Here is a 144,179-nt window from a genome sequence, read left to right as displayed (position 1 = left end):
GAGCACGATGCAAGAGATCCAAGAGACGACGTCATTGTGTCCGTGACGTAATCGTAGTAAATTGTAGTGTGAAACAAGAAGTCGTTGGTTACTGTTCCAGAAGCTGAAGTCGGCCAGACAAACTTATAATGGACTGCATTGCGTGTGGAGTACGCAGCAGGATTAGACAGGATCAGTGGGCCATGTGATGAAACTTTGGTTTCATTCCACGACGAACATTCTGGGTTGTACGGTGGGTGTGCGTCAAAGGTGTTGGCCGATTTTTGATAACTCCCAAAAAAGAAGTAAGTTGTGCTCCAGGAAGTAATCTGTGAAGTGCAAACTGTTGCAGGAATCTTCTGGAGATGCAGATCTGGAGCAAACACGGTAGCAGAGCAGTTGTGTATGGAGAAGGGTGTCTGCGTTTGACAATGTATGTCGTCATCAAAGGTATATAACCCAAGAGAATGCGAACGCTGACATAACAGAAATTTCTGTGTGTCCGGATGAAGATTCGTCTGAGCGGCGGATGTGAACAAAAAGAAACACGTAAGCAGCAGACAAACGAACATGTTGTGTTTTCAGTCAGAGAAACGTTTCGGTGGAATGATTTTGCGACCAGTCCGAGAAGTCTTTACAACTTCAGGCGGTTTTATAGAATCAGGATCAGTGACAGTAGGTGGTGTCGTTTGCTGTTTCGCTGAAGTAGCGGAAACTGACTGAGGAGCAGGATGTCGAGTCTGCAAAGAAAAATTTTGTTGATGCGAGGAGGATGATGGTGAGGGAGCATCAATATCAATTGTATAGCTAGGTTTGAGACGGTCGAGTGAGACGCGATCCGGTTTGCCATGACGGGATATTACAAAATATTTTTCGTATCTTTCCAATACTGGAAAAGGACCAACATACGGGCGTTCTAACGCACGTTTGACATGATCGCATCTAACATAAACGCGGTCACAATGTTTCAAATCCGGATGCACGTAGGACTGCATGAATTTTGTATGAGCGGTCGTTGGAGTAAACTGAAGGTCGTTGATGAAGTCTCGGTAGGCACCGAGGTAGCTGGATGTAGGAACTGCAGAGGCAAGCTTGGAATCAGAAAAGAAACCACCTGGGAGCCGTAAGGTGTGTCCAAAAGCTAATTCAGCCGGTGTACATTTCAAATCCTGAAGATAGCGATTACGCAGAGCCAAGACAATAAAACCCAATTTGTGAAACCAACGCTCAGGTTCGTCTGAACACTTGATGGCGCGCTTGATCTCTGCATTTGCACGTTCTGTAATTCCATTGGACATGGGGTGGTAAGCGGTTGTCAGTTTATGTTGAATACCAAGCAAGCGCATAATTTCTGCCCAAGCGGAACTTATGAAAGATGGTCCACGGTCACTTGTGAGGATGACTGGAACGCCGACCAAGGAACACCAATGGTTAACAAAGTAAGCAGCAACGGTTTCCGTGGTGGCATCAGGAAGTGGTATGGCTTGAACGAAACGCGTATATCGGTCTATACACGTAAGGATGTATTTGTAACCGCGTGAGGTTGGAAGTGGTCCAATCAAGTCAATTGCAACATCAGAAAATCGTCCGTAGGGAATTTTAAATGTCCCCGGTGCGGTTTTTGTGTGACGGAAAATTTTTCCTTCCTGGCAGTTTGGGCATTGTTGAACCCAGGTAGCGATTTGTTTACACATCCCTATCCATATAAATCTTTCCTTGATGAGCTTAATTGTGGCTTTTTTTCCAGGATGCGATAAATTATGTAAGTGCAGAAAGACTTGACGTTGGAAAGAGGAAGGAACCAGAACACGCTCTGTGTCAGTGGACACGTCACAAAGAATGGTAAATTTATTATTGGGCAGCTTGCAGTCTTGAAGTTTGAGTGATGTTGTTGCGGTGCGTAGTCTTTGAATAGCAGGATCATTGGTTTGAGCTTGTGCTATTTTCTCATACTCTAACGGAGGCGGAAGATCGGAGAGAGTATTAATGTTGGGTGCCGAAGGTTGAGACCTTGACAAGAGGTCCGCCACAACATTGGCAGAGCCTTTGATGTGCTCAATGGTTGTTGTGTATTCTGAAACAAACAACAATTGCCGGAACTGTCTTGGAGAGTAATATTCGGAGAGCTTACCGAGACTTGAAACCAAAGGGAGATGGTCTGTACGCAAAGTGAATTGTCGGCCTGTCAAGAAGTAGCAGAAATGACGTATTGACTTGTAAGCGGCCAACAGCTCTCGGTCAAAGCAACTGTATTTACGTTGACTTGCGTTTAGCTGTCTTGAAAAGAAGGCCAAAGGAACAAGTTGATTTCCTTGCAATTGCTGTAATGTCGCTCCAATACCGGTCAATGAAGCGTCAACTGTTAGATAAGTTGGAGCATGGAGTTTCGGAAACGCTAAAGTGCTAGCATTTGCAATAGCTTGTTTGCTGTTGGCGAAGGCGCGTTCGGCTTCGACATTCCATGTTAAAGGGGCCGCGCGTTTGCTGCGACTGTTCGGGACTAGCTTGTAAAGCGGTTGTAAGGTTGTGGAACAATGCTTCAGAAAACGAAAATAATAGCAATAAATTCCCAAGTAACGTTTCAGTTGTTTGCAGGTTTGTGGCTGTGGGTAATCAAGAATGGCCTGCACTTTTTCTTGAGTAGGTCGTATACCTTCAGAATTTATGTGATGGCCAAGGTAGTCAAGAGACTTGCGGTTGAATTCACTTTTGTCTAAATTCAGCGTTAAGCCAAATTCCTCAAGACGTTGAAAAAGCAGCTTAAGATGTTCAAGATGTTCTGACAGATTACTACTTCCAATGATGATATCATCGAGGTAAGCAAAGATTCCAAGGTGCTGAAGCGGCCGTACCACTTCTCCTATGAGTCTGGAAAACGTCCGTGGGGCGCCGGACAAACCGAACGGAAGTCTTGTATATTCAAATTGTCCAAGAGGGCAAACAAACGCCGTTTTATGGACGTCTTCTGGAGCCACTTTTATTTGATGAAATGCAGCTTGAAGATCGCACTTAGAGAAGACAGTTTTACCATACAAAACATCGGAAAAACTATGTAAGAACGGAAGGGGATAACAGCTGTCGATTGTTTGTTTATTGACTAATTTATAATCAACGACAAGACGATATTTATTGCCAGAAGAGCCTTTCGGAACGAGCAAAGCCGGACTTCCATAAGGAGAATCACTGTAGCGGATAATTTCTCGCTCCAGCAAGCTACCAATTTCTTTCTTCAAGATCTGCATTGTTTCTGGGCTATATCGACGTGAACGCGCACGTACAGGCGAACCTGTGGTATGGATGTGGTGAACAATGGAATGCTTCACCGGTTTAACAGCTGACATGGGTTTTTGCAAGTCCGGAAATTGATGTAAAAGGTCTGCAACAGGATCTATTTGGCTGAGAATGGATATGCGAACAGGATCACTTTCAACAGGCTCTAACGTATATTGCTGTCGGTTCGGTACATCTATCAGAAGTTTGGCTTTAAGGTCCAAGACAAAGTTGTATTCAGTGAGGAAATCCAGCCCCAATATACAAAAAGGTGTGTCCGCAAGCACAAATTCAAAGGGATAAGAAAAACGAGGGTGAAGAGAAACATTAAGTTGTGTAGTGCCATACGTAGTAATTGGCGTACTGTTAGCAGCGAAAAGCGGAGTTTGCGGTTTGCGGTTTGATACGTCAGCTAAACTAGCGGACAAAAGAGAAGTTGCTGCCGCGCTATCTACATAAAAGTGAATACTATTGGCGTGATCATATACAGTTAACAAGGGGCAGCCTCTTTTTATAGTTGATGCGATCGACGGGACTGACGGGGTTAATGTTGCGTCGATCGCCACATGTTTTTTGTTGGGCGGGATTGGTTTTCCCACATGCTACAAGTTGGGTGACAGCGGCGCGCATCCCTACCGAAGCGGGCGTGGTAATAACATAAGCCATTAGAAGCATCAGACGCGCAAGGGTAACTGCTACGTTGGTAGTCTGGTTTCTGAAATGTGTGGGATGAATGTGAAAAATTATATTTGCGTTTATTAGGAAAACCGTTGTTGCTGTATGATTTGTGAAACTGTCCATTGTTTGTGCGTGGTGATCGTTGTTGCCATGTTGAGTTAAATGAATTGCGTTGGTTTGGTGAATTGTGATTTGTGAAATTCGCATTTCTTTGTCCGGAACTCTTAGATTCATTGTTAGCGTTAGATTGTGTATAGCGCGGTGGTTTAGACAATTGAATTTGCTGTATTTGTGGTTGCATTGGGTAATCAATGTCATCCGTATCAGTGATAGCAAGAGAAAGGTTGTGCGAAGCAGTTTTTGGTTTTTTAAGCAGCAAGATTTCGTGGGCTTTGCTTGCAAGGTTCTGGAGATCGTGGTTTTCCACGCTGGCTAACGCAATTGCGACGTCTGGTGGTAACGCTTTAAGAAACTTTGCACGAATTAGTTTGACGACTGGCGGAGTAAGATTCTCTTGACCTACTGCGCTCATTAATTCGCGCATTAAATGTTTGGGGGACTGATCGTGCAGCGTCAGGTCCGCCAACAAAAAATCTAAATGGTCCTCTCGTTTATCAAAGTTTCTCAAGATTTCATTGATCAATATGTCGTAGCAGTTCTGTGTCGACGCAGAAGGTAATCGAAGCAGCGCGAGGTCTTTCGCAGGAATTGCCTCTACCGCTAACAAGTAACGATTAGTTTGAGAAGTGATTTGATAAAGAGAAAATTTATGTTCAAGGTGAGAAATCCACGCTTCGGGATTGAATTTCCAAAAGGTAGGAAGTTTAACGTGTGAAAACAAATCGTTTCGCAAAGTATTGTTCTGTGGTTGCGTATTTGTCCGTAATTGGTTATTAGCACCCAGACCAGACGGTCCAGCGGTGTCATTATCGGGAGAATTTGCAGATTCCTCCCCGTTTTCGTTCAACATAGTTGTATTATTGCTTGATTCGTTGGAACGGTCGGTTGATCGTGTGCTCATGTGGTATTCTGTCTTAGCTTTGCCAGTCACCGAAGTAACTTTTCGTTGTGTCGGCGTGGGTTGTGACATTTATCAAAACCGATAAAAAATGTTTTAGGCGGCGCACCGCAAAAATTGTTCACAATTGAACCAAAAAATATTTTACAACAAGAAAACTTTTATTTCAAACTGCAGCACAATGCAGCACAATAAGAATAGCCTAAGCTAAGTTAATAAGGTACAAGCCGATGAGCATGCATTACAAGCTATGGTTGCAACTAGTTGTATAAAAAAGTGAAAAATCCACTTACCAGTGAAGAACGGCTGTGAGGATTGGAACGCGTCGTTTTTGACACAAGAACGTTGGTGGTCACTAGAATGTCGGTGGTTATTAGAACGTCGGGGTCGAATTGAAAGTTTTGAGATAACTCTTATAGAAAATTTCAAAAGTTGCCTACCACTACTTCTAACTTTCAAGCATATTTTATAATCACTTTCAATTTTTTTAAATGCTCAACTGCTTTATCAATTGTGTTTGAATTACGTAGGGAAGGAGTTGTAGTACTGATAAACTGGAACTACAGTAAGATAGTCACTTCAATATTTATACAACCGTAAACGGAAATGCAGATTTATGCAATACAGTAAAAAACACCGAATATCTAAATAACAACAAGTCAAACAAGACATAAAAAAATTAACTACGACTAGTAAGAAATAGAGATGCCGCAAACAAACTTGTGCAATACTCATACCAAATTAGGTTAGGCCAACATTATTGTGAATAAAAACGGCTACTCTGGAAGCAAAACAACAAAATAGGTTTGATCAGAAACTTTCTAAGATTGCAGCTGCTACGTGACTTCCAGGCCTATATCATAACGGTACATACTCGTGAATGTTGAAAGAGTGAATGTGAATGTTGAAAGAGGAAATGTGTGAGTTCATTTTTTTTGTTTGTTTGCTTGCTTGCATAAAATTAATTCTTCAGCAAGATTTGGAGGCCCTATTCTACCATAGCCATAGAGCCACACCCGATCGGGGCGTACGGAAGGCCTCTCGCCAGCTCTGCCTAGGATCGATTGCCGTAAGTTATCATAAACGTAAAATATCACGTTAGGGTGTAAACCAGGAAATTTTTTTCGATTCAAAGTTTGGAACCGGAAGTTGTTGGTTTTATGACAAAATTACCACGTTAATTTTTAGACCAGTGTAATCACCATTTAGTCATAACCGTTAATGGTTAATCCTATTCTCTCATGACCTTGACTTTGACTTATAATATCTGTAAATCCAATTGTGGTATTTTCAAGTGTACATACAGTATCTACCACCAAAGTATTCTAATCTCACAGCCCTTTCAAAAATAGAAAACGATGCTTTTTAATAATCATAGGATGGTTTTGTGTATATAGAACCAATGAATATTTTTGACACAGCATTGGAAGACGCTTTTTCCATTGTTTTCCAAGTCGTGACGTTATAATTAAATTTCTGCTATTTACCCCGCTGTTACATAACGTCATACTTGCCATTCTCAGTTTACGTTCAAGTTCATTCTCAGTTCACAGCATAACTGTTAACCTATCGAAGAGTAGTTGATTGACAATCTGTTCTGTAAACATGCTATCTACCTTGCACTTATGAACATATTGTACTAAGATAACCTCATACTTGTCATCCTATTTTGTAAACATTTTATTTACATTGCATTATGAACTTGCCAATTCGAAATAACTCCTATGTGATTGACAACTTAATTGGTAAACATGTTTATCTGCACAATTGACCTCGTAATAACCGCATTGTCATTCTAAAAATAAACAATGTTGATTGACATTTATTTCCCTTCATTGAAAATTCTCTTGTTAGCATTATCACCTGACCTGTAAACCTTTGAGTCTAAAAGTCCAAATCATTTCCTGTTATTGATAAACGCATTGCGCCTCAAATTGGAATTCTATTTCTTTTATTCACTCCTTCAGTGTATATATGTACCGTTGCATGCTATCATTTCATTAGTAGTATTTAGAATTGATTTCTTCAGTATCCAGTTTAGAGTTTTAAAAGTTCGATGAATGAGCAAAGATACATCGTTATAACTCTGTGAACAATTTCCTTAAGTGATCATGAAATGGAGCGTGATGCGCTTTGATTGCTATTGGGTTCTTAAAATCCTTTTTATATGAACAGTAATATTGCTGTAATTTTTCGTGTTTGTTTGAAGTAATAATGAAGAGTATTAAAAGCGGAATTAATCATATTCTCAGTGTTTAAAATTATATAATCTATTGAACTGAGGTTTAGGAATTTCTAGACAGAATTCGCAACCTTTTAAGAGTTGTTCTTAAGAGTCATATTACAATATATTAAGTTAATTGTGGTATACATAAACAGTAAAGTCAAGCATCATTATTTTCAACAGGATATCATAATTCAGTAATTCGATTATCTGTCATATTTATATCACCATTACCAACACTTCATCAGCGTATTGTTAATTCACAGCATCCCTGTCATCTGTTGGATTTGGTAAATTCACAATTTTATGTTTTCCTTTTAAATCATGATTAAGCTTGAAAAATCGTTTGCCATTAAATCAACTTAACGTTCCTCCGTAAGTTCATCAGTTACTAGATGTTCAGTTATAGTATCAAGGTATTGTTTATTCACAGCATCTCTATCATGTGTTGGACTTCCTAGATTTACAATTTTATATTTTCCTTGTATTTTATATTCCCCCTGTACAATTTTATATTCTCCTAAATCAATATCAACAGTTAAGTTTGAAAAATCATTTACAGTTAAGCCGCTTAAGCGTTCATTCCGACGGGAGCAAAGCTGGTGTAAAACCTCATTTGATATTAAATTACCAGTTTTTGTTGTCAACATATTGTTTGTTAGCAGCATCGAAACATTCACTGAGGTTAGGAACATCTTTTAAAATTAATGAATCTCCTTGTTCAATTGATAAAGCATTGTCTTGTTGGAATATATTAAAAAAGTTGCGTTTGGTAAACGAATGAGAGAGCCTATACCATACATTGCAAATCCTTTAACTTGAAAAGGAATAGCTGATATGATTGATTTATTCTCATAGTTAACACTTGTAATTGTTAAATTTGAACCGTATGGGATGCTACGTATCTTTAAAGCGTATAAAATTACTCATTGCATTATCCAAAAATTCTTTGTTTGCACCATCAGTTTGAGCTTCAGGGTTAGTTACATTTTTAATACTATTACCATTCAAATCAAGGTTTTCTTGCATAATATCTCCAGATTTTAGATACTTTATTTTTATTCCCTATAACTTTAGATTTAGTAGTAGAAACATTTTTAGAATTTGTTACAAATTTTGAGATAATACTCATCTTTCATCTGTCTTTATAATAAATGAATATAATTAATTTTGATCAATAATTAAGCGATGATGACAAGCAAATTAAGCATCATTATCTTTTACCAGGGTTTCATTATATCATAACGGGTATAACAGGTTCAGGAAAGACTAATCTGTGAACAAATATGATTTTGGGGTGGCTCAATTTTGATAAATGTTCTATTTATAACTTACTATTAATCTAGAAATAAATAAATATAAATTTTGGAGAAAACGAATAGGTAAAAAGTATATATATTTATTAAACCCTGAAGATTTTATACCAGTAGAAGGACTTACTGACAAACAAAAGACACTAGTTTTTGATGATATAAAATTGGATAGCAAAACATGAATAAATTAAAAGAACATTTCTACCTCTCCAGGAATAGAAATTATCTTAAATTTATCTCAAACAATCATATTTTGATACTCCGAAATATATCAAAAGAAATACTAATTGTTTTATATTTTTGGAAATTTAGATAATAAAGATATCAGACATACAGTATAACTGATGAGTAGGGCGATTATTTTTTGACCTAAAAATTGAAAATTTTGACAAATTTTGACATTTGAAGATTTCAAGTAGTTAAATTACCCATTATTGTACAAAAAGTTAAAGTTTATTGTAGTAACGAAGGGCAAAAATATGAACACAGACCTAGCCTATTCTGAAAGGGAAATGAGCTAATTACAAATCACTGCCAAAAAAACTGCAACTAAAACACAACAAAAACTGTTCAATACATTTGTCTAAACTAGTGATTCCCAACCGCGGCTCTTAGAGCCGCATGCGGTACCAAGCCTTCTTGCGGCTCTCATTGACCCCTGAAAATCCCTCAAAAAATATAAAAAATCTGTTTATAATAATTAGGGCAATTATTTTTTGACTTTTCAGTTGGCGTTGGAGTCATGTTGGACATTAAATTGATTTGTGTTATTTTTCTTGTTAGTGTTGCTTTTCGTTGGTAGGCCTACATGCTTTCAAATTTTCGTTCTAATTACTTGAGTGTTTTCATGCGGCTCCATACGTACTCTCAACTGTCGCCTTTGCCTCAACGTTCTCGTGATCAAACGCCTTCTTCTGGACCTTCCGATGACACACCACCCACTTTCTTTTCTTGTGATGATTTCGCAGAAATCCACACAATTTAAGTTTTATTATTAGTATTACTTTCTTTGTTTTTATGTACCGTTAATTTCATGTGAGTGTACCATCTTGCTGTTTTCCTTTGTCTTTCGTCGACTTCTTCATTTGTGGCAAATTTATTTCTTCACTCTTGCTTGTATAATTGCATGCTTATTTCCTTTATGTTTGCTGCATAGCTTTGTCTTTGTGCTTATATCGTTTTTACTCCACCCTTTTTTGCTTACTCATTAATTGTTGACGTTTATGATTTTCGTTTATGTTTATGATCTCATTAGAAGATGCAGTTCGCTTGAACAACCTTCATCCCTTGTAGTTTTTGCGCAGATTTTATCGTCACTACCGTTGCTTCCAACACAACTTCAGCATGTCGATGTTTCTTGTATCTTCTCCTGACTTTCAACTTGACGATAATACTTCTGATACTCCGGCTGTTGCATCGCCCACAGTTACCTTTACTGATCTCACGCGACCCGATTCACCGCTTCCACAGTCGTCTTCCTAACTTCAACTACCGCTTATCAAACCAGGTCAACAAGGCTCTAGTTACTTCATGCCTCGGCGCATTGATCTGGCTGATTGGCAACGAACGGTGATTCGTCCAGTACAAAAACAATTTCAGCCTTTTGGAAAAAACATTCTGGTGCCAGTTCTTGCATTTCCTGCTCCACCAACCACTTCGGCCACAGGTCTTCTATCTGGGTTCCAGCAACCGGAGGAGACATTTCAACCGATTTCACAATTTCCTTTAGCTCAGTTGCAGCAGTTTTATGACTTACTCGAGTACCGATGAAAACCTGCAATACAAACAGTATTTGGAAAACATGTTGCTCTCGGAGTTACCGTTCAACATGTAGTTGTATTATCATCTGTAATTTTTCATTCATTTGTCCATAACTTCATTAAATACTGTTGTTTGTGCATGCTCACGTTTGTTATCACCAGTGTGTTACATACTGTTAACTTTTTCTTTCCGTAGCGGGGTATGAATGTAGCGGACTGGATTGTATTTTTTAATACCTTAACATCATTTCTTGCAAAAACGTTTTCTAGTTATTGGTAGTGTGTTAATGAATTTGTTTTTTGATAAACACTTCAACTGTTGTTTGATATTAAGAAACTTGCTCTGAATAACTTCGTGGAAACACTCCTTTTAGTATGTTCTCAGGTAGTATGCCAGCATCTGTGCTGATAAGAAGTCTTTATTGGAAATGCCCGCTTCTTAACTTTAACACTGATTAATTAATTATTTATCTATGTCTCAATGTGTCAACTTCAGCTATATGTATCTCACATTGTCAAATTATTGTTTTGTCTGTTGCATATGCAACGACTCACATGTTTTTCTTGTCAAACATTTTAACTCATCTTGCTTTCACATTTTTATAAGCTCGCACTTCTACCAGCGAGCAGATATTTAGTCCAGTGAATCATGGTAATAGAAAGCGTTATCTGCGTGAATCATTGAAATCAACAGACGAGCTTTCTGAGCTAGTCATGGTTATTGCAACACATGTATTAGACATTTTATAAGCAGTAGTTTTTTCCTTTGTTAACTCGCCTCGTTTGATCTTAATTATTTCTTTTGTTTCGTTTCTGCTTCGGATATTTCTTCGTTGTAGACTATGACTCCCACGGTTTGCACTGTGACAAACGAACATCTTTTGAGCTGTGAGGTTGTGTTGCCTTGCTTATCCTTATTCTATTATTTCAGATGAATGATTTTACGTTTAATAAAGCTAAGCATAACGGCATCATTTAGTACACTTATGTTCTTGGTTATTTGTAATACTGTATTGAGAAAGTGTACAGCACCTACAATAAAAACCTTTTCTTGTAAACTGTTTTTGTTGTAATATTAAATCCTTTCTGCTGACAAAAGTAACCGCATGCAACAATAGAGTCAGGTAACTAAAGTTAAGACAAGTAATCTTCAGTTTTATAGTTTTTTGTTTGCCGAATATTGAAGTTGCAGTTTTATTTGGCGTTATTTCTAACCACCAAACTGCCACAACTAAGAAACACATAATGCGAATATTTTAAATGACACTTTTCCCAGTTGGGAAACAACAGAAATTTCTCTATTAATACGTCAATTAACCCAACACTTACAAGCTTGCCTAAAACTGATTATTCACGGGTCCTTTCCCAGAAATGCTTCTAAATGGTTTCACTTGAGTTGTTAATTTACCTTCGTAACTCAATGCACGTGTAAACATACCTTTAAGATCCAAACGCAAAAATTCACAGCCTAAAACAGCAAAATTTCTGTTTTCGAACAGAAAAAAAAACACCAAATTGTTTGAAGCAACATTTTTAATAAAACTGGGAAATGTAAAGCATTGTAATTTTATATTTCATCTTTTCAAAGTCATGTTAATACTACACAAAACACAATTTTTCAATTTTAATAACAATTATGCAATTAGTCTCCTACGAGTACATCGTTATTGTTAACAGAATTTTCCACAGTTACACATTGCAGATCTTCAACCGGATCAAAATATGGAGATTTCAATAAATACTTTTTAAGTTCATTTGGGATTGGAAGATGAATGATGCGTTCTGGTGGAAACTGCAGTCGTATCACGAATCGTGTATAATACTTCAACGACTTCATGCATGAATAACGTGAAACTGGTCTGATAAGCCTGCAAAAACATAACTTCAAACAAAGTAGAAATTTCTTCATAATAAAAATCATGCTTTGTGTTGCATCGAATTCATTTTAGCACTTTGATATGGGAAAAGTGCAACTTTTAAAAAAATACATTATCATTGCCTGCAATCCCAAGAAAATTCTACAAATTTTACTTGCCCAATTGCATCTATAGATATCGATATCATTTTACTTTAGGTTAAATTTCAGGGTTTTTCATTTTCCAAACATGCAAAAGTAGTGGAGAGCCAAGAAGTTTTGCCAGGACAATCAAATACAGAAACCTAAATGTCAACAAAAATAATTTACATGACCAAACATATCATAAAAAATTGAATTATTCATGTGTATGATTGCCTAATAAAACCATATAGGTATCAGATATTGTGTCTCAGTCTAGAACTATGGGCACCGAAAATCTGACACAAAACCGTTCGTGATAATCAACCGTCCAGAAGTAAAAGTAGGCTCATAGATCATACCTAGACTGCACATTAAGAAGTGGCTCAACAAAATCTAGGTGCAGTTCACATACTAAGCTTTGAAAAAACTTTTTTACTGGCAAACATTTTGCATAAGCATAGAACAGCCTTAGAATTTGAATACAGTCAAACATTAAATAAACTTAATGATGTGCATGTAAAGTACAAAAACTTCAATTTTACACTTATAAGCTTGTGAAGGACGTTTCATAAACATATACCATTCTAAGCACCAGTGGCTTTGGCAAATGAGGGCGGCACCAGTCTCAATTTGGGTTACTTAATCAGCTTGTGAATACACTGGCCTGGAACCAATTAAATTATGGGAATTAAAGTTAACCTAGCCGTTACTAATTCACAGCCTCCTCACAAACTATATCATTTCTGAGATTCGTCACTAATTGCAATTGGTAACTAATTTTTGTTCATTTATTGTTACAAGTGATTTTTGTACCGATCCTTGATGCTTTTTTGGTGATTTTAAATCTGACGATTTGTGATATTTGTTTCTGTCTGCAAGCTATAATTTCCTTACAACTTGAAAAACGCGATATTTATAGTATTTGTTAATTATGTATATTGTTAACTAAACCTTGATATTTTCTACCTAGGTGGGCTAAAGCTGGTCTGTTTAAATTCTTACTGTTGACCATCCCCTGATGGGGCTTGGCTTCTCACAGTCATTCGCTTCTCCAAGTGCCTTTGTTAAGCGTGGCTGGGGTTGATTTTGGTGTCATCGCCAAATTCCTGGGTCTGTTCCAATTAGGTCCACCATTGACTCCAATTTGCATAGAACTTTTCCTGAAATCTATTTCGGCCCCAATCCGTAATTGCGAGCATACAACCTAGGTCGTAGCTTTGGATGTGTCAGGGTTCCGAAATTTGTAAAGGATCGACTCCAGGTGACAATAAACTTCAGTGTTGTCCGCCCATGCAAAATCTCAGCTGGTGTCTGGCAGTCTAAACATGGGCGCGGCGAAAAGCGATAACATGCAAGGACACTGCAGAATGCACCTTGTATTTTCATGTGGCCTCAATAGTTTTTTTCCATGCCTCATTTAAAGGTTTGTATGAATCTTTCAGCTTCTCCGTTTGAGGCTGGGTGAAAAACGGGTGACCTGAACCTTTTGTTTGCTTTGACCTGAACTGGGTTCCGTTGTCAGTGACTATCGTCTCCGGAAGACTTTCTATTTAAAAAATCTGCCTCAGCGCACGGATTGTTCCATTGGAAGTTGTGTTAACAACATCCTGCATTGGAATGTAAGAATAATTTCAGTGTGCATCAACACCAATCATCCACATATTACCCAAAAAAGGAAAAGCATAGTCTAAATCAACGGTCTCACACGGGGCCAGGGACACCATTTTGTGCGTCCCCCGACACACTTCCAATTTTTAAATATTTAATTATTATCTTTTTCATTGTCTCATTTATTTCAATAATCTTAGGCCAATAGCAAATCTTTCAATTTTTGCGTCAGTTTTAATAATTTCGGGAAACAATGTAGCGACGATAAACGCCGGTTTTTGCTTGTTCTGGTTTTAGCACTGCATTGAACGGGTCTATGCTCCTGCTCAAACACACCGTTTTCTTCACTCTTGCTTTTTCTGTTTCTTTACGAAGCCAACATGCGATTTTTTTTTGCTGTTTTCATTTTGATATGACACTTTTCATCTTAAACCTTCTGAGGAACGATTGTAAGACAGTTTCTACCTTTTTTATGTGTTTTTATTGTGAAATTTTGCTTTATAAAAAATGTCTTACAATAATATATAAATGTCGTTTCAAAAAAAGAAAAATTATAGGCGAAAGGAGAGTTTTTGAAGATAAGTATGTATTTTATCATTGTCTTATTTGTCAGAAAAAGATAGCTGCTATGGAATTTAAAATGGGCCGGCACTATGAAACAATGCACCGAGATAAATATGATGAGTACAAGGTCAAAGTTAGGACAGAAAATGAAGCAACTGAAATCAACGTTATGCAAACAAAGAAGTTTCTTTACCAATATTGCTCAGTCCAACGAAAATGCTGTAAGGGCAGGAGTGAAAAGTTAGCAAAGTCATCAAGAAGTTTTAAAGAAGGTTTGTACATAAAAGAATGTCTTTTGAAGGCAAGCGATATTTCATGTCCTAATCAAAAGAAAATGTTTGAAGGCAGAAGCTTGTCACCTAATACAGTTGCAAGCAGGATTGCAGAATTAGCTGGCAATGTAGTGAAACAAATACATGCAACGTCAAAGGACTTTGAAGTATTTTCAATTGCACGTGAAGAAAATACAGATGTGTCAGACACGGCACAATCCGCTATGTTTATGAGGGGGGTAGACTGCAGTTTAAATGAAATGGAAGAGTTTCTGGAACTAATACCATTGAAGGGATGTGATTTATTTAAAGCCCTGGAAAACTGCATTGGAAAACATGGCTTACCATGAGATAGACTTATATGTTTGGCCACTGACAGTGCACCAGCAATGTGTTCCAACAAGTTGGATTGGTGGAAAACTAACTAAACAACCTTGAATCCATTGGCTTCAACTTCGCTAGTGTGCATTGCATTTTACATCAAGAAGTTCTTTATAGTAAAGTCTGCAAATGAAGCGAGTCCACTTTATATGATCTCGGCGGCTGAATCACATGCAGTTCAAATCTTTTCTTGCAGATATGAACTCTGAATTTGGTGAACTTCTAAATCATACTGAAGTAAGATGGCTGAGTCCTGGAAAGGTTTTGAAACGTTTCTTTGCACTTAGAAATGAAATCGCTTCATTTATAAAAATGAAAAATAAAGCAGTTCCTTTGTTGGCTGATTCAACTTTTCAATGCTTTTCTAACAGGTATTACGGATCATTTGAATGAATTCAAAAAACAGATTATCACGCAAATGTATGATCATGTGAAATCTTTCAAAGTTAAACTAGGTTTACAGAAAAAGCAGTTCGATGAGGGCAATTTGTTCCATTTCTTAACACAAGTCTGCAGGAAAAGTTTAACCAGAACGCTTGAGACAATATGGATATTTGTTGTCAAACTTACTTCAACAGTTTGATGGGTGCTTTGCAGAATTTGAGGTACTACAGCCGCAACTTACTTTTTTTACTGCCGTTTGCTGTAAAAGTTGAGGATGTTGCAGAGGAATTACAAATAAATTGAGCAGAACTTCATTGCGATACTATTTTGAAATAAAACCATGCAGTTGTACGAATTCCAAAATTCTACTCATTTCTTTCACGTGAAACGTTTCCGAAGTAACTCCCTGTGAGATCAAAGCTCACTGATAAACATTTGTAAGTTACACTGAGATTGGTTTCTTTTGATGAATTCATACCTAATATTGAGGACATTGTTGCTGTGAAACGCTGCCAGCTAAGTAGTCAGAACAAAAAATGAAATGTAACGCCGATTACATTCATTTATTTTTGTTCAATGTGTTCTGTTACTTATTGCGGCCCTTAGGATGATTTGCAAGTTTTCATTTGGCTCTCAGAGCAATTTGAATTTGAGACCCTTCGTCTAAATCAGTGTTTCCCAAACTTTTTTCCGATAACGCCCCCCTGGACAATTTACTGACTATCAAACGCCCATTTAACAAAAAAGTAACAATAAATTTACTATCCATTCGAGAAGCAAGAAAAAAGCACATGCACGCTTGCAAAACCAGCTTGAAATTTTTACAATTATTCGACGTACGATGGGTCAATTTTGACAACTAAAACATTTCTGACACGGTAGGACATTCCTCTTTCGAACTGTGTAATTACTTTTCTTTAACTACATCGATAAGCAAATAAATTGAACGTTTACAAGCCTAGCTCCAGCCATCAGAACTAGATAACAGGGATTATTACATCATCCACTATCCAAGTCAAACGAAGCTTTTGTTACATCATAAACATGTTGTTAGATAACGCTCGTAAATCTCCTCCTCTCACTATCTCCAAAGGGTTTCTTCTATTGTCCAGAAGCATTGTGACGGCACTCAACGTACGCTCTAATTATACAGTGGTTCTCAACCTTCTGATCTTGGCGGACCCCTTTTGCTGCTGTCAAAGCAGTGGCGGACCCCTGAAGTTTAAGCAAACTAAGGGTTCTGAGACTGCACTTAAATGTTTCTTTGCTTAGTTTTACTTAATAGTCTTGGTGCACAACTGCGCTATTCATTCAAAATAACATCAAACTATGCGGATATTTTTACTTAAAATCACTGTATCCAGCTGTCTTCTCATATAATCCGCAATCTAGTGCATCGCAATAGGCCTTCCCTGCTGGTGATAAATCTCAATAAGCTTTTGTATTGTCCCATCACAATAGGCAATTAAGCAAATGTTCAAGCCTATTTCAAAAAGCAATGATAAACAGCAAAAATTTTTTAAAAACTCGTACTTTATGTTGCAAATTTCGAAGTTCTCACAAACCAACTGAAAACGTTTCGCGGACCACCGGTTGAGAACCACTGCTCTAATAAGTATGAGCTGGGAAATGCAATGACAACATTATTACCCGGTCCCACACGTGAGGATACTTCACTTTAATTTCGCGTTGCAGCCAAAATGATTGATTCGAGATACGGAACTTTGGTTTGAGTTCAAAATCATTTTTCAAGAATCCCTTGCTCGGAAATATCAATGAATAGGTCGATTATCCAGTCAGGAATCTCCAATTGTATTACATCCTGAAACCGAACTTCCATGTCTTCATGCAATTCCTGAATATACTTGCTGTATGTCTCAACATCAACATTAGAAATACCTTTGTCGCTGATAGCAAATTGTTGCAAGCTGGAAAACTGGAAGAATTGCGTCTAGCTAAATTTCGTCCATACAAGGCAAGCTTATTTTTGAATCAACACAGTGCTGATTTCACCTTGATTAGATTTACCTTGTTACCCTGAAGGAATATAGGTTCAATTCGTTAAACTTGGAAAATATATCTGACAAGTATGCGATATCATTTCATAGCAATAATTTCTTTGGCAAGGCCAGGGTGACAGCTTTCCAAGAATTCCACAACATTATCTATCAGTGTGTAAAATCGTGCAAGGCAGTTTTCTTTGGAGAGCCATCTTACTTCTCTGTGTAGAAGTAATTAAGCGCTCAAGGGCCTCGTCGTTCTCTTTACACAATTGCTTAAACAAGCGTGTGTTAAGTCCATGAGCTTTAAACTTATTTACTGTCTTAATGACAGTCTTCAATGAGAGGTTAAGACGACCACTGATATTCTTGGCCACCAAATGCTGCGGATGAATCACACAATGAATTGTAAGCACGTTTGGATTCGCTGCTTTTAGGAATGCCATGAAGCCACGGTAACGGCCCTCATAGATGGGGCGCCGTCAGTTGCACACACTATGATATTGGTAAGTGGAATTTGTTTTTTTTTTCGAGATATGTTTTAACTTCTTGAAATACTGTCTCACCCCGAGTATCTGATTCCAGTGCTAAAGCTATTGCCAACTCTTCATGTAAAACTCCAGCATTCACAAAACGAACATACCCAAGTAATAGAGACTCATTTCCTGGCAAAGTTGACTCATCCAGTTGTAAACTGAATTCTGTATTCCTGATGATGCTGCATAAGCTATCTTCCATATAGGTGGCCATCTCATCCACCCGTCTCTGAACAGTATTGTTACTCAGAGGAATAGATTTAATAACTGTAGAAGAGGCCTTGTGATGCAAAACGGTGTCTAAAACTTCCTTCACTGATGGCAAGATCAATTCTTCCCCGATCGTATGCGGCTTGCCTTTTCTTGCAAGCATCAAAGACAAATTGTAAGACGCACGTAATCCATCATTACTTGTATAGGAAAGGTTTGAAAACATCGTGCCAACAGTTTTCCGTTTTTTGAAATTGTCCCGGACCATTTGAAAAAATGTTGCACTCTTGGCTACTTTATCTGGGTGAATTTTCGTTAAATACTCGGAAAGTCTGGACGGCTTTATCTCTTCATTAGAAAACACTTGAGCACAGTAAACACATTGGCTGTGATTCTGGATTTGGGGCTGGAATTAATCCATACTGGAGATTACTTGAACTGTATTGCCTGCATTTTCGTTTGGTTGAACTCATTATTTAGCACTCTAATGACTGAATAAAATAACTATACCTAGGTACCGGCTCACTAACTAAAATCTAAGAATATTGCTGTTCACAATCACACTAGCTTCCTCGTGGCTTAAATACCCTTTGGCATATGCAACATGAGAAAAAACGCAAGATTATTATGACGCAATACTGTTGGAATTCGTCTATTAACATAACAATAAGAATAGTGAGACCATTAAATGTATTTTATTTTGGGATTAATCGAAAATTCTCAGACTATGAAACCGACCACAGCAAAGTAAAATAAGTAAATGGAAGCATAAATCTATTATACAAACAGCGCAAATGTTTACTTCGGCACTGTTCTTGTTACTGCCCACTTTATTATTAGCGCCCCCTTGAGAGGCGCCAACGCCCACAAGGGGGCGCTGGCGCCCACTTTGGGAACCACTGGTCTAAATGAATGCATTGCCAAGGTTGCATTGTTTTCGCCCAGGCCTGGTATATCTGGTCGGGTGCTTATGCCACTTCGCGGCAGGCCTTACATGATTTGGCAACAGCTTCAATATCCATGTTGACGCTCGTGATATCTGTGTCATTCGAGTGATTCTTCAGTGAGCTTCGTGAAGTAGCTTTCAAACAGGAGACTGCAAAGAGTGTAGTATCAGAGTACCCTTTTCCATCCAGATTGAGTCCCTAGGGTACCAATATAGAGCCAGCTCATCTGTCGGGGTTTTTTTCGGCCAACCAGTTTGCTCAACGTAAGCAGTAATCCTCTTCAACACTGGATCTCGCAAAGTTTGTGCTCAGATTTGTTGTAACGTTAGTGGTTATCCATCGAATGTCTCTTCTACAGCATGTAAAATTTCGGCATTGCTCGATTTGATCAAACCGACTGGTAAAATAGAAAGTCCATCTGCGTTAATGTGTTGTGATGTCAGCTTGAACTAGATTTTGTACTGGCACGCCATCAGTGTGATCGCCCACCGTTGTAATCACTGTGAACACAGAAAGCTTCTTTGTGGGTGAGAAAGTTGACACCAGTGGTTTGTGATCTGTGACAAAGATGAATTTTCTACCATATAAGTACTGATGAAACTTGCTTACCCCATAAATAATTAATTGACAGGTCTTCCTTTTTAATCTGCAAAAATCTTTTTTGCGTTTCAGTCAGTGTTTTGGAAGGGTGTGCAATTGGTCGTTCTACACCGTCGTGCTGTTTCATCAGCACTTCTCCAATTCCATATTGCGAGGCGCCTGTAGCCAGGATAAGAGGCTTGGTTTCAGTATAGTGACTTAGCTTAGTCACAACTATGACATCCTCTTTGAGCCGTCGAAAGTTCCATTACGAGAGTTCCATTTCATTGACTTTCTCTGACAAGAATTGTTCGGAACGCATTGGGTAGGACGTGACATCAACTTCAAGACTATCTGAAGTACCTTCTAGAGCTGAAGTATACTTGTACATTAAACCAAACACATGGCTCCAATCTAACCCAAATAGGTTAGTACCCCTTTCTTTGTTAACTACGACTAGCTTTTACTGTTGAGTGGTTTCTCCACCAAGCTTTACATCAACGACACACTAACCTTTAATATTTAGCTTTCTACCATCATAGGTTTGTAATGTAGTCTAGTTTCCATCGCATAACGATGTGGTGAACCAAGTTGACGATATTCATCCAGTCCTACCATGGAACATGTCGATCCTGTGTCCAACTGACACAAGATCCCCTTGCTGTTGATTGTTGCACGAATCCAAGCCTGCTTTCCAATGCGCAGGTATAGCTTGCAGGTAAATCGGCAACCTTTGGCAATTCCGTGGAGTATCACTGTCCAATCTGCATATGACTCTCCTGGTTGCATATGACAGTTATAAAATACAAATCTTGCGGCTTGAACGTGGACAGTATCCTTGAAGTGCAAAGATAGCTTTTCAGTTAGTTCTGCAAAGGAATTATCTGCAACGTGTTCATCAGCAAACAAATTTTCAAGAAGTGCGTAGGTTTTTGAACCAGCTCAGGCTAGCAAAAAAGCTTTCTTTTTGTCTTTGGACATGAAGTTGTAAATGTTCGTGTGATGCTCGAACCTCTGCAAGTAGTTGTGTCATTTTCATTTTGTTTTGTTGAAGGCATCAAACACTAAAACAGCTGTGTCTTTCTCTACAGGTTTTACCAGTTGCACACTGCTAAATGCAGATATGAAGCTTTCTTGCTGTTCTCTCATTTCGTTTAACATTGCTTACAGGTTTTTATCCATGGCTAATTTCTTTTTTAAACGAATCCCGCTGCCACCACTGTTGTATTCTTAGTGATACAGAAGACTATAAAACTTGGTTATCGCCAACATGAAAAACTTAAATCAATAGCGAATTCACAGAACTCGGACACCTTGACTATTTGTTTGCACAAAAACAAACAGAAAAACGCTAGTTGCTACTAGTGAGGCATACACATGTTAGTAGAAAACACAAGTGTTCGAGGGAGCAGACACAAATTACGAAAACACAGTACAGTTATATAACAAAAATCGTATTAGTTTTGAACTTTAAGAATCTGAAGAGTGGGGAAATAAACAAAATTTTTGTTGTTTATCTACGTTACCCACAGGGTTAATTTCATAGCAAACGCGTTGATATGGTCAAACATGGAATGTATTAGTTGCCTTTTTCTCCGCAGACATGAATTTAGTTTGTTTTAATAGATAGTTATATCTACCAAAAAAGCAAAATCCTGTATCCATTTCCCAAATTAAATGATGATCGGTCTTAAGGTTATGTACGCGACCCATTTCTTAGTTTCGGGGAATGTAAGTTCAAGCTAAATCATGCCTTAGGCGATTGAGTTTACTTTACATCATTTTGAAACCTACCGGAACCTTTCCGCGGGTCATGGGTTGGATGCCCCTGATCTAATGCTTCTTCATCCTGAGGAATGCCTCTTTAACCCTGTTTGAAGTTTCAGGTCATTTGTATCATTACAAAAATTACTGTCGGTGTCACTAATGAGGTTTCTGCATTGGTTGGCTTTATTTTGCAATATAAAGAAAGTTTAGTCACGTCTTGATGGCCTGACTCTGCTGACAGTATGTGGAGCACACTTCAAAAGCATGACCTTCCTTACCTTACTCGATGCCGCCATTATTCGTATTTATCATGTGGTTATGTTATTCCTGCACGCTTTAGGGCCTTGGGCTTAACTACTTTTACCTGCTCATTGTTTGCTGGAGGAGTTATATTGTTATGTTATAGTGGTTAAGATTTTAGTTTTTCTTTCCTAATAGACAATGACGAAAAATAAAAGATATGATTTTCATGAATCACCAATTTCAACTCAGAAATTGTTCTTCAGAAAGCAACGACTTTGCTTACTGTACATGTGCCTGTTACGGCTGTTTTCCCCCTTTTCTTTGTCCCCTTCTTATATTGCAAATCTTTTGGTTCCACTTCAGTGGGTGTGACGTGACCAAGGCTGGACTGGAACAGCTGTTCACTTTAGTTTCATTTTATACACTGTTGTGTTAGACAGCAGTGTTATGCTAGCCAGTTATGCTGTGCAAGCCTGTGTCAAAGTAATTCCAGCAGCAAATGTAAGTAGCGTAATACTTTTTTTTGTATCGTTGTTTGACCTATGTTACTTAACTCAGTTTACGACATTGTTAGTTTACCTTTAATGTTCTGCAGATTTTACAGTAATGGTGTACCATTCATTACAGCAATCATGCATGTATCGCAATATATTGGCTAACCTCATTTCAATAAACCAGCAAGTGATAGATGGTCAATTAGTTTCTAGTTAGGCTGACAAAGGCTATCCCATTAACAGTGCATTTAAACCCATAATTGTCTTTGTCGATGTCGCTAAAAGCAGCAATTGAGATTTGTGTCAATATCACTGTGTTATTATTACAATGGTTTTGAGGGTTCTTGGTGGTTTAGATTACAACGTCACGATCACATGACCTTCAATTAAACTAGCCAACAAATAACGTACAATCAATAAAAATCGTAGTGGTTTTAAACTTTTTTATGTACGGTGTGGGAGTTTTAGTAACCTTCGACGCCATAGTTTAATATTCCTGGCTAGACCAACCAGGGGTGAGTGTTGGTGAGGCTATTTTGAGTTACCTTTACAGTCTGCATTTATAGAAAATACAGGGCTAATGCACAACTGGGCAGAAAATGATGATGAAAATTCCTAATCATTAAATGTATAATTTCCGCCTAGCAATTCGAGTTTTGACGTTGTGGCTTACAAGTAAGCCCTAAAACATACTTACAATAGTCTATGTGCAAATTTTTGGAAAGTCCATATACATTTTTAAACTAACGGCTGTTTTACTTAATTTAGTAGGCAATGAATAAAATAAAAAATGTAACTTTTAGTCTTTGTTGGGGCTGTATACTAAATGCATAGCTTCATAGTTTATGCACATAAAAGCAATCAACGTTTTATGGCCTTACCACAAAGATATATATTTATATTCAAGAAAAAACAAAACATTCTTTAACTGCATTATCTACAGCTGTAGTGGTAAGTAAGTTGACTAAATAAAAACACTTATTCAGTGTAGTTATGGCAGCAAGTCTATCTATAGATTATCTTTTGCAAAATATTTTCAACTTTCATTACAGATTCTTTCTATAGATGTGTTACAAAATTCCAGACGCCGGTCAGTAAAAAAGGAAACCCTGGTAGAAAATTGGTAATACAAATAAAAACTCCAATACCAGATTCTTCTAGATTTCTTAACCAAAAACATACCGTATTTGAACAGGAGCTTGACCCATGTTTGTTGGACGGCAAAAATAGAGAAAATTTCCAGTTGCTGAATGTCTCATAGCACGTTCAAGAAATACGACGATATTAGGATGGCAGACATATTCAGCAACCTCGTGGTTCATGTTTCCATCAGGATCATACAACTGAAACTTTCCTGTAAAACATTCATGCCAAAAAATTATTACTTCTCATACTACAACAAAATTTTGCATAAGTTTACAAGAGATAGAAATAAAATATATACACAAAATCCTTGAACACTTTATAATGGAAATTCAAATAGAGGAAGACATATACTAGAAAGAAATAATTCTTGTCAGGCAATCTTCAATTCTGCAAGTTAGCAAAATCAATACTGGAAAACTCAACCCTCCTAATCAGATTGAATCACACAAAATAAACTCAAGGGTAACATTTCGTTGTAAGTAAAAATATATGTAGTTATAGATACTCGATCAGGTTGATAGCAGTTGTGTTTAAGCTTCAGGCTAAGTCTAAGGTGTTTGAACACCCCCATTGAGAGTTAACCATATATAGTGGTCAACATATCGAGCCAAGAAATACATTCGACTCATACGCCCAGCCTAAAATCTGGCCAAAATATTTTATGTCTCATTGACCAAAATTCTATTTGTGCGATAAACAGCATACATGTCATCTCCCGTTAAACAAAAATCGAAGCAACTTACATTCAAATAAACTGTTCAAGTCAAGCAGAAAGCCAATGATGGTGGATGTAATTGAATGCTTTTTGGCAGATATTCAACTTCTGCTTAACATTTTTTATGAAAAGGTTAAGTTAGAATGTTATAGTTTACCACTAACACTTGTACTTATCTTACAGATTTTTATGTTGTGTCAGAATGACCGCAGACCGCATTGATATAAAAAATACCCCGGTGAGAATGCGATTAAATTTTTACTGCACAAAGCATGTCAGTGGCTCGTGTTAGCTGTTAGACATTGCATTGGCATTTCACTTTGGAAAAACTTTTCAGGAAAGACGATACCCACAGTACATAGCGGTACTGGAAGGCTATACGCCCTTGTGACATTGGCATGTAGAAATCTATTAGATTTGGGCAACAACACTATGCTGCGTGAAGGTTTTGCAAGTTGCAACTGTGATAAATTACTGTGTCATTCAAAGCAAAGTGAAAGAGATATAATGTCCAAATTAGCATTGTTGTTTATTCAAATTATATGATTTAAGTCAGTGGTTCTTAAACTGGGGGGCGTGTAACATTCGTAAGGGGGGCGCGAGAGATGACAAGCTGTCTATTATATGAGCTATGTCTAAACATGCTTTCTTGACTTTCACTATAGTTCATTTTTACTAAAATTTTATAGTGTGCCACGATGGCAATTGTATTTTTGAAATTTGGATTCCGAAATACATCAATTGTTAAGTCATAATATTTGCTGTTTCTCCGCATTGAAGCGTATCGTTTTCGTTTACTCATTCATGCACTCCTAGCTCGACTAACTGCTCTCTTGTTTTCTCTTTTTGCGGTGACCTGTTTTTTCTCACAACGGGGGGCGGCGTAACAAGAAAAACTTTTACAAATGTATCACTTGAAGAAATACTTAATTTACATTAAATGCATTTTCTTTAGTTTTACAATTATAATGTAAAACGGGAAAGGACGAAAAGGACACACTACTGTCGCCTATATACTCACAATGTTTTACTTAAATTTGTAATAAATAGTTGTTTGCCTTATCTGCTTGGATTTACTTTTGCTTTATTGTCTAATTTTGCATTTTAGGCAATTTTATCTGTTGTATGTTTTAAAATTTAATTCTTATTCTTTATTATTGTAATCTGCCCTGATGAACCTCACCAACATGGGTTTGTGAAACGCTGGTCCAATAAAGAATTCTGTTACCAGTTGAGCATCTATTGTTGTTGACGAAGGATAACAGGTCTGGAGTAAAATCTTTATTCTATCGTAAGAATGCATTTAACTGCAAGAACAGATTGAACATTATCCTCCCCTACAGTAAAAGTCGTCATGGTAATAAATAACAAAGTAAGTGGAATCATGTTGAGAATGAATAATAAACCAAGCATCGTTTAAAAAAAAGCTCTGATCAGTGTAAAACATAAACTCAGTACGCTTAAATTCTAACAAGCCTCCCACTGACAATCAGGTGTCACAATTTGAGTAGCACTACTGTAGCATACATGACATAAAGATGTGTAATGATATAATATCACATTCTCCGTATGATATGTCTTTATTTTCTGTCATGGAAAAAATTTCCCTTTGATATGGGTTAAGGTATATTGGTATTAGATCTATTTTCGGTAAAGTGTATTTTTGTTATTTCTTTTTTACTGTCAAATACCGAACAGGGAAAAATGGAAATAATTCCAATTTTGACTTCGGTTTGATAACTAACTTAAATCAACGCAAAATAAAATACTTAACATATAATCAAATTGATCCTGATTACCATTTGTGTGTTCAACTCTAATATGGCGAATGGTGTTTTCTGCAGTTCGAACAGTGACCGTCAAAATGTGTAATGGATCCTGACTGTCCCGAACCAAAAACAAGCCTAAATGAAATAATATACAGTTTAAAATATTCACATGAGTGCTAAGAAAAAAATGTGTTAATGTTTCAAGTTGACTATGCAAATAATACTAAAAATTCACACCAGTAAAATGTAATGTGAAAATTGCACTTATCGGTTGGAGTTTTGGAAATCGTAACTCATATTAAGACTTCTTTTGTAGAAAATAGTCAAAAAGAGGTATAAAATCTCATGTACAAAAATAGGTAACAGTCTTAGATATACATTACTTATTTCTCAACCAATTAGCCATATTTTGGAAACGTTACTCATAATTTGGGACATTAAACCAGCAACAGACGTAAATCTAGATTTATAGTTTGCTGATTGAAACAAAGGAATGGATGAACTAAGTTAGTCATACCTACTTTGGTTTGCGTGAAAATCACTAAGCAAGGTTCACAGATTTTTGATGCCATTGTGATTAAAAATATTGAACAAACAAACAATGAAAATATTGATGTTGTCTGAACTGTGTTAACCAGATTTTTAAAGTCAAATCAAAAGCAGGATATAGTTTGGCACTCTGAAAGTTAACTTTATATTTTTCGACACGAGCTTTCGCAAGCATAAGCTTGTCTGAAGTACACATGTAGAAGCAAGCTCAAGCATATGCTTGCGAAAGATCATGGCGAAAAATATAAAGTAAACATTCAGAGTGCATAACTACATCCTGTTTTTTATTTTACCAATTAAAATATTGTATGGTTCATTTGTAGAACAGGGTAGTCAAAAGGAATGTACTGTAATGTAAAATTGTAAATGTTGGTGGTTGAAATTGCGACTGCATCAGTATGCAGATATGCATAGAGTAGAAGATAATAATTAACAGCTTAGCAACCAATTAAAAATATTTTCCGAACAATACAAAAAAAAATTTGAAATGCTCTTCTGTAGGGTTAAACATTAGGTACATGATGTTTAAAGGACCTGTTACGTGAAATATAGTTAATACGTAAATTCTAAACAAACTTAAGGACTTATATAACTTAAAAATTAAACAGCGACTAAATCTAAAAAAAGCTGACTTTTCTGGTTGAGCTCTAAAAAAAGCTGAGAATCTAAAAATCTAAAAAAAGCTGAGCGACCAACTTTAATGTTATGGAATTGGTAAAACTAGTTTCCACAACAACTTTATATTTTGCTAAATTGTGTAGGAGATGTGGCTAACATAAATATTGGAAGTAATACAACTTGTAACTAATATGTAAGGTTTCATTTGAGTTTGGTGGTTCCATAATCATTCACACAATCGTTTGTGAAACGTAATTGAAAAATAACACAAACCAAGCAACACAATTACAATAGAACACAAACCGAACGACACCTTAACACATCTGATAAACTTCAAAACAGCAAGAGCTATAACTAGCTGGCAAAGCAAACATTACAGCGGTGCTTTTTAACAAAATGACCTAAAACATTATGCTCTTACTCGTAGTTGACCATTTTGATTTTTAGAAACAAAAGTATTTTCACGAAGTTTATTACTAATTCCTCTTCGGTTTAATTTTTTAAGGCAATAGTTGTTCCAAAAGATATCAAACAACAAATGTTTAAGAAGATATTTAAAAACAGTAAAAAACCTGTGCAGAAAGCAGACTAAATCTAAAAAAGCTGACTTTTTTGGTTAGTTTTGTTTGAAGAAAACGTTTAACAAAACATAGCACCTCGTGGACAATGTTCCCAAATGGGAACATTTAGAAAAACGGTAATCTAAAACACAAAAACAAATTTTCATCAAAATTGATTTGTCTTTTGTACCTATTCACTTTCAGCATATCATGTTTATGACGTCATTAATCCACCAGCCCCACCAGCAAGCTGAATTTAATGCTCCCACAATAAATTCAGCTTGCTGGTGGGGCTGGTGGATTAATGACGTCATAAACATGATATGCTGAAAGTGAATAGGTCAAAATGAGGGGTTTTGGTGTTTTTAGCTCCTTGTAAAATAACCGGAACGTCACACCAAATCAAAATTTTGACTTTTTCCAATCCTTCATTGCTTTTAAGTTCCCATTTGGGAACATTGCCCATTTAAAGATCTATATGTGAAATTAGCCTTCAATTTAAATTTTGTTGCTTTAAAACAGTGGTCACCAAACTATGGCATGCACAAATCACAATTGAACTTGTTGTATGGTAGCCTATTGACCAAAGCGGGAATTCGACCCAAGATAGTAAGTTTTTATGATTATCTGGTCCTTTGTGAAAAAAGTTTGGTGACCCCTACTTTAAAAGCATAGTTAAAGATAGTAATAGGAAACAAAGAAGAGTTTGAGGAACATGTTGAAATAGTCCTGCTGCACTAAAATGGGAAAACAATAACGTTATTTCTTTGTGTCGACAACCCATGGGGGAAATCTCAGCTAAACCAGCTGGCCCTGGATTGAGTTACGAAATACTGCAGAAAGCACTGGCAAAGATCCAAGTCCAAGCAAAAAATTAAGCAGGAAAACGCTCACTTATCTTTGCAACGTGTTAATGAAAAAAATAATACATATAGCGTGGAAAAGCTCTTGATATTGAAAAACAAAGGTTCAACGCAAGGTTTTTTATCTAAAAGAAGCCAAATTAGAAGCTCTTATCTTAGAAAGTCTCTTATCTAACAAGGCATGACCTAATCTTCATCTTCATCAATATTAAAATAAATTGTACAACAGCGACAATTGGTACCATATATAGCTCCCCAAAGCAAGATTCTGAATCAAACTCTGATTTAAAAGCTATCTAAACCGCTCACTGAACATCATTAATTAATCATAAAAACCTTGCATTATAATGGGACATTTAAATTATGACTTCCTTAATGACTCCAATCCCAACATTAGATTGTTTGTAGATAAAATGTTCCACCACCAAGGACCTGTTACTTCCACCAGTAATTTTCAATAAATGTCTATTAAAAACAAATTACTGCATCTGCAACAGTCTTAGATCACATATAGACAAATGTTTTTAATTCAATAATAAAACTTGCAATAATAGTGGAAAGGATATTTGATCACTTCCCAGTAATGCGATGTTCTGATTTTGGTAAGCCTGAAAGCCGAGAAGAAAATAACAACAGCAGACACTTCAATGATAAAATCATAAATAGTATTCAAAGGCTACAACAAATTGACATAAATGAGTTACTCCTAATTTAAGATGTTAATAACATATATCCAGCATTCATACATAAATATAAGACATGCTTCAACACCAGCTTTCCAGTAAAATCAGTTACAAAAAAGAAAGGCATACACAGGCTTTCAAAAAATCTTCAGGACTTACTGAAAAAGAAACAATTGACTCATAGGAAAATGCTTCGTAAGCATACTACTACAAATGAAAAAGCATTTAAAATACTTTGTAACAACTACGCTTAAATGCAATTCGACAAGAAATGCAAACTCACTAAAAAACCCTTCTACAGTAATGTAAAAGCTACTTTGGACAATAATGAATAAGTTATTAGGGAAAAGAAACCTATAAAAGGAATGCCTAATTGAAGTCAATGGCAAGCTGGAGTCCAATAAAACACCTATTGCCAACCACTTTAATAATTACTTCTCCTCTGTTGCTGATGACGGAGAGCATTTGAAACAGATAACCATGATATTTTGCTTGCCAAATTATATCCCTGTGACATAATAGAAATCGCAAATAACTGGTTTAAAAGCTATCTTTTCAAGTAAAGTTTGCAGATGGTGGAATTAGGCCTGCACAAAATGACAACAGCCAAAATAGTAACGTGCTACTACAGATAACAAGCATGTATGCAAACATAGTATAATATATGGAGAAGTACTGAGCATATCTAACATGCAGATGCAGGCAATGAAGCAAAATGATCAACTAAACATTTGGAAAATCTTTGAGGTCAAACATCTATGTGCTTTGACACTAGAAGTGTTGATGGTGGGAAAGTAATATCATTGTTGTTTCTCTACAAAGCAGATGCAAGTATATTGCACGATTTTTTTTAAAGCATATTAATAAATTTAAGATAAATACAAAATTATAAACACTAATTTAACTCATAAATTATTATTATAGTACAACAAGTAATTGCAAACTAGTAGTTTGAAAGTTTAAAGCCTAAAAATTGTCTGTTCTACCCAACTTAAGAATATAATGTGCATGATAAAAATATTACTAAATAAAATGCTGCATACTTACCAACTTCATTTGGACACTGGTTTAACATTAACTCTGCATCTTGCCATGTCATATTGCCCCAGTACCAACCACACTGGTTAAGATTCCTTACACTATGCAACAATCCAGTAGCAGAGTCACGAAGACAAGAGCAAAAGTGCGCCTTACCAAAACATCTTTTTTGAGTCATTTTAAAAGATGAACCATCATAGACATCACATTGCGATTTACTTTGCCCCTGCACAGACATAGAATCATCACTGATGACATCATTTTGAAAGTTCATAGGGAAAGTTTTTGTTTCAGACCCTGCATAATAATAATGTTCAGTACATTGACTAGTGTTGTTTTCCACATTTAACTTAAAAGATGCAGCAATTGCTTCACTGAATTCATCATTGTGTCTGGAAATGCTGTGAACATCATGAAACAAATTTTCAAAATATTCTTCATTTAACTGTCTCCGCTGAACTGCTGCATCATGATTTAAGACTCGAGGAGGTATTGGTGGGGCAGTTACACCATTCAAACTTGGCCTTAAATGCTGAGGTTTATAAGGAATTTCTGGAGCAACGCATAGTTTATTAAACAGTGAAGTGGATGACATTGATGAGTAACGTGAAACCCTTTGCGGGCAATTACTTGGCTTTGCATGATTTTTGTTTGATGTTTTTACAAGTGGAATAGTCTTTTCTTCAACAAAAGATTCTTCAAGTGTTATATTTTTCCGATTGGAAAAGTCATTTACACTGAACGAAGTTTTTGGCACAAAATTCTCTCTTGCTTTATTACCTTTAAATGTACCACAACTTGAGCCAAATTCACCATAAATCTCTTCTTCAGTATCACTCTGTGAATCATTTTTCTGTTTTTCTGTTTTACTACCTTTACTTCTTACAGTAGTTCCACATTCTTTTGAGATATTTCCAAAATTTCTTGCTTGATGTCTTGACAAAACAACTTTACTGAATGTAGGTCTTGTGGTTTCAGCATCACTAATACTAGAAGTACACAATTTTTTCATAATTTTCATGAAATATAATCTAATAACAAATTACATAGACACAATTTCTGTAAGCATGAAGCAAAGATTACAAGAAATATTAGTTTATGGGACAACTCGCCTCAGTTACCACCTATAGCTTGGTTCTGGAAGAAAACCTATTGTTTTCCGTAGTACAGTCGAAATCGGTTAAAGGCATAAATCGCTTTATTGCATAGCATTGCATAATCCCAAATCATTCCCATTCACTTGTGAAGAAAATTCAACGGTTAATCGCATAAGGGTTAATCGTATAAATCGATTAATCGAATAGGAATTCTTAATTGATTTGTAGACTTGTATCACTTAACCGCATACTTCCTTTGATGAAGTGTTAAGTTGCTGAAGATTATCCTCACCAATAAACAAAAATCATCGCAAGATCTCCCATAACCCGCAGCGATTAAATACATGACAAGACACTGAAGACAGCAGTTGTGAATTAAAGACAGCTTCAATTAAATTCACCGCAAGGCTTCTCTCCAGTGATTATGAACCACAAAACTATGTTTCATTTAAGGATTGTTACGGATCGTCACATCACAATAGAAAAAACAAGACTAATTTTTATTTAACGATCGTTAAATCTCAAAGCGCAAACCACTGCAGAAACATAGAATACCTGTACTGTACTGTAGCCTACGTATATGATATAAAATGCCAGGACAGCAACTGTTTAACAACATATCGGAAAATATTAAACAAACTACAATTGAGAGTTATTTTAATAAAAATTCATTTCCTTTTTTGTTTCGTGATTTTTTTTGTGTCGAAATCGAAAAGAAGGAAGCTCACTTGTTGCTTCATAATGCATTGTGTCATTCCAAAAATCGGCGGAGGAGCAAGAATGCGTGCGCCGGTGTTTAAAAGAGAATAGCGGAGAAAATGTAGGTAAAAAACGCATACATCGGTTAATCGCATAAAAAAGCTTGGCAAATTGACTATGCGTTTAACCGATTTCGACTGTATCAAGTTCAGCTAAGTCATCTTTGCCTAACTTGCCACTGTTCTTGCTACTATGGCCCAAATACCTCACCTACGTAGTCAAACCTTTGAAGCACTTTGTCAGTGTGATATTACAGAATGACAACGAGACTAGCTATATAGTGAATAGAGACTAGCTATATAGTCTTTTCGGTAGCGCAGTTTTGCTTTATTCATCTCCTGTTAATCGTTTAATGATTTTGATAATGTTAAGGTAAAATGTTAAGCTCAAAACCTTAACCTCACAAGAAAATCATGAAATTATTGCAAGATACAAAAGTCGAAAATTGCAAACAAAACTAAGTTTGGAATAAAACACAACATTCCACGATCAATGCTGAATTCCAGAATAAAAGGGTTGGCAAAAATAATTTCTGCTTATGAAGATGGAAAGGACAGTCAATCCAAAAGAATGAAAGAGCACAATTTTGAAGATGTTGACGAGCCGTTGCTGAAGTGGCTTGGGGCTGCCAGAGGTGAGAAATTACCAAGTAGCAGGGAAGACTTGCAGCTAAAAGCTCAATGGTTTTCTGAAGTGTGTGGTTGTGGCCAACCAGAGAAATTGGATATCAATTGGATTGATCAACAGATAAAAATTGAGAAATGAAATTTTCTGTAAGAGACTGCATTAAGAAGTTGCATCTGTGGACAAGCAGTGAGTGGACAACTGGCAAAACACCAGGCTTCTTCTTTGTTTTGAAAAGAACAAAAGTTCCGAAAAAATTCGCTCATTAAAATATCTCCAATGCAGATGAAACTGACCTTTTCTTCAAATGTCTTCGCAACCAAAGACATGTGTTAAAATAAGGACAGTATGCTGGGGGTAAATTGTTCAAAGAAAGACTTACTGTGCTTGTTTCCTCAAGTATGATAGGAGAAAAACGTCTTCTGATTGTAAAACGGGCCAAACCAACCTGTTTCAAAGGAGTATAAAGCTTCTGACTGCCAACATTTTTTATTCTTCACTGAGGTAATTGAATAATATGATGCGAGTAAGAAACATAAAAATTGCTTTAATTTTGGACAATTGCACTGTTCATCCAAATCTTGACTCACAAAAAACTGATATTTCCTCCCCCAAACACTACATCTACAACAAAGCCTTTGGACGCTTGTGTGATCTGTTTTCTCAAAGCCCATTACAGCGAAAATCTCGTGAAAGAGCTGTTAGTTGCATTGGAAGAAAATACAATGCAAAAATTTAAGAGAGACATCCTGACAACCATGAAGTTTCTGAGTCAAGCATGGGGTGATGTATCGCCTGAAACCATCCAGAATTGTTTCATGAAAGTAAAATTCCAGCTGAATGATTATAAAACAGTTGACGAAATCAAAGAAAAAAATGATTTAGAAAGTGAAAACATTTGGGCAAGCTGCTCAGCTAGTTTCTTCTCCGGCAAACTTTTCTCAGTACACAGGCGTTGATGAAAATCTCATAACAGAGAAATTATGTCAGAAAAAAGCATTTTAAATGGCATCAACGAGAAAACAAGTGATAAAAGCACAGAATCAAATGAAGATGCTATTGAAGAACAACCTCCATCCACAAAGGAAACTTTTCATATGGTAAAAAAGCTGCAACATCTTATGCTATGTTAACTAGATAAAAAAGAATTATATATAGGCTGCAATGTCAAAAATCCATTCTTACGTAACTGGACAAATCTTTGGCAAGGGTGAAATAATCAAAGATTTCGAATTTTTTTAATGTTATAAAGTTTGCTTTAAATGAACTGAAATATATACTACACAGCTATGACCGACTGCAACGCTTTATTGTGCCAAAATCCAATTCATTTAATTAAGGTCGCACATTGAACAGCTTTTTTTTAACTCAAAGTATACCAGGTTAAAAAAAATCATCACTCATAGAGCTATTGTAAATTTTGCAACATTTAAGAAAATTGTTCTAGTGTTCTGTTCACAGCAACAACTCTGAAAAGTATGATAAACGAAAAGTTTACACAACTCATCTACGTATAATAATCGAAAGCTCTTAAGACCTGCAGAGGTGTGAGTTGGCCACATCTCTTTGGCCAAGGGTTGGACATGGCTGCATTACATCATTTTTTAAGTTCTTTATTTTCCATACGAAACTTCCACTAAAATAAAAAAAAATTTTAAAAAGTTTTTGTTGGCTTTCCTGTGCTTATTATTAATTAACCCCTCACCTTCCTATCAAAAGATAACTCGTTTTTATATCTGTCCAACACATGCTATCCCGAGTAAACTAACTTGAATGATGAAAATGTTTGCACATACTCAATGTGAATATAACATAATGAAATGTTCAACTCCTCAAACTTTATTTTAAATCAATTGTGTCATCTACAGTATATTTGAGAATCTATTATTGCTGTTGGGTAGCCAAGAGAACCAATAGCCTATCGAGTAGAGTTGTTTTCCGTCTTCAGAAAACAGTAATGCTGCTGGCTTCCAGTAATCCATCGGAAAAAATCTTCCTAGTGTCAAACTTCTTTTCTATCTAAAGAGAAGTTGTTGGACTATCCGAAAACAACTTTTAAGAATCTTCAAATAATCATCATATGTAACATAGGGCTAAATATGACAAGAACATTCCAAAATTAAAATTTACAAAGAATTTTGGCAACCCATAAAATTCTTATAAATCGTGATTATGAATTTTTTGAAAGTTCATTAACTTTTTACTTTATGTCTAAGCAAGCAAGGCCATAACATGAACAACTTTTGAGATAAGGCTTGTCAAACCTGAAGGAAAAACAAGGTATATAGTCTATATACCCCCTAAATGCCACTACATCATTTTCAAAGACTTATATCTTAAAAAGTACTCAAAGCAGAGCAAAAAAACTCCAAAATATACGCGGTTTACACATTCTCAACCAATTAATAATATATTATCAAAATCTGAGAGATTGACCCAAAAATTCGCAAAATATAGTTTGAAACGGCGTGAAATGACCCTATGTGTATACAGTGGTCCAGGGATGGGATTCAAATATTTTAATATTCGATTCTCTCACTAGCAGCGTGCCATATTTACCCAAGGTCGATATACATAGATCAAAGATTGACGTTTGGGTTGCCACAAATAAGAGTCTAGCAAGTGAAATTATTCATCATAATTATTTTCTTAAGTTTAAAAACATGTCTAAAAATGTTTAATGCATCATTATATTGTTAGCAGTGAGCAGAATGTACTGCTATGATTTATGGTTAGTGATTGTGCATGTATTATTCGTACAGTACACGCAGTACCTGTATACCACAAAATAAAGATCGAATCGAGTGTGAAGAAATAGCGTATGCTTTCTTCTGTGACAATAGCAATTGTACTGCCAAAAATCGATTTCTTTAAAGTGATGAATGGATCCATTTATACGAGGTTATATGCGAGTAGATACTGCATTGACATTGCACAATGCGATGTAAACACGCGTGCTTTTAAGTTGTAACGTTATTATAATTACTGTATTTTACGGACCATAAAGCGCACCCGATTATAAGGCGCACTGTCAATAAATTGCTTTGATTAGTTTTTTGTTCGCACATAAGGCGCACCGGGTTATAAGGCGCACGATCACGATATTTATATAATAATAGTATCGGTACTGGTTTTGAGTGTAGGCAATAAAGCACTATTTGATCCATACATTAGGCGCACCGGCTTACAAGGCGCACAATCAATTTATGAGGAAAAAAAGGATTTGAATTGCGCCTTATGGTTCGTAAAATACGGTATTCGGGCTATTAATAGCATATTATTAGCTGCGGGAATACATTGCTTGAAGTGAAACATAGGCCAATACATAAACTTGTTAACAACTAGTTCATGCAGATCATTAAAATTCCAAGAACTTGTGAGAGTGGGAAATTAGCGCATATAATGATAAGGAATTAAAGAGAAACACTAGGTAGGAACAGGGAAGTCGGCATTATTGAGGGGTTGAAAATCAGTGTGTTCTCTAACAGAAGCATTGGAAATTGGGTCTACCATGTGAAAGGGAATGATCTTTTTCGATATGCATTTAGGAGAAAATTTCTAAACATGATTTTGGTGATACTTTGGGATGCGAAGATTACAGTACTAATTTCAGTCTTTCTTTAAAGCATTGTTAAGTGAGCTGCAGATCACCGTTTGTCAGACTCAACATATATAAAAAAAGATAACCATACAAAGTTCGGTCTCTAGACAAATTGAAACCACCCTTAGATCCACCACTGATGCCACATTTGGCCCACATAATTAACTTATTCCATGAGCAAAGCAGAGTATTTACGAACGAGACTGCTGCAATGACAGGCCAAGCTGTAAGAATGTCGTCAATGGTGTGCGCCAAAGTACAGCAAAGTGGAGGCAAGATTATTAGAATGCATTGTATTATACACTACGAATCTTTGTGTGCCAAAAGAGTTAAGCTTGGTAGAATTATAAATTCTGCTGTGAAAACTGTAAACATAACTCGGGCGCGAGGGCTCTACCACCTACAGTTTCAACTTTTTTTGTTTAACACTGAAGTTGATTAACGCCCTGAAAAAGAGCATACGAGGCAGAGATCAGCATGTGTCTCAACTTAACACCCATAAAAGCATTCTGTGTCAAACTTTGCCGTTTTGAGACGCAACTATACAATTGTAACGTCTATCACTTTTTTACCTTGTCAGAAGTGATGAAGTGATTTTCCGGAATCTTGCAAAAATCTTTTGTCTAAAATAAGCAGCAACGTGTCAATAATCATGTCTCTCGAAACAGAATTTACTCAGCGTTTTCAGGATTTCTCAAACATTGATCAAGAAATAAAGTTTTTCTCAAGTCTCTTTCAAGAGAACGCAGTAAAAGTCGAAAAAAGCCTCAAAAATAGCCATCAGCTTCTTACTCTTTTTGACTTAACCGAAGTTTGGAAAAGACCAAATTTCCGTTGATCAGACATCACGCAATGAGAATGAGTTTTTTTCGGGTCTACGTACATATGTGAGCATATATTCACTAGGGTTGAACTATCCGAATATCAGTTAACTGATCCATTGAGGCAATTTTATATGCATAAGGTTAGGACTGAGACGTTTTTTAACGACAGCTGTTTGAAATCGACAGTATGCCTCTGAATTTAATAAATTAAAAAAAAACAAAAATACTAAATAAACATTGAGAATTTGTGAAATTTTTTGCACATAGGTGGTTTTCTTAACAATACTTTATCACACTTGAACGTTTTTAAACTCGACACAGCATGTTATATTAGAAATTAGGATAAAAAGGTTGCTTGTTCTTACCGTTTATTTTCCGGTTAACTGGTTAGCTCAGGGGTCGGCAACCTTTTGCACTTAAAAAGCCATTTTAACCGATATTCCACAAAATAAAAATCACTGGGAGCCGCAAAACTATGTTCACAATAAAACGAAAATATAATAACTAGTCTAACTGCTGCTAGTAGACTGCTAAAAACAACCTTTATGTTAATTGACTAATTATGACGTCACAACCAGAATGATTATGCTTTCATTTACTATAATGTGCTCAGTGAGATAAAGACGCGAGTGTTCTTCTGTATGTTTCTACTGTAGCAATAAAATTAATAAGAGCCGCATTAAAAGGATGAAAGAGCCGCAGGTTGCCGACCCCTGGGTTAGCTAAAACAGAAATATCTGGATGCTAAATATTATTGATATCTAAACTAAAATTCTTCAAAATCCCAAAAAAGAGAATTTCTGAGATTGTGTTTTATTCAACTAAGAGAAAGAGAAAAAAAACTCGTGTATACCATGTAAGCAGTCTAAAGCTAGCATTTGTTCCAGAGGATGCCAATGAAACAAAACCATACTGCTTGTTATGCTGTAAATCCCTTTGTAATGATTCGATCAGCTTAAAAATGTCCACTCAGAGCATGCACAGAAACCTCTTGAATATTTCCAACGTCTTAACAAAGATGGGCAGAAGAATAGGCAAATGTCACTTACATCCATGTTTAACGTGTAAACTAATTTAATTAAATGTGGGTTGCAAGCTAGCTACGAATTCAGTTTTCTTCTGGAAAAGAAATCTCGATTTCACACATATGGCGAAGAGTTGATTTGTGATATACCACCGAACAATGTTTGATAGTGGAAAAGCATAAGACCATCAACTTATCAATAAACAACGGCACTGTTCACCGCCGCATTGATGAAATTGCCATCGATGTCCAGCCACAATTGAATGATATTTTTCAGAATATAAAATTTCTGTTGGCTCATGATGAATCAACCTTTCGAGATAGTGAAGCTCTACTTCTGGGTTAAACCAGGTTCAAACACGATTCAAACTTCATCAAAGAAATGTTTTTTGCAAGTCCTTGAAATCGACAACTATAGTGCGTGTTTATGCTGTAGTCCAACAGTATTTCACTGGAAATAGTATTTCAACTACCAATCTCATTTCCACCGTTGCTAATGGTGATCCTGTAATTATGGGAGGACATAACAGAGTACTCCAGCTTCTAAAAAATGACATTTCACGAGTTATTAGTGTAGTCAACTAGATTAAATCTCGTTCTTCAAATGAAAGACTGTTTAAACGGTCGTGTGTGGACATGGAGGATGACCACATAAGGTTATGGCGAAGGCTAGTGCTGTTAAGTTGTTCGGTTACTGACTCCTGACTGAAAAGGCTGCTGCTCCAGTTGTATGTTAGCTTCGCTCATATATATTAAAAAACCACGACCTTCAGAGTTCAACGCTTTTATCGAGCTGCTGTCTTGCGCGGAAGCAGTGAAGAAAAGGAATGGGAAAACGTAGAAGCATCCAACGGCCGCTACAAGGTTACTTCTGTATGACATGATATTAGAATTTGTTGGTGACCGTGAAGAATTTCAATTTTTAAAATTAAGCAAATCCAAAGCATTGATTTCAAATCAAGCAGATAATATTGGAAAACTGAATGCTTTAAAATAAAAGCTACAGAACATTCCAAAATATTTGGTTTTATAAACAAACTCAAAGTATTGTAGCCTACTACCCAAATTTCAATACTAAACTTCACTGGCTTCACACGTCTTGGCAACTTGGTAATGGATTGTGATCTGGCTGATCAGCTACTACACTGAGTATACTAGCGCATACTTACACAAAATGATGACAGCATGAAACCAATCCATGCATCGAAAAACCAACTTATGTGGTTAAATCTGTAAGTCTGTGCTAAATATGCCAAATTAGCTTTGGTGGCAGAGAGACCACTTCTACCGTTTCCAACTACATGTTTAGTTGAATGTGCTATAGGCCTATTGCTGTTACAGTCTTAAATTTGGGCCAAGAAGAGAAATATTCAAAATTTGCAAGCATGGAGATCTTTCAGCAAAACTGACAAGCTTTCCTCTTGATTTTCTTTGCTAACTTCTCAACATGAGGCTCACAGTTTTCATTGATAATGAATAACAATTTGTTGGTAAATTATTTTGGTTATTTTGTAAAAATTTTCTGTTGCCATTAGGCCTAAGCTATTTAATTTTTTCCCTGAGATAAATTTTCAAAAAACACCTCAAACCATATCCAAGTAGAGTGAAATTTTTGCAAATTTTATCTTTTTTGTTAGTTTTTTTGGGAAGAAATTGACAGTTTTTGGGTTTGTAAGGTAAAAATAGGAAAAAAAACTTTCAGAACCTTTGATCTAGCCTAGGACAATCTGATTGATAGGCTATCTTCTATGCAAAACTTGGGTACGTTTCAGCATCATTTAACTATACAAACATGATTATTGACGCAATACAATTTAGGCTACCCTAGTGCACTAAGTTGGATTAACATTCCGTATAGGGTAACCCTAGAGGCAGTGGTGGGATTCAGTCGGTTCTTGGAATTTTAATAAACTCCACGAACCGGTTGTTAACAAACGTATGTACAGTATATACCTTTGTGCATATCGGCCCCGGGTCAATAGGCTATGTCGGAATTTGCATTTTAATGAACTCCGTGAACCGGTTGTTAATAATCGTATGTATAGGCCTGTGTGTATATCGGCCCCGGGTCAATATGGCTTGCTGCTAGTGAGAGAACCAGGTGTTAAAATATTTGAATCACACCACTGCATAGAGGCCTAGACACTGATCTCCATAAACACAGAACACTGAGAACAGTGAGTCTGGAGCCTTACACCACCACATAACAGTAACACAAACTTAGTGAATTACTATGTTATAATATTTTAGAGGGTAATGGGCAGTTGGGCACTAGAGAACAAAATTCTTACATGTAATCATAGATATCCTATAAAACACGTGTTTTATAGGATATCTATGCATGTAAAACGTATAGGTAGTACTTACCGCTATTTCTTAATGTTGACAAAGCAGGCTGATTTTTTAGAAAACGACTTTTTCCTGTTTTCCCTTCATCGCTGCTGTAGCAATAATTTAACTTAACGATACTTACGTCTAATCAAATTGCTGATGTTTTGTAAATAATAAAATCCGACATTTTTTGAATTATTTTGTACCTTTTTCTTTACTTATGAAATTGTAATTTTCTTGTATTTGAATTTTCTTTTGGTTCCGGGGCGCCTATCCATTAATTGATTCCCAAAATTGATTTTCAAAACCGGGAATTTTCCATGATTTCACGTCGCCCAGTAGCCCTCGTGTAAGCAATTTTGGTTGAATCGAGTTAACTGCAGTATTTATAGCGCATTCAGATAAAACAACTAGCTTTTGCGGGATTACTTGTAAAAATCTGCAGTTGAATGTGAATTGAAGGTGTAAATGTATATGTAGCTATATTTCTACCGGTAATTTATCCAAACTGCCTTGTATGAAATGCGCGCTCCATAAAGTACACTAATTGTCGCAATGTAATTGGCATGGTTTTAAACAATGCCTTTATAATACATGCCTGGACATATAATTGCTCTAGTCCAGTGCTTCCCAAAATTTTTTCCGATAACGCCCCCCTCGACAATTTACTGACTATCAAACGCCCAGTTAACAAAAAAGTAACAACAAATTTACTATCCATTCGAGAAGCAAGAAAAAAGCACATGCACGCTTGCAAAACCAGCACTAAAATTAGCCTGAAATTTTTACAATTACTCGACGTACGATGGGTCAATTTTGACAACTAAAACATTTCTGACACGGCAGGACATTCCTCTTTTGAACTGTGTAATCGCTTTTCTTTAACTACATCGATAAGCAAATAAATTGAACGTTTACAAGCCTAGCTCCAGCCATCAAAACTAGATAGCAGGGATTAAGCCTATTACAATATCCACTATTCAAGTCAAACAAAGCTTTTGTTACATCATAAACCTGTTGTTACATAACACTCGTAAATCTCCTCGTCTCACTATGTCCAGGCGGTACATTCTGTTGTCCAGAAGCATTGTGACGGCACTGAACGTACGCTCTAAGTCTAATAAGTATGAGCTGCGAAATGCAATGACAACATTTTTTCCCGGTCCCACACGTGAGGATACTTCACTTTAATTTCGCGTTGCAGCCAAAATGATTGATACGAGATACGGAACTTTGGTTTGCGTTCAAAATCATTTTGCAAGAATCCCTTGCTCGGAAATATCAATGAATAGGTCGATTATCCAGTTAGGAATCTCCAATTGTATAACATCCTGAAACCGAACTTCCATGTCTTCATGCAATTCCTGAATATACTTGCTGTATGTCTCAACATCAACATTAGAAATACCTTTGTCGCTGATAGCAAATTGTTGCAAGCTGGAAAACTGGAAGAATTGCGTCTAGCTAAATTTCGTCCATACAACGCAAGCTTATTTTTGAATCAACACAGTGCTGATTTTACCTTGATTAGATTTACCTTGTTACCCTGAAAGAATAGTTTCAATTCTTTAAATTTGGAAAATATATCTGACAAGTATGAGATATCATTTCATAGCAATAATTTTTTTGGCAAGGCCAGGGTGACAGCTTTCCAAGAATTCCACAACAGTATCTATCAGTGTGTACAATCGTGCAAGGCAGTTTTCTTTGGAGAGCCGTCTTACTTCCGTTTGTAGAAGTAAGCGCTCAAAGGCCTCGTCGTTCTCTTTACACAATTGCTTAAACAAGCGTGTGTTAAGTCCATGAGCTTTAAACTTATTTACTGTCTTAATGACAGTCTTCAATGAGAGGTTAAGACGACCACTGACATTCTTGGCCACCAAATGCTGCGGATGAATCACACAATGAATTGTAAGCACGTTTGGATTCGCTGCTTTTAGGAATGCCATTAAGCCACGGTAACGGCCCATCATAGATGGGGCGCCATCAGCTGCACAAACTATGATATTGGTAAGCGGAATTTGTTTTTTTTTCGAGATATGTTTTAACTTCTTGAAATACTGTCTCACCCCGAGTATCTGATTCCAGTGCTAAAGCTATTGCTAACTCTTCATGTAAAACTCCATCATTCACAAAACGAACATACCCAAGTAATAGAGACTCATTTCCTGGCAAAGTTGACTCATCCAGCTGTAAACTCAATTCTGTATTCCTGATGATGCTGCATAAGCTATCTTCTATATAGGTGGCCATCTCATCCACCCGTCTCTGAACAGTATTGTTACTCAGAGGAATAGATTTAATAACTGTAGAAGAGGCCTTGTGATGCAAAACGGTATGGGGAAAGGTGGTGTGTTGCCTTTTAGACTGGCCTAAAGCCAAGCCTGATAGACTTACTGTTAGACTCCGAGATAATTGTCTTTGACTCCGTTGCGTTTACTGTCTATACAATGTTTCTTCAAATCAACACCAACTTCATAAAGTCTAATTATTATATTGTCCGAATAGGTTGTATCGAATTAGAAATATTTATACCATCTTTCCACATTTAAACAAAGCTATACTCGAATGCATTAATAATGGTTCCAATTCCGAATAATTCAGCAATACTTCAATTTAGCAGAACATAAGCAATAGCCAAGATAAGTTTCCAAGATAGGTTTCTAAGAGAGAAGAGAGACAAGAGAGCGATTTAAACGAAACATTAGCTTTTATATTCGCCGTATTGACCAATCGGCGCGTGCCATATATTCTTTTTACATTGTCACGTACAAGCATGTTACATAATATTATTCTATTATTACCGAAACACTTGACCAAGTACCATCGGAATTACACAGTAAAAATACAATGCTACTTGAAACATTTCAGACTCCTTTGTTTGAATAACTGCTTAACCATGTAATACATCTGTTTAAACATTTAATTTAATCCCAGCTGGAGAAACACACACAAACCGCTTTTTAAAGTGCCAATTTACATAATTGTTATAATTTGTTATCACGGTCGCCACAACGGTGTCTAAAACTTCCTTCACTGATGGCAAGATCAATTCTTCGCCGATCGTGTGCGGCTTGCCATTTCTTGCAAGCATCAAAGACAAATTGTAAGACGCACATTATCCATCATTACTTGTATGGGAAAGGTTTGAAAACATCGTGCCAACAATTTTCCGTTTTTTGAAATTGTCCCGTCTGGGTGAATTTTCGTTAAATACTCGGAAAGTCTGGACGGCTTCATCAATTCATCAGAAAACACTTTAGAGCACAGCAAACACATTGACTGTGATTCGGAATTTGGGGCTGGAATTAATCCATACTGGAGATTACTTGAACTGTATTGCCTGCATTTTCGTTTGACTGAACTCATTATTTAGCACTCTAATGACTGAATAAAATGACTATACCTAGGTACCGGCTCACTAACTAAAATCTAAGAATATTGCTATTCACAATCACACTAGCTTCCTCGTGGGTCAAATAACCTTTCGCATATGCAACATGAGAAAAAACGCAAGATTATTATGACGCAATACTGTTGGAATTCGTCTATTAACATAACAATAAGAATAGTGAGACCAATAAATGTATTTTATTTTAGGATTAATCGAAAATTCTCAGACTATGAAACCGAACACAGGAAAGTGAAATAAGTAAATCGAAGCATAAATCTATTATATATAAACAGCGCAAGTGTTTACTTCGGCACTGTTCTTGTTACTGCCCACTTTATTATTAGCGCCCCCCAATCGCCCATTTAGTAGCCAGCGCCCACTTTGGGAACCACTGCTCTAGTCAATCCGATCTTTTTGCCGCCGTCACGGTTCATATTCGTTAGTATTCATCTTTTTTTGAATTAATTAATTTGTAACCAAAGGCAGACTATGTTTGTAATATTATAAAAGATGGACGTTGGATTTAATCATATCAGTAATAATTTAACAAATGAACTATTTTCTGTATTAAAAAATTATTGCCTACATTTCATATCATAAACAATTATGGTATTATAAAAAAATGTTTAAAAATTATAAAAAATTGGAATTATTTTTAAAAACATCAGATTTTTTTACTACAACTGGAGTAGCCTAGGCTAATTGCTGGATAGAGTGTTATAGAACCAAATAGAACTAAATCCAATTATTTTAAGTAGCATTAATGGTGCTGTTGTCTTATTCAAAGAATAACAACAAATAAGAATTTTAGTTAAAAAATTGAAGCTAGTAGACATGTTTTTCAATTGTGTCAGAAAATATTAAATAAATTTATTGATATTTTGAGATCATGAGAATTTCCTATTTTTTAGAAAGAAAAACTTGCTATGGCTGATTACCAAGTTGCTGATGTTTGTTCACCGATTTCTGATTGTTCTGAGAAAAATTATTTGAAGAAATTCAAATAAAACTTAAAAGCGTTTGTTCAATTTCATCCCAAATAGAATTATATTTTGAATTAATCATAAGATGTGGAAGTTGTTTATGGATTCCAATCTTTTCTAATCTTTTATTAATAAAAAAGTTGAATTTAGAAAATCTTCTATGTGAAACGCCTTCGGTACTATTTATTGTTTTTATCAACCGTAAATCTTCTTCAACATGACTTCAAACCTCCATAAATATTTCCATTTCATCTGGAGTAAGTATAAAGAGCAGTTTCTTTCTAACGTGTTTAATTACGAGCAATTTCAGCTCTATGAACTGTAACAAAATTTAAGATAATTTTGAGAGTAATTAATGGTTATACTCCTTTCATTTTTCTCAGGTTTAATCGTACTTTATCTCCTGCAGCATTATTCGTTTTATTTAATCGTTTTTATGGATACTTTTTATCAGTGATATCCACTTCATACGATTTTACATAACTGTTCAAGGCTTTTTGATTAAAGTTGCTTTAGGAAAGAGATTTAAATTCTTTTGAATGCTTTCAGAAACTGTTGTTTTAACTTTTTATGGTGTCTATCTCAACAACCAGTAAGAAAATTCATTAATAGCTTTGGCTTCTTTGATCGGTATTGGAGCAACATTAGAACAACAACAAGGGAATCAACTTGTCCCTTTGATCTTCTTTTCAATACAGCTGAATGCTAGTCAACTTGCTCTGAATAACTTCGTGTGAACACTCCTTTTAGTACGTTCCCAGGTTGTTTCCAGCACCTGTGCTGATAAGAAATCTTTATTGCAAATGCCCACTTCTTAACTTTATACTGATTGTATTTATCTACACGTCAGCTTCAACCATATGTAACTCCCATTGGCAACACATTAGTTAAGTTAAAAGCATTAAGTTAAAACAGATAAGCTCTGCATTAAACTAAGATCTGCAGACCTAATAAACATCGCATGTGCCCTCCTTAGGGCAGGCAGCTATAACTGCCGAACGGGAAGGTGTCACGCTGCTACAGCTGAATGTAAAAGGTCTCACAAAAGCCAAAATCAACATCTTGGAACACCTTGTGAGTACCCACAAAGTCACCGCCATCCTTCTGCAAGAAACTCATGTAATCGATATATCCCGCCTCAAGATTGCCGGATACACCTTGGCTGCCCATACCGAGAGTACAATCCACAGCACAGCAACATTTGTCAAGCAGACAGCCAAATGGAAGCACATGGCAAAATGTGATGCTAACTCCGAAACAGAATGGACGGGTGTAGAGATGGAAGGCGTTAATGTCATCAATGTCTACAAACCGACCCCTGCCAGGCTACTTAAAAATTCCATACCCACCTTTAGCAGCCCATGTGTTTATGCTGGCAGTTTCTGCTCAGGCAGATGGAACACCACCTCTAACCCTGACCTGGCTTTCACAAATCTCAACACTGGCCCTAGACCGAGACGTTTTATTCTGGATAAATTCCCAAGATCTCAACACAGACCATCACTAATAAAACCAACGAACCCAATAGAACCTTTGAAAACAAAACCAGTCAAAAGATGGAACTTCCGGAAAGCCAACTGGCAACAATACACTCGATTGGTCGAGTCTGGATCTAAAAAGCTACCAGACCCTAAATCGACCAACCTGAATGTAGCCTACTCTGCATTCTGCCAATTACTCACTGACGCTGCAAAGAAGTCCATACCACGTGGCCGTCGGCAACACTACATCCCTACATGGGATGTTGAATGCAATAACCACTATTCGTGAGTGCTGAGCAACCTAGTGATGGTGCTTCCAAGGCCACAGACCTGCTAAACTGCCTTGATAAAAAACGTAAGAAGCGCTGGGAGGATACTGTAAAGGACATTGATTTCACGCATTCCAGCAGAAAAGCGTGGAAGATCTTTAACCACCTCACTGGACGAAACTCCCAGTCAAAACCATGCCCGATTACAGCAAATTCCATAGCCGGACAGCTTTTAGCCAATGGCCGTTTTAGTAATGCAGACAAGAACCATGCACGCCAGGTAAAGCAGGAATGCAGTGCACCATGGAAGGCACCTGGACCAGACGGACATCTTTCCACGCCATTCACCATCCAGGAACTCTCCAGAGCTATTATGTAGATGAAGAGTGAGAAAGCCCAAGGATCGGATAACATCCCCCCAGAGTTCCTCAAGCAGTGTGGCCCCAAATGTCAAACATGGCTCAACAACTTTTTTTCATCCTGCTTCCGCCGCATGGCGATCCCGAAGATCTGGCGCAGAGCCAATGTTATCGCCTTGCTAAAACCTAACAAACCCGAAGACAATCCCAAGAGCTACTGTCCTATCTCTCTACTTTGTGTCCCCTACAAAGTCATGGAGAGGCTCCTGCTTGCCCGGCTTGACCCTGTCGTTGACCCACAGCTCCCACAACAACAGGCTGGATTTCGACGGGGACGATCAACTGTACAGCAGGTGCTGAAGCTCACCGACAACATCGAGGACTGCTTCGAGCGAAAACAGAAAGCGGGTGTGGTCCTGGTGGACCTCACGGCTGCCTATGAGACCGTGTGGCAGCAAGGCCTAACCCTCAAACTTCTTCGGATGATCCCTGACCGACACCTAGTGCGTTTCATTAGTAACATCTTGTCCAACCGCAGTTTCACTCTCAAGACCAGTGATGGACAAAGCAGCCGCTTGCGGCGGCTGAAAAATGGCATACCCCAGGGCTCTACCTTGTCGCCAATGCTTTTCAACATCTACATCAGCGACTTACCACAAACAACATCACACCAGTATGGCTACGCAGACGACCTGGCTCTTCTCTACGCCAACACAAACTGGAAGAACGTTGAGGGTGAGGCGAACCGTCAGTTAGCTATCCAACTGAACGGGACTGTACTGCCTAATATCCGGCAACCACGGTACCTTGGAGTGACACTGGACCGCCAGCTAACGTATAGACCACATATCACAGCCCTCCGAAGCAAGATATCGGCAAGAAACAACCTTCTAAGATGCCTGGTTGGGTCCTCATGGGGAGCATGCACCTCCACCCTTCGTACTGCAGCGCTTGCGATTGTCCACAGTTCTGCAGAGTACGCTGCTCCAGTCTGGTGTAGAAGTGTGCATGCGAAGAAACTGGACACCATCCTAAATGAGACCCTCAGGATCATTACCGGCTGCCTCCGCCCCACTCCTGTTGCGTTCCTGCCAGTACTGGCAGGCATCGCTCCGTCCAATTACCCGAGAGTACAAGCAACCCACAAGATTGCATGCTAAGTCGTGGACAATACCAATCATCCCTTGTACGGAACCCTAAGCAGCCAACCTCACAGTGGCCGTCAACGACTGGTTTCTCGACGCCCTTTTAGCAGACACGCTATGGAACTTGTGAACACCGGCTTTAACATCAACACTGCATGGTGCAACGACTGGAAAGTAGTGTCCCGCCCCCGCCCCCCAGTTCAATGTGGAGCCCTCCACCACCTCCCTGGTGGCGCAGACCTTCCTCGGAAAGTCTGGACAACCCTGAACCAGCTCAGAACTGGAGTAGGCCGTTTTGGCGAATGCATGCACCGCTGGGGCCTCAAAACATCACCATCATGCATTTGCGGTGCGGAATCACAAACAGCAGAACACATCCTTTTCAACTGTCGTGTTCTACACCCACCCATAGGGAAGAAATGGCTGCAATTGGTAGCTGAATACACTTGAGCCGACCTCATACGAAAGAATGAACTCATTTAACCTCTTAAAAGTCACGTAATTCTATTTGTGCCGGTAATGCAGCCTCAATGAACTCGTTTAACGTTTAAATCACGGGACCAAAATGTCTCGGTTGCGGCCCTCAAAAATACTGTAACTTTTTTCATTTCTAAATATTCAATTTCTGCTTTACAATTATCTTTAAAGTCACTTGGCTAAACTGTTCTTGCACCCTCATATTATATGTAGTGTGGCATATAGGCCTAGCGCAAACAAGTGACATTTTGACCACTCGTGTGGGCCTGCAAACAATATGCCATACTACTTTATTATAACATAAGAAAATAAACTGTAACGTCAAACTAAAACCGAATTATGGAGCAGCAAAATCCTGGCAGAATTTCAAATTTGTAAAGGAAGATGCAACATTTGTAACAGTTAGCCTTGGGCTCCAGACATATCAACTAGGCTACTAACAAAATGCAGCTTTACATCACGCTTTAGTCCACGTTATAGCGATGTTGATGCTATATTAGGGAATCGGGGTTATCTAAAGCCAAAAGCTCTGATTGTCCCTGTAAAACTGTCCCTGTCCGACGAACTTTTGATTCCTCTGTTTTTGCTATCGCTTCTTTGTTTCTTCTAGCCAGCACGACAATCATAAAAGTCCAATTATTTTATTCCAAAAATGTAGTGGTATTACCTATGTATTACAAGAAATCATGCATGTACAGTTTCCCAAAACATACTTGTTCAGAAGCCGAGATTTCAGAAGAAACGATTAAGCCAAAACTATTTTTTTATCGCCTTATGCTATATCCAATCAAAATAGGCTACCAGTTAAACGTCACAAAAATATGTGTCACAAAATACTTCATTCTTAACCACTAACAATCTGACAACACTTATACGTCACAGAGATAAGTTTGTGTAGTGTACTTCATGCACTTCCAAAACCACATCTATTTTTTAAAACCCAGCAAACTATTTTACATTTCAAAAGCTATCTGATAGGCTATATAATAATGTAAAACTATACATAGAAGTTTGAATGACACGAATTGTGCCAAAGGCAATATAACTTTCTCCATAACATGCACAATTTGTAATTTAATATATCGTTACAAATGTTACAACGAAAAGCGACAAAATTCGCTATTACATAAAAAGTTTGCTGGAAAAGCGAAATAAAAATGCTTGAGCGTTTTCATAAATTTATGACTGAACTATTGGGTTTCGATACATTTTTGCAAAACCAAGTGGCCGTTTTCTTATGTACCTTGTGTACAGTACAATGCCGGGTTAGTATGCTTTCGTTTAAGCTCCCATCAAACAAGCGAAAAAATTGTAGTTCCCGTATATGAGCCCGTGCGTTTCTTTCTCAAAAAGATATTAAGAGGGGAAATGTGGCTAATTCGAGGGGAAATTCGTTTGATCTACTTGAAAACTGTGAGAAGAACAAAATGGAACAATCTTTTAAGTAAACACTCATAACTTTTTATATAGGCCAAAACTCCCAAACCTGCAATATAAATGTTTGTTTATCTACTTGTACAAGTGAATAGCAAACAAACCACCAATAAATTCCTTTCCCTTCCTGCATAAAATGAGTCCCAAAAAAATCATGTGCTCAATAAATACACTGGCCTATGGTAGGCCTGATTGTTTTGTGGTAAACCGATAACAAGTTTTCCGTTTTATTTGACATTTCGTCGTAAATCTTCATAAAATCTATAAGTGTAGCATAAACTAATATTTGCCAATCGAACGGTCTTTTCTTCTTTTATGCAAGGCATGTACAAACAGTGTTTTTGTATCCGCTCGGTACTGACAGACGTTAAATAATTGCGGGATATCTATCTTTTACAGCTTGTTGCGCTTATTACGGTTGTTGCATTTTCGTTGGTCAAATACAGTAAGGGAGACAACAAGCGTTTTCGCGAATAGGCTGAAATAAGAAGCTTCGCAGGTTAAGCCTGTAGCAGCTGGTTGATATAGTATAAGGATATGTATCCTTGTTGGACCAAGGAAATACTTTGCATGCTTTTTTAAAACTGGCGATATGTTTTCACCGTTTTGAAATACTTAATTCCTAGGGCGTGCCTGTATGCAATTTATATTTGGTACAGCCAACATTTTTTGAATAATAGTTCTGTGGATTCGCGAACTGTTCATCAAAAAACGCGTTGTTACTACCTTAACCAAAAGCATTGTCACCATAACGTTGCACCATTCAGCATCGAGCCCGACGTGCACTATTCCAAATTTGGCGTTCTTATTGCGGTAGCCACTGCATTGGCAGATTGATACGGTATGGAATATGATAATCCTTGTACTCGGTCTGAAGAAAGTACATGAATAAGCCCGATGATAATGTCAAGCCAAAATAGACGAAAGTGAAAACCGTTGTCTAAGGAATTGGACTAGATAAGTGAGAAAAGACGCATGTAATCGCAGACGATTATGGGCTAACAAACAGTGAAGTGGTGGATATGTACTATGGCAATCATCAAATAAATAAATGTGGGCTGAGTGATAGTTTCAGATTTTTTTCTGTTCGCCTGGTTAACTTGGAGCGCTAGCAATTCATTTCTTGATATTTTTTCAATCTTAATTAAAGGTTAATTACAGCCATAACGGCAAACATCTGGGAAACTCAACCATTAACCCCCCTCCCCCCACTCACATAGCGTTAATTGTTATGTCATATTGAGAATGCAAGCCTATTTTTATTTATAACGCTAATCCTTCACTGCCCTAGCATTCATCTTTACCAATTGTAACTTGGACAATAATTGAGTGTTCGAAGGATATCTAAGTCATACTTCAGTCAGCAAACAGTTGTATACAGAGCTTTAAGCTTTTTTTATCAGTACCGATGAAAAGATAATTTCCAACAAAATGTGAAAGCTGAATATAAATTTCATATTTCATAATTAACATGTTAAGTTCAGGGTAGTGAGAACTGACTGCTATAGTCAGCTAGTGGAACATCAACCCATGCTCACAGAAACCAATGCATGTTTTAGCTTCAAGGCCGCAATACAACTTAACATTGGTGATGCGAGTGTATTTTCATTTGTTAAGTGTCTGTTAATTGCAGGTTACTGCATATTGCAAAAACCTGTGGAGCACCAGTGGCGTAGCCAGAAAAACAATTTGGTAGGCCAAATATCTCATGAGTTCAAGGGAACTACAAAGTGTTTGTTTTAAGACACCACCTGATGCAGAAGCCTATAGACAGGAAAGTTTGGCTACGTCTATGGAAAGCACGTAACTAGATTAAAATTTAAATAAACTTATCCTAATTGCTTAAATGAAAAATGCCTACTGCAAAAAAGTGAAAAGCACATTAAAATTATCAGTGAGCTAGTAATATTAACTGCATTAAGTATATTTCGCATGTAATGTTGTGCCTTCTTTACTAATGAAGGGAAAATTTGGGCCATCGTAGTAAACGTTTGCCGACCACTGACTTCCATAAGCAATGATTCCTCATCGCTCGAGCATAGGTTACCGAGCTAGCCTTTGTGCAAGTTTTGTTTGTCACATATGTTATGCTTTTTTATATTTATACAATAGGTCTGTAGCATATACGCATTGCCCGAATTTAAAAATGTTCAACAGGGCACCGAGACCAATGAACTGTGGGGATGGCGATGTTAATTGTTTTAGGTTGGCCTAAAGCCAAAGCTTTAGTCTTTCTTTTAGAACTTCTTGACTATTTTATCTTTGACTTTGTTGCATATGCTATCTCTGCTTGTTTCTTTAAGTCAGCATAACATTCATAAAGTCTAAATTGTTATATTGTCCAAAATATAGTCGTAATCACATCAGAAACAATTTCATATCCATTTTCTAATCCGAATAGAGCGATCACTTCAATTGAATGATGAATAAGCGAGAAGGTAATAAGAGAAGTGCGGTTTGAACCAAGCTATCTCAGCCAATTAGCGAAAGACATGTTATTTTTCATCCTGCTACGTATAGATCGCATTTTTATAATAGTAACTAAAAAGTAACATATTCTACGTCACTGAGGTTCTTTACCACAAGTACCAGCTAACTTCATAAACTCTAAAGTGTGACGCTACTTGAAAACACTCATATTGTGTCAAATATGTCAGTTTTAGGAATTCAATGCTTGCTTGACATGATTAACCAAGGATAAACAGCTTTCTAAATATTTCATTTGATCTAACTGGAGAACACACAATCGCTTCTAAAATGCCAATTATATAGCTTATTATAATCGCCATAATAATACCCTCAACTTATAAAAGCTTCGAGGTAAGGAATGTTGGCGTTGACAGTTTGCAAGTCCTGAGAATGCAGCATTTGTGTTCTCTCCAGCCAGACTCTGGAGTCATTGAAAAGTCACACTAATAGATACATGCAATAGAAAAAAATAGCTTTAAAAATTCTTCGTTAATACTACGTTGTATACTGTATAGTAAAAAATTTTTAAATATTTTGATGTTTTTTATAGATTTTACTTATATGTACCACAACCAAAATAAAATAAAAGTACGTTATATCGTAAATGCACACAAAACATAGCACAAAGAGATTGAATGAAATTATTGCCGTTATAACTAAAAGCATTTCAATATTTTGGCACAAATGATATCGGACAATGCATTTGGTTTTGCCGAATTTTTAATGCTAGATAATGTAAGCATAAGTGTGGGTTAGAGTAAGAGGATTTGCAATGCAGGAGAAGAAAATAAAAGTTCGATTAGTCTGAGTAATAAGTTTAAATCGCGATTCGCCTCCATTCGTTTTCTCCTTGCATGTGCTGTATGCAAGTTTAGTCGACCCATATGTAAATCGAGGCTTTCGGGACAGTCACAAATTAACAGAATCTGACTTATACAGGATGGCAGCTAGCAACCTGGTATATTATGACAAACAAGGCAAATAATCGTACGGCGTGTGATAACGCTAGTACTTAATGTAGGTCATTTATGAAAGCAATAAATGTGGGTTAACATAATGCGTAGCTAAAGTTTCTTAGCATAAGAAAAGATTAAAAGAATACTTTGTAGGTAGATAATGGGGAGTAAGTGATCCGTGATAAGTATTTGCCTTAGTTAGCCGGTGTCCATGCAAATAGAATAAAAAATCATCTACCTCAAAACATAAGCTTGAAAAAAAGTAAAGATAGAAGTCGATGGGGGGGGGGGAATTCATTACATTTTAGTTCAAATTTAAATTCTTCTTTATGATTATATGATGCGTGGATTACGCAGAACAAATATAAGGTATAACTATAGCAAGAAATTTACGTGCGCGTTGTCTTTGGGGACATAAAATCTATGAGGTAAAATCAGCTTAACAAAATGTATTAAATGTTTTTGTTATTATTATCATGAAAGATGTGCGCTGATATATACTAACAACAAGAATTAGCTACGATTTATTCAGAAATGATTAATGCACTTTACCGGTTAAGAATTAGTGGGAAGCAGAACCAAAACGTTGTAGAGGTGTCCACACAGATTGATAGCTTCGTTCTTCTTGATGATTTTTCTTCCATCTTTCCTTCGAGCTATGCTTGCAGCTTGCCTGTTCTGCTTGCTGGCGTTGGCATAACATTCATAAAGTCTAAATTGTTATATTGTCTAAAATATAGTTGTGGTTACATCAGAAACAATTTCATATCCATTTTCTAATCCGAATAGAGATATCACTTCAATTAAATAATGAATAAGCGACAAGGTAAAAAAAAAAGCGCAGTTTGAACCAAGCTATCTCAGCCAATTAGCGAAGGACATGTTATTTTTCAACCTGCTACGCATAGATCGCATTTTTATAATAATTACTAAAAAGTAACATATTCTACGTGATCGAGGTTCTTTACCACAAGTACCAGCTAACTTCATACACTATAAAATGTGACGCTACTTGAAAACACTCATATTGTGTCAAACATGTCAGTTTTAGGAATTCAATATTTGAATAACATGACTAACCAAGGATATAGTTCATTAGAATTCCCTATTACAATCGCCATAGAACAATAGAAAGCTATATATCGACTCAGCTTTACCCAGCCAATTAGCATTTGTTTTTACTACTTACTTTGTGATTAGTGATTAGTCTACTTTGTATTTACTTTGTCTACTGTTAGTCTATTTTGTTACTATAAAGCTATATTTTAGATTTAGAGTCGCTGCAATTTTCGTTCATGCTTTGTTGTATATTTGTTTATTAACTTGTCATCATGCAGCATAATGGATTGCAGTCAATAAAGATCTGTTCAATAATCATGCTGATTGGTGCCGGTGGTAAGTTTATCAATGGTTTTAGTGTCAAATTAATGTTTCACTCGATCGTCTCTTAGCCACTTCAGTTTATGACTTTTAGCGCTCGATAATCTTTTTTTAATCTACATAACATAGACTAATCTGTCTAGTAAAGACGAAAGGGCCGTCAAATATTTTGACCTTTTATGATAGCATGATAATCTTTATCATTGAACTGGGGAAACTGTTTAGTTAGCACAGCCTTTTTCACGACTTAAGCCTAAATCTGGTGATGATTCCTAATCGCTCGAGCCCCTAATACCGAGCTAGCCTTTTTGAAAGTTGCGATTGTAACACCTTTTTTATATTGTTATATAGCCTAGTATTGCCCGAATTTCGAACTGTCCACCATGTTCACTGAACAGGAGGCAAGTGTCGTTAAAGCCTTGCCCAAAGGCATTGTAAGTTTGTAACGATATAGCGCCTATGGGTAACGAATCAAAACACAAGCCACTCGGCTACCTATCCGACTTGGCTAAATTGTAGCTATGCGTTTATTTATCTAGCTTCTAGCGTGTAAGCCTATTTGTTTAAATTATACAAATGCTAAAAAACTGCGCTTGCAGCAGTATCCGTTATAAAAAAAAGTACTTTTGCCGACTCCCGAGTACAGACAAAGTAACCACATTATGCACTAAGTTACAACCATATTATTTTGAAACAGTACCGAATACCAAAGTCAAGTCAAATTTGTTCCAGGCATTGTGACGTAAAATTGTCGCATGATTCAGCGTGAAGTTTTCTGATCATAAACTTTTTTCTCTGTAAACATGTAAGCTTTTTTTCTTATTTGGAAGTTTAGTTTCTAACCTTGCAAGCCTAATTCCTAAACCTGACGGCAACCTCCAAACTTTTAGAGCCGAAAACAAATGTGCCATCAACCAATCACTTACTGCATACATTAAACGTGTTTATCAAAGTATTTATTTTTGTATGCAAGATTGCAAGCATACCCTGACCAGCATTTAAGAACTGTGTACACACCTCAGTTTCGGAGACGAAACGCGGTTGTCTGCAGGGTTTGTATAGCATATTTTGCAAAACTTAAGTAAAGTTTATAAATGAGTATCTATAATTCGGTAACTAAATGCCTCCTGGAAGACTATAAAATATTGTATAAAAGGAACGTATTGAGTTTAAGAGTAAGATAATAGCTTTTGTATGTTATGTCTTTACTTGGAACGTTAAAAAATGATTATACAGAGAAATTGATTCAATACAGTAAGGATACCCTCATGAGCCAAAAAGGATTTCTTCAAGATTATAATCTAGATAAAACCCAACAGGATGTAGTTTAAAGTTTAGACCATTTTTTAACTTGATCCGCAACCATCAAATGGTTTAACGTGCTATCGACATTATCCAAACCTTTTTATTTGGTTGAATGTTCAAAATCATATTTGTGCTAGCCGTTAGTCAGGTGACTCCTTTTTTCTGCTGAGTGAAAACGGTAGACATATTTGAATATACGATGTCACCATGAGAGGGGATCACGTGAATTGACCGTGAACAAATTCACCGGCGACAACTGGTAGTGGTCAACTGACCGGCAACAAATTGGCCGGCGATCAAATTAACCGGGAAGTAAATTGGCCAGCGATCAAATTAACCGTCGATAAATTGGCCGGCGATCAAATTAACCGGCGACAAATTGGCCGTCAAAAGGTCAAAATTCTAATTCACTATCTAGTCGCGCATCAGCTTTAATCCCAGCCAATTTAGTATGTGTATTGCAGTCAAGGTTGCCACTCGTAGGGTTTGTTGGCTCCTTGTAGGGTGTAGGGTGACCCTACGGTTTTTTCACCTTTATTCATAGATTTCCTATTGTTACATGCATTTTCCCGGTCTAGACGAGTTGTTTGATGAAATTATGAAACAATTCAGCACTTGCACCGTCAATGTACCTCCCGGTCAATTTTCATTCCGGTCAGTCTGTTCCCGGTTAGTTTGTTCGCGGTCAATTTACGTCACGTTCAGTTGTCCCCGGTGAGTTTGTTCGCGGTCGATTTCCCGCGGTCAAATGTCATGGAACCCATGAGAGGGACAGGTTTCGGTACGACACTGGTACTAGTGGAAGATATCTGGTATATAAAGGATATTGAGAAAGCATCAAACAATGATCGTTACAAAAAGGAACAATTGCAAGCAAGAAGAATCGGTTGGCGAGCATAATGGTTACTGATAAGAAGGCATTAACAACAAGCATTAGTAGGGTAAGAAAACATGAATGAAATGAAATCAATGTGACGATGAACGAGCGTTAAGAAGGATTAGTAAGCATATTAAAAAGGAAAATTTACAAACAATCAAGCAACAACAAAAAAATTATATCTATTTTTTGGCTAGATTTCCGTAGTCAAATTAGGAATTTTATACATTTCTTTGTAAATTTTAATGGTAGAAAAGCGCAGGCGGAAGCGAACAAACAAATGAGTAGAAGCAGAATGTAAGCGATGATATAAAAAAACGGTAGTAATTGGGAACGTGAGCGAATAGCGGTTATAATAACAGCATGCGGAGAGAAAAAATGATACGTGCATCTTAGTTGATTATACGGTGTGAGTTTCATCGAAGTTTTCGTTCATCTGTGGAGAAACTGGAGGAGCATTGGGATTGGTAGATGAACGAAATCGAATCATTGAATCGAATCATCGAATCGAAGTTGAATCATTTGAGCATACAATGTCTCTGGGCGGTCTGGCAGGATGCATCTTCTTCCGGGCATAGGAGTCAGCGGACGTAGAGACCCGTAATCAGTTGGTTTGCTTTTTCACCATTCTTTAAGTTTGGCAAAAGCTTGCTTGGTTTGGCTCCAGTGTCTAGGGGCTGAACGAATAAAGTGTATAGTGTGGACGAAAGCCCATGTCATGGCGAGGATTTCCAAGATAAAGATAAACGCGCTGAGGATCGGATCCAAAATACGGGATAAGGCCATCAATAATCCGTCAATCCGTTGTAGTGTACATCCATTGAGGAGGAAAAACCACTGACAACTTCTTACAGTTGGTGTTTGAGGAAGGCAGTTTGAGAAATACTGCTCAGAACCGATTCTATATCAGAAAAGGTGTCTGGAGGAGACGGGAATTCACTAAAAATACTTTCGTCCCGCGTCCCCGGCTCTAACTCCACTATGCACATCACACTATCTTAAGTCTGCATAATCCTTGCTTATTTGTTAAATTCTGCATCACGATAACGAGCAAATTGTAAGTCATGAAAACACGATTAATGACACTTGGTACGTATTTTTCGCTTAAATAATAATTTAGCTGGACTAACTCCAGTATTGCTATTGGCGGTAGAACGTATGTCCCATGAAATACCATAAAAAATATGATTGTAACTTTTTTAATGGAGGCGCAAAATCAACACCAGAATTTTTGGCTTAAAAACAATTTTAGCTACTTCCATGGCAATATTTAACCTAAACCTACACGCGACCGAAGATATTTAAGCACGCCAACTGGTAGGGTAATTCCCAAACTCAAAAACAACGCAAACTATACATCATTCTGATTGCTCTAGCCTAGGGGTGGGCAAACTACCGCCCGCACGCCCATTTTATGCGGCCCGCCGGCACTTGCAGAAACTCCTACTCATCACTTATTTTTATTTTAATTAAACAGGTTACATGACAAAACATTATTCCCTTTACGAGTGTGTTTTTCAGTGTACACGTCAGTCGCGCATGTATTGCAACATGCTCTCAGCGGTTCCATGACATATGACCGCGGGAAAATGACCGCGAACAAACTCACCGGGGACAACTGAACGTGACGTAAATTGACCGCGAACAAACTGACCGTGATGTAAATTGACCGCGAACAAACTAACCGGGAACAGACTTACCGGAATGAAAATTGACCGGGAGGTAAATTGACCGTGCAAGTGCTGAATTATTGTGTTTAAGTTGATGGTAGTATATGATATGTAAAGTAAATATTTGTTTGTAACTATTTCCTTTGTTTTTAACAAAATTTTTTTTTTATTTCAATACACATTGAAACATTTATTGAAATTAACAGAAATATTTCCGGAAATACGAGAAATACGAGTAACAACATTAAAAGAAGTTCACTGCAAAACACATATGACACTACATAATAAGGGCACTAAAATTTACACAAACTGTTATTTGACAAATCAGGCAACCTTGACTGCAATACACATACTTAATTGGCTGGGATTAAAGCTGATGCGCGACTAGATAGTGAATTAGAATTTTGACCTTTTGACGGCCAATTTGTCGCCGGTTAATTTGATCGCCGGCCAATTTATCGACGGTTAATTTGATCGCCGGCCAATTTACGTCACGGTTAATTTGATCGCCGGCCAATTTGTTGCCGGTCAGTTGACCACTACCAGTTGTCGCCGGTGAATTTGTTGGTTCCACGACATATGGCCGCGGGAAAGTGGCCGCGAACAAACTCACCGGGGTCAACTGAACGTGACGTAAATTGACCGCAGACAAACTGACTGTGACATAAACTGGCCGGCGATCAAATTAACCGTCGATAAATTGGCCGGCGATCAAATTAACCGACGACAAATTGGCCGTCAAAAGGTCAAAATTCTAATTCACTATCTAGTCACTATCCAGTATGTGTATTGCAGTCAAGGTTGCCACTCGTAGAGTTTTTTGGCCCCTTGTACGGTGACCCATATTCATAGATTTCTTATTGTTACATACATTTTCCCAGTCTAGACGAGTTGTTTGATGAGATTATGAAACAATGCGTTGTAGCCTATCTCATGTTGTAACAATGGACTTATTGCAATAACAATGGACACTTTAGTTAAGTAAATTGTCAGATTGAAGCTGTACGTCAGGACTCCCCTAGTTTTAAGTCTTGGTTATGGTTATGCTAATAATTGTAAATTGCAAAAAGAGTTGGAGAAGCCCAGCAGGTGGAGACTGGAGAGTGAGACAGCAGATGAGCAGAATCAGCAGATTGAACAGACAGGAATCAAGTGATCTTGTTTTGTACATTTACGACTTTGTGTTGTTTAAGTGAGTTGCCAGTAAACCCGGTGTAATGCCTATAGCCACGTGATTGAGATACTAAATTGAGATACTTTTGCAGACTAGATGCCGACACTTTTAGAATAAAACTGATTTTTAAGGTCTGAAAATGGCAGAAGTAATCTCACAAAGAGGTAAGAAAAAACTAGTTTACAACCATTACATTTTCTGGAGAGATGGACAAAGTTCAGACGGGAAAACTGCATTCTGGAGATGCAGTAATTACCACAAGAGTTTTTGTAAGGCACGTCTCCATACTGTAGATGGCTTAGTCACGAAAGAGTTGCACGAACACAGTCACCTACAAGAAGAGAGACATGTTCAAGTGGCCAAACTACTTACGGTCGTCAAGGAACGCGCTGGCAACGCTAACGATACATCCACACCAGCAAATATCATATCTGACGCGACAGTGGGATTGCCAGGTGCCGTCAGAGCGCATATTGTGGAAAAAAATCTGAAAAGATCAATACAACGAACACGACTTAGGACTGTTGCAGCACCTGCAAATCCACTGAACTGCACAGATTTAGAAATACCTGACTCGTACAAAAATATTCTTTTAGATGATGCTATGGGGTCTGAACTTTTTTTGCAGTATGACTCAGGAGCTGAAGAAAATAGGATATTAATTTTTGGCACCGAAGAGAGCAAAAGAGTACTAGAATTATCAGAAAACTGGCAAGCTGATGGGACGTTCAAGGTTACCCCGCCAATATTTTCACAGGTTTGCTCTATCCATGCTTCACGACATGGCGACCTTGTCCCAGCGTTGTACTGTTTACTACCGAACAAAGCACAAGAAACATATGAGCGGTTATTTCGCGCAGCGTGGCAACTGATACCAAATGCACATCCAACAAGTTTTTTGGTTGATTTTGAAATGTCTGCAATAAATGCAATTCGGATGGTGTTTGACTATGATGACCTCACAGTAAGTGGTTGCTTTTTTCATTTAAATCAAAATGTCAGGAAGCACATGCAGCAAATCGGACTTCAAAGAAGGTATCAAAATGATCAAGAATTTGCACTACTGCTGCGTCACATACCGGCTTTGGCATTTGTTCCAATACAGCATCTGATTGAGGCTTTTGAAACATTAGAGGAATTTTTGCCTGATGAAATGCTTCCGCTTCTCGACTACTTTGAGCGTACTTACATCGGGCGTCGCTTTCGAACTCAGCTCCGAAGAGACCCGCCATATTCACATGACTTCTGGAACGTCCATGTTCGGGTGTTAAATGGCGAAGCCAGAACCAACAACAAAGTTGAAGGTCACCACAGTCTAATAAACAGGATGTTATCAATGCAACACCCAACCATTTGGAAATTTATAGAAGTTTAAGGAAATTGCAGAACATAAACAAAAACAAGATTGAGGCGCTCTGTGCCCAAGGGCCTCCTGCCAAAAGGAGAAAATACAAGGATCTGGATGCGCGACTTCAAACCATCGTTGAAGATTTTGCAAACCGTGACATATTAGATTTTCTCAGAGGCATCGCCCACAACCTACAATTTGCGCAATAAACTTCCTTGTTTGTCAAATAACAGCTTGTGTAAATTTTAGTGCCCATATTATGTAGTGTCATATGTGTTTTGCAGTGAACGTCTTTTAATGTTGTTACTCGTATTTCTCGTATTTCCGGAAATATTTCTGTTTATTTCAATAAACGTTGCAATGTGTATTGAAATAAAAAACAATTTTGTTAAAAACAAAGGAAATAGTTACAAACAAATATTTACTTTACATATCATATACTACCGAGTTTAAAATTTTGACCTTTTGACGGCCAATTTGTCGCCGGTTAATTTGATCGCCGGCCAATTTATCGACGGTTAATTTGATCGCCGGCCAGTTTATGTCACAGTCAGTTTGTCTGCGGTCAATTTACGTCACGTTCAGTTGACCCCGGTGAGTTTGTTCGCGGCCACTTTCCCGCGGCCATATGTCGTGCTCCCGAATTTGTTCACGGTCATTTCTCGTGATCCCGCTCTCAGCAACTAGCCGTACACTTCGTAGGCCTACCAGTACTTCTGCTTTCCTCCAAATAGCTTTTCATTGTTATTTGAGACGCACAGTGTAATGTTTTCTACTTCGACAGGATTTTGTTAAAAAATAAAAGATTTATATTTTTATTCTGTTAAAATAGGGATCACGAGAAGTGACCGTGAACAAACTCACCGGCGACAACTGGTAGTGGACAACTGACCGGCAACAAATTGGCCGGCGATCAAATTAACAGTGACGTAAATTGGCCGGCGATCAAATTAACCGTCGATAAATTGGCCGGCGATCAAATTAACCGGCGACAGATTGGCCGTCAAAAGGTCAAAATTCTAATTCACTATCTAGTCGCGCATCAGCTTTAATCCCAGCCAATTAAGTATGTGTATTGCAGTCAAGGTTGACTGATTTGTCAAATAACAGTTTGTGTAAATTTTAGTGCCCTTATTATGTAGTGTCATATGTGTTTTGCAGTGAACGTCTTTTAATGTTGTTACTCGTATTTCTCGTATTTCCGGAAATATTTCTGTTAATTTCAATAAATGTTTCAATGTGTATTGAAATAAAAAAAAATTTTGTTAAAAACAAAGGAAATAGTTACAAACAAATATTTACTTTACATATCATATACTACCATCAACTTAAACACAATAATTCAGCACTTGCACGGTCAATTTACCTCCCGGTCAATTTTCATTCCGGTAAGTCTGTTCCCGGTTAGTTTGTTCGCGGTCAATTTACATCACGGTCAGTTTGTTCGCGGTCAATTTACGTCACGTTCAGTTGTCCCCGGTGAGTTTGTTCGCGGTCATATGTCGTGGAACCGTTAAAATAATGAGTGCTGTTAAGAAGCGAAACATTGAAGACGAAAGCCGTATTTTCAATAAGGAATGGACTATTAAATACTATTTTATCGAAATTGAGAATAACGCAGTTTGCTTGTTGTGCCGTGAGTACGCATATGAATATGCATATGCATATGACGTGACGCATATGAATATGCGTTGATTTACACACGGGGTAAATTTTCCTACTTTGTAATGAAAGTGTGCGGCCACCCGGCTGCAAAATTTTTCAAATGTGGCCCTCAGTACAAAAAGTTTGCCCACCCCTGCTCTAGCCAGCTATTTAAATGTTTTCGTAACACGTCTAACAAAATCATATAGATCTTAGTTTCACCCTGTTTGACGGCTTTTTAAGGCGTTTAAGTGAAGATCTATTCTGGCGTTCAACTTCCCCGTTTGCCTTGAAGCCATCTTAGGGTTACTTTATGGTGTTAGGCCTATACGCCTTGCTTATTTAGATAACTTGTAAATCGAGGGCCATTGTTGGATATAAAAGACAGAGGCAAACCAAGGGTAGTAAATATTCGTTTGTGAACTTTTTGAATTTTAAATATAATAAATAATTCTTTCGTCCAATTCGGGGTGTATCCTTTATCAAACAATTTTCGTTTATAATATGAAATTTGAAGAGTATCAGCAATTTCAAACTTTGGTTTTTGCGTCGCCTTTTTGATGTCACTATACAAATTGAAATAAACCAAGAATTCATTTTCCTTTTTGCTTGTCATTTTAATGTAATTTAAAAGTAGCTCTACAAGATTCATTTTAAGGTAATTTAATGGCCTGTGATAAATATTATTATATTCATTCCCAGTTTCAAGCAACAATTTTAAATATTGAGTACGGTAGGCCGTAAATTTCCTCCACATTTTAGATTTAATTGATATATTCTAGCGCTCAACCAAAAAACATTTTTCTTCATTTTCAGTTGAATATAATTTAATATCATGATTTTTTACAAGTTCGTTCATATGTTTATTATAAAATTCCTTTCCTCTATCAGTCCATAAAAATTTAGGGATTCTATCATCAGGAAATAGCTTCTTACAAGCATTAGCGACAGTTAGACCTTTTTTATCTTTTAAAGGAACGATCCAGCCAAACTTAGAAAATAAATCAATCACCATAAGTAAATATCTATAACCATTATTCCACTTGCTAAATCGTTTCATTTCTACCAGAACACCTGCCCAAATTTCATCAATAAATTTAACAACAATTCGACGACGCGGAAATTTCTGTTTAATTCGTTTTAGTAATTCATTAGCTAGTTCAGATTCCCATGACGTTTTTTTCCGTTTTTAGCAGCCCCAAAAACCCTAATTTATATTTAGTTGCAATTGCGGTTTGTACAAGTTTTTATCAAACGATTCCCAAACACCTTTTGTTTTGATTTGAGCAAAATTATCTAACATTTCTTTATTACATTCGATTTCCCCTTGCTTATTATTGTGGTCGCGGTAACAAATATCATGTTTTATGGCAATCGCATTAATTTGATTAAAAGGTTCTTGTCCGGGTAAAGGATAATTATCATTCGCATCAAGTTTATCAAAGGGGTTATAAGGTCCAGTATATTTATGACTTGGCAGAGCCTTTTGGTCAAGGTAATTTTCCAATTAAATTATGAACCCACCAAGCCCTTCCGGTAAGCGAAGCTCCTTTGGTAAGCAAAACCACCATGTCTGTTACCGAAAAAACTATGCTTCATTATACCACGACTAGCACATTTACATTTTCACTTTCGTCTGTTTCCTTTTCTTTTATAAATTACTTCAGTTCCAGTAACCTATTTCATTTTTGTTCATTCTTTTACACAATTCGTTAACATTGACATCTTATTGTATGAGTAGGCCTATATAATTAGTACCGAAAGCAAACTTTGTCCCTGAAAAATTTCATCAACATTTCATTAAAGATTATAGATTCTTTATGAAAATCTGGTAAAACTTCATTTGGTTTTCTTCCTTTATTTCTTTCAAAAAAATAATAAATACAGCAATATCTACAAAGAATTGAATTAACATTTTCAATTTGTGAATAATTATGAATAATATTTTAATGTGTAGTTCTTATATATTTTATAATTTTATTGAGAGAAATTAATCCAAAACTATCAAAATATTCATTACACGTAGTGCCTTCGCTATTATAACAATATAGTTAAAACAATGTTATATAACAAACCCAATGAGTCCCATTTCCTTTAAAATAATCCTGTTAATTTTTTCTTTTTCATTCAATTTTTCAGGTAATATGGTTTTAATAAAAGTTCCACGGTAGTAATGATAATTTCTCATAATATCATCAATATTTAAATTTGGTAGAGGTTTCATTTATTGTACAGCTTTATTAACTTTCCTTTGAATAGCATCAGAAGCTGCTGTTAATCTAAGAGTTGGTTTACCTTTTTGCGCTAAAAACGGTAACACCATTCTTTCCTAAATTTAGTAACGCACTTAAGAAACCTCCTTGTTTTGGTAATTGTGTTTTACTGTACTTTATTTTAACTCCACGTCCGGCTGCTTTTGCTTTTTTAATTTTATTAATCTGTTGATTTGTTAAATTAACCTTTGAATACCCTTTTATTTTTAAATTCTTATTTGATAATCAAATCCTTTCATCAGTTATTTTTTTCTTTTAATTTTCTGTTAAATTAAGTAAGTATTCGTAATACATTTTATATTGAACATTATAAAATCAAACCTGAAATTGGAATGTTTTTTAATGAAGAATTTGTACCAAGCAATAAACCTTTTCCGAACATTTTTGGTTTAGTAAAATATTGAACTGTTCCCTTCGAACCTGATAGCAATAAACCTTGACCACTTGAACCAGATAGAACTAAACTTTTACCAACTGCAGTTTCAGGTAATGTCAAACCGTTACCAGTTAATCCACTTATTATATTAGGTAAAATAGTACCCGCTAGACCAGCCAAAAATGTTCCCAAAAACCCACCTCGATTAGAGATTTGTAATTTTGATAATTTCATAGTAACACCGGAATTTGTAAATTTAGCAGCCCTCACTTGTTTTACTTGAGAATTTGTTAATATCAACATGTAAGAAAGTTATTCCTATTATTAGCAGGAGTTCAGTCTACCGTTATCTATCGCACAAACATTTGTTTGGACCCTGTATACTTATATCATCTTGACACACAAATAAGTAAATTGTAACAGATTTTCTGACCCTGCTCATTCGAATGGCTGATTTTAAATAATTAATTTAACAAATATTTTCAGTTTTGCAGGTTCATTGTGTTAAACAAGCTACACTTAACTACATTGGAGGAAATTTACAAATAAAGTATCAAGTTATAAATAATCTGAATGGGAATGCTGAAACCTTTAACGCAAGTATTGAACTTAAAAACAATGGAACCCAGAATATATTGAAGGTTTGATTGTTAATTTGTAAACAGAATTGCTTAAGATGTCTTTTGTAATATTAATATTCAGTGCACGTTAAAATTACAATGAGGCCATCAAATACCTTTTTATGCCAATTTTTAGTTTAAGTTGTATTGTTTACTTGGCTCTTGGCTCTTCGCCCCATATTTATTAATTTTTTTTATAAGATAATGTAACACATGAAGATAAGCTATAGGCGTTGACTTTCATATTTACACAAGGTAGCTGTGGCATGGCAAGCGACTGTCAGCATTGCTAAAATTTTTCGAGGTGACTTTATTTCTGCTAACTGCGTTTTGTAAAGTCAAAGTTCGTAATTGTTAACTTTTTTCGGTCTGGTTTTTTTGAAGCGGGTGATTATCCGTGCTCACTTTAATCTTTACGGGTGGTGAGACGAGCAGATTTTTACACCTTGTAAATGCTGCCAGTTGAATATTCATAATACTTCACGATGACCGTGTTTTAATTTAGTTTGACTTTGAATCGTATTATCTGGCAATTTATGAGATCTAAGGTTTTCATGGCATATTAACCACCTCAGGTTTTTTCTTGCAATGAAAGTTTTGCGTCATATACTGTACTTTATACAACATGACTGTTTTTGACTACCGTATTGATTGGGGTAAAGCCCACACTTTTGAAAATCTTTTTGTTTTGCTAACAGTAATGCAGAAAAAGTTTTGTTTGGTGTATAGTCAGCACCCACTTCTTGCGTTTCCTCATAGTTTACACTCTAAATTTCTTGCGCTCCGTTGCGGTTACACAAAAAAACGTTTAAGAGTCGCAACATGATGTGGCGATGAATGGGTACCATATTAATGTTTTTGGATGACATAAAGCCAAAGGCTTTAATTGTTCGTTTAGAACTCCTTTTGTCTATTTACTTTTGACTCCGATGCTTTATGCTATTGCTCATTTTTTCTTTAAGTCAGCACAATGTTCATAAAGTCGAAATCCTTATATTCCGAAATGTAGTCGCAATTACATCAGAAGGAATTACCATGCCATTTCAACAAACAAACTTTTTAGATAGACCTTTCATAAAACCAGATTTTCCAAAATGAGAGATCTTATCAGAAGTGAACGATTAAACCAAGGTCAATTCTTTTTATACTTTTTGCTATAGCCAATCAACTAAGGCTACCCCTTGTACAAATCGACGTGTCACAGAATATCTCCTTTCTAACCAGTAACGATTTGAGAACACCATTTACGTCACAGAACTAGAACACTTCTAAATTCGTAACACTCTAGGAGTCTAGGGCCTAGGCATACTGCTAGCACTTTGAAAGCAAGTTAACTTATCACACGTATACGTGTCATAGTTAAACGCGACAGCTATGTAAAGCCACCGAACCCAACACGAGCATTTTTAAAAGTCACATTTATCTAGCAAGAGAGCACACGATTGATTACTAAAAAACATCAATCATCCAGTTACTACAATTCACTATAACAATCGCCACAATATAATAACCGCAATTTATGGAAGCTTCGAAATAGTGATGGTGGCGTTGACAGCTTGCAGGTCTTGAAAATGCAGCATTTGCGCTCTCTGCAGCCAGGCTTTCGCAGTCATCGATTTGATGCATGACGAAGAAAACAACAGCAGCAAGAATTGTTCGCTTAACTATGTTGCAGTACAGAGTTTTTACTGCTGCTTCAACTTGCTAATATTGGGTGCTTGAAGGGTTGCTAACCCGGCAACTGTATTATCATCATCTTTGATCCAAAAAAAATTGTGTTGCGATAGATGTAGTGATGAAGGTACGGCACACAAAGATCTCAATATCGATGAGGCGTGACTGGGATCATAAACAGTTGCTTTGCATTGATGAACTGCGGTATGCTTCTTATGCATATATTCTTCTGGAGGAGGTATATAATATTCTCGCCTTTCGTAATATGGTTGGCACAGGTTAAAGATTAGTAAGGAAGCTGTCTGTGGGTGGACCTCAGCTATACAAATCAAGTAAAAGTGGCACGTACATGCTTAGTCTTGAAGTACTTTGAACTGAACAGACAGTTGTAAATGTTCGTATTCTTTAATTGCACAGCTTTAAGAGACAAAAAACTAAACTAAGCTGCAACACAAAAAGGTAAAGTTAAACAAAAGCATAAAAGGAAAACTGGTAATCTTAAAATGGTGAATCGTAATCACGCAACTGAAAAGAACTGAGGGACTGAACTGAGAACATAAATGGCGTGATTACGAGATATGCGACGAAGCTACAAGGGGCGTTGATTGATGACTGCGCGGGGCGTTGCATTAATCATTACATTCTCCCAGCCCAACAACGAAGCATAGCGTAAATAAATATAACATGCGAAATAAATAAATCAAATCGTGTCAACAATATCAACAATTGCACATGAGTACAACACATCAACAATAGCGTATGACAAATCTAAGGTTCGGCAACATATCTGATTGGAGGCACTCCCTTATTGCTGCGGGCCGACCGACGAATCTCCGCTTCTGCCGGTTCGATTGCCATTTGCTCAGCTGAAGTTAAGGGCACTTCAGCGGATTGTTCAGGTTTGTTAGAAATGTTCTGAGTATCTTGGATTTGCGGTGTAGCAGTGACAGGTTGTTCTTTTTCAATCTCGTGCGGTCGACAAGGGGCTAGATCCTTCAACGAGACCGTTGATTCCCTTCCATCCTGATATCGGACACGTGCGTACGTTGGATTTGTGTTGACCAAATCAACTTCATCGACTAAAGGCTCATGTTTGCTTGAGCGGACGAATCGACGAAGGAATACTTTGCCTGGACCCACCAGCCACGACGGCAGAGCCGTGCCGTTTTCCGATCGTCGGTTAAAGGCGAAAAATCTTTCGTGCGGTGTAGCATTAGTTGAGGTGCATAGGAGCGAACGGATCGAGTGTAATGCACCGGGAAGCACTTGTTCCCATTCAGAAACATTCATCCCCCTTGACTTCAGGGCGAGTGTTACGGCTTTCCATATGATACCGTTGTACCGTTCAACTTGAGCATTTCCAGTGGGATGGTATGGAGTACAGCTGCTCGTTGCTATACCGAGGCCATGCAGATAGGATTGTAGTTCCTTTGACAAGAATGATGAACCTCGGTCTGAATGAATATAATTAGGTAAACCTACAAGTACGAATAAAAGTTTCAAACTTTCGACGACAGTTGAAGAGTGCATGTTCGGACATGGTATTGCAAATGGAAACCTCGAGTATTCGTCAATGATTGTGAGTATGTACTTGTTTTTACCTTTAGATGGTAGAGGTCCTTTGAAATCGATACTAACACGTTCCATAGGCTTTGTTGCTTTGATGAGGTTCATTTGAGGCATTTTATAAAACTGGGGTTTACATTCTTGACAGACACGGCAGTTCAAGCACGCTTTGCGAACTTCTTCAGTGGAAAAAGGCAGGTTTTTTTGTTCGAACGAAGTGCAGTAATCTTGTTACACCTGGGTGACACAGCATGTCATGAATGTCATTGATTTGACAATTTTGATTCACGGATGCACTGTACGCTCTGGTGAAGGAATCAGCGCCGACGTTTAGCTTACCTGGTCGGTAGTGAATGGTATAACTTAAGGACGCAAGTTCCATTCTCCAGGTTTGAATTTTGTTGTTTTTAATTTTTGTTCGGCGGCGATTGTCCAGCATGAACGCCACTGATCGTTGATCTGTTATGAGCTCGAAATGTCGACGAAGGAGGAGATCTCTCCATTTTCTGGTGGCTTCGATAATTGCAGTCGCCTCTTTCTCTACTGCAGGATACAATAATTCCGCCCCATGGAGCATTCGAGAGAGGAAAGCAACGGGGCGACCACCTTGATTCAAGGTGGCAGAGACGGCGACATCAGATGCATCACATTCTACTACAAACGGCAATGTTTCATCAATTGACTGAAGGGATGCATTCATTAACTCGCCTTTAAGATTGCTGAATGCTTGACAAGCCTCGTCGTTTAAGGGAAAGGAGTCAGCTGTTGCTAGTGGTTTCACCTTGTCGGAAAATTTTGGAATCCACTTTGCGTAATATGCCAGCATTCCCAAGACTCGTTGTAATCCTTTTTTGTTTTGAGGAGGAGGAAACTCTTGAAGGGGTTTTAACCGTTCTGGGTCTGGCTGAATAAGTTTATGCTGGACTCTGTACCCTAAAACGTTGATGTGAGGAGCAGACTTGACGGTTTTGGTTTCATTAAACGATAAGTTTCGACGCTTGAAGGCCTTTAGAAACTTTTTTACGTTGAGATCGTGTTCATCTTGATTTCGGCCACAAACTGTTACGTCATCTTGATAAGCATAAACGTCTTTTAAGTTTTCCTCTTCAATGATGCGGTTAATAGCACGTTGAAAATTCATGCCACCGTTCGTGACTCCGAATGGGATGCGTTTGTACTGCCACAATTTACCGTTTGCTTCAAATGCAGTGTATTTACGGTCTGAAGAGAGAATAGGAATTTGATGGTAAGCAGATTTCAAGTCATATCGAGAGTAAGTGCTATACTCTGCAAGTTGATTTACCATCGCATCTATTCTGGGAAAAGGATATGCGTCTAATTCTGTATACAAATTGATCGTCTGCGAGTAATCAATGCACATACGTGTTTTCTCTCCAGTTCGTACAACAACAATTTGGGCACGCCAAGGTGAACGACTGGTTTCGATAATGTCATCTTCGAGCAATTTCTTGATTTCGCCGGCAATGAAGTTTCTGTCTGCTTCGTTGTATTGCCGAGATTTCACAGCGATTGGCTTACAATTCCGAGGTAAGTTTGGAAATAGCGTTTCGGTTGGCACTAATGCAGCAGGGAGTGCACAAGAAGAAGATTTAGATATAACAAAATCTTCAAGACAGCCGTCATACTCAATTACAAGCCGTTTATGTTGCTTTTGAAAAGTTTGGCCAAGTATAATATCCGCACAGAGATGATCTATGACACCAAAGGTTACAGCAGTGTACGTTTGATTGTTGATTGCAACATCAGCAACGCAGAAGCCGCTTATCGTACAGGATAACTTCGATTGCGCCATTGATACTGTTTGCTGCGTTGGCGAAACGTCAAGGCATAGCGACTGTATCGTTTTGTTACTTATGTAATTGTCAGAGCTCCCAGAGTCCACCAGTGCACATAATTTTCTTCCGTTTATGCAAACTGATAACGTTGCAGCGGATAAGCTGTAAGGACACAATGCACATACCCGTAGATCTGGCGTTAAAGTTGCAGAAACTTGATGGCCTGTTTTAGATTTACAAACTTTCATAAAGTGTCCAAGCTTACCACACTTGTTGCATGATGAATTCCGGGCGGGACAATATTTTCTCTCGTGGTAGTTGTAACCGCAGAAGTAGCACTTCTTCCGATTCGACGTTGCAACAAAATTCTGAGAGTGCACCATGTTAGTGGCTGAAGTTTCTGAATTTTCTTTGGGGATCGTCACCAGGGGTTCGCACGTTTCCGCAGCAGCAATCGTTGTAGGTAGATTATAAGCCAGCGAGTTCCGATGAGCCGTATCCAGGGCATTTGCTTGGTCGAATGCTGTTTTGAGGTCAAGAGTACTGTTTTCCAGTAAACGTTGTCGTATAATGGGTGATAAAATTCCATTTATGAGGGCGTCTCTACATAGTTCTTTTCGATATTGTTCACCAGAAATGTCCTTACACTGACAGTTTTTGCTTAAGATTTGTAGAGCTTGCATGAACTCTTGTAAAGATTCGCCGTTTTGTTGTTTGCGGGTCGCCAATAAATGGCGAGCGAAAATCTCGTTTGGTTTTTTGACAAACAAGTCTTGAAGAATTTCGACAGCTGCTTCATACGTAGTGCAGTCTTCTATGAACTCAAAAATTTCTGCAGAAACGAAATTGGTCAATAAACGTAGTTTGTTAAATGCCGTGCTGTTCACTTGCGCTTCGTGTTCTATGGTATAGTTCTCAAATGTCTTTTTCCAATGTTTCCAAGATTTTGCAGCAGTGTCCGAGTTCACATCGATTTCTAGTCGAGAAGGCTTGAAAGCATTTATTGTAGACGACATTGATCTTTGTCTCTTAAATTGAACTGAACAGACAGTTGTAAATGTTCGTATTCTTTAATTGCACAGCTTTAAGAGACAAAAAACTAAACTAAGCTGCAACACAAAAAGGTAAAGTTAAACAAAAGCATAAAAGGAAAACTGGTAATCTTAAAATGGTGAATCGTAATCACGCAACTGAAAAGAACTGAGGGACTGAACTGAGAACATAAATGGCGTGATTACGAGATATGCGACGAAGCTACAAGGGGCGTTGATTGATGACTGCGCGGGGCGTTGCATTAATCATTACATACTTCACGCATTTCAATCTCATCCTCACTAACGATGTGGTCCAAAGCGGCACTAGATGTGCACATTTTCTCCTTAACTCTTCCCCAATATTGAGCGGAAATTTGTTCACGAGAATAATCATGGAGTAAACGTCTATGCTCAACATCAACTAACAGGCCATAATGGACTAGAAAATCAGCACCCAGGATCGGCTACTGTAAATTATCACAAATACAAAACGACCATGGACAACTGAAATGAAAACTTAATTCCAACTTGAGCTTGCTTGTCGCAGAACAACAAATTTTGGAACATACAGTAAGTTATAGTTGCATGGTGATGGTATTTCGAGGTTCAGTGCCATTTAAACTACTGGTTAAGGCACTGATATCGCTACCGGAATCTAATCTAAAAAGAAAGAACAGGTTTACAATCATAAACATAAAACGTCGCTCTATGAAGTCTGTTCCTCTCCACCAAATTTACTAATGGCGGTGAGGAAAACGCTGGTAATTTTTTGAGAACATGGCGTGGTGAACACGCAGTTCCTTGCATTTATGCCGGCCAAACATAGCATGATAATAACAGCTGGTCTGTCAAAGTGGCTATTTACAGCCCTACGACCGTCGTGGGGATAACGAAAAGCCAGACGAAATGGCGTTTGGTCGGAAAAATGGAATTTTTGACGTGAGTTGGTATGCCATGAATGATCCTGAGTAGCTCTATATCTCTGCGGTGAACGATAAGATGGAGGAAAACGGTAAGTATTATTCCCCGCAGAACCTGTTGGATCGTTTTGTCGTTATACAGAGCATTAGTAGGCTAATTTGAGTGATACGTCGTTTGAAATTGTCATCAATAAACATTTGCGTAGCATCCACTCGTGGTGACTGTTGAATGCTTGTCTTAGCTTCTAATTTGTCTTCAGTCGTTTCCACGTAGGTCTACATATGCGCAAAACCAGTCTGCAATCTCAGACTACTGTGCCGCCGTGATTTTATACTTATGTTTAGTTTTTTTTTCTGACGCTACTCAACTGGAACTTAAGGAAATATGGGAAAAATGTTTGCCTATATAAAAATATACATAGGAAATATATTTCAAGATTTGACTCTATTTAACTTATTTTAAATTATGAGGGTGTCTTCACTTAATTTACCTGTTGAGTTTTCTGACTCTGTTATTGCGTGCGGTTAGAATGCTCTAACCTTTTGTCAGCCGAAAGATTTTAATGTTACAACAGAAATAGTTGACAAGAAAAGGTTTTTATTGAAGGTGCTGTAAACTTTCTCAGTATTACAAATAACCAATAACATAAGTAATACTACTGCTTATAAGATGTCTGATACATGAGTTGCAATCACCTTGACCAGCTTAGACTGCTCGTCTGTTGATTTCGATGATTCACGTAGTCACGTAATTGCCACTTTCTATCTCGATGATTCACTTGACTAAATCTCGGTCCGCTCGCTTGTAGAAATGCGAGCTTATAAAACGTGAAAGCAACAAGAGTTAAAAAGTTTGACTAGAAAAACGTTGTGAGTCATAGCAGGTGCAATGGAAAAAACAATATTTTGACAATGAGAGATATATGCAGCTAAAGCTGACACATTGAGACATCGATAAATAATAATAACTAATCAGTGTTAAAGTTAAGAAGCGAGAATTTCCAATAAACATTTCTTATCAGCACAGATGCTGGAAAACATCCTGGAAATATACTAAAAGGAGTGTTCACACGAAGTTATTCAGAGCAAGTTTCCAAATATCAAACGACAGTTAAAGTATTGTGCAAAATTGTTCCGAAACTGATAAAGAAATTGGTCAACTGCGCATTACAAAATCGGAAATAAATGTCCGCCACGCAGTATGGAAAGATTACAGTCTGGCCTACAACTTCTGTTTGAGTAAGTAAAAGTTACAGTAGGCCAACTGCTTAGTAGCTTAGCACTTAACCATCACAGTTAGCACATCAAAGTGAACAAACAGTTATGACCATGACTGAAGTCAGGAAACGAAGAAATTAGCACTTCATTGTGGTGAATTTTCTTCGCTATACGAAACGTAAATAACGAAAATTTAGGTGAAAAAACGTTTATGTTTACTTGATGTTTCCGGCGTATAGAGGCTTCCTTGTCTACTTAAATAACTCTATAGGGTTCCACAGACAAAAAAGTTAGGGAAACACTGTGCTAGACTCTTTGCGCCTGGTCTTTTTCTCTTTTCTATCGCCTTTGCTTTTTTCTGTTGTGTTACTTTTGCATCTTTACTTAACACGGCGCGTAATAATTAGTTGAAGTTGCAATGGGTACTGATATGCAATAACGATGTCGGCCCAAATCAAGCCTCTCAAGCATACATTTTTGTTTACAGCTATATACACTGACTTCAAAACAAAAAAACATTGTTTACGAATGTGTTATTAAAACAATACACGTTAGCCCAAAAGAATAATCTTATCACGAGATCCTCTACCATCAACTCCTGGGCAGATTCTTTACTATTCCTACAAATTTACATTGCATCATGTCATCAAAGCAAGTATCTTCTACTACCGCACAAAAATTAAAAGTTGTTATGTTTGCAGAATAACATGGCAATCGCGCTGCTGGTCGTCACTGTGGTGTTTCTGACCGCAACGTAAGAACGTGGCGAAAAAGAAAAGCTAAACTAGAAACGTTACCATTCGTTCGAAGAAAGCAAAGTGAGGTGTATCTGTAGCTTTCCCACAATTAGAAACAGAACTTTTCGAATGGGTCAAAGAGCAAAGGAGTGCTGGAATTGGGATCAGCACTACGGATCTGTGCATTAAAGTTTTGCAAATTGTAAAACAATTTTTTGGTGCGGTCAGGGTTTTATAAAACGCCATGAACTCTTAAGTTGTCGTCACACCTACATAGCCCAAAAATGATCGTCTGATTTTGAACATAAGCTAAAACATTTCTAGCTGTTCATAATCGAACTACTTGCCGAGAAGAAATACAATTTATCTCAAATTTGAAACGTTTACTGTGATGCTTTCGGTGTCTGGTGATGACGCAAAACTGCCTACTTATGTTGTTTTTAAGTGGAAAACCTTGCCGAAAGAGAAGCTATCAACCTACATTAAGGTGCAAATTAATGAAAAAGGATGGGTTGATTCCAACTTAATATGTGATTGATTTAAAATGTTTGGGGCAAGCCACCAGGAAAACTACATAAGCCTTCATTGTTGCTTGTTTTGGCCGTTTTCCGATGCCACCGACAAAGCGAGGTCAAAGATCAGTTAAACGAAATGAACACTGACCTTGCTATTATTCCCGGGGGCATGACAAGCATGCTACAATCACTGGACGTTAGTTTGAATAAACCCTTTAAGTTAAAATTGAGTGAATAGCGGAACTGGTGGATGCCGGAAGGACAAAAAAGTGTTCCAAAGACTGGCCGAACTCATCGACCTACAATCATAGAAGTGTGCCAGTAGATTAAGGATGCATGGGAAAGTATTGCTGAAGAAACAGTGGCATTAACATTTAAAAAATGTTGCATAACAAATGCCCTAGATGCAGTGGTGGGATACAATCTAGTTAGCAACCGGTTCGCTTCCTTATTCATTGTTGAAGGTCAACTTTTTCTTTGTATGGGTATTAAAAAATACAAGTAATTAGGTCATAATTTTATTTACCATAATAATCCATCTACTTCTATATAGAGTCAATATTATAGACAGTTCATTGCTATTATATCATGCTGAAGCTGAATGTTTACTCTGGTAACATCGGGTGAGTAGATTTTCCTTAACCACATTTTAACCAAATCTTTTGCGTTCCACAAAAAGGAAGCTAGTCCATTTTAATAATGCAAGATTTGATGAAGATTCGAACGTCAACCAAATGTATGTTGTAGTATTAAGAGGGGTACGATTAGTAATGAAGGTAGAGAGGCCTCCCTCTGAGAGTGAGTCTAACTATTTTATGCGGGAGCGGTTTAAACACATTTGAACAGAAACTGTACGAAGAATGAACATGTTCAATTCTGTATTCTCCAATATGATTTGCACATATTACATACTGTACATAAATAGGTTTTATACGTATAACATATAAATCATGTAGGCTATGTAAATTAGTCATTAACAATTGGCTAATTTTTCAAAAATATTTTAGCCACGCTGCATGTAGATTAGCCCCTTTGGCTCAAAGTAGCCACATCTGGCAACTCTGCGTACCGTGATTGTATTAGGTCCATTCGAGTAAGTTGGCCAGAAACCGGTCTTGCGAGCTTTTTTATTTTAAGGTTTTTGAGTGCACAACTATTTTTTACTTCTTCGTGGCTATCATTGTTCGTCATTTGAATTGATATGAAATAAATTATAATTTGCCAGTGGTTTATCGCAAGAACGTGGATAAGTAGAAAATACAAAGTGATTTTAATTGCTCAAAATGTATTCACGTCTTTGACATTGCCTTTGCTTTCTTTTGTAAAACACAGCAAAGTGCAAGACGCTGTGAAGGCATGTTACGAGCCAAAAGAAAAAAAAGTTACCCAATAAATTCTAGTATATAACCTACATTAGACTTTTTTTGATAGGATTTTTGAAAAAAAGTGAGGGCTATTCCCCAATACGATACAAGAAAGTTATCCAATTTTTTGTTTGTTCTACTTCGTCTTTGTTAGTGATGTTAAAATGTTCCATGTAATAGTAAATGCATCCGAAACAATTACGGCAAAACAAAAAACTCAAGTTTCGTCGAATTTTATTAATTAATGTTTTTTTTTGTTAATATCTTATCAATCAAACGAGACGACAGCATTAGATTGCAGGTGGTTGAAATTTGTTTAATAGCACTGACAACATCCAATGAAGTTTGTAGGTGACTAAAACAAATAAACTTTCGCACATTTATCTACCGCCTGTCAATTAATTGCAGGCAAAAAGCATGAGTCAGCTAAATTGTGCAGGTATCTGTATTATTATTATTATTATTATTATTTACCGAATAACAGTGCGGGAAAATACGCCTTTTATACATTAGGGATATGTAAATATATATTTACTTCACTTTTAAGAACGTATAATTTTGGCACAATTGCAAAGTGTGATGCTGCACCTTGAGGTCGACCTAGTCTGGTAAAGGTCTACATGTATGGGACACAAGGGTGCGTTTTTTGTAATTGTTTTGCATTGCATTTTGTATTTTTTGTAATGTCTTTAGTAGTAAGACAATGCAATGCTTGCAAATGTAGTGTTGGGTAATTTAATGGTAGGTCATGGAGGCATTTTAAAAATCATCGTTCAACAGTACAGTGAATGTCCTTAACTCTTTGTATTGGAAGCCCTTGGCAACCTGGATGTAAATATGGGTACCCGTCAAAAAAGTTGGATACCCAATTCTGGTAAACTAAGCACGGAACACGAAAACAGTTAAGAATACAATGTTACGAGTGAAGTTGTTTCAAGAAACAGTGCATAAATGGAACAATCGCCCGTCTGGCTGACACAAATGGAGAGGGCCGGTCGTTCACTGCGAGCTTGCCAGAAATTATTTGACCTAAATAAATTACTTTTAGCCATGTTAAGCGTAATCCACACAGGAAAGCAGTTTAACTGATGCTTGATGTACACTTTATGTTGTCTTGCGATAAAGAGTGCTTTTATTCATTAAAGTGAAAGGCAAGTCCAATAACAAGTTGGTCTCACACCAAAAGTAGTGCTCAGTAAAAATATTGGTGAAAAGATTTCTACTAACGTGTAGTGATTAAGCAATTATTGCCATACATAATTAGAAAAATCGCAATTTCATCACTTAATTATCACGAGGATGGTGATTGGTGGTTCGTATTATGTCACTGTGGCGATGTATGGGGCTATAATATTCTTTTGGGATGACATTATGGCGATTGTAACAGTGAATTGTAATAAGTTATATAATTGGCATTATAAGCGATTGTGTGTTCTCCAGTTAGATGAAATGTAACATTTAGACAGGTGCTTTATCCTTGCTTAATCGTGTTATTCAAGCATTGAATTCGTAAACCGATATGTTTTACCCAGTTATGAGTGTTTTCAAGTAGCGTCACATTTTAGAGTGTATCAAGTTGAATGGTGCTTGTGGTCAAAAGCCTCGGTGACGTAGAATATGTCACAACTTTTGTTATGATTGTAAAAATGCGATCTTTACGTAGCACGATGCAAATGACATGTCTTTCGCTGATTGGCTCAGATATAGCGATATAAAAACTTAGGCTTGGTTCAAACATGAAGCTTTTCTCTTTTGCCCTTCTGGTTTATTCATTATTCAATTGAATTGATAGCTCTATTTGGATTAAAAAATGGATATGAAATTGTTTCTGATGTGATTACGACTACATTTTGGAAAATATAACAATTTAGACTTCATGAATGCTATGCTGACTTAACGAAACAATCAAAGATAGCATATGCATCGGAGTCAAAGATAAAATAGTCAAGTAGTTCTGAAAGAAAAAGTAAAAGCCTTTGGCTTTGGGCCAACCTAAAACAATCGACATCGCCATCGCCATCCTCACAACATAAAGCCGATGGCTTTACTTGTTCGTTTTGCCCATTTACTTTTTGATTCCGTTGTTTATGTTATCTCTTCTTGCGTCATAAAGTCAGCACAACATTCATAAAGTTCGATTTGTATTTCCAATTTAGTTGCCTTTAAATTACATCAGCAGCAATTTCATGTACCATTTAGAATCCGAATAGAGCTAACGACTTGAATTAAATGATGAAAAGGGAAAAAAGCGGACGAGTAGAACTAAGACTCAGTTTTTATATCGCTATGTTCAGCCAATCAGTGAAAGACGCCGTTATAGCATACATCACGAGATGCGTGTCCAACATTGTTTCACTGTAATGACTAAAATTCTAACATATTCTACGTCACCGAGATTCTTTACCACAAGTACCATCTAATTTCGTACACTCTAAATACATGACGCCACTTACAACACTAGAAAACTAAGTCAAGTATGTCGATTTAGGAATTAAATGTTTGAATGACATAGTTAACGAAAGACAATAGGCCTACTACTTTCTTAATACTATTCACATACCTAGCTAGAGAACATACGATCGCTTACTAAAAACGACAATTATCTGAATTATTACAATTCAATATTACAATCGCTATATCACAATAAAAAAGATTACTGATGTCTGATGACTTAAGAATGTGGATCAAGTACAAATAGAATGTTTCCGGTGAAAGACAAGTTAGGAGGAACAGGTATAATTATAGCGTACTTAAGTATATAACAGGAATACTTTGCGTTAAATAAGCTTAAACTAACTCACCGTTGGTGTATTGGTACCGGTTATTGTAAATGCTAACCCGCAGTATAATTCAGTCTTGGCCATTGGGTCTAGTCTAATCTGGTTCTGGTAGCTGCGCTAAAAACAAGAATGCTTTACCAGTTTATGTCATGCTACCTATTATAATCTTATGCTGAAAATAAACATTACCTGCTTCTAATCAGTTATCAGTATCACCAACCTAAAGAGACATTTGTAGTGCATAGAAGTGCTGCTTTTATTACATTGTTTTATGATGTCTATTTTGGATCGCTACTTCCCAACTGATCGAGGTGGTCATGTGACATGGTGCATAATGTAAACAGAAGAAAGGAAAGGAAATGTGCGCTCGCGAGTTGGATGCTGATAGCCTGTATGTGCTGTGTGTAATTTCGTTGTACGCCAATGTACGTTAAGTGCAATAGGCTCCGTCAGCGTGGTCCAACTACTTTTGACTTACGGGCCACTTTACAAAAACGTGACAACTTACGGGCCATTTCCAATAAAATGGTAGTGAGTGCGTAATGGAAATTGTTAAACAATAGCAAATTTATTGCAAATCTCTATCAGTGAGATTCCTGTGGTCGAGGTTTCTCTGATACTATCGTTTCTACATCAATTCCAATGTTAGTGGTAGCAAGTCGGAGACTATCTTCCAGTGTTTCGTCTATCATTCGATTTCTGTTTTTATACTTGACTTCCTTCATTCTAGAAAATGTACTCTCGCAAATGTATGTTCTTCCCAACATTGAGTGCATTTTTAATGCAAAATTTTCCAATTTTTGAAATCTATCCTTGCTGACTAATTTCCAGAAGCACTCTGGAGTTTCATTTTTCCTTGACAGCAAGAATTGGTTGCACTGAAGCTCGCAGAGTTCGAGCTGGAGTTCTGGTAGCTGTGTTTCCATATTAACATCCATAGGACTGTTATACAAATGGAGATGAGGTTTTAATCTGTCAAAATCTTTAAATATATTCTCAAATTCACAAGATAAAGCCTTAATATCATTCACAAAACGGGAGCATTCCACTTCATAATCATCTACCACAAGTGCATGCAAAGAATCAATGTGAGAAAGATCTTTATTTTTCAAGCATATAGCAAAAAGGTGCAGTTTCCTCTGGAAAGCTTCAATATGTCCAACTAAATGTGAAATAGTTTGCTTTCGCCCCTGCACACTTAGCAAACACATTCAAGTGCATTGTCATGTCTGTAAGAAAAGCAAGATTGCACGGGAAGTTTTTGTCGCATAACTGAGTTTGGTACATTTGTGTTTCACCCAATTGTTGTGTTTGAAGAAATGATAGTATTTCCTTCCGAAGACCAAAGAAATGTTGCAGTACTTTTCCAGCACTAAGCCACCTGACATTTGTATAAAGTGGTAAATCACTGAATTCTGCATTTCACTCTTCTAGAAACGTAATGAAACGCCTGTGTCTCTGCGCCTTGTTGCCGCCTCTAACTAAATTTACTATGTCGACAACTGTCTTCATGACATCACTCGTTTGTAACAATTTTCCACAGAGTGCTTCCTGGTGGATGATACAATGTAGTGTTGTACATTCCACACCATTTTTCTTAATCAAACCAACTAATCCTTTGTTATGACCAGTCATAGCTTTCGCGCAATCAGTTATGATGCATGAACATTTTTCAAACCCTCCATAGTAATGAATAACAGACTCGAGGGCAGCATTAATATTTGAACCTTTTGTACCTTCATTCAAGGAACACATTTTGACCAGTTCTTCTTGCACAGTAAAATCGTCACCAACAGTACGTACGAATATAAGAAGCTGACTTGTGTCACTTATATCCGTACTCTCATCCAGTGCCAATGAAAAATATATGTAGCTTTCTATTACATTCTTCAGTTTTAATGATACATGTTCGCCAAGATCACGTACTCGTCTCGCAATAGTCTGATGAAACAGTGATACAGTTTCAAATTATTTGACAGCCTTGTCTTCAAACACCTGTGCAATTTTTATTGCACCTCGTTTTACCAATTCGCCATCTCTAAATGATCTATTTTTCTTTATCATCATCAGAGCAATTTCGTACGATGCTACTGTACTTGTTGTTTGTGGTTTTAAGAAATTACTCAGAACTTTCTTTTCTTTCTGATATTCCCTCTTAAGACAGATAGCAACATCAATTCGTGACTTCCCAGAATATTCTTCATATTGCATTTTGTGCAGCATCTCATAATGTCGTTTGACGTTATATTCCTTCATCACTGCAATTGTTTGCTTGCATACAAGACGTAATGGCTTGCCATTATTCTCAATCATAAAGTAATTTTTCAACCACTCTTCATTAAGGTCAGGTCAGTACAACTGGCTTCTTACAGTAACTAGTAGCCTACCTAGTACCGGTAGAACGAGTTTGTTCATTCACATCTATAATGCCCACTATTATGACGTAACACACAAATGGATGATGCTGTCACAATTATTGGATTATGCCAAATTTCTGACTGTTGCGCAATAGCCAGTATTAGGGTTCCCATTTAAAATATACTAACATGAAAACTGTGGAATATTTACAGGAAACAAAAACGTCCGGAACACTAGGTACATATCAGCCTTTAAGAAGCCCAGTTGTACTGACGAGACCTGATAGGTTGAAACAGTATAGGCCCTGCTGTCTACAACCTTGAATTAAATTTTTGACACTTTTTATCCAAATGCTATACTTGTTCTAATTGAAATAAATTAAATCAATACTGTGAAAGCTCGCGGGCCGCAAAAAGTTTATCCGCGGGCCTGTAGTTGGACCACGCTGGGCTATGTTACTTGCTGGTAGTCAACATAAATAAGATTGCAGTGTTTTTCACCATGTGGTTGTGGGTAGGCTTGGCCGTACTTAATTATGTTCTTCAACTGATAACATGGTGACGTTATGGGGTACAATTAAACCTACTGTATGGTAAGACCTTTTTAATTTCTAGCTGAGCTTTGACAATAGCCCAGTTTAAAAGTTCAGATTTTACTGGTTCAAAACTGTACAGACTAAACTGGTACAGAACAGCAATAAAACATGTAACACTCGTTCCTGCAGCACGCTCCAAAAAGGATGACTTTATTCACAAGGTCGCTCACAACATGGAACGCAGTGTTTCCAACATAACACAAATAGTAAACACATGGTGGCGCTAATACGGACACTACATTTCCTCCCATGTCATATGTATAATTCCCTATTAACTAAGTTTTGCTAACATTAAAGAACACAGTTCACTGCGCATAAAAAAGGATCATTAAAGATTCAAAACTCAAAACACACATTGCACAAAATCATCATAACGCCCTGGTTTATTGAGATCGTTACGAGGCCGTAGATTAAAAGAGGGTTTAGTAACTTCACGACTTGTAATTTCAACACTGGATTGAGTATCAGGTGTTTCGCCTTTATCACAATCAATTGCATCATTATCAGCATTAAGTTTCTTTACATGCGTCACATTACGTTTATATTGCACTTCAGCATTATCAACTACAACACTGTTTCCATGTTTCTCTACCACAACAAAAGGTTCTTTATGGAATGTAGTAGACAATTTATAACGTGGTACATTTTGTTTCAGTAACACAGTGTCCCCAGGTTTAACATCACTATGCCCAGCAGATCGTCTTAAATCTGCATAGTCTTTGCCTTTTGTTTAAAAACGGCATCATGGTCACGAGCAAATTGTAAATCATCAAAACACTGTAAATCAAACTCAGGTAACTTGGTACGTATTTTACGCGAAAACAACAATTCAACTGAACTCACTCCAGTAGCACTATGAGCTGTAGAACGATACATCAATAAATAAGTATTAATCTCCTTTTTCCAGTCCTTACCCTCGGTCTGGGCAATCTTTAGGCGTTTAAGTAATGATCTATTCTGGCGTTCAACTTCCCCATTTGCTTGGGGCCATATTGGTGTGACGTTACGATGATGAATGCCCTGCTCATCAACATAACTTTTAAAGTCACCACTTATAAATTGAGGGCCATTGTCGGACATAATAGACAGGTGTAAACCATGGGTAGTAAACATTCGTTCAAGACTAGCAATTATTTTTTCCGACACAGTCGATTTCATAACATCCACTTCGAAATACTATAATAATCAACAACTACAAAAATACTATCTCCAGAAGGTAAAAGTCCCATTAAATCAACTGCTAAGTGTTGCCAGGGGCCTGATGGCAATTCCGTACTACTTATTGGTTCAGGACTAGCTGGTTTTCAAACAAGTTGGCAACCATAACACGATTTATAGAACCGTTCACTGTATCAATACCAGGCCACCATAACTTCTTTTGTAGTCGACGTTTCATAACGATTATGCCTGGGCAAGTTCCAGCACACGTTTATGCAAACCTTTTGGTATACCGATTCTTGTTCCACGAAGAATGACATGTCCTATATTCGTCAGCTCATTCCGAACAGGTAGGTACAGCTTGCATTCCTTCCTGGTCCAATCATTTCAAGAACTGCTTCAGTCAGTGACTGCATTTCTGGGTCAGCTCCTGAAGCTTCACTATCAGGAAAGAAATCAGCACTAGAATTAGGTCTTCTCCACGTTGGCCAATTTCCACAAGTTGTCAGCTATGTGGATGAAGATATTGTAAAGCTATACAGAAGTTGTTTATTGCTGAAGGACTACAAACTAAATTTGCACATTGATAAATCAGTGAGTCCAGTTGCGCAGCCAGTGACAGAAGTATCTTATCAACTGAAAGACAAAGTAGAAGAAAAGCTGGACGAATTGCGACAAGCTGACATAATAGAAGCTGTGCCAGAAGGTCCGACTACATGAGTTTCACCTTTAGGATTGATAACAAACCAGATCTAGATACAGTGAGACCTCGTTAATCCGGACCACTTTGTTTCGTCAAAAAATGTCGGTTTAGCGGGGTATCCGGATTGTCGGAAAGTACCGAGTACCGAGTTTCTGGCTGGACAGCAACTAAAATAAAATTATATTTTTTGTATGATCCGACCCAGTGTCGAACCCCAGAACCACCGTATTAAAAACGAATGCTCTAAGCCAGAAGTGACGAACATGCGGCCGCAAATCGGTTTGACAACCGCTCTTGCATGGCGAAGCATTCCGGCGAGACCAGCATTCTTGAACTTTCTTTGACCTGTTTCTAATCTTTGCGCAATGCGATATCAAAAGCTGATAGCACAATTGAGTTGCAGCAGTATGTCTTCAATAGATTGCCGCATTCAACCGATATACTGTACGTATTTTTTTGCGACTGCAGAAGCGTTGTTTGTTACTGTTGATGAACAATTTATTTTTTCGTTTCTAAAATACTAAATACACGGCTAAATTTTTTTATAAAGGGCAATGCTGTACAGCACTGTTGAATCCATAAAGACCGCAACGTTATCATGCGTAGATAATCGGCTATTGTTTCGTCAACTAACTACATACTGTATTAGGACAATCGTGAATCATTTTCGCTTAACCGTTAATAATCCGGTTTATCGGATTTTATTGCCATTGATTTAGCACATTTGTTCCAAAACTTTTGTGTCGGAGTCATACAGCGGGGTTTCCGGATTAAAGGGGTAAAATGCATAGGAAGAAATCCGTTCCCGGCAGTTTTGTGTCAGATAGCGGAGATTCTGGTTCATCGGGGTCCGGATTATCTGGACGAGGTCTCACTGTATAAGGATTTGTGTAAATATGTGTAGGGCAACTGAAGCCATCATGCCATCCAATTCCAACTGTAGAGAAATTGTTGCTGAAACTCACGGAAAACTGTGTGTTCAGTAAGTAAGATTAAAAATGAGGTTTCACCAGATTTTGCTGGATAAAGTTTCTAGGCATGTTACAATATTTTTGACATATCAAGTGAACCAATGCAAAAAATGATATTTGGTTTGAACTCAGTGCCAGAGAAATACCAGAAGATTATCAGAGAACTGAAGAACTGTGTTGGAGTAGCAAATATTGCAGATTTAATTGGTCACTGTCACAATCAATATGTTTCACATAAAAGACAGTAAGCGCCTGAGTATTTGTGGCTTAATTTGTGCACCGATTTCATTGCTGAGTTCGTTCTGTTTTGTGCCTGAAACGCAGCTGATTCCTGTGAAGTGGTGCTTCTTAGGTTAATTAAGCCGTACTCGTTGGTGTTCGGTGCACTGTAGCGTCAGTCTAGTTTTGTTGTGGTACTGAAAGCTTCTTCAATTGGAAATCAGAAAATAAATTGTTCTACGTAGCAATTAACTTGTGACATTCTTGGACAGAACAGAAAAGACCCCGATGGAAGACAATGCTGTTCTTGACAAGCTAGAAAGAGCTAGTTTAACACTTAATCAGAAGATGTGTGAATTCAGGCTACCGAGGTTAACTTTCTTGTATTGCATGATGTAATCAAAAAAGGATTTAGCCCCAGGGAAGAGAAAATAGCTATCTCGCAGGATGCAGAGCCATCGAAGACTGCAACAGAAACGAAATCATCAGAAAGACACAAAGTTTGTGTCAGGCAAGAAATGACCTGGTTTCATCGAGAAGCTCTAGAAGCTGATGACAAAAGCTGAAACTTTAGCATACTTCAGGAATAATTGTTAGATGAGAGTGATAGTGGATGGGTATAGTGTCAGTGTCAACCAAAGAGCAAGATGGTGAAAAGAGAATCATATTGCATGTATATAGGAGTTTGTCTGGCTTGGAATGTCGACACAGTGAAACCGACAAGGAAGCCTTAGCTTTAGTGTTGGCTTATGGACGATACGACTTGTATAATTTTCTAAAATTGTTTGAACTGGAAATGGATCATACACTATTGCAGTACATATTCTCGAGGAAATCCAAAACGTCAGCACAGGTGGAAAAATGGATGCTGATACTTCAAAGTTATGCGCACGCCAGGAAAGACAAATATTGCAGATGGTTTGCCAAGATTGAACTCGAGAATATGCAGAGACTAAGGAGACTAGTATGATTTTGTTAGATTGTTGGTAATTAACAGCACACTAAATGCTTCGACACTAAAGAAATAGAGAAAGAGTCTGCCAATGACCTGGAAATTGATGAAATAAGAAAATATATCAGTTTAGAAGATTGGTCCAAATACGCTAATGCAAAGTTACTTGCATGTGAAAGATAAATTACATATTTGTGGACAACTGTTATTGTGAGGAATAGGAATGGTATTGTACTACACACACTCACTTATTGCTAAGTTAGTGTGTTTTTTGTACAAAATTGCAGTGTATAGTTGTTAAACCTATCTAACTTGCCTTTAGTGTGTAATACCCACTGTTTAAAACAAAACTTGACAAACTGAGTTTTTGCTGTAATAAGTAGCCTATTTAGTTTAAACTGTGTTTAATAGTATCTATGTTGCATGATTATGTTTCAGTAGATGAATTTCTGTATGATTTTCAGTATTCCTCAAGTGTAACTTTCCTGTGAGCTGCAGTTACATTTTTTCCTGCTTGTCTGCTACAATGTCGATACAGAGTGTTCTACTGTGATAATGGCAAAATACCTGTTCAGTGATATGGTTCCGATGACATGCTTCTAGATTATTTTGGGTTAACTTTAATCTAAAGAAGAGGAAGATGTATTTTTTGAAGTGCTGCTTTTAATTGTTTTATGATGTCTATGTTGGACTGCTACCTCATAATTTTAAAGTCTGGGTTTATTTGTTCTCTTCAGAATCAGAACCGTGTATTTGATACTCGTGCTCTTGAACATTGTAATACAAAAGTGATAAAAAACACAACAATGTATGCAATCCAAAATGTGTTAGCAAGCCCACCATACCTAATAAAAACTCCATTCATCCAGCATATTGTTCTTTACATTCTGACATCATAATAAGAGACCAAGTTTCTGATACAATTTTGACAATAACTGCTTAACCACCAGGCCTACATAGTATTAAAAGCCCTCTCGCTGGCATGTTGACTGACAACTAAATCTTTGATTTTAGGCCAACATAATTTTGGAATTTCCCCTCACTTTAGAAATCATCCTGAACTTGTTGTAGCTTAGGAGCCAAAGTATAAAAATCAAATTGAATTCATTCTTACACAGAAATGATTCCTGAATTGCATTTTTTCATCAAGAGATGATGATGATTGTGATCACATACCAGGTGTTGGCTACTTAAGAGTACGGTTTGTAATGAAATGATTGTTTATCGTTCCTTAGCCTGTAAGGGCGACCACTTCAATTACAAAGTTTGTCTGTTGAATTGTTTAATGTCCTCGAAGTGAATGAGTCTCAGGTCGTTGTTTCGCTTTTCTTAATCTTAGAATTGATTGTACACCATGACAATTGTATAAACTGATTATATTGTTTCTTGTTTAAACGATTACATTAAATAAGACATTGGGACAGCTACATAATAAAGTCGACCACTTTCTAGGGTTAACTTAGTAGACTGTGACGCAATGAATAGCTATAAATGAAAGAATAACTCACGTCACGATTTATAACGATACACAGGAAGTCATGCATAGGCGACACGTAACGCAATGCTTTGCTTTGCCGATTTCCGTATTCTATGCGGCATTCGATTTGCAAGCAATTTTATAATATCATCACAGGTTAAATAACAGTGCAGCAACTCAGAAATACCAAATTGATCTATAAAGAGCGATATAAAATTGAAAGAAAATTTCTCAATTTTTTTTGAAAAACAAATTCCAAACTCTTGATAGGCTAGAAAATGTGGAAGAAAACATTCCTTTATTGAAAGAGAGAAGACACAAATCTAGATGACACTTGAAATTATTGTCCTCCTGGAGAAAAAACAAAAGTAAAGTTTGACAAACGCAAATAAAAAATTTTAATAAACAATTAAAAAATAAATGTATCAAAGCCAAAGATACCTGGATAAATGCAAAGTGACAAGAAATTAAAAACAACCATGGGTATGAGCAGACATTGCTCACAGGCAGGCTGCATCAAGGAAATAAATGGAGCGATTTGAATGGAAAGTATATTTTAGTAAGAATACATAGAGGTACTTTTCTACCATACAAGAGGAGGCATGCCTTCTATTTTCAAACCCATGGCTCCGCCTGCTATCATAAAAGAGGATATAAAATCTGTAATAAATAGTATGAATTCGTGGCAAAGCAGTTGGCCCAGACAACATTTCAGTTGAAGTTTTTGATACAAATCACCAAGATCTTAAATGATATATATAAATCTAGAAATATCCTTGTTGATATTACTCATTCCATATTTATGGCCTTACCAAAAAAGCCTACAAATCAGTTTGATGAGCCATTTAACAAACATTTTACTTAAAATTTTGATTTCGAGAATAAGATTAAAAATAAGACCAGAAGTATCACAAACACAAGTTGTTTTTTTTGCCAAAAAAGGAATTAGGAACAGATAACAAGGAAGATGGAAAGATGCGTAGAAAGAAACAAAGGTTTATATCTATGCTTTGTAGACTTTTCTAAAGCTTTCAAAAAATTTCAACATAGTTACTTAAGGTATTGAACTTTGTTGATATTGATGGTAAAGACCTAAGCCTTATCAGAAACGTATTATGAGAGCAAGAGTATGCAATAGGATTGAATGGAGAACTCGGCCGTTTCACACTATTTATACGTAGTGTAAGTTAAAATGGAACATAGCCAAACAGAGTGCACGACAGCTTCCAAAAAGAAAATTTATGCAAATTGTAAATTTACCATCACTGAAAAAATGATAAAACAGGTTGGTGGTTTCCACTATAATACCTAATGCAAGGAGTGAAGTAGAGATCAGGAGAATTGCTAAATGTACAGTTTGTTGAAAATAGAAACCTATGCATGACTACAAAACCAAGGTCTTGAAATCATATATTATGCCAGTCTTAGCATACAAGTATGAATGTTGTACCATGAACAACAAAATGAAAAACAGACTGGAATGGCAAAAATTTGATTTTTAAGAAGAATGTTACAGATTCCGTTGAGGGAAAAGAAAACCTTTGAAGAATTACTGCAATTAAATATAATGGAAAAGACTTCAATAAAATCGATCAGAAAAGGACCAATGCAATTTGTAGGACATAGACATGGAAATCTGGGGGAAGCAACACTATTCGGTTTCATAGAAGGAAAACAAAGTAGAGGACGACGAAGATTGACATATCTCAATAGTGTAAATAGATGGACCACAGATGAGAATATTAAAACCAACGACTTCATCCAAAAGGTTCAATGACAGAGAGGCTTGGAAGACCATTATTGGCAATGTCTGTTGCAGATCTGGCATTTAACCAACTGATTAAAGTTAATGGCAAAAAATGAACAAAACATTATGCAACATTCAGCACATCAAAACCGTGTGATAGCAGTTTGATATTAATGTTTTGATATATTTAGCTGATAACAGTGATCATGGAGACTGGTGACCAGGGTTGCGAACTCAGACTGAAAAGAACGTAGTTATTTTGCCGAACTCGAACTCACTGAATGAAATTTTCTGAACTTGAAAAAAGAATCGACCAAGTCCGAGTTCATTAGCTGAGTATCTGAGTAATCTTGAAAAATAAAAAATTTTCTAACTTCTCTGTCAGAAACATCAAAAGCGAGCTTGCTTTACCTTACAGCGATTGGATTAACCTTTTACCTACCGTTCTATGGACGCACAAGAGGCACAACAGAGTGGAACGTAGTGCAATGCTTTAATTAATTTGAACTTGCAAGTCGGCAATAATGGTAGAGCTTTTTTCCATGTACCATAAAAGAACATTACACATACGGCAGAGGTGACCTACCTTTTTTCAACCAAGCGTCAACTTTTTTACATACAGTGCCAGATGCGTAATAAATTTCCTTTACATGATTAGATATTACATAACAAACAAAAAACAACATCTAACATAGCTGACCAACTTTACATGTCATAATGAGATTTTTTAAATTGCTTTGATTTCGCTCAATTTTCAATGTTTGAAATTAAATGTATTGCTGAGAGCAGCAATGTATTCTTTAAATTTGAATTGGTCGTTCGCAACCTTGTTTTGATTTTGATCAATTTCAATGAAATTTGACTTCATAGAAGAACTGGCATTATAAGTGAATATATTCAAAACCGTTCTAAATAAATTTTATTATATCTTGAATTTTTTTATCAAAAAACGCCATATAGTTTTTGAAAAATCACCAACTAAATGTGTGGAGTGCTTTGGTGGTTTGTTATACGTATTACAATAAAAATTTTATTAAGTTTTCAAGCTTAAAATTCTAAAAAATTCCCAAAATCGGTTAGAAAAACTTGAAGTCAAACTTAATAATACTGCTGAACTCGAACTCGAATAATTGAAATGCAGAACTCAAACTCGAACTTTACAAACCTTTCTGAACTCAAATAATTGAAAATGCAGTACTTGGACTTTAAAAACATTCCTGAACTCGAACTCATTTGAAAATCGATCCAGTTTGCAGCTCTGCTTGTGACTGACGAGATGATAGAGAGACTCACACAGATGAGTCAAGTTATCATCGTATTGTAATAATGTGCTTCGCGTTGCTTTTATTTTTATAACAACTGATAGGCCTATATACTTTTGAAGTGAGGAATATTAAATCATTGAACGTCGGCATCTACAATTCCAAAGTGTTCTTTATGCTCTACAGAAAACTGTGGTCTATACCCCAATAAATATGGTAATATTTCTTGTTTAGACGTCCTTGCAAAAGTGAGAAAGGTATTTAACATTTTTGTTGATTACAATTTTGAGCCTGTTTGAAACATATTAGCTTATTAATTTCACTCAAAAATATTTTGTTAGGTTACAGTCAGAGTTGTAAACATGTCATCAAACTTAAGTCGCAAGTCATGTTAGGTCATTAAGAAAAGAAGTGACTCAAGTCTTTTTGCAAATAAGACTCAAGTCGAATCATTTGCTATCTGAAAGCAAGATTACTGTTTTAGACAGCAAAAAACATTTGGAATTTTTTACCACTTTTCTTCGATTTTCTGCTTCATACGTGTTTGTAGGCAAAACATTTTAATGTGTTTCGGGAAAAAATGAAAAAATTTGTTTTAATCTAATGCCGAAACCTAATCAACGGCAACTGACTCGAGTCAAGCCAAGGCATATATGCAATTTCATGGAATGAGATTTGTGTCAAGTCTTTGCCAAAAACTGATTTAAGTCATTACGAACGTGGTTATTGGTAAGATGTTATATTGAATAGATGCCATCTAAATTGGTGGATAAAAAAAAATTCATTCGTCATCCAATTTTCAACTTCTGTCTTGTACATATTTCATGTTTTTTTTTCAGGATTCTTGGTCATTATACTTTTACAGTTTGTATATGGTTGAACCAGCCCATCTCCCTCATCCTAGTGGTTATATAATTCCTGAAGTTGATTTCAAAGTATATCATGTCAATGGTGGTTTGTTTAAGTTGGTTCCCACAGAGCAGTTTAAAGGTTTGTACTTACATTGATATGTTATTACACAGTAATCAAATAACTGTACCTTTCTTTACAAATATGCCAGAACTTGAAAATGACGGTATTTTTGATCGTCAGATCTTTCCGATTATTGTTGAAATTTAATGAGATGTTCTTTGTAAGCAGAGTTGGGCAGTCCATAGTTAAGTATCGTAGGTAACGTTACCGGTACTTGGTGAAAAATGGAACGACGTTTCGAGTATTTGGCACTATTTCAAAACTATTTCAAAACATTTTACTACTTTGGTACTTGGCCGGTACTTTTTTACAGCGGCCCCAGTTGTAGGTGCAGTTTTTGCAAATATTATGACCCACTAAGGGTTACTTCAGATGAAAAATATGTAAACTCACTTTTTGCAACATTATTAAACATTTTATATTAAAAAAGAATAAAACACGGTAACATTGACATTAAATGTTTACTAAAATGAAGCTTTAAAAACATACTTCTAATAACCTTGAAGTAATCATTTTAAAAACATAGAGTACCGGGACTTATATTTCTTGAAAAAAGTAATTCGGTACAAGAGAAAGTACAACCAGTATCGGTGTCGAAAAAGTATCACAGTACATTGATTTGGTACTATAGTACCCAGATACTGCTAACCTCTGCTCATATACAGCATTCAAAAGAAAACCAACCAACAGAAAATATTCAATTATATGAATTGGAATGTGTTAATGTACGAGTATATCGGGTGTGTTTATTTATGTCAAAACATGTATCGATGAGTGCAACGTATTTTGATTCTGTGTTTTCCAGTCAGATTGACGCTTTTAAAATGGAAAATACAAGTCAGTTCTACTTTGTTTATTGATATAATAAAAGAAACATACTAAATTTTTTACGCGTAACTGTAAAGCATTAGTTTAAATTATATATGTAGCGTTAGTTTTTTTGTTTTAAGTAGTCGATCAGGTGTACTGGCTCGGAGTAGGTTTTAGTTTGATGGAAACGAGACCAAATGGCTCTTTCAATGCTAAAGGTTGCCGATACGGTTCAATGGAATGACCTTAGTCAGTAAGGCAATCAGAAGGATGCCGGTACGATACGGATAAATTAATTATCATTATGTGATGCTATGATGATGATTATTATGTAATTAGATTATGTGATGGACGAATGTTTGGTAAACATATATAGCACTGTACACCAATTAACATTACAATACCAACTTTAAGAACAATTCAACATACGAACAGCCGTTCGGAACGTAACTCGTTTGTAAGTTTAGGAATTACTGTAAGTAAAGTTACATACATTGGCAGGGAAAGTGGTACTAGTTACTGAACTTGCTCTATTTAAATATGTTTGCGCTTTCATGGTATCGTAATATCATAGTAACGTAATACATGGCTTCAAAAATTATTTGACTTGAAGGCAATATATACAAAGCAGCAATCTCAATCTATTAAGTATAATATCGAGTTAGTTGAACTATGTCTCAGCATAATTTCAGCTTTTCTATTATTTGTGTGTCTATGAAAGTTGCTCAAAATTCTGTATCATTAGACTGGTGCATGGAACGATAATATCCATTTTCTTACTAAGGTTTGTCAGCAAATGGTGGGATGATTTACCTCAATCTTGTGATTCAGTATTGGAGTGTTTCCAAGTCAGATATTCTTCCATCATGGTATGTTGCAGCAGCCAATTTGACACCAGTGGATATAGATTCTACCATATGTGAAAATTGTGAATTTGTTGGTGATTTTACACAACCAGAGCAATATAAGCGTTATGAAGAAGATTTATATCAACCATACAGTGCCCAAGATAGATACGACAGGTAAGACCAAAACCAAATAAAAAACTAGTGGTTGATGATACAAACTATCATGTTTAAAATCTAGAAGCAAGTCACAATTTTAAAGGAAAAAACATTCAGCATTTGTATCAATAATTCAAAAAAAGTTCAGTATTTGGATGAGCTAATGTCACCAAATTTCACTTTTGATAGTTGTTTGTATATTAACCATGCTGACAGTCGTGTTAATGTAGCACTGCACATTGATATGTTTTTAGTTATATAGTTAGATGTATATTCCACGATGTGTTTTTAGATTTATATTAGGATGTATTTCACCCGAATTGTTGTGGCCATAATGTGTGACTGCGTTTTTATATAGTATTAGTAATTCATCGATATGTCATTTGTGATTCCTTTTATTGTTAGTAAGTTTTCTGCACACGTACATGGTTTACGCATTTACCCACAACTCCCACTGAGGGAGGAATGATAAAGGAATAAATTAGGTAATTTATTTATTAAAGGAATGCTCATAAAAGATAGCAGAGCAGAAACCGACTAATCGACTAACCGTAAAAGCGGGAAGTTTCATGGCTAAGGAAAATTTTGGTTACATTAAGATAGTTAGATGAAAACCTAACTGTTTGGAACAACTTGACCATGACCAAGTTTTGAAAGAATTTAAGAAAAGGCAAAATGGCTACAAACAAGTCTATGATTTTGGCGTGAATACGAAAACAGTATAAAAACCAATGCTATGTGCAAAGTGGTTCCAAAAACAGTACAATCGCCTGACAAAAACGGAGGGCGTGCTTGCCTGCCAAGAATTGTATGACTTAAATGAAATATTTGTAGTCATGTGTTGGCTAATCTTCATGCAAAAGCAGGTGGTGGTAAGCGATGCTTGACATAGACTTAAGTTGTCCTTTGGCAACTATTATTATTTCCTGTGAGCAATAGGGTGGCTACCGCCCTTTGACAGCGGTCATGGGTGGTATAGCCTTGTTTGTGGCGACCCTGTAACCTTCTCGATTAAATTTTTCCGATTAACCAGATAACAAAAGAGTAACATAATTAATTAAATTCTTAATTCGTTTATTCAAAGCGCTTTGTCCTATATTCTCGCCCAGACACCAGATATTAGGGAAAATTTGTTGTATTATGTAACAAACAATACACAAAGCGATTAAAATGTGCCATTAAAATTACAAGTTAAGCTCCGTACTTAATGGTTTAGTACAGTGATTCCCAAACTGTGTGCCACGAATATTTTTGGAATTTTGGATTTTTGGAATTCTGCGATTGTCAGTTTTCATGATGATCTAGCTCTAGCCGTTTGTGAAAAAAGTTTTGTGACGCCTGGCTTAACGAAAAACTAGTGGCCTGGACCAATGGCTGCACCTTATCATAATATTTTGAGATCCATTGAGCATAATAAGCAGTCATGCCCAATGCTCTCCTCAAAGACTTTAAGTCGTTTAGAACAAGAAGTTGCATTACAGGCTCAATACAATTTGGATATGGCCGAAGGACGCGCTCTTGTTGATTCAGTAGCCCAGCAAGTCAATGGAATCAGTAGAAAAAACACATTTGTCGTCATTAAAAGTTAACTGGGCTTTACTAGCCACATCTAGGAACTTGTTTAAATTAATGTCATTTTCTTGCTGTGTATTACCGTTGATGGTAATTCTGTTGAGATAAACGAAAGTCCCGCGACAATTGTTGCTTGATAGAAGCTCGTCCATTATTTATTATACTTTGAAAAAAAGGAACTGCGTTAGTTAAGCCGAACGACATTCCGTGAAACTGGTACAATTTACCGCCGCTGTCAAATGGGGTAAAAATCTTATGGTAAGGTGCCAATTGTACCTGGTGGTTGACGTTCTTTAAGTCTAGCATACGGTAGATGGAGAATCGAGATGCACATCATCAGCACTATTCTTGTATTTTTGGCAGTTGATAACCATCCAGTAATTTAAATTTGTTAATTTGTTAATTGTTTGAATGTAATCGATACATAGTCGCTTCTTATTTTTTTTTCGTGGTAACCGCCACTTAGGCTTAGCAAGATGAGTTTCTTGGTTCAATTGTTTCTTTAAGTAGTAGTCGGTCCACTTCAGTTGTAATGAAGCGTTGATCTGCTGAAGTATAATAATGTGATTTAACTGCAATTAGGTAGCAGTTTTCTTTGAAATTTTCAAATAAACGGGGCGTAGAAACATTTAGAGATGAGAGTGCAGCTATGATCAAAGGTGTTTTGCATCTGCCCAAGTGACGTTTAAAAGTTTTATGAAGGCTTAAAAATTTTTTGCCTAATATTACATTAACAAACAGATTTTCCATCACCGAATGCTTTACAGCTTTGTACAAATTACAAACACTGTAACATTAATGATGCAGGTTGAAGGGTCAGCTTTGCGATGTGCTACCTATTATTGCCAATCCGACTGCTAGTCATATTGACATTGTGACACTCAACTCATACTTATGTGGCTATTTGTAGCACCGGTTTCTATAAGGGCCCTCGCTGGCTGTCGTTTTTTGTAATTTGAACAAAAAATTTCGATTGGTGGCTTACCGTAGAGCAAGTTGAAGAAACCGCAGCGGCGACTAGTGGATCTCCGTGAAAACCGGGAAACTTTTGCAAAATTTCCTTTTTTCCACATTTGAAGCAGGTTCGATTTCTAGCCGGACAATTCGCTCTGGCGTGTCTACATTAGTTGCAAAAGTAGCACTTTTCTTTAACTATGGTAACGGTATTGCTTTAAATGCTTTTGCTGCCGTTAACGTTCGGTGACTCACTGGAGTTATATTAAATCAATTGTCCGCACCCCCGGGAAGCTGAATACTGCTCAAAGCTTCGATTGTCTCTGTTGAGTGCGCAAGCCTTTTCAAAAATAGTGTTAAGGTCTACTTTATAGCTTTCCAGTAACTTCAACCAAATGTTACTTTACTGCAAGCTGGTAATAAATATATCACGGACTGCCTCTTCGCGGTGAACAGCCGCGCACACACTGCCTTGTAGTTACAATCTTTGCTTAGGCTCTTAAGCCTTTGAAGTACTCTTCTAACGACTCTTCGATTTGTTGCTTACTAGTTGCAAGTATGTACCTTACAAAAACTTCATTGGTTGACTTGACAAAGGTTTTCTTTGGACAATTGATTGCTTCGTCATCAACATTGTAGTGATTCTCAATGTTTTTTTTACAATATTACGTAATAACGTTTCTTAGGTGTTGTCGATTCTTTCATAAATATTAATTGATTAAGACTTGTCGCAGCCATGAGTGTGTTAATTGTGATTGTAAAATCTGCCAGTCATTACCGATGGCTTGGGTGGAAGGCAGATCATACAGAACCTCATTAGTCTTTCACCAAATTTGCTTACGCGTTCCTGAGTTTTACTGCTCTTCTTGCTATAACAACCGATTGTAAAAAAGACTTGACAAGCCAAGAATGGTTTTTAAATACTGGCATTTCCAACCGTAACATCAATGAGCCGAAGTCAAGACCTCTGCCAATCAAAAAGCAATTACATACACATCCGTAATTAGCACTTTTAAAAGGAAATGACAAAAAAATTCACAAACGTAATGACCACATAAATATTGTACACAGCATCATATGGCATAAATATTGTACAAACGGAAAACAGAATTTTAGAATTTTACAGCGAACATAGACTTAATAGCTTCTAGTAAGGTGGATGCATTGATTGTTTGATGACAGCTACAAAACTGGTGCCATGTCAAATTTGTTTGGGGGAATGTGACATAGAGATGTTGCATTACTCAAAGATTGCCATCGGGTTCAGGGAAAACCTACAAGGTAAAAAACGTAACTTTCAAACAAGAAAACGAAACTTACAGAGAAAACAAGATTCTCCATCATAAACTTACACTTGATTCAATTTTTACGTCAAAATGCATCTAAAAAAATAGGCATGACTATTTAACGTATGCAGCATTGCAGATTAACTAAGTTAGCTTGCATTAGTGAATAAATCTGTACATCTGCAAAACTCCGTTAGCTCTAAATCATGCTGCAAAAGATTAACCTTAAGGCTAGTATGGGTGTCTTTTTTGTTGAAATGTGTCATATACATTATACAGTCATTTATTGTGATGAATGAATAAATGTTTAAAAAAATCAGGGAGAATCTTGTGTTCAAAGCTTTCCAAACTGCAGACATCGACCTTTAGCAATCTCTTTCTGGTTTAGATTTTTGTCACAATTATAAGACAGCACAAAAGTCAGCAACATTGTTATATTAAATCCGAAGTTTTAAATCATACCTTTAAGCGTAGTAATGAAAAGTGATAATATGATAATATGCTGTCTGTAAAAAAGGTTAAGAGTGTTTGATGACAAAACCATTGTGAAACATTTGCATTGCACAACAAACAGCTATTGTGCCTTTTAAAATAATCAAATCACGAAAGTCTGTTAGCATTTTAAAATATTAACTAATGCATCGATTTCAATGATTCCTTTTTTGCTCTATGCAGTGTATTGTTTCTGGTATCCTGGTCCTGTCCACCGTATGATAATAACATGAAATACTTTCTATCTAATATGGCTGTTGAAATGAATTGCGTAAATTTAAATTTAGCCACACGAATGTCTGTTTTGAGGGCTCGCACCAAAATGAAAAATGCTTTGAAAATGACAGAGACAAACACGCCACAACTATAAACAAATAAACAAAATTTCAGGACGAATATCATCCTTATGGCTAGCTCCGCCTCTGGTTTCAGCTATACTTTGTTACCAATTTGTACATTAACAAAGCAATAAACGTTAAAAGTGTGCAGTGAAGTTAATTATAAACTTTTAAGTTGTGTGTAAACCCTTTTCTCAAACCCATAGATGCAGTGCGAGCCATTTTAATCACAACATGAAAAGTACGATTAATATTTGGGTTGATGTAATTCGTGGCTAATCTGACTCTGTTTTAATACATAGCATTTGAAAAAAATGTATATCACTGATCATGCCCAATTCCGTTTCACGGTTGATCATACCAAAATCTACTAATCTAATGTTAATCTAACTAATCTACCGTTGATCTACTTAGCATCTGGACAAAGCACAGTTCGGCTGCTTTTAATTAAGCAAAGCAATAATATCTGTATCATATGAGGCAACATCGTAATGTTGTATTATTGCGGCTGTTTACTCTTTGACAAGTTAACCTGTTTGCCTCTATTTTATTGTGAGTCATTTTCACCAAATTTAAAATTTTTTTAATTACATTTATACATTACAAAACACACATTGCTCAATGATCAATGCTCCATTCAGGAAACAATTTCTTGCCCTGATAAAAGTAGGCAGGTTAGGGCGATTGCCCCACTTTTCTCATCCAAGCCTACACAATAAGGTTAATATTGCAATGCGACGGTTCAGCTCGTATTGTAAAACCACTCTAAAGTTTTAAAAATATCTTAAAATTGAGAAAAATCACACTACCTTTATGCTTATAGATAGTTTTGAAATTGCGGAATTTTTTTAATTTTAATTCTATGATTGGAATTAGAAAAAATGGTTAAAATTCCAGGATTGAGATTTCCTGTGGACCCAACTCTAAATACAATATGTTATTGTGTGTATATTTTGTACTACTGCATGTTAACCAGCCAACTTTTGGGTTATAACCATATAAAGGAAATGAAGTGATTTTCTATGTTTTCTGTGATGTATTGCAGGTATAAATATACATCAGAATCAAAGGCAAAGATTCTTGTACCAACTCCCTACAAAATGGTAACAGACAGTACAGGCACTGTTTTTCTCTCAAACATGTGGAAAATTAGATGTTTGGCATATGAAATTGAGTGTAACTACCTGTCTGGTAAGTTGATCTGGTTGGTCACATTTCTTGTTTACCCATTCGAAAAATTTGCGGTATGACTGACATTCTTTTGTGTATTCATGAATTATTGTTTTCATCAAACTTTTTCAACTTTTAGTGTGACATTTTACTTTTGACCAGACTTGGTATTGGTATTTCTTTGAAAACAATTTTCCTCCAGTTTAGTTCAAAAGTTCATCGAGAAACTTAAATTCCTCTACCTTGACAAGGTAGTATAGTCCATAGAGGAGGCATGACTTATTTGAACAAATCACAAGTCATCAAATCAAAGCAGATTTTTTAAATGTTAGCAAGTTTAAAGTTTAACACTAGGGAATAGGCTAGTTATTAGTTATACTGGGCATAAATAACATAAATATTCAATACCAATTTTCATATTTGTCATATGACTACTTCAATCAGAATTTACTGAAATTTGTTCGAAAATAAACTCTTTTTAAAATTTGGTATTGTCTTGAAATTTCAGTGGATTCAGTTGATTACAAGCCCCCATATGGCTTGCCTGGTAACTATTTGCAACTGCTATGTCAAACTGCACGTAAAAGAATGACTTGGCTGAGTAGATCTTTTACCTCTAGAAATTCGTGGTAATACTTTGATTTGTATTGAAGTTGGCTTGCTAACTACTAGTTTTTATCGCTGTTTATATTCATTGATCATTAGGTCCTGTTACCATTCAATTAAAATGAGAGGCAAGTCCAAAAACAAGTTGGCTTTAATCAAAGAATAGTTTCAGTCAGTATACTAGTGAAAACTCTTTGCGGTGGTTAAGCAGTTATTACCAAAAATATATCGCTGGACTTTAATTATAACACACACGAAACATTCTTGTCATACTTACTTCATCTATCTGAGTGATACACATTGTTTTTCATATTGAGTTGAGTGTGAGAATTTCCTTGTACAGAGTTGAGCATAAAAGGCCAAAGCCCGGCATGCATGCGATTAAGCACTATCCAGAAGCTATCGCACAAATCTGAAGTCTCAAATCTAATCCCATCTAACGTCGGTTAATTGAACACTGTTTGTGCGTTTGCTCAGGTTAATTCTATATTTTTATGGACAAAATATTCCGACGAAAAGCATTTTTAGGCCATATGTTATAAAACAATAATTTATTTCTCTTTTAAATTTGTAGCTGATTTTCTTTCTGCAGAAGAACAGACAAAATAGTTGCCGTGCTCATTACGTCGTCACAAACAACATTGTCATTATCGGTCTTATCGCATCCAGTTTCATTTTGTCTGTTTTACTTTTCTTTTACTGACGTGATAATTTGGCACCATTGCGAATCTAAAGCTGCACAGTGCATAGTGCACTGTCCAAATCTGATAGGTTTTGGCACAATACATGATACAAGGGAATAGAACTTTAATTACTACTACCAGTATGCATTGTGTTTTCTGAAGTCTTTAGCGAATTGGAAATGAATTGCTTATTTCTTAGTAGCAACACCAACAGCAGAGATGCTTTATGTGGAAAACAATTTAACTGCATTCCTGCCGAAGAATTTTTTGTTTTTGAGCGATTATTTTGAAACAAGGTTGTTAGCCTACCAAGCAACTCATTTTAAATCATCATAGGTAAATCATAACGTTTGATGCTAATTTTTTTTCGAAGGACGTTAGTCAAATAGCTTGGTAGCGGTGACTTTCAGCAGTATTCAAAAGATACCAAACTCAAACACTAATAGGCTAACAATGCTACGATGTTAAATAGCATGAGTTGAATGTTGCCCAAAAAGGTATTTCAATTACGTCGACGGTTAATGATTTCCAACAACATGTTAAACACACTTTTATGATTAATTTGCATGTGAATTTATTTGAATTTGTTGTTTTAACCATAATGACACGTGCACTGTTTATCACATGAGCAATATTTCGACCAATGAGACATAAAATGTTATGATCACACATTTAAAATTAAAGTCTAGCATATAAAGCCTTGACTGTTTTGGGTCTGATAGTTTTGTTTTAAAAAGCTTATACGCTGGCATATATAACAAAAATCGGTTTATCCGGTAGTGATGTTTGTGTGGCTTTGTTAGAGTGTATTTCTGTACAGTACACAGTCGTCTGTTCAAACTAAACCTGTTTTCCGGAGTAGAATGCTTAAACGCATACATTGGATAATTTAATAAAAATGTCACAAAAAATGGATATGCGATTACCCAATTTGCATTTACAAAATAAACCAAAAGATTTTTCCTGCATGATGCTTGCTACCAGCATAAATCAGCCTGCAGCATTCTCCTCCAATATCAGTTTGCATAAAGATTATAACTCCTTATGTCAGAAAGCTTTGAGATACAATTATAATAACTCTTAAGGACATCACTGTTAAGAAATTTTATCCATTAATCGTGTATAATTACTGATCAATGCCTTCACTTTTGATGATATATATATTCAATTACGTAATGATACGTTTTGTATATCCCACCAGCTTTACAAATTTTTGTGTTAGACAACAATAAAGTTTTGATATTACAGTATCTTGTTTCAAACAAAGCCTAATTAAACTAACTTCTTACTCTGAGGTGAAAGCATGGAAAACTTACGACCTTGTTTCGCGTACAACAATAAAAATGGCGTGAAACAAAAACAAGAAAGTGGTAGAGTTGTTAGCGTTATTAAATTGACATGAAAAACTAACTTAATACTGTGTATGGTGATAATCATACATAAATGTTATTTGTAGACAAATAGTGCACATTAATCATAAAAACATAAATACAGCTATTTTGCCAAATATAGCTGAGTTTGTTGCTGCACATTCCTTCTATTTAAAGATGATGACGGTTAATCCCATGCCAATTACTGTGTAAATAGTTAATTTAAACAATTTTTGAAAAACATGACACCATAAGTTCTCAAAATCTTGCCAAATTTACAACATTTGTAGGTATTGTTGTGACTTGTAGGATTTAAAAAGATTTTTTAAATTCATTTAGTCGTTTTTAAGCTATTTCATTTCAAAGATTTACTACTAGGTAGCAATTTTTGTGCTGAGTGCATGACATTTTTACATTAAATATGATGTATTTTCATAACCTCGTTCTAAAATTATAAACAAAACATTTTTTATGAATTGTAAGGGTAAGGAATCCAATGAAACTATTATATTTCCAATAAATTCATTGCAAAACCCTCACATTTGAGGATTAATTTTTTGCAGCCATCAAACTTAAAATGTCTGTAAAAAATTTCTGCTTGATTTTTTTTCATTGATTTTTGTTTTAGCTAAGACATGAGTCTTGTCTTTTGTGATAAAATTGTAGGGATGTTTTGCCTAGATAAGAAGTAATTAGACTTTTAGTGTAAACCAATTTGTAAAGCATGGGAAGATTTTGCATGGTTGGTCCTGCAAATTTTAACATATTTTTATTTTGTATGATAAAATAAGATAACAATAATCAATTACTACTAAATATTACATTATACAGTAAAAATTGATTTTATGGTACTTTTTGACATTTTACTGTGATTTTGATATTTTCTGTTGTTTCTAAAACATAAAGTTGCTGTTACCGTGTTAACTAAAGTACTTGCAAATTTACTTCACAGCAGTATTGCTCTTGTTAAAATGCAAGTTGCACTATGAATATTTTCTGCAAAGTTGATGTTGTTTGAACCGTGTTAACCAGATTTTAATTATCCGATTTTCGATGTATTTTATCCGATTTTCCTCTAAAGCCACTCCTTTATTTGCGATATTTTAATGACATATTCAAGATCTGGACTCATAGTTACGATAATCTTGTAACGGTTACGATAATCGGAAGCCCTCAACTCTAAACATTCTAGCATCCCATTGAAATTGGAACGGTCCAAAACGAAAGTCTACTTCTTTGACACCCAGGTGAAGTTAATCCAGAAAAAAGTACAAACCTCACTATATCGTAAACCTACAGATTCTTTTACTTACCAACACCCTAACAACTTGCACCTCCTTCATATATGAAAATCTATTGTTTACAGTCAAGCAATAAGATACTGCCGCATTTGCTCTTCCATTTGAGAGACTAACAACTACAAAGAACAGAGAACAACAACTGCGAAACTCGGCTACCAAAACAATCTCATAGAAGAGAAAATCCAAAAAGCCAAAAAGAAACCACGCCATAAGCTCCTAGAATACGGACGTAAGCCTCAAGTGTCATATGGGACTCCATTGGTCTTGACTTTCTTTCCATAATTGAGACCCATAAAGTGTATAGCTAAAGATCTACAGGGCATTCTCAATGTTGATCCTACACTCAATGCTATCTTTCCAAACCAACCTCTAATAGCTTACCCACAATCTCCCAACCTCATAAACCTCCTGACGTCGAGCAGATTACCTGACACATCTGAAGAATTTGGAACATTCTCCTGCCAACACCAGAAGTCAACTGTATCCGTACATCTACACAACTGACTGAGTAGTCTGCCCAAATGGATTTACGTGTCGCATCAGTGGAATATTTCAATGCAACAGCACTAAAGTCATCTATGCCATCTGCTGTCAATGCTGCCCCAAGGCAGTTTACATGGGAGAAACAGGATCAACCTTGAGGAAACAATTCACGGATCACAAAAGTGATATTTGTCATGAACTTAACCATAAACCAGTAGTTGAACATTTCAACTCACCGGATCATAACATCAACGACTTACGCATCACCGTGTTACGAATATTAATTTCTAATAACCGCCTTGATCGCAGAATTGAGGAACAGCAAAACAATCACGTCTTTAATTGCATTAATAACGGCCTTAGCAGAGGTGCCGGTTTTATGGGACTTTATAAATAAATATTCATTATTTTACTTTAATACGATTTTATTAGCGTTTTCCTTTTATTTACCAATTTATTTTATTTTATTTTGTTATGTCATTACTCATTAAGTATGTTGTGATTGCTTGGATGCATGTAGATATCACGTCACAATTGCGATCATTGTTTCCAAGCAGACCTTTACCTAGAAATTTTGAAATATTTTTTGCCATTTCACAGTACACCTGAAGAAGCAAGCTTATGCTTGCGATAGTTTGTGTCGAAAAATATAAAGTTAACCGTCAGAGTGCCAAACTATATCCTGTTTCTTATTTTACTTATGAATATTATGTAATAGGCAACCTGCTATGCAATGTATTTGACGTTAAACTGCTTAAAGGTGTATCGCAAACTGCTTGGTCGCATATTGAAAATTTAATTGAATTGATTGTAAACAGTCATTCAGAATTGTATATCCAATATCCATAGCAATATCTTATTAAAGACTTCTGTAGTACAGTGTTCTACTGCCTATAATAAAGTGGGTCTAAAGCTTTCTCCTCATGACCCACTTCCGATTAAGACTGAATCTTCTTACCCACAATGTGTTTTTAACCTAAAAGGAACTGAACTATTTTCATTATAGTGCAGACAACATGCTTAAAAGATAATAATGACATTTAACAAATTAAACATTTCAAATGCAAAAAAAAACATGAAAATGACCCAAAACTTTATGCAAAAGCTTCAGTGCAATGTCAGATTCAATTTTTAAGATTGCTCGTCACAAATCTGACTACAGATTTAGCTATATGCTCTAAGCTTTTGTTTTAGCAGCAACCACATATAAAGAAGCTCCCTAACAGATAGTGGTTTAATTAGGATTGCTTTGAGGTGAGGGGGGTGGAACATAAGTCTTTTAAAATGGAATAAAAGGGAATAAAATTTTAATTTTGTCCTCCCCACCTAGAACACCCATAGCAAAAAACTATTGTGTGTTTATGCTTAAAATAAATTAATATACTTGATTAGTTAATAAGTTTACTCACTTATTTGTGCATATAGTAGCTGACAATTTACCATGTAACATTGTGTGATGTCATCTGCCAATTGTATATTTTGCTAGGATCAGGAAAGTTATTTGACAAAGCATGCTTGTTTTGCATGGGAGCCGCATCCGAGCTCATCCCATAATAAGTTTTGTAACATAGTCCTTTTCGGATAACATAAGTAGTCTTTTATAATTCGATTACGCAATAAGTAACTCAACTTCAACAACCGCTGTGGGTGATTTGCTTTCTTGATAGTAGGCCATCAATTATTTTCTAGCAATCAGACCATTATGTTCTTGACTATGGTCATTGTTTTATTACAGTGCTGTCTGTAGCCTTCGTAGTACTTAATATTGCAAAGATTATAGCCGATTATTTGTTGGAAACAAATAACGAAATGAGTGGAACGAAAGTATGGTTAGTTGTGTTATTTTTAGTTGCAAATGTTGAAGGGACCCATGAAGCTTACTAGGCTACCTCTTAATTGTGCCCCTGGCTTTGGTGTACTTACCCCCTTTTATCTTTTGACTAAATATTTTTGTTAAAAAGAGAGTTTACACTCTTATAAGAAACAATACACATTTGGCAAAATTGCTACAAACGAAGACAATTCACTGTCAACATACCAAAAATTATTCACAGAGATCCAAATACCAGAAAAAATTAAATCTATTGATTGTGAATGAATTGCATTTATTTGCAATCTCAAAGGATTAAGATCTTGTGATGCTCACATTGAATTATTCTGTTTGAGTTTTGACATATTTATAATCTTTTTTACACTGATGCCAACAGAATACTTTAACCTTGAGATGGAAAACAAAACTGCCAAATCTTTGGACAAGGTTATCGTAATAAAAAATGGAGAAGTCAATTTGAATACTTCATTATACAAGCAAGAAGCTTACCATTTGCTTATTAAAAGGTTAGTTAATGGTGTAATTGTACAATGTGCGCATATGCAAAGTCACCTACATATTTTGTATATCGTCATGTTGGTTTACTGATAAGGTTTTTATACAAAAATAATAGTGTTTTTATCTTAGCATCATCACTGATATTTGGGTCATTTCATTATAATATGAACTTTGGTTGGAACTGGTCTATTTTTATTTGCTAAAAGGATTCCAGTTATTTTTCTAAGATGAATGGTGAAAATTTAACAAAAATCGGATTTGCAGTTTTCGAGTTATGGACAAAAATATTTTTGATCGCTAGGTGGCTTGAGATTAAGAAGCAACAAACAAAATGTAATATCTCAAGATCCGCTTATTGTATTTGAATAATTAAAACTGTATTTGGAATTTGTTGTAACCTTTATGCATCCTTGCGGGCCTTGGCGCTCTTTCGTCTGGCCTCATAGTGAAGAAAAGTGCGTTACTGACATTTCATTGGTGCTTTCTGTCTTCAAGTTTCTGCAACTCCATCCGTTTGACGAACTTATGCTTTCCAATTTTCAACAGTGTCAAATGTAAACAATTTGTTTATTTTTAAAACAAAACCTGATGAATTTCTTGTATAGTGTTTGAGTTGCAAGTGTTAGACAACCAAGATGTTGCAAATTGTAATTAAAAACAAACACTATCATATAATTAACAAGTTATTTTAAGTCAACTTTTCAATTATCTGGTGATTTCAAATAGATGGAAAATCATACAGTGTTTGTTACATCATATATAAAGATGCATTATAAAATACTAAAAACTGCAAATGCAAAAAGTTGTTCCTTAAAGGCAAAATCAAATACCAACACCTTTTGTTACAATAGACAACATTTAACACGACAAAAGTTGACCATGAAAGTTTGCAATGGCTACTGTGTGAAACGTTGTGAGTGTAACAATATACTGTTTGTGGCACTATGTTGCCTACGTTTCTTCCTCTTTTTTTATAAAATAAGGTTTTTGAAAAATATTCCACTTCATTGTTGTTCCATTCCCTTTTATTGCCGTTCAAAATTAGGGATTCAAAAAGTAGAGGTCGTACCTTATTTTCATACGCATTAGTTGAGAGCCTAACCCTAAAAATATTGGAGAAGATCGAAAAGGTATCCAAATACAATTAGCGGATCTTGAGATATTACAGTTTTTTTGTTGATCCTTGAGTATGTGTACTATGTTGTGGTTGGAAATCAAATATTATTAAATTAGCTCGTCAGCTCTGATTCAGGGTTTTGTGTAGCAATCTAATTTAACGATTTCACTGCTGCTTTCATTGTGGGTAGATAATTGGCAATTGTTTTCGTCATCTATGACAAATGTACAAAAACTTGCGTTCACAACCAATCTTTTTCGCTTCGCACTTCACAATGCAATTTATCGGATTTTTTGTCAATGTATTTAGAACATTTGTTCTGAAATTTCTGTGTCAGAGTCGAGTAGCGGGGTTTCTGGATTAAAGAGGTAAAACACATGGGAAGAAATTGTTCCCTGCAGTTTTGTGTCAGATAGCACAGATTCCAGTTGTTTGGGTTTGCAGGTCTGTTTGTATTTTCAGTATAAGTCACAACTCTCAACAGGTTGCTCTTAAATAGAAATAGGCTTTCACCAGAATTACATGTTCTTTAAATAATAGAGATGCGCTGATGCCGATGTTAAACATCGAAAAAACGATACACAGGCCACTTTACTAATGCAGTGCAATGCAGACTGCCGATGCATCGACCGATATTTTGTATAACTTTTGACTTTTTTCCAGAACTGCTTTTTCGATGTTTAACATCAGCAGATTACTAAGACATGTGTAAATATGAATTTATGTACATAAGTTTTTTAAACGAATGGTGAAGATTTGACAAAAATTGAGTTAGCGACTGCTGAGATATTGGCAAAATTGTGACGAGTGATGAATGTCAAAATTATGACGAATATTAAAGTTTTTTTTAGTTTTTATCTTCAGTGTCCAATCTTGACAGGGTAGTTGATAAGATGTCTGGTTTAGCTCCATGTTCACACAACATAAAAAAATCTTTGAAAATGCAACCTTTCAACCATTTCTTTGTTTTCAAACATTACTGTGTTGCTTAGCTAGTTTTAACCAATATTTTACTGAATGACCAGTTAATTTTATATAATCAGTGTCTTTTTAAGGTTTGGCTTAGGCGGCCGCTAAGAAATTTTGAAGGACCGAAAATTGTTTTACCTAAATACGAAAAACTAGCCACATTTCACAGTTACTTGAACGAACAATTTAATTATCAACACAACAGTGCAGAATTTATAACAGATATTTTGCATGTAATGAGGAACTTTTCTATTTGCTATATCCTCTTTAAAAAACCAGAAAATTAGATGAACTTGTTCGGCCACCTTTTTGATTTTATTTGAAATGGCATTTTATTTTATTTTGGCATCGACTACTGCTACATGCTCTCTTTTTTCTCGATTGTCATTCTGGGTATCGATCGACATCTCGGGCCTGTGATAACTTTTGTGCATATTCTTTCCTCCAATCTTTGAGCAGCTCTAATATTAAGTTTCGGTGTTTGATGCTACTACGATCACATATTTTGTATGCAATCCAGGAATTTATCAGGGCAATACCCAAAATTTTGGACCAGACCGCCAATGGCCACCTTCGCATTGCTGAGTGAGTTGAGTACTTTCTCGCCATTTGATCAGCCACGTCCACTCCTACTGTATTTTTGTTGTAAAAGTGGGTGATAATAAGTGTCTTTTTTTCTGTTGTATCCATGGTTGGGTTTTGATGTAGTTTTTGGTCATGACTCTGAGCTTAGGTCATTGTTAGTATGATGTATCCTGGTGAGTAACAATTACCATACTTTACAGCGCACTGCCCTTTTCCTGCTCTTAGCTAAAAATTTATAAATAATAGCAGCAGTTTTGTCTACAACTGTCATCCCTTCATGCGCCAACGATCATATTGTTGATTTTGATGTAACACAAGCAAAAAGTGTGATTTGATATAACAACCAAACAATGCTTCATCTCAAATTTGAGATAACAAAAAACCTACTTCTGAATAAAAACAGTCCCTTTGTTGCACTAACTGCATCAAGGATAAAGTATGAGCATTGTTTGAAGGGCACAATGCAATCTTGCAGGAAGGTATTTTTAAAGGCTGTTTTTTACCCTTGCGGCCGTTGTAGGTATATCTCGTAATTGCAGGTAAACAAAATAACTTTTTGGAGAAAAATCAGTGTTAGCATACTGCTCATAAATACTTAGGAAGCTACTGGAAGTTTGAAATTGATACGATTTTAAATATTAGCAAAATAGCTCTACAAATATGGCTGAAGGTTGATTTTTGAGCCCCTCGGTCGTTCTAGTGTTAAGCAAACTTGTGGTATTGTTTGAAGGTAAACTTTCTAGGTTTGAGCTAGTATATTTTGATTGTTAGCTTTATCAGAGAAGCGTTTACGTTGAGACGATTTTCCTGAAATAACATACAATTTCAAAACAGAAAAACTGCAATAAATCGATCTACAAATATTGAGGCTAAATCCATGTAGTAGCTAACTGACTAATCCCTAAAGTGACTATATATTGCTCTTCAATTAATCGTCTCTTCTGTAACCATTTTTCAGTCATAAAGCGTTTCGGCTGGCTTGACAGGAAATCCATCTGCCATTTTGAAGCAGTCAACAACGTCATTAAGCAGGCATAGTGCAGTCGGACAGAGACCAACGGTAGCGTGTAAAATACTGAAAATACTGCTACAGAAATCTCATGCAAGGGCAAAAATATAAAGCTAGAAATTATAATGTTATAGCGGTGTGATTATTATCAATGCTGTAAGTACAATGAAAACTAGCAAGCAGTTGCAGATAATTTTTTTATTGTGGTTGAATATGTAGAAATTAAATTTGACGTGCTACAAACATAAAAAAATGTTTATTTTAAACGACCGTTTCAGTGGCTCAAAACACCTTAAAAAACACTGAATAGAATCAATGTAGTCGTAAATCATGATTCATAATGCTATCAACAAACACGCCTTGTAATATTTTGTCTATACGTACTTTTAACTTGAGCCTACCTAATTCCAAATGAACTGAAATAAGCCTGTCAACTCGGAAAAGCTTGTGACCCCTGGCCTACACTGGCATGCAAATTTAGGCAACTATCCAATTATGTCCGTCTTTCACATGCATTGCATCTAGATATAAATCATACCATGCATAATGAATCTGTGTTACAAGTACAAAAAAGAAAACATAGTTTGAAAGTGATTTGTTTAATTCTATTATGAAATAATAGAAAATTACATCAAATTTCTGGGAGACTTTGTTCACTTTGTTCAAATATCAAGTTAAGGTTAATTGAACCGACTAAGCAATGCTTGACTGGTGCAATGTGCTTTTTATATAGTATTCAGTTGTGATTTCAATTCCATTTTCAAAAACTTTGCAACTTCTGTCTCTGATTCATTGCTTGTAGAGGATTTTTAGTTAATATACTTGAGTAGGTTTGTCTGTTATTAGCTCCACATCTCTTTCTGCAGCATTGATCACAACTTTCATTAAGAAAACAAAAGATTAGGTCCTACCCAGTCGTATTGATCTGAAAGAACTTAACTCCACCACTAGTTTGCCCAGCCGTTTGTGTATAAGGCTGATGCAATAAAAACTGAACCACTAATCTGGTGCAATAAATTCTGCACATATTGTGGTATCTCGTATTCTTTTTGTTGTGACAGGTATTCTTTGACTAAACTTATTCATCTTTTGCAAAGGAAGGAGGTATTTTGATACAATGCATTTTTTGGTTCATGACATCAGTAAAAAAGTCATTGAGATTTAAAAAAATGATACATAGCTTTCTCTAAGGCACTAGTTGTGCTTCCTAAGTTAACTAAAAATCCTCGACAAAAAGAGATTCTTGTACAAGCAGTAGAGACAGGAGTGGATGAATGAAAGAATGAATATATTATGGTATCAAAAATGTTATACATAAAATGTTTAGCCTAATTAACTCTCATCACTTACGTATCATGAAGTGTATCCAGAAAGCCTGCGACACTTATCATTGTCCCCAAATGTCAGCAGAGATTTGAGATTTGATTTCCAATTGTGACATCTGCCATTGAATACTGCACTGCAAAGGGTTACATCCAATGAATCCACACTTCTATTGGGAGAATTCATCTTTCCTGACACCATTTTCTCAAATGTAACCCAAGACCTTCAGCAAAGTTAAGTAACGACACCAGTTAATGATATCATGAGTTAATAGACAGGAAAAGCTTATAAAGCTTACAATGTGACTGAAGAAATAATGGTATATCTAACTAGTAGGGTCACTACATCTAATAAAAACAGAAAATATTTTCACGTTACATTTCATATAAAACTCCACTTGTTTCATTCTAGATCAATTAATTATTTATAAGCTCAGCTAGGACCACCATATCCTGTAATGCTGTTACAATATGTGCTATCTTCCAAGTGTGGGCACCTCACAGAGAAGAAGATTAACAGTGGCAACGTCCAGGCAGTCATCATGTGGGATGATTGCCATGCTCAACACAAGGCTAAAAAACTGTGAGAAGTGCCCAATGCTTACCTTGAACTCTAAAGGTCTTTCCCAAGTATGCGAAAATGTCTTTCCCTATATGCTTCTTCACAAACTTCAGAAACATATATTTACCATAAATATAGCTGAAATTACAGTGTTAGAGTTGGTTTCACACAGGGCTTCGAACTCGAAATAACCCAATCAGTTTTCCAAATTTGAAATCGAAAAATAAAATTGCTCGCACCAAATATACTAACTGTGGTAAAGTCGTTTACATTGATTTAGTTGGGCTCAAATGCAACTACTTCATTTACATCAATTGCAAAAGATAAACATTGTAATGCATGTATATTCTAATTAGACTAGATGGTCACATTTTCATTTATCAATGAAGTTACCAGTTATTTGTGAACTTATGCAGATGAAATTTAACAAAACAGTAGGTACAGTCTCTGTTAGCAGAGGTCAACAACAAAGCTTCAAAGAAATTAAATCTCCAACATGACCAGCCGGACTACCGACACTGATATCTGGGTGATGTAATGGGATTTTGATTGCTGTTGCTGACCCGAGAGCTTCAGTGAACTTCACTTGTATTCTAGCAAGGTCGATGGATTTCGAAATATTTTAGTATTTCTACCTCACTAAGATCGTGTTATCATTGCGGGAGAGGGCCCACGGATGTGGTTGGTTTTATGGTTTTACGTGTACAAATTGGATCATGCACGTCTAAACATTGATGTGTGTTATGTATCAAGTGACTTTGTGTATCTTTGTTTGTTTAAATGCCAAGGTTGGTCATTGTACCATTTCATAGGCTGGACAACTTGTTCTCAACTGCTACATTTCAGTTAACTGGGAATCAGTTAGGCTGCAACTTAAAAGTACAGATACACAAAATATTACGGCTCTAATGACTAAGTCATACGATAAGGCTGTTGATCATTAGGTTGTGGGCTTCTTGTACATTTGCCGAGTGTGTCACATAAGTGTAATAAAGGACTCCTGATAATATGGCCTTGACTCCTTTTCAGGAGGGAGGTGTCCTTCCCAGGCAGCACTGCTTGTTTGTCTTAATAATATAAAAGTGTAGGCTTAGAAAGGTGGAGCCCATATTTCCATATGCTTAGTAGTACTTAGGTTTCACGAGTAGAATGATGCACAAGCACAAATGGTTGTTGACCTTAAAGGCTATACAAACTTCAATTGGGCCGGCCAATAAAATTACACATAACAACTATGATAATAAAAATCCTAGGAATTCCATCTTAACATTTCTATATTGGGGCTGGATGTGTAGCGCCCACTAAAGCTACAAGCCGTTGAATTGATATACGGTTGAAACATTGTTGAGTTTAAAATTAATTGGTCTTCTAGGTGAAAATCAGTCAAAATTAGCAATCAACGTTTGTAAGTTAAGGAAGGGTTGAAGGGCTGCCCAAACTCTGCAAAGACTGTTCTTCCCCACTCCTGTACTATATGCTAGAAAGTTTAATGCTAATTAAAAAAACTTTAGCTTAATAACATTTTAGTGAACACAAAAAGTGGCTAATGCAAGACAGATATATCAGGAAAAATGCTAAGACTGTTTTGATTCGCACATTTTATACAAAAGTACTTGCGCTTTTATCCTGCAAGGGATGTTTTCTCAGAACTAAGGATTTTAACTGCTAAATTTGAAAATTTGAAACAAATTTCCATGGAATTACTTTAATCAATTTTATCACAGCAACTAAGTTAACATATTGAAAATGAACGAAACAAATTAAAAAGTTATCCAAAATATTTTTCTAGTGATGAAATTGAAATTGTGTCCTCAACGGATGTTGGTGCATTTTATGGCATTCAGAGTTTGATATCTCTAGCAGAAAGTAGCAACAACTCCATTCCATTTGTTGAGGTTACAGTAAGTTTCTAAACTAGTGCAAACAGTCCATTTTCTTGAATTTGTGTTTTTTTTTTTAAGAAAAGCAGTTATGTAGTTTAAAAGAAGAATATCCTGTTGTGTTAGAAATGTTTGAAGTATGAAAATTGACATAACTTACAATAGATAGTAGAAATTAACATAGCAAGTAGAAATAAAATACTACACAGATTTTGAACAACTTTTAATTTTTGTGCTGCATGCGTGAACATGCTTGTTCAAGTATGGTCAAACGTTCCAAATCGGGTCCACAAAGCTTTTTCCTCAGAAAATGCACACTGGTTATTACAAAAAAAACAAACAAAAAATATATCACTTTTCATGTATTTTTGTTGACCTATCTTTCATCTAACCACTCACTAAATATGGGCTGCTCTGCATGCAGTCGGTCTTCTCCAGATGTATTTTGTCGGGTTATTGATTTTAGGCCAATGACATATTTTGCTTTGTTTTTAGTTTTTATGTTATTTACTAATGGAGGGACGTAGTCTTTGGTAAAATTTAAAACATTTTTAAACCTTCTGCAGTAATTGGAAGTAATGACGTGCGCTTGGATTTGGTACACATTTTCTTGTTTGTACAGAAAAAAATGCAGGTCACGTGAGTGGTCTTGAGGTGACTCTTCGCGTGACTAAAGTTTTTTTCTTTTTTTTCTGTTGTGTTTTTTAACATGTAAATCGTTGTTTTATTGCTGAATATGTTTCAGAAAGCAGTTAATTTCCACCCATATCCACTGCAAAAAACTAATAAAGTTGACTCGCTCACATCAAGGAAATACAATGGCATGTGTTGGATAAAGAAATGTTCTAAAAGCTGTCCCCAACCATATGCCAAAAGATATTGATTTTATTGCTCGCTGCAACGTTATTACTAGTCTCTTAAGAGTACAAACATCATTAGTAGTCCCTTGTCGCAGTGGAACGTGTGTTCAATGACGTCAATTCTAAAAATAGTTGAGGGTTGACAATCAACATTTTAATGTGAATTGCTCCTATTGCTCGTATGTTGTTGTTTATTTGTTTTCTTGGCAACGATTTGCAGCAATCAGTTGTTCTTAACCCTGTTTAATATTGACTATTTTATGTTTTTCTCGAAACGTGTTTTGGCTCAAGTGTTTTTGCTGTCAAAAACATATTCTTATTCTATTGCTGTATTCATCCATTTTATTAGGTTAAACAACCCAATTTGATAAGATTGCTGGGTCAAGGTCATTCGATAGAGAATAAGTTGAAAAAGGCCGCATGCTAAGAAATTCAAAGTGGCAGATAATTGACTTTGATAATAACAGCATGCCATTCTATTGTTGGCAGACAATATTATTAGTGATATTTACATTTTGCCATCACTAAACAAAAGACATGTTATTAACAAAAAGCAGTGATTCTTAATTCGAACATTGCAGCTTAATAGCATTAGGCTTACGAGATAATAAACCGGGATAGTTTCAGATTTCCTATAATGGCTAATTAATTTCTCAGTTAGTTAGGTGCAGAGAATAGTGATTAAGTACAGTTGCACATTATTGTATTTAGTAGTGCATCATCGTCTGTCCTGTTTATTTAACTTGTGGATAGTGAAACAAATCGAGCGAATCGTTTGTGTTAACATCTATACTCACCGGTCTATGCCAACCAATGTGGCTTCTTTGATGCTTTTGATATGCAAGTACAAATTGCAAATTACAAGTAAAGTAATTGCTGTTATTGTTTCATTGTGCATAATTTGGATTTGAGCTGCTTTAGTTGATAAGCAACAACTGAACTGAAGATTCATCGCTTACTGTTCAGGTGGCGTCAAAGATAAAAAAATGCAATAAAAACTTTGTTTATTTTATTATACAATGCATTTACTAAAATACTGATTAGTCGAAAATCCTCCATGGAGCTCTCTGAAATTTTGCATGTTAATTTTGTATGTTTTGTACTACCATTCCATAAGATGCCTTCAAAAAACCACGATTCAAATTTTTTTAACAGAGTTGCAAACTAAACACTGGAATTTTTGGCCCAAAAACCCAATTCTAGCTACATTCATGCTAATTTTTAGACTAATTCTGCACGCGACCTGGGACATTAAAGCACGCCAACTGTTAGGGTAATTCCCAAGATGGAAAACAACACCAACCATGCTGCCTTGTGATTGGTCTAAATAGGTTTTTTATAGCCCTACGTAGGAGTGCAACAAATTCATTGAGATCTTAGTTTTAGGTGTTTGACAACCCTTTAAAGGTGGCAGTTCTGATGTTGTTGTTTGCAAGAATCTGGGACAATTCTACAAGAACTGCCACAACTCGAAAATTTGTGAGTTTATCTTAATCGTGGCAAACTCTGTTATACATTTCTTTAGTTGGCGGAACATCTCTTCTTCTTTTTATATAACCAATAATAAGAAACAATACAATATAATTTCGGTAGAACTATAGTTGTTTTGAAGTACTAAATAGTTGCTGATAATGCAACTTAATAAATGAATATTGCAATAAATATTCTTACCAAGTTTTTATATTGATGAAGATAATTTTTTTTGCCATTTGTATATTTGTCCATAGTGTTTGTTTTTTAATGATTCGAATAGTCTCTATTCTTTTATGGATTGTGTGATCTGTGTTAAGCAGTTAATTATGTTGAAACTTGATAAATTACCTGTGTTAATACTTGCAAAATGCGAAGGTCATTATGGAAATATGGATAGCTTATATCCTAATTTGATATTTGTTTAAAGAACAATGTCAAAATGTGTCAATTGAAATACAACTAACATTATCAGTGGTAAACTATCACATAAAAAATAGAGCCAAAGTGTCCAGTTTGTACAGTCAGACCTGATTTTTCCAAATCCCTATAAAACTGGAATCCCCGCTATTCGACATCAATCTGTTTCTCTCCAACTCCGATAGAGCAATTTCTAAAGGAATATGCTAAATCAATAGAAAAAACATACGCTATTCGGATTACAACAGGTGTTGCATACTTGTACATCAGTTTTTCATACCTGCTGCACATCAATGTTTGTATTAGGACAAATCGTTGACCCATTTTTAAAATTTCCTTATTTAAATCATTCATTCTTCTATACAGTATTTTTGTGTTTTTATCTAGTGTTAGCCTTAATGCATGCTATTTTAGGCAAACAGACTTCACTTTAATATTCTGTTAATTTCGATTAAATTCAAATGCATTGCTTAACTGACATTTTGCTACGAAACAAAGTGATCCGGATTAATGCAAATGTTTTGGTGGATGAGTAAAATCTAATTTGTTGCAAATTTTAACACCAGAATTTTTCAACAGGATGCTCCACGTTATCAATACAGAGGCATGCATTTGGATGTTGCTAGAAACTTCGTCCAAAAGAATGACGTTATACAACTACTTAAGGTACAAAATGGTGATTGGCTGTTGGGAAATATGACCAACTTCAATGAATAGCATTGAAGTACAATGGTCACGATCTCTACACAATATAAAAGTTAAGATTTTGGGAAATATGTTTTAGAAAATGGTTAATACATCCACCTCTGGACCGGCCGATTTTTGTATGTAATAAGCAGGGATTGTAATAATCGGTTTTCCTAAAACTGCAACTAAACAACTTCTTAGTAATCAATAAATTCAACAAATGTAATCAATGTAGTGCATAGTATTTATAATGATAGGCCATTACTTCAATACTGTAAAGAGCGGTTTGCCTTCATGGGAATCGAAAGTGGATGTATTAACCTGGGTTTTTATGATGAGAAATGAATAGAAAAATTCCACCCCAAGAAAATTGGATGTAAAACACTTTGATTGTATTGACCGTAGATGTATTAATCAGATTCTGCTCTAATTCTCAATTTATGGCTCATCAGTGCTAATTTATTTGTGACAGGTCATGGCAAAATACAAATTGAATAATTTTCACTTCCACCTCACAGATGATGAAGGGTGGAGAATACCTATGAATTGGTGTCCTGAGCTAACAGCAGTTGGAGGACGAAGGTACTCTTGATTAAGTATAGGTGTGCTATTCTGGGGTGTAACAAATAGTTACACTTGTTACATTTTCAATTAATTCGATGCAACAAATTTGTTACCTAGGAATTTGTTAGCTATAGGTAGGGTGGGTTGAGTTGGATCCATGTCGGAGTCCTACTACTTCGTTGAGTATTGGTATGTTTTCAATACTTGGACTCGACCCAATATTTTTTGATGCTCAATGATGTCACTCATGTTAGTCTTTATGTGTGGGTAGACTTTAATAATTTTTTTTAATACTAAGGGGACCAGATGTTGGTTTTTGCCCATACTCAGTTTTGTATTGAAAAATAAAGAGTATATATTCGTGATTGTTTAAGGCATTGCATTGTTGTAAAAGTCACCTTATTGTGTAGCTATAAATTTTGTCTTTTTGTAATCTGAAAAAAGTGTTCATGACGTTCATGGCGGTAAATGACAAATTTCTGACTTGTATAAAATGATAGAGCTAGTTGTATCTCATTAATGGTGTATTTTATGTGTTTAACAACAAGCGCTGTACTGTATTTTGGCCGTGTTTTGTATACACGACTCGGTTTTGATAACGTACGAATTGCGTCATTCGTACTACAGCACTTAAAATGAATGATTAAAGCACTGGCTTGTAGCATTCTGTGAGCATGTTTTGCTCAAAAGCAGAAGCTAATGTTGTAGTAAGTGAAATATAGTTATTTTCTGCGTTGCAAACATTTGGTCAAATCCTAGAAGTTCTCTAGAATGTTACGGCAGCATACGGTCAAAGATTATACACTGGCCAACACATATTTTTGTGCCAAGAAAGTTTCAATAGTTTTAAGATAACTATATGTCGATAACAATGCTTAAGATAAAAATGCCGAAAATGGCATTGGTTTTTTCCGAATTCGCTCTAGTTTTTGAGATATTCCATATTTTTGTTTCAAAAAAGTGCTAAAATTGCACAATATCTGACAGTAGTATTCCCTTTATGTTACAACTTGTATGAGACTGTATCTTTCTTCATAAACATGTCCATACAGTATTCTATTATTTTTGATGCAATATGCTCTTCACTTAGATCACCGAGGTTTGCAGGAAAACGATCTAAGGGGTTGAAAAGATAGTGAACCTTGCTACTCATCTTTACACCTAAATCTTTGAATTTGCAAAGCATGTCTTTCACCAACTCATGGTTATTTTCCGCTATTCAATTTCTGAGAAAGTTTTGTGTGACTAAGACAAACGATTGCGAAGCAACACTCGTTGAGTCTGTCATGGATCCTACAAAACATGGATTTTTTATGAGCTTGCCGATCTGAGGGCCATCAAAAATACCTGCCTTCAACTTTTCCATGGTCAAAGAAGGAAATGCTTTGCAAATATAGTTGAAACAATCCCCAGTTACAGACAAGGCTTTTACAAACTGTTTCATTAAACCAAGTTTAATATGCAGTGGTGGAACGGTGATTTTCTCTCTGGTAACTAAAGGCTTGTTGACGACATTAGCTTCACCGACTTTCATGGAATCTCTAGAAGGTCGCCCTTTTTACTCCCAGTGATCATCACTTGCTCGACTGTCTCACAAGCAGATGAACCATGGATATTTCCGCTACTATTACTCTCAGAGCTTTCTACCTCTTCATGCAACTCACCATATTCTATGGATATGTCGGGTAAATTACTAAGTTGAAGGATAGTTACTTTTTCACAGTGAGGCATAGGTCTTCGTGCAGATTCTAAATAAGGGTAATTCCAGATACTCTTCTTGTGGTGATTGAACACTTTCAGATCAACCAAACAAAAGTAGCAGTCATCAAAAGGATTTTTTTGTTCTCTCCAAACTTGCCCTTTTAACGTGTCCTTACTCCACCTTTGCAAGCTTTCTGTGCATCCTTTGCAGACAATATGCGGTGCCCATAACTTATGTTAGTCACCAAGCTTCACTTTAACATATGCAAAATATACTTTCCTCACAAAGTCAGCGATAGCCTTTCTTCGGTCTTTAAAGGTGTATTGCCCATAGATGTAACAAAATTTATCAGGATCATTGCAACAGCTTCTTTGTGACGAGCTCATATTTCTTAAATCCAAAGTTTATTTACCTCAGTATGACCTCAAATAACAGTCGTGATATTCCTTTCTCTAGCTATAGCGCTATTAGACTTTGGCAAAAAGTTTATTTGATCTCTCAAACTATAACTACAAAATAAGATATTGGCTGATCTAATATGATGTACCATAGCTTGAAGGGAGTGCAGTAGCCTACATATGCTAAGCATCACAAAGGAACCATAGCTATCAGAATGATAAACCTGCTTTGCATTCCCACCAACTGCTTGGTAACTGCCTGAGAGTGTGTAATGCTCAGTTTGCTGAAAGTTGTATAAATCATTTGTATACTGAAGATGTACAATACAACAATATACATAACACTAACTATCATGTGATATGGAAGATGGAGTCTGCAATGGTGTAAATCCCAAAAGTGTTTTCAATATTGTACTACTGAAGTAATGAGATGTTACAATGACACTTAAACGTATGACATAGGAACATGGTGGAAAATAGCGGCCCAATATTTCCATAGAACCGCTAAAATATCTTTGGCACGCGAAAAAAAAATCACGCGAATTTTTTTTTGGCCAGTGATCCATTGTAGTGTCACAATAGGCGTTTTCTACTGTAGTTAGCATTATTATTAACTAATGTTTTGCTTAGGCTTCCTGCAATGAAAGCTTGATAAGATCATTGAGACCAACATCTAACAGACATGTGATATACATTCGTACAACAGTAATAAATGTTTTTGAGTTTCAGCAGAATTGAAATTAACAAAATAATAGGGTGATAAATAATTAATCATAGGTGTTTAAGTGACTGCTTGTGATTGGAAATGTATCGTTAGATAGCTGGCTTTTTGGAAACCTAACAAATGTGCTTTCATAAATGCAAATTTTCTTGATGTGGTCTGTCAACCCATTTTTTAATCATCTATATCTTGCTAGACCTTGTCACACAGTTTTGTAATATACTAGAGCACATGATCTTGAGGAAAAATCAAGCATCATTCCACAGTTTGGATCTGGGTCCACAATTCTTTCTAGTGGAAGTGGTTATTACACAAAAGAAGATTACAGAGAAATTCTGCTTGAAGCTGAAAGACATCACATTCGTGTTATCCCTGAAGTGGATTTACCAGGACATGCCCATGCTGCTATCAAGGCAAACTTGGCACAGTAAATATTGTGATTGATTGCTTCATCTTTTTATGGTAAGTTTTTTATTGCTTGTATTATTTAATACTGTATATTTGTAGTTTTAATAGATTGCGGAGGGATGGCAAAGAAGCTTTTGACGACCTTATTGTAGATTTAGAAGATCGCTCAGAATATTTATCTACTCAGATGTTCACAGACAATGCAGTTAATCCATGCATTGAGGGAACTTACAAGTACGTTTCTATAAAAATTGTGAGCCTAACAAATAATGAAATATTTTGTCGAATGGAGGAAAAACAACTTAATTGCCCAATATTTTACAACAACTGTATGTTCACACAATGCCTTACTCAGCCAAAAATGATGCCACTTTTTCAAAGTGAGCCACACACTAAATGACTTTTAACACATGAAAATAGTTGATCAAGCTTAACTGAATTTTCATTTGAAAATTCGAATGAATCTATAAAGTTCTAGTCCATTATTTTGTTGTTATCGTCTCTAGGAAATTAAGATATACTAAAGTACATCTGAACTAACAGCCAACTGTTACAAGAGTCCAAAGTACAAGAACAAAAGATAAGCATTTGAGCAAGTGCTGTAGTTAAAATGTAAAAGATTTTGAAATCGATATCTTCGAAGTGTTTTTGTTCATGTATAATTTATGCAACTTAACAAGAAACTATCTGTTTACTTAGGATATACATTTCCATAATTTATTTTACTAAAGTCTAAAGCAGCTATGTTCAACTTGCTCGTCACATGCTTGGTTGAAAGATTTGTGCAACCCATTTAGAAATATTTATTTTTATGTATGCCCAGTAATGAAAACTACTACTTAATTTAACAAACAGTTATCACAAACACTCTGACCAGTGTAAATTGACCTAAACAAACCACTTTCATTATAACAATGTAGCAATTGCCTGCCACTTGCTAATATCTTCCAAAGAGATCGGGCCAACTTACACTTTCTTATGTGTTAAGAGCGTTTAAATTTTACATATGGCTCAGCTGCAGAAACTTTGCATTTGTGGTATTTTCTGAGTTGTAGCAGTTTGTAGTTACAACAATGTGCTCAAGTATTACACAATTTTGAGTTGCTTTGCTTAAGAGAAATGATTTTTCATTTGTACTTAGTGATAAACTTAATCAAGTGTTATAGATTATTATAATCTATTAAATAATGACCAGTTCTTGTTTGACCAGTTTATAACGAGTTTTGCACCATACTTTTGGCTCCCTATTGTCAATAGTGAAAAGCAAATGTAAATAATACAGTGTGCAGCCCTCATTAAAAATTTACATAATTTTTGGTTTAGTAAAGCATTTTGGTTAGACTCAGCAGGTTTAAAACTAAGCAATTATAGTAATAACCGACACTTTTCCCAACACCACAAGCTCTTAACTACTATAACAAGTTAAAGGTTAAAAAATAACATTAACAAAACCAAGTTTGCACAAAATCCTTTTTCTGGGAATTGAAGTTTTTTTTCATCGCCATTTGGACTAAAATAACCGCTATTCTTTGAGTGGAATGTTGCAAATTAACCACTCCATTTCATCAAATATAAGACAGCATTTTTGTTTTTAACCAAACTTCAAACTTGTCAAATAGATAATTTTTTTCTAAGCTTTAAGTTTGTTTTTGAAAGGTTTATCAAAAATGTTGTTTATGACTTAATTGAACTCCATCGTGGTTACCAAAACCTTACCATTTTTCACTTGGGTGGTGATGAAGTTGCAGAATCATGGACTAATTCAAGCAAATGCAATGACCTGTTAAATACCATTGGAAATTTATCGTCTAGGTATGTTATTTAGTGAGGCTCTAAAGTGAATAGACTGTAAATAAAATTTAGTTCGTATGTAAATATTTTTCAATATTGAATTGTTGCAACTACACTGCAGGGATTTGGATCTCATGGAATACTTTGTGAAAAATGCCAGTCAGAGTGTCAGTGAGGTGAGCAATAACTCTCTTCATTTGGGATTTTGGGAAGATGGCATAATTGGGTAATTGAATAGTTAACATATAGTGGTTGTATAATCTTATCCTTCCAGTTTTAAGTAGAAGAAATAAGTTTTTTTAAACTTCAAATTTTCTTTGCTAATAATTAATGAACAAATTGATGTTGGTGCTGCACGATGGTCATAAACATAGTACTTGAATGGGCATGTAATCCTATTTGCATTATCTCTCTAAAGCAATGCTTCCCAAGCTGTGAGACCATACGCACTAATAAGTAACAAAATGTAGTGCGGGTGGCAAACAAGATGCAGATGAATTTTGTCTGTTTGTTTTTTTTTGAAATCTCACGACTTCAAGGTTGTAAACTATTCTCCAGGAACGGTGGTAGGTTGAGGTCCTACATCTCAGAATTTTCTGACTTAACCTCAAATCAGGCCATGGTTGAAGCAAGTTCAATGTTTGTTGATGTTTATCACTAATCAAAGGCAGTTACGTCAATTGGTCCCATGAATAAGACTATCGATAAAAAGAGCAAGACAGAATATGAGAGAAAATCAACAGCAAAGCAACAGAGCATGTTGATATCACATTGTAATATCTACGGCGATGGCTTATCTCGTTGCATAGTTGATTTGAAAAGAAGTTTCATGCTGGTATAGACACAAGGCCACATGCTTTTCTAGTATCAAGTTCTACTCAGCAGGGGTTAAACCAGGCCTGGGCATTGTATGGCTCTTTGGTTGACTCTAACCCAGGGCTTCCCAAACTTTTTTGCTCGCGACCCCTTTCAAATTTCTGAAGTTTTCCGGGACCCTTCACGTTTAAATTGATTAGCAGTGCGAAATATACATTAGTCATTAGTGACATTTATTGAGATGCAAAGACTGAATTCAAGCAACCAGAACTCAAAGCCTACTTACTACTTTACACATATGTAGGCTATTGGAAACAAAAAAGCACACACATTTATTCAGTGTGATTGGTGCGACTGCTTTCTGCTACAAAGCAAGTCCAGCCGTGGCTCAATATCTGTTAATGCTGGTCTCAAGGCGGTATCAATGTTGATTAGGCTGGAACGATATTTTGTTTTGATTGTATTTTGTACTTCGTGTAAAATTGGTATACGCTGTGCGACCCCTCAAGTTCGTTACGCGACCCCGCAAGGGGTCGCGACCTCCAGTTTGGGAAGCCCTGCTCTAACCGACCCTTGTAAGGTTGTGGTAATTGAAAATGACAAAACAAATATATTTTCTAATTATACCTCATGCATGAACTAATTGTATTTAATTTGCTTTTATTTTTAAATTGTTTATTATTCACAGACATAATGACCCACTAACCAAAACGTACTCATGATTAGATCGTTTTCAGCTGTGCCGGTCTTAAGACGACTTGAAAACTTTGCTTTAAAAATGTCCGCACACACTAAAAAAAGAAAGGTAGACACCGAATGCAAGGTTTTCAACAAAAAATGATCAGCTAAGTATTTCTTTACTAAATATGGAGGTCAGAGCTGTGTGTTTAGTTTGTGGGGAGCAGATAACTGTGCTTAAGGAGTATAGTCCTGCAGTGTTGGCATTGTGAGACAGAATGTGCTAAGAAATAGAAACACTTGACTGATGCTGAAAGGGAGCGGACATTGGAAGCTTTGCTTGCTAAGCTGCAAAAGCAGCAAGACTGTTTTATTGAGCTTTACAGATCCAGAGATGCAGCAACCAAGACCAGCTATGTGATATCCCACAAAATCACAAAAAAAAACAAAAGGAGCATTTGTAAGTCCCGCTGTCCAGGCGAACCGTGATGAAAAGGCTTGAGGAAATTGCAGGAGATCTACAACATCAGCTGTAACATAGAGTGGCTAGTTTTGACCTTTCTTCTTTTCTCTTTGACTTCAAACAAGAGCTGTGATGTCCGCGACATTCAAGGTGCCCAAATCTTACTTGAAAAATGTAGGACTTTTGAAACATATACAAGATAAAGTGACTTAAATCGATGCAGATCGGCACTTAGTATTTTTACGTTGTATTATATTATGTACTATACATGTGTTGCGCAAGTCAATGCTAAAAATTAATAATGTTATTGATGTTGTTACTAAAATAGTAAACTACATAAGGGCACAGGCATTGAATCACAGACAGTTTTTCACACTTTTGGAAGAGCATGAGAATGAGCATAGTGACATCGGCTACCACACAGCTCAGCCTGAATAATGTGTTATAGAGAGTTTGGGACCTGAAAACACAGATTTGAGACTTCTGTGAGAGGAAAAGTAAAACAACCCAGATGTCTAAATTGAGTACTGGATGTCAGATTTTACCTTTGCTGTTGATGTGACCGCAATGATGAATGAACTGAACACCACCTAACTGCAATCTAATGGCTTTTTTGTTCACAGTTTGATGAAGGCTTTCAAGAGAAAGTTGCAGCTTCTTTCAAGACAACTGAAGCGCAACACTCACACTCACATGTAAACCCTGAAATATATCACACCATCAGCTGATTACCTCCGCAGGTATTCATCCACGTTAGGAGCATTGCATGGTGAGTTATGAAGGCGATTTTAAGATCTATGAACAATCGAGGATGATATGGAGGTGATTTCCTTTTCCTTATCTCTAGTGCATCCAGTGATGTGCAGCTTGAACTCATTGACCTGCAGTCTAATGCAGTACTGTCAGAGCGCTTTAGGTCAAGATCTCTGCTGGATTTCTGCTCTTCTCTTAATGAGGAGAACTTTCCAAACATGAGAAGACATCCTCAGAAAATGTTGGCTCTCTTTGGCTCTACCTATATTCGTTAGCAAACGTTTTCAATGAGGTAGTTTAATAAATCCAGGTATAGATCCTCTTTCACTGATGATTAATTGTTATTATCTGTCAGCTGTGCTTTGCATCACCACCTCAGACTCTTAACCTGACTTTGATGAACTCATTAAAGCCCAGCAGACATGAGATTTCTCTCAGTGAACAAGAAAACATAATAATGTGAGACGGTTAGACCAGAAATGTAGGGGCACCAACTAGCAGTGAACTGGGACACTTTCTTTACAAGTGGTATTCTTTAAATGATGTATTCGATATTTTTAGAATGCTAGGAACTTCTTTCAAAGAGTATTTGAAACTCTATGTATTTTTTTATTATTTTTACCATTGCTATGGGAAATTTAAATGAATGGAATTGACGAGAATGAATTATTATTCATTGTTTAATTGTATCGTACAAGGTCTGTTAAAAAAATATGCAACCTTTTTTCTTCCCGGCAAAAGTAGTACCACCTGACAAAATGTGTATAAACCTAAATATGCACATACCACGAAACAACCAAACGCGGAAAGCGAAATTCTTGACTTGTAGCATCATGTTTATTTATTTAAAAAACGTCCTCTAAACACAAAAGTTCATTATTTACACCAACTTTTCACATTTGTTAATACAAGCCCATTAAAGTGTATAACTAATTCAATAAAATGACATCATTGTTGTCATCCGAACAATTGATATCCACAAGCCACTGCATCTTGAATCTTAGATTCAGGATGGCTGCCAGAAAATAAATTAACTCTCCAAACGGATGGTCATTACTCATATCTATGAATATGTCGGTTGTCATGTCAACGTTAGCAAATATGACAAGAAACTTTTTTTAAGGGAATGGAGAAGACGGCAGATATGGGATTTGTACCATACTGCTTTAAATGTCTGTGGAGAGCTAAGGTTGTTGGCATCACCAAACTTATGGTAGGAATTACTTAACCTTGTGTTAAATCAGCTATTTCTGAGAAAGGTTGGAGAATCTCCACCAACTCCTTTAATTGAACCCATTCACGCTTGTTGTTGCCACCTCAGAATGACTAGTGTTAATGCACACTTGGGTTAGAAGCAATGTTCCCTCTAAGCTGCGTGTATGCGCAAATGCGCACTGCTGACACGGTCTCTGCGTATAGAAAATCTTTGCTGCGCACAAGAAAAACATCCAATTTGAATTGAAAATAAAATAAACGCATAATAATGGCCACAGTGCACACATCTGATGTTGCTCACAGTGGTCCAAGGGACTGCTCAGGGAGTTAGTGTGTTTGCTCAGACTCGTGAAAAATTAGAGGGAACATTGGTTAGAAGCTGGCTATCCAATCTTGCTAAAAATGGAAGTTGCCGAAATGTTGAATTCCAACGAGTTGCATTTGCCACAGTAAAGGAACGATCATTTTCAAATTTGCTGGAAAAAATATTTTTAAAACCAGTGCTCATGTGCAACAATGTAGAGATTGTAAAACTTTTTCCAATCACTGGCCGAAGAACTAAGAATATGTAAATGCCAGTTAAATTTTATATGTTATGATAAAAGAGGATTTTCAAATGGACTGTACATATTTAGTATCACAAGACAAAAAATAGATAATAAACAGCCTTATACAACACTGACCTAATCTAAACATTCAATGTAAAACATTACCATCACAAGCAGAAACTTTGTAATTATTGTAACCAAACTGTATAACAGATGGTACAGAGGGATGTCAGATTTCAACAACAACAGATGGATGTCAGTTTCAGTCATAAGGTGGTTTAATGGGTGTTACCTTTAATTCAAACGTTAATGTACCTGTAATGTAAAGTTTATTATTTGCTTACAAATGCTTAAGATTAGATGGAAACGTTGCAATCGCTCCAAATGAAGTAGAAATAAGGGCTAATTATGCTAATTAGCACATTACATCCACTATTTAAGCCTATCTCAAAAACCGTCCATGGATGCTTTTCCAATATCCGTTATTGAAGCCTATCCCAAAACTGTCTATGGACGCTTACGCAAAAATCGTCTGTTTTCAAGTGTCCATGGTCCATCTCAAAACCACTACTGTACACTTATCCTAAAACCCGGCTATGGACGCTTTTTTGTAAAATAACTGATTTAGGGCCTATTTCACCAATCGTTCACAGTTATTTTTACAGTTTCTTCTTAACCTAAAGTAAACGTTATAATACAAAAACCTAAATGTACTTTGTAATTTAAAACTCAGTTTAATTAAACCCTAAATGACCAAAATCAACTTTTAGTATGTCCACTTCCCATACCTACTGACCTAATCCCCTATATCTATTAATGACTTAATGAAAGTATATTGAACGCATCATAAACTACCCACACCGTACTACTGATAAAATGACTACAACATTGCTATGCCATGTTTTACAAGCTCCAGCATTGCACCACACATAGATGTAGGATGTGTGTGATAACGGTGCATTGTTTGATCGCCAAACATAGAACATAAACAACTAAACACCTTTGGTGAGGTAGCATAACATAGACATATCGGTGGCTATACGTTTAACCGAACGTTCGCAAAGAAATCAAAGGCTTGTAATTCGGTTGGTCAATAAATTAACAGCTAAGATTTAATGACTTGCATCAAGTTACTTTCCCGAGACTCGAGTCAAGTCAAGTCATTTCAAGCAATGACTCGACTCTCCTTACAACACTGCACTCCATCGTCAAGCTCCTTACTCTCCAGACTTGGAACCATGTGATTTCTGGCTTTTCCCCAAGTTTAAAACCACTCTGAAAGGGACATGGTTTCAATCCCGAGAATATTATATTAATTAGAGAAAATTCGACAGAGGAGCTATCGAGCATTCAGGAGGAGCAATTCAAAAGATGTTTCCAGAAGTGGAAGAAGCGCTGGGAAAAGTGTGTGGACCGCCAACGGGATTATTTTAAAAGAAATTAAATAAAATTTCTGAAATTCCTTATGTTGTTGGTTTTATGCCGGAAAGTTGGATACTTTTCAAACAGTCAGTATATATATAGCCTACTCTTACCAGCTTGTAAACACAATGCTATTGACTGCTTTCTATAAAGAAATACAATTAATATTATGCAGAATTGAGTTCATCTTTTAGGCTGGGCCCTCTGCAATATTTCTGTTTCTCATGTGGCCCCATAGGAAAAATAATTATACACCCCATGAAAAAAATAATTCCAATGGGCTGAAGAGTGAAATAGAATTTGTTGAAATATCGTTTTATTTGTTCTGCACAATCCGACTAATCACTAACTTCTCCATCTTGAAAACAATTCAATGTAACTTTTGTGATTTGTTAGGAAGATTCTTGTTTGTTTTTATGCATTATATTTTATGTAATATGCATTTAATCAACTTTAATATCAACTTCCAGCCCTTGTTGCTTCATTTTTATGCACACATCACTAATGAAATATTAGAAACAGTCACAGATTCCCAAGCAAACATAATTTTGTTAAGTTTATTTTTCTGCTGGTATATTGTGTTTTTTTTGGTAAGACTAAATCTTTCATTCACACCACTGCTTTCTTTCTTTGTTATATAACTCAGAATATAAGACTACATGCAAATCTGCAAGGGTTGTTGGTTACCAGGGATAATGCGTTTCATTGAGTAAGTCATTTATTGGCCATTAATATTTTTGCAAAAAATGAAATGCATTCATTAACGATACCTAGATATGGTATCCAAAAAGCGATTGTTTCATCACAACTCACACACTACTTTAGTGCACATAGATATATACAAGCGCAAGGCCATTGCACCATAGGCTTCGATACAACCGGGAAAGATTCCCGGCTAAAGAAGCGCTTATGTAAAAAGCTTACTTGCAGAAAACTGAATGCAAGGAATAAAGAAGTCTACATATCTTTTTGTCCATAAACATGTCTAATATTTTTCATAGAAAAGATGAAGTCTTGTATGAGAAAAAAGATTTTCCAAGTGAAGTCATTGCATTTGTTTGGCAAAACATCTGGGAATGGGGTGTTGCTAATAGGGCATACAAGCTTGCTAACTCCGATTACAAGGTAAGTGTATCATATACAGCATATTCAAAACAATATTTATGGTCATGTGTGACATGGTAATGCCAGAAGAATCTTTCTCATTACATATTTGATTTTTTAGGTAGTTTTGTCACCAGCAACACATCTTTATTTTGACCAACCATATGAACCCGATCCTAATGAAAGAGGATTGTATTGGGCATCCCGGTTTACAGATACTAAAAAGACATTTTCATTCATGCCAGATTACATCTATGCTAACTCTGATGTGAAAAGAAGCGGTGAACCCTACTTGGGTAAGTTTTTTGAATGGATTTCCAATTTTTGTCCGCCATGCAAAAAGTAACAATAGCAATAACACTGTGTTACACAGAAAAGGATCTGTGTAACAGCATGAACTGTACTCAACTTGAAAAACCACAGAACATACTTGGAATTCAAGGACAGTTGTGGAGTGAAACTGTCAGAACAAGAGAGCATCTTCATTACATGATTTTTCCACGATTGATAGCACTCGCTGAACGTGCTTGGCACAAGGTGAATGATCGTTTTTCTATCAGTTTTGTTACTGCAATGACATATGGACAGTTGAATAAGATTTTTTACTGGTATTTTTGCACAAAATGTTGCCTTCAATTTATTCTATTTGTTTGAGACTTATTCCTCTCAATTAGTTTCCGTTTCTTCACATTGTATAGCGATTTTGTTTTCAGTACCAGTTATAGAGATGACCTTAGCGGGCTTTTTTGATGTGAAATGGGATGTGGGGGCATATGGGCCAATTTTTTTTATCGGAGAACATGCTTTACTATCATAACACGCATCGTTATTTAAAATTTAAGGCTAATGGCTTGTTTGCAAGGTTTTGAAATGTTAATTAATCACTTGAACCTAACTTTAAGAATATCAGAATAACATAAAATTTTTGAATATAAAGTTCATCTTAAAAATTTTCCTGTTTCTCAGTAATGGTTTGTTACATATCCAAGAGTGTGATATGTGAAAAGCAGTTGGAATTTATAATCTAAAAATCTTATAATCTGACACCTTAAATGGCATGCTCATTCCAGCCACACAGTAGTGTAGGCTACCTAAATCCAGACGTACTTTATTTTGTGTTGAAGACTGTGTAATCCACACGCACTGAAAACGCTCATATCACAAAAATAAGCTGTAATTTAAGCTTGTTTATAAGCTGTAACTTGTAACCCCTCGGCATCTTCTGATGTTTCTGAGCGGAAAACGTGGCAATTTTACGTCATAAAGCCTGGAGTCATTTTTGCTTGATAACAGTTTCTTAAAAGGAGTGATCATTTCACCAAAGGGGTACATTGTTCACAGTAAATCACGCAGCCCATAGTTACACATTGATGGCTAGGTTAGAAGAATCGGTAAGAAAAAAGTTGATTTTAGTTATTTAGGATTTAATTGCAACTATATTACAACATTGGGTCTAGGTTACTACACAACCACAGCATGCCTTTGTACATTAGACCCAAGTTACTCAAATTGTGACATTGTATTATATTCACATCATCTGGTTGTGCGCTTCTATGTCGGACCCCACTATGGCAGGTAAAATTTAAGCTAGGCCCCAAATGTTCCATGATATCTTACTGTGTTTAACTACCGCATGTTGCCAACCCTCCATATGATACCGGTAGGCTAGACCAGCCTAATTGAAAAAATTTCCTACCTATCAACAGAAGTGCCAATGAATCCTGATAATTATAATTATTAACCTGCTAGCTACACCAATATTTCAAAAAGATCCTTTTCATAAAGACGTAAGTATCTAAACTTGCCTATATAGTAAGTATCAAGTGGTTTACAAATCTTTGTGGAGTTCGAACAACTTAATTGAAACCAACTGCAGCCCCAATACCACCCAAAAAATAGGCCCACTGATAACTGAAGTGATCTTCGTAGAAACACTATAGAACTGGGAGCCCGGAAAGTTCCAGAATTTTGACCGTTTTTTTTTTCATTTTAATCCTGCGATTCATTTCATTCAAATTCCGAGATTTCAAGCATTTATTCCTGAACGTCAAGGCGATTGTGCTGTTTTTGTGGGTTTATTTTTATTTTCGGAAAAAATTTTACCAGCAATTTGTGTGATATGATTTGATGCGGCAAGTAAAGTCCTGTGATAAAGCGTAGATCAGGGTGTCGAACCACAACTCAATCTGAACCATAAAACCGGTTTACGCAAATTTTTAAGGAAAACGAACCGGAACCGAATATATTAAATTCTTCTGAACCCAAACCGAACCTGAACCACTGAAGGCAAAGACAAAAAAGCGAACCAAACCTTTCTCGATTCATGACCGTAGGCACTTTTTCAGCGCAGTTATTTAAATGTAACTTTAGGTCAACTTTTAATTTCCATCATGTTTACTGTTCAGACAGTAGTATTACCAAATAGATAGGCTTAGTTTTTAGACTAAATTAAATTTAAGATAGAGAGATGAAAAAGTGCAAAAGCCTTTGGGAAAAGGAGAAATCTAGAAAAGAAGCAACAGAAAAACTCGAGAAAGTTGTTGCAGAGTCGAAAAAGGTGACCGATTTTATTCATGCAAGAAAATCCAAAAGTAATAAATCAGGATCGAAGTCAAATAATGCAACTGTTTTGTGTTTAACAACTTCCAGTGATTGTATTGCAAAACCAAATTAAAAAATTCAGTCATAAGAAACTAACGTAATAATGGATTCATCTGATGTTGTTGAGAATACATCACATAAAGAAAAAGAATCCTAGGACGAAATAGATGTTAGAGAGAAATTTCTGATCAGTTGAGAGATTACTGCTGCCAAGTGGGAATTTTAGAGTTTCAAAATCTTGATGTAGATTTTTCTACTCCGGAGACGATAATAACTTCGATAAATTCAAACGGTAGTGTACTAAGGCCTTATTCTTGCTTGTACAACGGAATGGTGAAATAGTGAAACACGACTGGTTGTGCCATTCACTTTTAATAAAAAAAACTTTCCTGCTTTTTGTGCAAAATGTTTGCATTTGATTTTAACAAAATTATGCTGGCATCAATTGGTTACGGCGATTGGAAACATGTACCACGCGATTTAGCCAGGCAAGTCTCTTCTGAAAAACACTTGCGTTATTTTTCTTTACACATCGCTCGAAGGGCGAAAAAGTCGAGCATTTGCAAAGCTTTTGAAGAGAAAAAAGAATCTAACAGAAAGTATCAGTGTAATGTTTTGCTCAAATTTTAAGCGTGGTAAAATTCCTGTCATCAAGAGGGTTGGCCTTCCGCGGAAGTAACAAGTTGATTGGTTCCCCACAAAATGGTATCTTCCTAGCAATTTTGGGGTTATTGGCAGGATACAACACTTTCCTAACTTAGCATATTCAAAAGCGAGTGAACAAAGGCAAAGACCACGTTTTACATTTCTCATCAACTGTATGCAAAGATTTTATCGACATACTTGCAACGAATGTCTTAAATATTATTCTTTCCGAAATAAAACAACAAAGTATTATTCAGTGTCTGTGGACTCAACACCTGACATCTTAAATATTGACCAGCTAACAATAGTGGTTTGGTATGTTTTTACCGGATGATCTTCTGAAACAATTTGTCAAATTTCTGCCCATCTGGGGGTACACTGGTCATCGATTTGCTGATGTTCTTTTAAAGATTTTAGAAACCAAGAAAACCTTATGAATCTTACACACCCCCCAGTTTAAGAACCACTGATCTAGAAGAATCATTGCCTGAAGAGATGATTTTTTTTCTGCACTACTAAAACAGCGCCATGATCACAGTGAATATAGTTAAGAAATTCAAATGCTTCGAATTATCAATGAAAATGAGTTCATGTATGCATTTCCTAACGTGTCTGTTGTGTTAAGAATGTATTTTTGTCTGAGGTTATCCGATTGTTCGGGCGAGCACTCATTTTCAGTGCTCAAAATGGTAAAAAATCAACTGCGTTCTTCTATTGGCCAGAAAAGGTTGCAATCCTTAGCGAAATTTTGAAAAAAATAGACAATGATGATGCTGTTAACAGCTTTGCTTTGACCAAAACCAGAAAATATGAAAATACCATCTGAATGCATGTTTGATTATAATTAATCAAAGTAAGCATCAAGCATCTTAATCTGGCCCTGACTATTATAGCATTGAGTTTACGCTGTGTTACACTATGCGGCACCAGTGTGTATTGGCCTTCAGTCTTGCGCCTATTTTTGTTATATTATATTGTTTATTTTCCCCATCAACTGTGCTGAGCGGAAGTTAGAATGCCGTTGTGCCCTATGCAAAATTAGTCTCAAATCGGACATTTTTTTATTCACTGCATGAAATTCAATCAATTAATCATTTAATTTTTTGTGAAAACCTTGGTGGAAACGAAAAATCAAGACAGTTATTACTAACACTGGAAATAAGCATAAATCAACAGGACAAAGCCGAAAAGGCTTAAAACGTGCTCAAGAAAAATAACATTCATAATTGCTGGTAACAACTAGCACTGCCACTAAACGTATAATTAGTTAAATCCATAAAACATAAGTTGAAATCGAAAACATTAAGAACACGAGCAGGTGGTGTGTTAAGCAACTGATGAATGAAAATTGCTTCAACACTGTAGTACATCAGTGGATAGGAAAAGAAACCCCATCCCCGGCAAGAGCCCGGTTTCTGGTGGCCATACCACTAAGGTAGTGCGTTGTTGGTTAGCCCACGTTTGTAGAGCAAGAATGCACACCGATGATGATATTTGGAAGATGTGATGACAATACTGCTCGTTGCGAGATGAAATCTTTTCTGGCACATCGACAGTGGTGTACAGAAAAAGATGCCAATGCTGTCCAATAAATGGTAGTGCTGAAAGAAAACCTCTCTTGTCCCTAAGCTGAAGACTTGTAACGCTGGTGGTGACCTTTCAATCCATTAACTGGTTCCAGTTTTTTATGTTAATAATGTGTAAAAGCGATGTGCAGTAAATATCTGAATTAGTTATGTATTGAATGTTGAAAATTTAGAAGTTACTTAATAAATAATGAGAGTGACGTATAATTTTCTTAATCTGATTCCAAATTTTCCGATATCATCATCTTATCAAAGTGCTTTATCAAAAGGTACTTGTAGTGCGCATGCTGGATGCTTACTGGCTATGTCAACAACAGTTTGGCAACAACAAACTTGGTGACAGGTGGTTGAGAAAAGTTTTAACTATTTTGAAGTTAAAATATACAGCAAGTGAATGTGTATTAAAAATTCTGTGAAACCTCGTCAATATGACTACAGTTCCAGTATTAATAAATGTTGCCTAAACTCAACAGAATGTGACTTAAACCTGGCAAACATCCATTAGTGAAATACAATTGAAAATATATACATAATATAGAGAAAGAACAAGTGTATAGTGCAATAAAATATATGAAAGTGCTTGGTGCTGGAGTGTAGATGTACAAAGTGCATAAATACAATTGTCACAGTGTCATGCAATTATGATGATGAAGCAAAATACATTTTAAATTTTCTATAAAAATTTATCTTATTTTCCAAAAGTTTTAATCATTAGGCAGTGAATTCCAAATGTTTGGTCCCATATATCGAATAGTTTGTTGGGTTAAGGATTTACTGTAGAAGGGAAGCTAAAAATTAATTTTGATTTCTTAGCGAATTGGTATGTTTCGATGAATTTATTTAGAAAAATCTGAAAATAATAGAGGAAGCAATTGATGCTTGGCTTTAAACATGATGATGCATATTTCATTAGTCTCAAAACAGTCCAAAAAACTAATAACTTTTTAATCTAACCACTTGTAGCCAATTGTGCACATGCAGAGTTCTTCAACCCTTAAAAAGAACGTGCTCGTGGCTCTGCTCCTGATTAGAAAAGAGTGTTGTTCCAAATATCATTCCCAAAAAAGGAGCGCGCACGTTCCCGGTGCTGCTAGTGAAGCATTCTATCCTGATTAACAATTCCATTTATGCAGAACCTTGTGAAGTGGGCCTAAAAATGTTTTACAGAACAAAAATAGGCCATGACTATAAAAAGGTTGAGAAACCCTGGTTTAATTTATGATTGATTCCTGGATGGATTTGCTTATGGCACCAACTTTACGCATTTTCGTAAATTGAAAAACTTGGTAAATTTGTGAACATTTGGATAAATAAGTGTTTTGGGGCCAATAAAATTTAACCACTTTTGTATGGCACCGAAGCAGACCAAAATAACTTGGTTATTATGAGGTGCACTATCTTCAAGCCAAAAATAACTATGAATGAACTGTTTTCTTATGGCTAGCACACACACTTTTGGCATGCTGATTGCTTATAAGTGAACGTCCAATATAATTAATTAACACTTTTATTACAACAGGTACAACTCATTTTAGTGAGGTTTTTCTTCTTTCCAGGCACACAGGACGGTTTCATTTTGACGGTGACACAGCACTTATGTCCTGCCAGATTATCAGCTTAACTTTTGTTTTATATTAATGTGTTTAAATTATATTTTTGTAATTTGGGTTTGGTGGCCATGCTGTCGCTAGTGTGGGGATGGCGATGTTGATTGTTTTAGGTTGGCCTAAAGTCCAAGGCTTTAGTCTTTCTCTTAAAGCTCCTTGATTATTTTATTTTTGACTCCGTTGTATATGCTATCTCTCATTGTTTCTTTAAGTCAGCACAACCTTCATAAAGTCTAAATTGTTATATTTTCCAAAATATAGTCGTAGTCACATCAGAAACAATTTCATATCCCTTTCTCCTCCGAATAGAGCTATAACTTGAATTGAATAGGCCTAATGAATAAGCAAGAAGGGAAAAAGAGAGCGGTTTGAACCAAGCCTAAGTTTTTATATCGCTATATGAGCCAATCAGCAAAAGCGTGTTACTTGCATCATGCAACGTATAGATCATTTATTTATTTTTACAATAATAATTAAAATGTGACATATTCTATGTCACCTGAGGCTTTTCACCACAAGCACCATTCAACTTCATACACTCTAAAAATGCGACGCTACTTTAAAATACTCGTAACTGGGTAAAACATGTCGGTTTAAGAATTCAATGCTTAAAAAACACGATTAAGCAAGGATAATGCACCTGTCTAAATATTACATTTCATCTAACTGGAGAACACACAATCGCTTATTAAAATGCCAATTATATAGCTTATTACAATTCACTATTACAATTGCCATACTAGCAACTATTTTATATTCTCGTACTTTTCTGTAACTCACGGTTTTGCCTCCCTCAAAATCTTCCCACATTTGCCTGTGTCATTGGTGGAAAATATTATAACAGCTAATATGTTTGTGACCACCTGCGTCAGCATAATTTATCGTTTCCCACATACTGAAGGTGAAAAATGCAATGAAGGAAAAAAATGAATGGTGCAATATTGTGATGTTCCTAAGCATCCATGTAAAAACTGTCATCTTTAATTATGTATAATAAAGCAGGATTAGGTAGCTAATGTAACACCTGGTACAGAATATGATTACAAACGCCTGGCACAAGACTAACTAAATGCTACAGCCTTTTTGGTTAATTTTACGTCCAGTGGAAAACTTACAGTTCTTCGTTAACAGGCTAATTGGGAAGCATCAGCAAGCTCACCAGCAAACGAAACCTTGCAAAAGGAAGATTGGTTAGAGTTTGCAAGCACCTTAGGTCTTAAAGAATTGCCTCGTCTAGCACAAGATGGCATTTTCTATCGTATCCCTCCACCTGGTGTTCAGTAGGTTTAGCTAAATATACCTTAGCCCTAAGTAATGTTTTATTGCACGTTGTGGTATGATTTCTTGTTGAGTAGATTGTAAAAAGTTCATTGAAAAAAGCAGAGCAAGTTGTTTTCTCTTTTACGCAATCGAACATTTATGTCCTCTCAGACTTCTTAACTTTTGAAAGGTTAAATGAGGAATATCTTGTTGTGGGTTGTGAATTCCCTGGCATGTTGGTGAGATACAGAGAACAACAGGGACCGTGGTATATGGTTGTCTGTGGTGATAATATCCCGGCCTCTGGAAAAACAAAAATGGAATTTCAGACTAGCTCTCGTGCTGCTGGAACAGAAACACGATTCAGTCGTTCTGTGTATGTTGATGTTGCGTTCGGAAATAGTCCAACAGTATTCAGTGTTTCCAGAAAACTGATAATGTGCACCGTACTAATGCTAATTGGATTTATTTAGTTTACATAAAAGTAATAAAATAAACGAATCAATGTTGCAATTCCGTAGATGCTTCCTGTAATTGCATTCGTATTTTAGGGGAGGCTGGACTGAAAGTCAAAACAATGGTTGTCACAGTGATTAGTTACATTTACATTAATTAATTATTATTATTAAAGAAAGCTTTGTAGAAAGTGTACTTAAGTACTGGACAAATTATTTATTAGCCATTTTGGGGAAAAAGATTATTTTTCCTGTTTTAATTCAAGTTCATGTAACCAGATACTAATTATATTAAATGTTCATGAAATAAATTAGGCTAACAAAATATTCTCGTATTTTGTTTTCCCACCTATAGCCAACTTTAAAGCAGCGACTCTCATAGGCGTATTACGTATCAATGTTCCACAGAAGTCTTTAATTTAATTGTATTCGTACCCTGTGATTTACCAGGTCACGGGAGTAATTTAAAGAGGCTTTTACTTTTCCAATCGTTAACCTTCCTTGCAGTGTGGCATGGGGCTAAATATTGCTGGAATACGCGTGGCTTATCTCCATACCACTTTCTAAAATGAGCTTCAAGCGTGAATTAAGCATCACTGTGTACTTTACTGCTTTCGTAGTGCCTTCAACAATGTATAATAGAATATGCTGCTACCATGTATGGAAATAGTACCCTACATCATATCATAGAACATAACCTAAAGAAACGAACATTGTTGCTGGTTTGAAGTACTGTACAGTGTGTAAAATGAATGCTAAACTGTGCCTGCTCCCAATCGTGAGCAGTCCAGTTACTGCGCTGCTCTGCCCATTCACGAGGATACACTTTCATCTTTTTTTTTCAAACAAAACTTTTTTCTGGACCTATAGGCTTTCAAACCAACGTCATACAATCTTCTATATTGCCTGTTCTTCTATGGACTAAGAATCACTGACTGGCTAAAACTGATGAAGCTTCTCTTCAGAAATTCCTACTGTCACCAAGGGATATCTTTACTAGGTACCTTCCTGTCAACTCTGGGTGTGGTTTTGCGATTTCTTCCACATTTTCCAATTCTTTTGGCCTCCAAACCTTCACCGTTCTTCAATTTCTTTGTAATTCGTCGAACAGCACTTGTAGAGGCATAAATGTTTCTTTGCAATTTCGTTCTGTTTTAAAGTGGAATTATTCAGCAACACCTTTATTTGCCCTTTCTTATCTTAAATCACTAGCCTTACCCATTTACAAGTGTGTTTCAAATAACTAGTGCCCAAGAGAAACGTTAATTAATTAGCCCTAAAGGATTTATATCATGTCATTTTAACAATGTTGGCACAATTAACTTATATTTGAAAAACGAAATGGCTAATGATTTGTGCAGTACTGATAATTTGTATATCAAACAGCACCGTTTATTGGTGAAAGGTAAGAGAAAAAGTTTTCACTGATTACAAAGTTACCGTCAAAATATGTGGTTGATTTACTGTTCTCAAGGAAGATCACGGTGCTTAACAACAAGACACTTACAGTGAGAGATCTGACGAATTTTTTGTATTGAATGAGATGTTATAGTATGGGTTCATTGGAAAATGTTAATTGATATATAAAATATCACTTATGAATATATTGGGATATCTCGTAATGTATTATAAAGTATAACTAAAGACCAACAGGTTTATTTTGGATACAGCAGTACCGGTACTGTAGTTTTTTTTTTTGGTTGGTATATTGTGTTTATAGCCTGTTTGTAAGATCCTTTCAATGGACCGTCTTGCAGCCTGAGTTAGTGGCAGGTTTCGGTTGAAGCCAGTTTAAATTTGAATAACTGCCCAAATTACAGCAACTAAGCTTAACATACAACGTACACCATTAACATCCCCGATTAATGGTTTTACCTGACGCAGTACCTAATTTTCCAATCACTGATATAAACCACTCATTCCTATATCCAGTTTAATCAAAATCTGCAGCTAATTGTTTATGCATAACCTTTCATTCCACATAAAATTCAGAAAAACACTATGTATATTTTTTCATACTTGAGTAAGTGTCACTGTTACGCACCATGATTCTCTTGTGTACTGTCAACAGTTATGTCAATATATGATCTTCAAATTAGTGACATGCATTTAGCGCTGGTTTTTAACCATTGAATATCGTTCCATCAGGTTATTCAGTGAATGGTATTCTCCGACCAGGGGCACAAGATAACTTTTCAGGTGTCTGCAATACCAATTATTGAAAGAACATAAACCAACTAATACTGGAGAATCTTGTCCACTGTGTGTAAACTGCATAAATGAACTCAATTCGTCACTATAATGCCGTTAATTGTGGTTATACAAAAGCAGATGTTATGTCAAAGGAAGCGCTTCAGTGTTAAGCGCATATACCAACAAGTAAAAAAGGCCTAATAATGTTTATTTTATTATAAAGTTAAATTATTAAAAATGCAATTAATCGAAAAATTCCCCATAGGACTCTCTGAAATTTTGCATGTCTATTTTGTATGCCTTAGGCTTTTATTTCATGAAATCCTAATAGAATCACATATCTCTAACTCGTGCAATAGAATGTTAAATTTAAGATCTTTGCGCCAAAAAAGGCAAGTTTCACCTACAGTTTAGGCTAACCTAAACATGCAACCTGCAAGTTTTTAAAGCGCCGTTTGCTAGGGTACTTTTCCGCACGAAAACCAACACTGGCAATGCTGGTCTCTTATTACGTAAGAGTCCGACATTTATGGCTCCTTAGCATATAGGTTTCCGTACTTTGAAGAATCTTTTAAATTCTTGCACTTCATCAAAGCATGAAATATTGGGTCATCCAACCTCGGCCTCCCCTAGTTTTTTGTTTTAAATTGTCGTATTAAAAATGACAACATGCATGCAAAATATAACTGAATACAATTGAAATTGTGTGATATCTTTAAAAATGAAGGCCTTTTCCGGAATCTCATGAAACTATAACCTAAAATTTAGTTGGAAGTTTTGTATGAAAACCCTGGTGGCCAAGAAAATGCTTTTATGGCATTCCACCCAATGTAATCGCACACACACCAGATTGCATGGCATTTCGCAACTAAACTCAAAAGTTTGGAAAGACAAAGAGAGCTTTGTGACAGTTCTTAAAGAAAGTGCTCTATGTGCCTCTACTGACAAAACTGAATTTGCAAAATTCGCCAGTGAAGTTGTTCAGGACGCCTGCACAATATTCTGTGTAAAGCATTACTTTTAATTGAAAACGGACATCATTACGTTGCACTAAAACAGGGTTACCATACTTTCATTACACAAAAAGAGGACAGAGAATGCCACAAAACAAAGTGGTGTATGCAGAGCCGCGTTGAGGAGAGAGAGACAAACGTTTTCAACATAATATTTAAATTACCTGCAATGTTATTACCCCACCAAAAAAGCATGGAGCGCAGAAACAACATTTTTCTCAAAATAAGTTACCGTAGTTGAATTGCAATGACCGTCTACATTTCAGATTGATTAAGGTATTGTTTACTGAGTTATTACGATCGATATCTATCATTCATTGAACTTTAAAACTCTTAAGCTGAACGGTGAAGAACTAATACTAACAAAACGAAATCAATCTAATACTCATACTAATAAAAACATAGCATGCAACGATACATTTATACCCTGAAGGAGATAATAAAGAAACAGAAATTCAACTTGTGGCACAATGTGTTTATCAATAACAGGAAATGAGTTGGACTTTTAGACTTGAAGTATTACAGGTCAAGTGATAATCTCATTTAGAAGTTTCCAATAAAGGAAACAATATGTCAACCAGCAGTGTCTATTTTTATCTTAACAATGCTGTTAATACGAGGTCAATGGTGCAGATAAACATGTTTACAAATAAAGTTGTCAATCACACAGGAGTTATTTCGAATTCGGCGAGTTCATAATGCAATGTAGATAACATGTTTACAAAATAGGATGAAAATGTAATCAACATGTTTACAGAGCTGATTGTCAATCAACTATACTTCGATGAGTCTGCAATTATACTGTGAACTGAGGTTGAACTTATGGTAAGTATGACGTTATGTAATAGCGCGGTAATTAGCAGAATATAATTATAACGACACAACTTGGAAGACAATGAAAACAGTGTCTTCCAATACCATGCAAGATTTCTGATCATGCCACATGTTGGGACACTAAATCTATTTCCCTTTGCACCAACAGAAGTTTACACTTTCTGAATGATTTTCTAGTTCGATATATACCGCAATATATCTAAAAAAACACTACATGTGGGGTTTACAGTTTTTATAGTGTATACCATAAATATTTAATACATTGCAATCTGACACTTAAAAATAATTAGAAGGTTGCAAATTCTGTCTATAAATTCCTAAACTTCAGTTGAATAGTTTATATAATTTTAAACTCTAAGAATCTGGTTGATTTCACTTTTAATACTTTTCATTATTACTTCAAACAAACACTAAAGTTACATCAATACTACTGTTCATAAAAAAGTATTTTAATAACCCATTAGCAATCAAAGCGTATCACTCTATATGTCACGATCACTTATCTAAATTGTTCACAGAGCTATTACGATCTATCTCTTCTTATTAATTGAATTTTTTAAACTCTATACTAAAAACTAAATACTAAACATTAATACTAATAAAATCATAGCATGCAACGGTACATATATACGCTGAAGGAAAGTATAAAAGAAATGGAATTCCAACTTCAGGCGCAATGCGTTTATAAATTACAGGAAATAATTTGGACTTTTAGACTCGAAGTTTTACAGGTTAGGTGATAATTTCAATAAGAAAATTTTCAATGAAGGGATATAAATGTCAATCAACTGTGGGGATGGCGATGTCGATTGTTTTAGGTTGGCCGAAAGCCAAAGGCTTTGGTCTTTCTTTTAGAACTCCTTGACTATTTTATCTTTGGCTTTGTTGCATATGCTATCTCTGATTGTGGGATTTGTAATAAAACAGGATTTGTAATAAAAGATAAACACTCAAAAAGATTGAAGAAGGTATTCTCTATTCTGTGTCTAACGCTAAAGAAATCATAATCTGTAGTTTGATCAGTATTTGCGTCTAGGAAATGGTAAAATTTATCTTGGGCGAGCTTGAATTAGCTCATCGATAGTATTTTGGATATCTTCAAATTCTTCATCTTTCTCTGAAGGATAATCATTTATAAATGTTTCAAAATCAATAACTGGTTCTGTACAGTTCCCTGGCGCGAAGGATGGACGTAATGTTTGCACATCTGAGTCTATTTGACTTAGAGTGTAATTCTCAAATTGATAGAATTGGTTACCAATGTTAAACGAGAATATTCGACCAAGAACGTAGGTTTCGATAAATCGAACTCCTCTATAAAGATTGCCGTCTCGGTATATTTGACCGATCATTTTGGATCCATTGTTATAGAAGAATTTAACTAGGGGCCTAGCAGAAAATTGACCCTTACACACCAGTCTTCATAATACGGTACTTGGTACTGGGTGACATTGAATTTTTGTAATAAGATCACCTAAGGTGACCGTTGCTTTTTTCTGTCCGCTAATTGCGGTTAAAGTTACCCTGGGGTATTGACACGCGACAAGTGCTTAAAGAGATGATACGAGTGTTTCAACTTGACATTCTAAGTAATGTATATCGTCAACTAGATTAGACACAAGTTCAGCCATATTATCATTGCTTTCCGTCATAAGTGGTGCAAGGGCACCGGCTTCCGAAGTTAGAGGTGAGATCCCTTTTTGTTCACCAGATGACCCAGAAAATTAATTTCCTTCTGGAAGAAGAGGGATTTATCTCTGTTAATGATCAGCTCAAATTTGGAAAGTAGTTCAAATACAGTCCGCAAATGTTCCATATGTTCCTACAGCGACTTCAAGTATATACAAATATCGTCTATGAAGGTTGCCACGTTGGAAACACCTTGAAAAAATTGATTCATTAAAGGTTGACATGTTTGGGTAGCGTTTTTAATCCCAAAGGGCAGAAATTGACAGACATGATTTTTGTAAATTGTCGCTAATGTTGTCTTAAAGACATCCGCAGGGCTTAAGGGAATCTGGTGAAATGCAGCCTTTAGATCAAA

General features: G+C 36.2%; 2 protein-coding genes across 4 annotated transcripts; one reads left to right on the top strand and one right to left on the bottom strand.

The window, feature by feature from the left end:
* Positions 1-11,408: 11,408 nt before the first annotated feature.
* Positions 11,409-31,247, bottom strand: LOC143462315 (uncharacterized). 2 transcript variants are annotated; one of them, XM_076960430.1, is made up of 4 exons: positions 30,177-31,246; positions 25,887-25,991; positions 23,409-23,580; positions 11,409-12,110 (listed from the first exon to the last, which is right to left on the bottom strand). In XM_076960430.1, exons 1-4 carry the CDS (start codon positions 31,186-31,188, stop codon positions 11,885-11,887), a joined length of 1,515 nt encoding a protein of 504 aa, XP_076816545.1. In that variant the 5' UTR covers positions 31,189-31,246; the 3' UTR covers positions 11,409-11,884. The 2 variants fall into 2 exon arrangements, with proteins under 2 accessions (XP_076816545.1, XP_076816546.1); XM_076960431.1 differs by having other exon boundaries at positions 11,966-12,402; positions 30,177-31,247.
* A 23,416-nt stretch (positions 31,248-54,663) lies between these two features.
* LOC143462314 (beta-hexosaminidase-like) lies at positions 54,664-140,984 on the top strand. Of its 2 annotated transcripts, XM_076960428.1 has the most exons (18): positions 54,664-54,789; positions 65,928-66,082; positions 91,947-92,097; positions 93,674-93,911; positions 99,581-99,726; positions 106,356-106,485; positions 113,831-113,942; positions 117,251-117,337; positions 117,831-117,940; positions 120,970-121,170; positions 121,251-121,385; positions 122,808-122,963; positions 123,064-123,168; positions 129,839-129,962; positions 130,063-130,237; positions 130,315-130,478; positions 137,512-137,660; positions 137,831-140,984. In XM_076960428.1, exons 1-18 carry the CDS (start codon positions 54,726-54,728, stop codon positions 138,111-138,113), a joined length of 2,685 nt encoding a protein of 894 aa, XP_076816543.1. In that variant the 5' UTR covers positions 54,664-54,725; the 3' UTR covers positions 138,114-140,984. The 2 variants fall into 2 exon arrangements, with proteins under 2 accessions (XP_076816543.1, XP_076816544.1); XM_076960429.1 differs by lacking the exons at positions 54,664-54,789; positions 65,928-66,082 and adding an exon at positions 89,253-91,836.
* Positions 140,985-144,179: the final 3,195 nt, after the last annotated feature.

This window comes from Clavelina lepadiformis, chromosome 6, assembly GCF_947623445.1.
Source record: "Clavelina lepadiformis chromosome 6, kaClaLepa1.1, whole genome shotgun sequence".
Taxonomy (NCBI): domain Eukaryota; kingdom Metazoa; phylum Chordata; class Ascidiacea; order Aplousobranchia; family Clavelinidae; genus Clavelina; species Clavelina lepadiformis.
Note: the sequence above shows the minus strand (reverse complement) of the source record. Positions and strands in the feature narration are given on the sequence as shown.

Excerpts from the sequence above, each read along its gene's own strand:
- LOC143462315 (XM_076960430.1), bottom strand. The coding sequence starts at position 31,188 with ATGAAAATTATGAAAAAATTGTGTACTTCTAGTATTAGTGATGCTGAA. Across the intron at positions 25,992-30,176 it reads CCAGTGTCCAAATGAAGTTG|GCTTGTTTTTGGTTCGGGAC; the intron begins GTAAGTATGCAG and ends TATTTCATTTAG. Across the intron at positions 12,111-23,408 it reads CAAGCTCCTGTTCAAATACG|GCTTATCAGACCAGTTTCAC; the intron begins GTATGTTTTTGG and ends ATGTTTTTGCAG.
- LOC143462314 (XM_076960428.1), top strand. The coding sequence starts at position 54,726 with ATGCAGCATAATGGATTGCAGTCAATAAAGATCTGTTCAATAATCATG. Across the intron at positions 66,083-91,946 it reads GAACCCAGAATATATTGAAG|GATTCTTGGTCATTATACTT; the intron begins GTTTGATTGTTA and ends TTTTTTTTTCAG. Across the intron at positions 123,169-129,838 it reads TGGGAAGATGGCATAATTGG|AAAAGATGAAGTCTTGTATG; the intron begins GTAATTGAATAG and ends TATTTTTCATAG.